Source organism: Penicillium verhagenii (genome assembly GCF_028828195.1).
Source record: "Penicillium verhagenii strain IBT 33310 chromosome Unknown utg000005l_segment0_segment0, whole genome shotgun sequence".
In the NCBI taxonomy this organism is placed as follows: Eukaryota; Fungi; Ascomycota; class Eurotiomycetes; order Eurotiales; family Aspergillaceae; genus Penicillium; species Penicillium verhagenii.
Window position 1 is genome coordinate 2,157,873 of NW_026643169.1, and position 102,567 is coordinate 2,260,439.

Below are 102,567 nucleotides of genomic sequence, written 5' to 3' on the forward strand. Positions count from 1 at the left end.
GATTAATCATAACAATAATGACCTATGCTTCTCGCACGAGAGAGAACGGGCACACCTTTACCCTTAAAAGTTCCAGCGCGTATCGCCTTCTATTCCGAGCTATCGGCTCGTCGGCGAACACGACTGGATGACGGTGATCGTAACGAGATTTGACTGGAGATATGGATAAATCCATCTATCGGCCGAGTGAGCCTACAGAAGAGGGAACCGTGGATTTGATGTTCCCTTGGAGATTGAGATTCAGATGTTGATTGGTGATGGCCGACCGTACTATAACTTGCTCATCTTTAATTCAACGTCGAGTACTAGAACCAGTATAGGCCAATTATTTTGCCCTGATGTTATTACTCTTCAGTCTAAGTTGCAATTCAATATCTGTGGTATATTCGTACAAATAAGCCAAGCGTTGAACTTATCAATCTACAATGTCGAGGGTTACATGCCGTCGGGAAATGCGATCCAATGCGATCGACTGCCATCACAACATTCACCTCCGCAAATTGCGCCATCGCCCACAGACTTCCCCCAATCATCGTATTCGACAATGTCAAAAGTCATTCCCACTGGTCTTACTCAGGTAAATCCTTAATAATCCTTGGACAAGCAAGCCCCACTCAAATGCTCGCATGTCTACTCCAACTTATTCGCAATCCCATGGGTGGATCGCAAGCCTCGCACGCCATATTGTCCACTAGATACATCACCATAGGATGACAATGACCATAATATGCCATTGGTAAAAACACATGTGCATCTCAGACACAATAAAAAGTATAAATAGTCCCGACGAGCCCATTCGCATCATTCTCACGACCAGTCGAGATCCAAGCGCTTTTACCCCAGCTTTCCTTTCCCTCGTATACTCCTCCCCGCTCCCGCGAGAAGCATCATCACAAACCACACCACCATCCACCATGGCTCCCGCTGCCACCGCATCCGCGCCTATTGCGCCGCACAATCTCGCCAAGGAAGCCCCGCTCCATATCTTCCCCGACGGACTAAGGACAACCGGCCAGCACGATCCCCTCTACGACCACATCCTGCCATTTGAAAAGTTCCCCAAGCAGATCACCGGTCCTACAGTCTGGAACCCGGAGGAATATCGCTCCAAGCCAGAGACATGGACACACCAGTTCACCTCCGACCAGATCGAGGAACTAAGCAACGCCGCAGATGCCTTCCTTGCATCCAAGACCCCGCTCACCGGTATTTCCAAGGTCCGTGCTATCTACACTGCTACTGCTGCGCCTTGAACTATAACCACGCGCACACATATGTAGAAAGTACACATCCAACTAAATCTCGCGCGCAGAGCAACTTCCAAGTCCCCGTCCTAGCCCCATACCTGGAGAAGCTCCGTCTCGACCTGATCGACGGCAAGGGCTTCATCCTGTTCAAGGGCTTCCCCGTCCAACTATGGGGTAACCACAAGTCGGCCGTCGCATACATGGGCCTGGGCACATACCTTGGCTACTTCGTCAGCCAGAACAGCCGCGGCCATGTGCTCGGCCACGTCAAGGATCTCGGCGAAGACTCCACGCAGATCGACAAGGTCCGCATCTACCGGACAAACGCCCGGTAAGTGAAAGTCCACGCTGCACGCATATGCATTTCCAGCACCGCAAGAACCCCGAAAGTTCAAACAAAGAAAATCCCCCGCTAATCCCCCGGCCCGCCATCAGCCAATTCTTCCACGCCGACGACTCCGACATCGTCGGACTCCTCTGCATCGCCAAGGCCCTGGAAGGCGGCGAATCAGACCTCGTCTCCTCGCACAACGTCTACAACACACTCGCCGCCGAGCGTCCCGACATCCTGAAGACCCTCACCGAGCCAATCTGGTACTTCGACCGCAAGGGCGAGACAAGCACGGGCGAGAGAGAGTTCATCCGCACAAGCGTCGTGTACCTCGAGCGAGGCGAGAATGGCCGCGTATACACAAAGTAAGGCACAACCCAGCCCAACCCCCAAAAAAGACCATGCATGTTCTAACATTTCCCTTTCTCTCTTCAGGTGGGACCCCTACTACGTCCGCTCACTTAGCCGCTTCTCCGACGCAGGCATCATCCCCCCGCTCAGCGCAGCCCAGCTTGACGCGATCCAGGTGCTCGAGGACACCTGCAACCGACTCAGTCTGCACATGATCCTTGATATCGGCGACATCCAGTTCCTGGCTAACTCGCATATTTTGCACGCGCGCACGGCGTACACGGATCATGCGCCGCCTGCGCCGCGCCGCCATCTTATGCGGTTGTGGCTTGCGACGCCTGAGAATGAGGGCGGGTGGAAATTGCCTTTTTGGGACTCGAATGAGAAGAAGAGGGGGGGTATTCAGGTTGATGATCAGGCGCCTGTTGCGCCGCTTGATGCGGAGTAAAAAGTTGGGGCTGGATATTTTTATGTGTTATGATTATTATTTGTAGATATCTTACTTTGTGGAATTATGATTATTCCTTTGGCTTTTTGGTTCTTGAAGTTTTTGTAGGTTTTTTTTTTCTCTTCATTGAGCTTTGAGCTTGTTTTCTCTGGATGTGATTGGTCTTTCGAGGTTGGGGACTTGAGATCCATTTTGCTGCATGGAGATCTTGGATGCGTGCAGAACCCACTATATTGCTTTTTATGTAGATGCACCAATCACAGCAGGGTTCGAAGGTGGAAAGCAGCCGTGTACATAATAGTAGGACTAATAGTAGCGATACCAGGCTTACTAGACAGATCGAGGGTATTTGAAACGATAGCTCATCATTCATGGGTATAAAAAAGCCACCAGCAACGCCGGACAAAATGCTACTCGAGTAGTACTATCATATTAATGCACAAGCTTGTAACTGCCCCCACTAACAATCTCCAGTTTTCCTTTTGACACCATACCAGCCAAGAACTCGCGCAGTTCCTCGTGGCTAAAGGGGAATCCACCGGGAACAACAATGGAAAGCATCATGACAATGCGCTGCAAAGGCATGGAGCCTTGGTTCGTGAGCATTCCACAGATAAACTGCCAGTAGAGGTTCATCTTCTCCATAGCGGCCGCTTCAGCCGTTTCCTTAGCCGCGGCAGCGGCAGCAGCTTCAGCTGCAACTGCGGCGTTTTCTGCATCGTCGGTCGGATTGTCGTCTCCGGCCATTGAGCCGGACTCACCTACTGCGCGGTGCCTGTCTTCGGTGGGGAGGAATTCAAGAACCCGGTACGTGTCACGTTGGACTTCTGTGAGGATACGCTTGCTGACCCAGAAGAGACAGGCACTGCGGACTAGGGGTGGTGTCATTTCCAAAGAGTCCGCGAGCTCGGATGCGGTTTTCGTGACTGGCTCGTCGGAGTTGTCTTGGAAGGCGTAGATTACAGTAGCTTGCCAGGTGGTGACTTCATCTGCGAATGAACGGTCGCCCAGCTCCAGTTCAACATTGACTTGGCCGAGACCGTTACGCCATGTAAGCTTGCGAGATTGCTTGAGAGCCTCGAAGCCTTCGGAATATTTCTCTTGTAGAGAGAGAATCTCTGCTGGAACCTTGAATTCCTGGTCTTGGATCTCGGGCCAAAAGAAGCGTGACAAGATCTTGGTGTGAAGCTCCGGTATGTCTCGTCTTGGAACTCGCTTGGAGGTCAAGCGTGAGGGCTGCTTGTTGAATCCTTGATCGTTGCGTACAACGACGTCGACACGGCGAGAGTCATGGATATCGCGAAGCATTACCTCGCACGCCTGTAGAGCCGAGTCACCGAAGCGCACTTTGAGGAGTTCAAGGACTGAAATCTCTTGGTCGTACTCCTCACGCTTCTGTAAGAGGCGATCAGCCAAGAGAGTTTGCAATTCTTTGACGAAGGTTTCTTTCGAGTCGAACAGGCTAATGAGACTATCAATAACATCGGAGCCTTTTGCTTTCCGATAGTCAGGCGCAGCATCAATGGGGTCAGGCATCCAGTTCATGTCATTCCAGTCAAGCTCACTGTCATGCTGATTCATGGACAGCTGGTGTGCCCTTGTCAACTCCGTCGCCAATTCTGCCAGAGTATCTCCGGAAGATAATGACGGTGCCTCCGTGGCGGCAGTGGATGATGGCTCTGCCAGTAGACCACTGACAATAACCCGCACTGTATCCTCACGTTCTCTCAAATAACGTCGAATGGGTCGGGCAATCCGATCAAGGAGCACACCCTTCGGGTCCAAGAGATGGAAAGCGCGAATAATTGAGATGTACAGTTGCAGGATCTGAACTGTGGAGGCACCAGGGTGTAAAAGACGTTGGTTTAGGATGGCAATGAATGACTGCGTGACATGTGCTCTAGCTGCAGGATGTGTTGTGAAATGTCGCAAGTCCTCAATGGCACCAGAGCTCACAGGCCATTCCACAATTACATCAAAAAGCTCACTAGTTCGGAGAGCACCCAACCGGGCAATAGCAATCTCTTGCCACTTCTCCACGTCTCCAAAACTGACATCCATGGCACCCGCCATCTGATTACCAGCAGGAGGCGTGTGAATAATTGCCAGTACTTGAACTGCAAGCCTAGCGAAGATATTTTCAACCCAGTGTTTTAAATGCTGGGCAACCAACGTTGGCCTTTCCCATCGGCCATTATAAGCCGCACCGGTGTATGCCGCGCGCACGAATGCAGTCATCATTACATTCATTACGCTGGCAAAAACCTTCTGGGCCTTGTCTCCACCAAGTCCCACGAGTTGCAAGCCATTGAGGAAAGCCAAAAGTCGGTCACGAGCCACAGTAACAGATCCAGGCTCTCCCTCAGTCATAATCCGTGCCTGGGCATCTGAATCGCTCGATTTCCAATCCTCATACGAGACGGAATATTGTCGGTCTACCTCCATACCATCCTGGCTGACATCCTCTGAGGTTGAATCTTCGACCAGTGTATCAATGCCCATAATAACAAGCGCGTCTCGTGACAGCTCGCCAGCCAGTAGTGTTGAGATGTGTTCCCAAGGCAATGAATATGAAACAACTGTATGAAGAACTCGTTGTGTCTGGGTTAAAATGCGCCCTTGTTCGGATATCGGTATGAGAGGCATCAAGTAGTGCACGATGGGTGCAAGGTAGATTCTCCGGGCCAGTTGCAAACAGTCCACGATTGTCCTTAGCAGACCCTCCTTCTCAGGGCGGACAAGAAGCTATTTCCCAGTCAGCAATGCACATGGCCTTGATATCGCGCAAGAATGATCCTACTTCAAAGAGCTCGGTCCGAAGATTTGTGAGAAAATGTCTCCGTATCTCGTCGCCATACCAATCAAATAAATTATTCTGTGCCGATTGTCCGTGTTGCGCGGCAGCTGTCAAATATGCCAGCGCCTCTCCAGTTTCCTTGGACGGAGGGCTGACCCGATTCCATTTATTTAAGAGTTCGCTCCCATCGGTCTCTCTGTAATCGTAAATGGGCGCAAACCCTCGATCGGGTACGGATAGGAAAGCCGTTGCGGCAGACCACGCTTGGTCCCATGCTAGTCGGTCTGGAGTATTGTTCAAGGGCTGGTAGATTGATCCAAATGACTCGTTTCGAACTGTTGAGGTCGATTGAAAGGAGGCGTTCGGAGTCCCCTCGTTTGAATTGGATGCGAATGGTGGCCGAGCTTCGAGTGACGCGGGGGAGAAGACGGAGCCAAAGACGCGTCGGCGTCCCGCGCTGAGGGGGATTGTTGATATCATGGCGCTCAGGGTAGTTTCAGCATTGTGAGGTGCAAGATCTGGAGTTGAATCAAATCAATCCGAGGTGTCAAGCTGTGTTGTTGAATGTGAGTTTGGGGATACCCATGATGCTCGGCGCGTGGTCACGTGATTCTCCATTCTTGCAGTACGCGATTGGACATTTTAAGCTGCTTGCGATATATATAATCTACATAAAACTATTCAAGTAAGATGAATATATAGATTCTTTCTCTGTTGGTATAGAGTAACAGGAACTATATGTAATGCTGGATCGCTGGATGCAAATGAGCGTGAGACTGACCCATGTGGCTTGATGCGGCAGGATTCCAGGAATAACAACGCCCAAGGCAAAAAACAACAAGCAAATGTGCAACTCAAATCGGGTGCAACGCTGAACAAACATATGACAAGGGGGGGGTATCGTGTCACCTCGGACATCAAAGTCCGTAGAGCATAAACAGGCCATGAATAAATGGGTTCTCATTTATGGAGGAACCTTGCCAATATCACATTGTAGATCATTCCCAGGTCTTCAACAAGGGGAGTGTTAACTCCCCGTCTAGTTATCCTCGACCTTCTCCCACTCGCTATCAGTGCTGCCATATCCAGAGCTATCGCCACCAGCACTGATGCGCTTTTTAGGATCTTCCTCGGTCGGCTGAAGTCTCGCAGACACGGCACTTCCAGTTGTCACAGCGGTGGGCTTCTGGCCAGCCAAAGACTCGGTCTCTGTTTCACTGTCGGCACTGTCCACGGAATCCTTCTTCCTCTCGGATCCGGTTGTTTCTGCCTCGGCCTGTGCTTTCTTTTCAGCTTCCTGTGCTCGCTGCACGGCGCTTACTTCACGCGCGAACCAGTTGATGGAGTACCATAGACCGGCGCTCAAGAAGGAGAGAACGACAAAGTGGATGCTATAGGTGGCTAAGAGGAGGGCGAAGAAGACAAGCTGGAGTGCGGCGAAGGAGGCATTTGTTGCGATCAACAGTGTTGGGGTGGGGCCTGGCGTGAAGACGCTCGACCACAGCTCTTCCACGAAAGAGGCCATGGTGTGTGGGTGTTTATGGTTTGGTGAAGGCGCGTAAGGTGTAACCCAGGAGTGACGTCGTTGGAACGGAAACTGGAATCCGTAAATAAAAGATGGAGGGAAGAGGATCGGGCTTGAAGTTCCGAGATTTGGGAAATAAGCAGGAAGTTGGATCCACTGGAAAGGCGGACAGGAAGAGGGGCAACTGAAGCCGAAATTCGAATGGTCCAACAAGAATAATCAGAAATCAGAACAATCCACTACTTATTTACAATATGGAAAAGACGATACCCCAGGGGTTCATCATCTATAAATTATAAAGCCATTCAAGTCCTTCTCTTCCATTAGTAATGGGTCAGGTGTAGTATCAGCCGCTTTGTCGCGGGATTCCATCATTCTTGTATTGCGGCCCGATGGTGACGGCGTGACCGGATATTCGTATAGCCTTCTGACCTGCAGTGGGATTTTTCTTATTTGAAATCTGGACTTCTTGGTAAAACAGGGGTCGTATTGAGTTCTCGGCGTGAGACCGAGACTAAAATGTACCATAAGCTAACCCCAGTCCAATCTAGTTGAGAATGGGGGATACATAACGGTGATGTTGGAGAGAGAGTGTGTGTCAATTACAAGAATGTTATTTGTCTTATTTATTTACACGATTGGTCCTAGTATTAACCTCTTGGTTCTTGAATATCATGCTATTGCAGGCATTCATGATTTCTGCAACTCAGACCCTGCCAATCCCAAGACTTGGCCAATAGCCGCCTCAAAAGACTCCAATCGGTCTCACCCGATTACGCTTTTCCCACGCTACCCCACGCTTAACCTTAGTCGCTGATCAACCCCGTCTTTTCCCCATGCGGCCTTGGCACCTTTCCAGTTAGTCCCAATTCCAACGCTCATTGCCGTCATCGCGCACCCCACCCCCGACCTGTCCCCGTAAAACCACATCGGCCTATGGCATAATCGTCCAATCAGCATCCACTCTTCTAGAGACTGGTCTACAACATGTCGAAAAAGGAGGGGGTGGATACGCGATAGGGAAGCCAGCTTCCAAGCCCCAGACATGGAATTGGAATTTCTAACTTGTATAAATATACCCGGGAAATTCCTTCTAGCCCATTCTCAAAGCTCGGTGGAATTCCCTCTTTCTCAATCAGGTCTTCCAAGGGTTCAATCCTTTCTTATTTCTTTCTCTCCAGTTCTCATATACAACTTTTCTATTACCAAATTCCCATTTCCTCCCAAGAAATGGCAGATCAGCCAGAAATATCCAAAACCTTCTCGCCCGACGACGGTGTCATCGAGGGCTTCACCCATCATGCAGAACACATCACAGCAGACCGGGAACCATATGGACCCGCGGGTCTGCGGGGACTGGCGAGCAATCCGTTCGTGCTCATGTGTGCTGCGTGCTCAACGCTGGGTGGTTTGATTTTTGGTTATGACCAAGGTGTTGTCTCTGTCATCTTGGTGATGGACCAATTCCTGGAAGAGTTCCCGCGCATTGCAGGTTCGGGTGCGGGGTTTTGGAAGGGTCTACTGACTGCCATGATTGAATTGGGTGCACTGCTAGGCGCCTTGAATCAGGGTTGGATCGCCGATAAGATCTCGCGACGATACTCCATTCTGGTTGCCGTCGCCATCTTTACCGTTGGATCTGTCCTGCAGACTGCCGCGGTGGAGTATTCGATGTTGGTTGTGGCTCGTTTGATAGGTGGTGTGGGCATTGGCATGTTGTCCATGGTTGCACCATTGTATATCTCCGAGATTAGTAAGTCACTTACTTGGATCCCATCGGGGTATTTTCCATTGGGCGATAACTAACATTTCTTTCTTCTTGACTAGGTCCCCCAGAATGCCGTGGAACACTGCTCGTTCTTGAGGAATGGTGTATTGTGCTTGGAATTGTTATCGCTTACTGGATCACATATGCCACCAGATACATGGCGGGAGAATGGGCATGGCGTCTCCCTTTCCTGTTGCAGATGATTCCCGGATTCATTCTCGTTGGTGGTGTGGCAATCCTTCCATTCTCTCCCCGATGGCTGGCTTCCAAGGGCCGCAATGAAGAAGCCCTGCAGAGTCTCTGCAAACTGCGCAACCTTCCCGACACAGATCGCCGTATTCGTCAAGAGTTCCTGGATATCCAAGCGGAGGTACAATTCCACCAAGAAATGAATGCCGAGAAACACCCCAACTTGCAAAGCGGGAGCGCCAAGGACTCTTTCCTGCTGGAGCTTGCATCTTGGGGCGATTGCTTCAGAAAAGGTTGCTGGCGACGAACCCATATCGGTATCATGATTAGCTTCTTCCAACAAGTAAGTTATAGCCACAATGCTTTCTGACATCCCATCCTAATAAAGACTTATAGTTCGTGGGTATCAACGCACTGATCTACTACTCTCCCACCCTGTTCGGCACCATGGGACTAGACTCGAGCATGCAACTCGTCATGTCCGGTGTCCTCAACGTCCTACAGCTGGTCGGTGTAACAACCAGTATCTTCACAATGGACAGCATCGGTCGCCGCAAGCTTTTAATGGTCGGCTCAGCCCTCATGGCCATTGCAATGATCATCATCGCAGCCTTGGTGGGTATCTACAGCTCTGACTGGTCAACCCATCAGGCCCAAGGATGGACCAGTGCAGCCTTCCTACTCTTTTACATGGTCGCCTTTGGTGCCTCCTGGGGCCCAATCCCCTGGGCGCTTCCAGCCGAGATTTTCCCCTCCTCCCTCCGCGCAAAGGGTGTTGCCCTAGCCACCTGCTCCAACTGGGGCAACAACTTTATCATCGGTCTCATTACTCCCCCTTTGGTCGAAGACACCGGATACGGAGCGTATGTTTTCTTCGGCGTCTTCTGTGTAATCTCTGGTGTCTGGACCTACTATTTCGTCCCCGAGACCAAGGGTCGTACACTCGAGCAGATGGATCATGTCTTCAAAGATAACTCAAGCGAGTATGAAAAGACTCGTCGAAGTGCCATTGAGGCGCAGCTCGTGGAGCGAGAGTTACTCAGCCCACACCGCGGGATTGTCTGAATGTTTTATTTTAGCAATACGTTATACGGGAGCATCTTCGGATCTTGGAATTTGCGGGTTAGCGATGGATTTCTTTATACTTAGGTAGCAAGGTCGGAGTATTCAATGATATGAATTATGATTATGGAATGACAAGGTTAACTTCTCCCGTATGCAAATGTTTGTACCTGGTCTACGCAAAGTCTCGTTCATTCCATACTGTTCTTGTCAACACCCAAATCAATGCAGGCGGTACCCGAGCCGACTTCCGTGCGCAAACCGGATCGCGATGCGAGAACCTAAACCCCCATTGCATCATTTTAGTGTCCGATGTGAGCATATAGTCCGGGGTAAATAGAGACCTCGGTTGAGGTATAAAAATAGGAGATAGGCCCATTAAAAATCTGAAAAGCACGGTGAAGAAAAGAAAAGCATTGTTTGTTAATCTTCGAACATGCGCTTCTCTCAGGGCATCAAGGCGGCGGCTCTCTATGCTCCAGCCGTGACCGCTATCGCTACAGGTCAAACAACCACCAAGATCCAAGCCCCTGCAACTGTATCGGTAGATGCGTCCCAGATAGTGGCACACGACTTCGCCTCCTTCTCGATCCCAATTCATTTCTTCGCAGACTACGCCGGTAAGTATCAACCAACCATCAGTCGTCAAAGTAAGGCCCAGACTGACACAGGTCCAGGTAACAAAAGTAGTCCAAATGAATTCTCTCGCGATATCATCGAGCTTCTACACAAGAAGACAGGCGCTTATCCCCACATCCGCGTAGGCGGTACATCGGCGTGAGCAATTCGATCCCAACTTCAAAAGCGGGGGTTTGATAACTAACAACCAACCCAAACTAGTGACCGGGCCATCTACAACGCCTCACAGACCGAGTCCATCATTCTCTCATCAGAGTACGATAATGGAATTCCTCTCGAAGTCTACATTGGCCCGACGCTTTTCGAAGGCTTTGAAAGTTTCCCCGGTGTTCCCTGGACATTCCAGGTGAATCTTGCAAATAACAAGAGCGACGCGTTAGATAATGCCCTTGCTGAGGCTAGAGTTGCACTGAGTCATATCAGGGAGAACCTGGTCGCATTTGAAGTTGGAAATGAGCCTGATTTATATCCTGGTGCCGTCAGACCGTTGGATTTCTCGACAGCGGACTACGTCCGGGAGTGGACTTATTTCGCAGATGCGATTTCCAACGAGGTCCTGCGGGGTAACTCTTATGGGTTGGATTATTGGAGAATTTTCCAGGCTTTGACATTTGTGTTCAAGGGTGATGGATTCTCTGCGTAAGACTTATGCAACTGTTGAATGGTGCTACCTTTTCTCGTTACTGATTCATCCAATACAGGGCTAAGGCATTCAATGATGGGATCGATGACACCGGTCACGTCAAGACGGTTTCTTTGCACCAGTATGCCTTTCAAAATAACCATTCGCCTACTTCTTATACACTTGCTGATAAAACGTAGATATGCATCTGGAAATCAGGCTTGGGTCCGACTGCAAAGTAGGTCATTTCCCAGCACAAAAGAAATGACCCGTATCTTACATGCTCAGATTCCTTCATGAACCATACCGCAATCGCTGGGAATCTAACTCAGTATATACCCGACATGGAAGCAACGTACGCCGCTGACCCTAGCATCGAATTCCTGCTCGGCGAGACAAACAGTGACTATATCAATCTCGACATGGCACAAGTAGAAGGTGTTTTCGGAAGCTCGCTTTGGCTGCTCGATTATTTGCTTTACGGAATGAGCATGGTAAATGAAACCTACCACCAGGAAAAGATTCCTAATGCAATGAAATAAAGCAGCTAACAGCTCTACAGGGTATCAGCCGCTTCAATCTCATCCAAGGAACTACCTTCGGGTACGCTGCTTGGGTCCCAGTGGAGAACAACGGCCAAAGACCAGGCGTTAGACCTCCACTATATGGTCAACTCGTTGCCGCAGACGTAATTGGTCGCCACAATAAAGTCCACGTCAAATCATTGGATCTCGGTCTCTGGGACCTGTCTGCATACGCTGTCTATGAGTCGGGTGTTTTGGCACGATACGTCGTGATCAATCTTGATGAATGGAATGCCACGACGAGCTACGTGCGTCCTACCCGGAAGGTTTCTCTCAGTGTACCACGTGGTGTGATCTGGGGGGAGATCACGAAGTTGTCTGGGCCTGGGGCTAGCTCTGATACGGGGATTACTTGGGGTGGTCATAGTTGGAACTATACTACCCATGGAAGACTTGGACAATTTGGAAAGAAGCAGTCTACGCTTGTGTATCCGAGATCTGGGCTCCTGAACCTGGACATCTTTTCTACGGAGGCTATTGTTGTTGAGCTACAAAGGTAGGGAGAGAGCAAGTCATATACATATGTAGCAATCTTTACTTATTATTCTTGTCATGGGGACTCATTACATAATATACTATGGCTACAATGACAATGGGTGCCAACATTGAAGGCCTGGTTTGAATGTTATTTGATAAAGCACTGCATCAACCTTGGAACCTTGAAAGTGCTCAAGTACAAATAACAACCTTTCCATAATTCTTCTTTTCCCACAAATACTGAAAAGCATCCTTCGCCTCGTCGAATGAAAACATCTTCTGGTCAACCACCGGTTTAATACCATGCTCAGCAATGAAAGCATTCAATGCCTCAAACTGGTCCACCGGCCCAACTGTGATTCCCCTCACAATAGCCATCGTCTGCAAACAATCCAAAAACCCACATTTCCGTTCAGTTCCCGCTCCACTCAAAAATCCTACCAGGGAGATGACGCCCTCCATTCGAACCGCCCTAAGCGACTGCGGCATCGTGCCCTCCCCACCAACTTCAATAACATGATGAACTCCCTCCCCACCAGGCGACAATCTCTTAGCAGTCTCGCCCCAGTCCCTGTCCTGAACATAGTTAATAACATGTTGCACGCCCATAGCTCTCAACTTCCCAGCCTTCTCTTCCGAAGACGTCGTCGCGACGACCGTGGAACCAGCCGCAAGCGCAATCTGTATCGCAAACAGACTCACCCCGCCCGTCCCTTGTGTAAGAACCCAGTCGCCAGGACCGAGGGCGCGATCTTTCAAGCCAAAGAGACAGTTCCAGGCCGTGACGCCTGCACAAGAGAGAGTGGATGCTTCAACCATGTTTAGACCCCGCGGCGCTAATACCAGTCCCGCTTCGTGGAAGACGGCGTACTGTCGCAGGGTTCCGTCGGCCACATTCCCGAGACTATACTTGCGCTTTTCGAGGGATGTCAGGCCGGACTGGTGGGCTGGGTTGAAGGCTGTGCAGACGTGGTCGCCGGCTTTGAATCGGGTTGTAGAGTTCCCGATGGCGAGCACGATCCCTGCGGCGTCGGAACAGGGTATTATGCCCGAGTTGGACGTCATGGGGTAGGCTCCCATGGGGATTGCGACATCGCGGTAGTTGAGGGACACGGCTTGGATCTGAATGAGACAATCGTTGGGCCCGATGTTATTTATGGGTGCTGAGGTACAGTTGAGGCCTTCCCAGCCTCCGTTTGGGATTACTGTCCACTGTGCGGTTTGTGTGATCGACATTTCAATAAAATAAGCACAAACCAAAAGTGTGCAGAGGTAATATGCGGTGAGATGCTTATTTTTATTTGACCCATTGATGGTATTTTCTTCTTATGTATACGTACAATGTACATTTCGCTTTATCTGATTGATTACAAATGGGATCGGGTGTCGGCACGTCAAGTCAGGAACGAGATAACAATGTCCATTGACAAAGTTGAAGAATATAGCTAACTTGTCATCTGTTTCTACTCTATCTGAACACTCAATCTTGATGCGAGATCTCGGGGTGAGTACTATCGGATACCTTCTACCTACCAGCCATCGCCCCAACAAACTTGAAAGCGCCAGGTATATTTACGCTATAAACGCTACCAGTAATTTAAACGATACGAGAGAAATCGATCCATTCCAAGCTTGCTATACATGACAATTGATGACCGAACATTGCGACCGTAAATAAATCCACACGTTGCCACCTGCAACTGATTTTCATCATCAAGGCTCCAGCCTATACACAGTCGGAATTTCCAAGGTTTGAATTTCCCAGCCTCGGCAAGTACAAGTAAGTAGTATTTCCCCCAAAAAAGAAAACACTCAATATAAACCCCAACGACGCAACAAACCAGCGATCACAATTGCAGGCGCTTTTCTTTCCCGGATGCCCGCAAATTCCAGCCTGGAAAAAAAAAATAGATCCACAATCGGCATCCCGATTTCCCCGATACCTGATCGAAAACAGAAAAACGAAAATAGAAATAGTACAAGCTCCAAAGATCCACTAACTAGAGCCTCTCTCCTTCTTCACCGCTATTCCCCCCTGATTCCGGGCGAAAAGAGGGAAGAGAGAAGAAAAAAAAAACAGCATTCACAACAAAAGCAAAAGCAAAAGCTCATCGCTGTCCCGAAAATCCCGTTTCCTCGGCTAACAGCTCCAGCCTCGCTCCGTCGAGACCCAGCTCGGGAAGCCGAGGAGGAGAGTCGCTCCGCGACCCGACGCCGCTATTCCGTGCATCAAGCTCGTCGGCTTTGTCTTTTCTTTTCGAGCGCAGGGATCGGAGCCAGCCTGTGAAACTGAATGGTGATTCTCCGCCGGGCTGGGACCATTCGTCATCGCGGGTATGCGATTTTTGGAACGAGGCTCTGATTCGCGAGCCTCGCCTGGGCAGTCGCGTGCTCGAGTCCGGGGTCGAGTTTGTCTGGACTTCGGATGTAGGTCCTGCCTCCATCGAGGAAGATGTAGTAGTTGGTGATTGGGGCATTTTGGCCGCCATTGTATTCGGAGCCGGGATCGGGTCGATTCGATTCGAAGCTTAGTTCGAAAAATTTTCAAAATGCCTTGTATTGTTCACCGATTTGGGGAAGTATTGTTGAAGGGTTTAAAATCGTGGGTAGGGAGATTCATTGAGTATCCCCATGTCGGGAGAGTCAAGAGATGAAGTCGGGCAAAAAGTAAATACGAGTATTTGGGTGGGGAGGAGGCATGACAAGTTATGGGGCTAGGCGAGGTGATCATCATGCTTACTGGCTGCGTCACTGGTAAGTTGATCTATCATGTAAGGAGGCCCCGTCACAATTCTTCTGGGGTGATTTTCCTCCGCTTTTTCACTAGTGAACTTTCCCGCCCGCTTCCCACCCGCTCTAGTCTTTTTTATCCAAGCTATACTTCCAATAGTTGGTCGATTCGGCATTGTTTATTTAAGAGAACCCCTAACCCCTTCTCCAGAAATAAGCCAGGGTTAATGCATACACTTTAGACTCGGCATTGTGATTCCTTCAAGCTTAGATGTTGTGCTCAGGCTGAATCGCTGCATGCGTCAACGTATTTCTAGAATTCAAATGTAAGGCTGTCTTCGGCCATCATTGCCAATTGATCGCCACTGGAGATCATTCCAATTGTGTTTTCAAAATAATTCAACCAGAATTTGAGACTGTCAAGGGTCTTTCGTCGTTAAAGTTGTCTCCAGTTAGTGGCGTTCCAGGTGGAGGAGGTGGTATCAAGCAACTTTGAAGATTCAGTTGCATATTCAAGATCGGCAAGTCGGCTTAGTTCTATCGGCTTGTTCACCGGATTCTCTTGGCATGCGGCGACTCCCAGCCCTGCTTCTAGGGGGACGCTAGCCGCTGTTGTCAGGATGTATTTGGGTGTGCGGAGTATGGAGTAGGGAATCATGCATTTTTCAACGCGATATGCGTCTGACAACTCTTCTTTCATGCTCAGACTCCAGGGCTATCGGTATGCAATTGGTAGGAAGGGGCATGCTGCGTTAGGAGATACCTGGAAACTAGCAACAATTGGAAAAGCTCACCCCCTTTCCAGTTCATCTTCCTGAGCAGTGTTTGCAAGAGTTGGCTTCTAAATCAAACCAATTATTTGTTTTATCCAATGCCAAATAGTAATTCATCACATCATGTATCTGTAGCTGGCTCAGGTACCCACCTACGCCTTGAAATATGGACTGAAGTAAGCCAAAGATTGAAGTAGGCAATCAATGTTCTCTCAATCACGCCAATATTCAATGTTCCCCTGGATTGACACTCACGGGACTCACCAGTCCATGATCCGGGATTTGAGATTTTTTGGGCCAATATTGTGATGCTCTAGTCCATATTTCTGCATGAGCCACGCTGTTGGTCAAAACCTGTTTAAGGCAATAGTGTGCTGCACGACCTCGGTACGATAGAGATTCATGAGGTCGATAGGTTGAGTTGCATTTCTACCTCATGTGTGTCTGGGCTTGCAAGGTTATCTCTAGCCAGAACCTTGGGAAATTCCAGATGCTTCACGCAAGTAAGTGCGCCATTGAGTATGAATCGTTATATTCGTCTCAAATCTGGTCGGCCAGTTCATAGAAAATGTAGCTCTTTCAGGATCATGCATTTCTTCCGGGAGGAAAACGGATTTGTTCACGAGAGGTTGATATAAGCCTCAAAACGCAGTATCAATTGCTCTTGGGACATCTGGATGAGCTTTAGATAAAGAGCAAAGTCCCTTGAGATGTGTATTTGTATGTGTAGTATCCATCGTGCACAATCTGCGAAGGTGTTCAGCAAAGGAGCATGTGCAAAATTATTGTACTCCATACTCAACATGGGCTCGTCTGGCTAGTACCTGTTTGTACTCGTTATTCTCAGGTCATACTAAAGGAAAGTTGCCAGTGGATATAACAATGTGTTTGCTGAAGCTTTGATTTCAAAATTAGTATGAACGGCGAAGGGAGACTGCAAACCCAATCGGGGATCATTTTGATCGCGATTGACCCAAAAGTTTACCAAGTATGGACTGTCTAAGCTCTGAAGTCAACATTAGCGCCAAAATATATCCAATGTTGACTTTTTGCACTGACATTGCTGAATTCGGAGAGTCACATACTAACATTGAAGTGCAAGACTTGATAACCTCGGGAGAGTCAAGACCCCGCACCGCTACAGCCCACGCGGTTCGCCACAAGTTGACATATTTCCGTATCCAGTAAAAGCACTTGAGCCAATGGAATTCAAAGTAGAGTAAGCAAACCCCAAAATCTTTTGGAGCACATCGGATAAATATCCACCAAAACAAGAAACATTTGAAGAAATACTAGTATGTATATGAATGTGTATCTCCTCTCATTCAACCTACTCCAAACCCCCACTAAAACGCGCACAGGTGCTCATTTGAGATAGAACTTGCGAATTTCCAAACATTTGAAGCCTCAACTAACATTTGGAAGCTTCTAGTCTAAACAATTAATTAGCCTTACTGTCCCACCGTGCTGCATATCTCCCAAAACATGGCACCTACGGCTACCGTCCTATTAAAGGAAGACAGCAACAATGTCGCGTCTGGTGCTATGGGTCTAGCGAAAGATGGGCGGAAGCTCAAGATCCGCTCATACCCCAAATTCGACACTCTCCACGAAGAAAGAAACTACCGAAAACAACACCTAGCTGCAGCTTTCCGCGTCTTTGCCGATCGAGGATACGACGAGGGCGTCGCGGGGCACATCTCTGTTCGAGACCCCATCTTGACAGATCACTTCTGTATGACCCCGCCCAAGTTCTTCCAATCTACACAATTGCAGCCAAGGTTGCTGACAATGTTTCTTTCCACATCCAGGGCTTAACCCGTTATCCATGCACTTCGCCTTGATCAAAGTCTCGGACCTGATTCTAGTCAACGAAGACGGAGAGGTTGTTGAGGGAGACGAGCCTATCAATGGGGCCGCATTTGCCATTCATTCGGAGATCCATAAGGCTAGACCCGAGGTTAATGCTGCGTGTCATGCGCACTCTGTCCATGGAAAGGCGTTTAGTGCGTTCGGTCGGGAACTTGATATGATTACGCAGGATTCGCTGCGTTTCTATAAGAGTCATGCTGTTTATACGGAGTTTGGGGGTGTGGTGCTGGATAGGGAGGAGGGGAAACGGATTACACGGGCGCTTGGGAATGGGAAGGCTGCTATTTTGCAGAACCATGGGTTGCTGACGGTGAGTGGAGAAGAACGATACAAATATCTCATGTCCAGGTGCCTTTTGAATGCATAAATTCTGATGCGCTTTGTTTTTAGGTTGGTGGGAGTGTTGATGAGGCGGCGTTTTGGTTTATCAGTTTGGACAAGACATGCCATGCGCAGCTTCTTGTTGACGCGGCTGAGCTGGGGAGTGGTCATAAGAGGAAGATTATCAATGATGAGGAGGCGGAATTCACGTCGAAGCAGGTTGGGGGGCCAGAAAAGGGGTGGTTGGCGTTCCAGCCATATTACGATGAGATTCTTGCGAGAACCAATGGTGGGTTCTTGCTGTGATCAGTTTGTCATGTATTAGTGGCATGGAATCATTGCTTTGATATCGGACAAATGAAGCAAGAATGGTATTAAGGAATCCATGAGCCATGGAGTTTGCTTCACGAGGAAAGCCGGTATAGATAGATTTGAAAATGCAATTCGTGCTAGCTTACAAATGTGATCAGATGGTATCTTAAAAGATATAGCAACTTTAAAAGGGCCAATGCTTAACGCCAAGTCAGTGCCTGCCCCGAACGCCTGTTAAAACTGGAAATAACAAAAAATGAAAAATGACTACAGAGAAGACGTAAAGGGATTGCATAAAACAGATAGTAGGGCTGTCAAATCACACCGTGGCGGGCCTTGAAAATGGATATCTTGTCGTCGTAAAAGAGAATTTCCTGGAGCTTAAAATGGACTCGAGAAGTGTCGCTCTCCTCCATCTCGCTATCAGATTCAGTAAAATCGTTCGAAAGGAGCTCGTTATTGTTCGCAGGTGGGTCACGATCATCATCACTAGTATCCTGGGTGTCGTCCTCAAAAGGACCTAGGCCATCATTACCAGAGCCGAAGTTGGAAGATGGAGGTTCATCGGAATCTGACTGATTGCTCGGGCCATTCTTTTCGATGATCTGGTAGCATTTGGATTGCAACCCGATGTAAGTGATCTTGAGATCCGGGCGGATGCTAACAATATCAAGGACTTGTAAGGCGAGCTCTTTCAATTCACCGCGATGAACAGAATGGCTAATGCGCGGCAAGTATAATGCGCGTAGTTGGGGCATCTTGGGTAGCCTTTGTAGGAAATAGTGCTAAAAAAAAGACTGTTAGCCGACGAACTTAGAATATTTATCTCAAGATTTACCCAGTCACGATAGTGCATGGCCATCCCCAACTCTCTCAGTTGAGGCATTCGTCCGCTAGTGACAAAGGACACCATTTCCTGGTTAAACATCCATTTATGCCAACGTTGACCCATGCTGTCCACATTTCCATTGCGCTCAGAGGCATCAATGAGAATCTGTCGGAGGCTCAATCGATGCTTCCGAACAATATGCCGATAAATCGCTTCAATGTTGACGTTTGAGTCAAAGGCTGGGGCCTCATGCAGGTAGACACTTTCCAAGGTATTCGGGGCGATTGCATCTTTGATGAAAAGCATCAGGTATGGAGTAACGGTATCCGTTCTCAGATATTTGATATTGAGTGAGTAATCATCTTTGCCGAGGCTGGATCGACGCCTCTCGCCTTTCTGAGACCGTTTCTGGGGTGGCTGAGGGGGCGCATACTTTCGACGTAGCGCCCTCCATAGAGTCTCATGTTCTGCGCAACGCATCACAGTAAGTGTAGTGAGCCGGGTCCAGTCAAGCTGGGGTAGAAGATGTGGTATGGAAAGAGGAACTCGTTCCAACTCCAGTACTTCGAGGTTCAATTTCTCGCTGTTGGTACTAGTGGGTGCGCCATAAATGTGGCCACTTGCTTTCGGGGCAGGGCTTGAAGAAATTGTGTTGGATGAAACTATTTTAAGCTCTTTGTGTGACTTGGAAATAGATGGTGTGGAATTCGATCCCTGCCGAGATACATGATCCCCAGTCTGGGTATCATTATCAGTGGATTCATCTGACTGAAGCGAGTCACAAGCCGAGCGCGAGATAATGTCCTCCTTCTGGGGAACGGAGTTCTGCTTGGATAAAATGCTGAGTATTCCCCCAACCTTTGGCCAATTGAGATGAGAGTCAATTGGGGGGTCGTTATCTTTGACACACATCACCCAGTCAGACAGGTGCGCCTTTAACGCAACGCCAATTCGTAATTCCGTCAGACAATGACGGGAACGTTCGATTAGAACAGCGAGCTCTTCGACATAGGCAGTCTCATCAATGTCGAGAACAGCTATACTCTTAAGTGGCGGTAGCACAGATAGCGAAGGATGTTCGACGTGCTTGTACTTCTGGGGAACACGGGAGCTTAACGTTGCCGAGAGTCGTAAAGGATTCTCTGAATTATCGTGCCAACGTACCCAGATGCGCTCCAATCGACATTGACCATGCGATCCGTCAGCCAGGGAGGCAAGGGCAAGCCAGATCTCACGAACGACACCGGTCGGCATGTCCCATATGAATGCCTCAAGATTGATCATGCGCGCTACAGCCAAGGCGACCAGTGTTCCCAACATTTTCCCAACCTCTCGATTCACCGAATACTCTTGGACCCAGCTGAGTGGGCCATTCCCGATCGAGAAAGTGCGGGTGAATTGTGCATAGTGGTTCCCTCGTCGTCCCAGCGATCTACCAATACCGCCGTTTATGTGATTTCCTCGGTGATGTGGGTTGTCACATCCACAGTGAGAGCAGTCTTCCGAAGATCGATCAAGCCTTGCCAGAGGGGCATGGTGGAAAACGTCCTCTCCCATGACCAAGGTTGATAGCCCGTACGACAAGGCATCCACCCCCGCATAGTCATCGCTTGATGAGTTCAAGGATTCAGGCCAGACAATATCGAATCGGGAGTACATGTGCGGGACCGTCAAGGCATGGAGGGTAGAACATGTCAATGCAAGGGAGGTAAGGTCATTCGTATGGGTGACCTATTGATGACAATAGTTAGTTTCAGCCTGTCAGAGAACGGGAAAGGGCGGGTGATACTTCTTTGATGATATCCTTCAACAAATCAAGAGGGAGCTCCAGGAGCTGCATCGGATTTTTGGCTGTTGGCTTAAAGCATGACCCGGTGTAGACTGATGGGGCAGTACCTGGTGTTGAAGTTCGAGTCCCGTACTGGTCGGAAGATGTGATCCCATTCCCTGCGATGCTGAGTTTCCCAAACGAGGAGAGGTGGCGCTTTACGAACATAGCTTCCGGATCCACCGAGGCGGTGCTTTGAGTAGAAACAAAATCTTCTTCATCTGATGACAAGGCTCCCTCTGAGCGTGGTCGGTCAGCCCACTCGGCGCTAGTATCCGCCATCAGGAGGATATGCCTGCAAAAACAAATCGGAGAGGCAAAGCGAGGTAGATAATCATATCCTGATGCCAAGAGGAGGAAGCGCTCCAGACTTGACCGTCAGCTATGGAATCGGTCTCGGGCACAAGAACGAAGGGGGTCTGGGGAAGCGATAACGCTAGTGCCAAGCTGGTTAGTAGTTCACGGAGAGATCCGTTCGTGGATCATCAGATAGCACTGTTTGGGTTAGCGTGTTGTTAGTAATCCCTCAACTACTCAGTTAGTCAGACTTTAGGCTACGGTTGGCCAAATTGGGTCGCCGCGTCAACAGAGATCATCGCAAACGGTAATGAAAATCCTCATGGCATTCAAAATTAAGTAGACGTAAATTAAATCTATCACTGCAGCGACCAAGCATACAAATCATTTTTTTCTAATGTTGTTCAGCGATGCCCACTATTCTTCATGTCCCTCAGTACTAATCACGACCCAATCTCTCCAGATTGATAGCCGCACTGATACATGCCAAATGACTGAACGCCTGGGGAGTATTGCCCATCTGCTCGCCTGAGATGGCCACTTCTTCTGAGAACATTCCCAAGTGGTTTGAGTATGACAGAATATTGTCAAAGTGGGAGAGCGCGAGCTTCCAGATGTTGGGGATAGGAACATCATATTTGGCAGCCTATATATCCATGGGTCAACTGGGGGAAATTTGATTGCATGAAATGAAACGATAGGTAGCACATACCCGAGCCATGGCTTCAACAAGCCAAAAGGTAACCATGATGAAGGCACCCTCACCTCCACCCACACCTGTGAAACATGAACATCAGTAAATGGCCCAGGGGGGGTTGGACAGCCAAAGGCTCTACAAAGCAAAGCGCATACCATCATTTGCCTTCTCATGGTCATATCGGAACACCATCTTGGCACTGGAGAGACCCTCCTTCTCTGGGCTTTGCAAAATCCTCTTCAGGGTGTTGATGAATCGCGGATCATTTGGCGCCACAAAAAAGACCAAGGGAGCGATCAGAATTGATGCATCAAGAACATCGGGGCTTTCATAGCTTTGACAGAAGTGTTGGCGCTCGGTATTAAACCCTCTGGTCATTACCTCATCATAAAGCTCATCGCGGACCTGAATCCATTTGAATCGATCCGGGCATGGCAAACTAGATCGTTTTTCTGCAAGCCGAATGCCACGGTCCAATGCCACCCACATCATGACCTTCGAGTAGATGAAATTCTGGACCTGACCACGAGATTCCCAAATGGACATGTCCTTCTGATCTCGTACACTAACCACATAGTTCACCATGCGCCGAATAGAAGACCATTGGTCGTAGGTGATGGGGTTTCCATGCTTGTTGTAAAGGTAGATGCTATCCAGAAGCTCACCATAGATATCAAGCTGAGTGTGGAAAACAGCGGCGTTGCCAATACGGACTGGTTTGCTTCCTCTGTAGCCATCCAGGTGTTCCAGTTCCACTTCGGGAATGTCGTACTCACCACGGATAGTGAACATGAGCGGAAGAAAAGGGCGTTTGCTTCCCGGTTCCATATCCTGAGCGGCATGCGGGAAAATCCGTTCAAAAATGAAATTCACGTAGGCTTCCGCTTCGCGGCTGTATCCCATCTTCAAAAAGACATACAGGGTAAAAGCCGTGTCTCGCACCCAGGAATATCGGTAATCCCAGTTACGAGAGCCACCCACATTTTCTGGGAGTGAAAAAGTAGGCGCAGCGACAATCGCACCCGTTGGCTTGTAAGTAAGAAGCTTGAGAATCAGCAGGCTGCGCTCCACTGTCTCTCGGTAGTGGCCACGAAAGGCGCACTTGCGAGTCCACTCCGTCCAATAGTCCGACGTTTCTTCCTCCATCTTGCCCAGGTAGGCAGCCATCGTGGCGGAACTTGGCACCGCCTTCTCGGGGCTATGCAGAACAAAGTGCAAAGTTTGACCCTCAGACAGGCGGATCCAAGCCACCAGGCCACGGCCCTGCAAGCCGGGTCGCTCCTCCAATGCCAATTTGGCCTTTGGGTATCCAAGCTTTTCTGGCTCCCGACAATCCGCGAAGATCTCGAGTTGCAGTCTCTCACTCAGACTCTCAAAATGAATTGTCTGCAGTCGATGCTTGCACATGTCGTTCTCCAGTTTGGCGCGGGCATTGTGCGAGTCGCGAGCATAGTTGAAAGCAGGGAAAAACTCGATCTGCAACTCCATTGATCCTCGACTGCACTCTAGCTTTCTGACTAAACCTGAATGCTGCAGTCCTGACTTGAAGCGGTTGGCACCAGGATCGTTGCACGGACAGTATCCAGACAGAAGTCGACCTGACTGGGCACTCTTCTTGGGTGTCACCGGGAAGTAGTCCAGCATCGTGACAACTCCATCCTCGTTGGTCCACCGGGTCTCCAATAGATTCGAATACGGTAGGTATCGTTGCTTGCTGTGGGCGTCAATCACCGAATCATGAGGTTCGATAGACCAGAACCCTCCTTTCTTATCATCCAAGAGACGACAAAAGACTGAAGGGGAATCGAAAACCGGCCAGCACATGTAATCCAAGCTACCGCCTTTGCTCACCAAAGCACAAGTGTGCATATCGCCAATCAGACCATAGTCTTCAATGGCGTTATACGTATACTCTGCCATGATGACGGTGATGAGACAGCACTGGAGTGATGGTTCAAGAAATACTGATATTCGACAGTACTGTTGGCAAATTGTATCCAAAGGTGGTAGCGGGAATGGGATAGAACAGGTCAGGATGCCTCTACCCGACCACACCGGGGGAGATATATGATCGCACATACAGGCCGGAAGTCCTAGGAAGCAACGACATGATGATGATCATGATGGCTCCCAGCTGAGGTCATGTCTGTTTATTTAGACTGGCTCTGCCAATGAGGGACCGTCAATGGGCCGGGTTCCTGAGCTCGATGGAGGGGTGACACACATCATCATTATGGAAGAGCTGGCAGGAGTAGCTATCTCAAGCGGGGCCTTGGGTTATCAAGGATCATGATCTACTTGGGAGATGATCAACCTCCCCAACTCCCAGACTTGACGAATAATGTCCACGATCTAACACATCGAGGAATCGAAGACGGTTTCAAGCTTGAGGTTCCAGCAGCAAGCTTATTGTATTGGGCTATCACATATATTCGGATCTCGACCTGATCCTACAGCCATTATCGCCCTAGGAGATTTTCGGAAGTCGTAACCCGCCAATGACACGCGACCCAGGCCTGACCTGCATTTCCTTGGTGTGCATTTTCCCCTTGGACCCCGGATCGACCGGACAGTGGAGCATCGCCAAGGTGGAGTTGTGGCGACCAATGAGCAAGCGAGTTGAAATGAAGTGGGAAAGAGGAGAGAAAGAAAAACAACTTGGCGAAAAAGGGTGTGATTCCATCACCGCCAATCTTGATTGTTTCTTCAGCAACTTTCTTTTTTGATTTGACTCTGTGACCGCTTTTACCACCAACTTCATTCCTTTTTCTTGTTTTCTTTTAAAAAACCTTCACATATTCCACACATAACTCTCCGACATTCGCTAAATTAACTGGGAGAGATCCCCCCTTTCCTCGATCCTGATTCGAGGCTTTCCCCCCCACGTCAATAAAGGGTCGTGTGAACTCTCTCGGTCGCACTCTCATGGGGCTCGCAGCTCTCCTCTTCCCCATCCCCTCCCGCATTTAAACCCAAATTTCAACATGGGTATGTCACCCTCGAATCACCACCGACGGCGAAGCTCGATGCTCACAGGGGCCACTCGACCGACACACCCGGGCCCCTCGGAACGGAGAGATGATAGTCTTCGACCAGGGGAGGACAGATACAAATGGGATGAACAAGAGCCATTAACAGCAGAGGATACCGATACCTCGGATCTATCGGCAACGGCCATGGACACACGCGAGCTAGACATAAGTTCAGATGATGATCAATACGATGAGGAGACCGGTCTCACAGCACACCAGAAACGTCAGCGACGTCGACGGCGCAGGCAACGCCGCAAGCTGGATGCCCGTATCGCCGACACCAAATCTACCAATGACATATTCCGCCTCGGTCTGGCAGATCGCAATGTTGTCAAGAAGCTCATGGCTAATGCAGGTTTGATCCTCATGTGGTACTTCTTCTCATTGTCCATTTCAATCGTGAGTCGATCCTCCCAAGGTCCTTATCTTCCCAACTCATCAATGCTTACTTCTTCTCGCGAATAGTATAACAAGTGGATGTTTTCCGAAAGCGATGTCGTCTTCCCATACCCCCTTTTCACCACTAGTCTGCACATGGCGGTCCAATTCACACTCGCCAGTCTTTTGCTATACTTGTTCCCATCCTTGCGCCCGCGTCACCCTGAACCCGTCACAAACTCGGCTACCGAGGATCCAAAGACCGAGCCGGTGCTCACTAAATTATTCTACTTCACGCGCCTTGTTCCCTGCGGAGCAGCGACGTCCCTTGACGTTGGCCTGGGCAACATGTCGTTGAAGTTCATCTCCCTCACTTTCCTTACAATGTGCAAATCATCTGCACTCGCTTTCGTTCTTCTTTTTGCTTTCTTATTCCGCCTCGAGTCTCCCTCGGTGAAGCTGATCGTGGTCATCGCCGCAATGACGATCGGCGTGGTAATGATGGTCGCCGGCGAGACTGCATTCAATGCGCTTGGTTTCACCCTTGTGATTGCCTCCGCCTTCTTTTCCGGATTCCGATGGGGTCTGACACAGATTCTTCTGCTCCGTCATCCGGCAACCTCGAACCCCTTCTCGACTCTCTTTCTTCTCACGCCCGTCATGTTTGTTTCTCTTATCGTTATTGCCCTCGCCGTAGAGGGTCCTAACGAGATCCACCAAGGCTTTCTTAAACTCGCCGAGCAGCATGGAACGTGGGTTGGAACCGGCCTGCTGATTTTCCCTGGAGTTTTGGCATTCTGCATGATTTCATCTGAATTCGCCTTGCTGAAGCGCTCTTCAGTCGTCACTTTGAGTATCTGTGGTATCTTCAAAGAGGTTGTTACCATCAGTGCTGCGGGTGTGATTTTCCATGACAAATTGACCCCCGTTAACATCACTGGCCTTGTTGTTACAATTGGCAGCATCGCGTGCTACAACTATATGAAGATCTCCCGTATGCGCAGCGAGGCACAAGAAAACTGGAGCCGTGAAGGTAGCCCAGAATCTGACACCGAGGATACCGAGCTTAGTGGAGCTGAGAACAGTGACTATCATCGCGTCGCAGATCCCGAGCCGGATGTGATCAGTGCTGTCCCGGGGGATCATTTCGACGACGACCTGCATGCTTCACCAGCAGGTGACCAGCGGCGCTCATTCCGTGTCCGCGCCAGCGGCGCCATGCAGGGGCTTACAATCTCCACCTCCACTATCCCCGAGAATGATGGACCTGGGTCGCCTGTTCTCAAATCTGCCCCTCCAACCATCACCTCCCTACCCGATACACTCCCCGCACATCTTCAATCGTCTGATGAAGAAGCATCTTCAGACGTTCACACTCCTATGAAACACTAGTCTTCAACTTTCGTTCTTGATACCTATTTTTCTTATTCTGGTCTATTTATACGCCATCTTGGAATGAGCGCTTTTTTGTATTGTGGTTTCCCAGTACTTTGTTCTTTTGGTTCCTCGTGGGATCCACCCCCTTCGAGCTAACGAATTCGTCATCCAATACTTTGGACCTTTTGTTTATCCATATTTTGATGTACACGCTTCCTATGGAGCAATGAGAACTTCAGGTTGGCCTGAAGATGGACGTCTTTTTTTTTTATCTTTGCATGGCGGTCGTCAGGTTCTTTACAAAGCGGCCGGTTGACTGATACCACAATTAAATTTCTTTTCTCGGGAGGACCTACTACGGCCCTTCTATTCATTTGAACAAAATTCTTATTTCATGAATGTGCACAACTATATTTCCACCAAATCCCTCTGGCTCTGGCTTCGAATAAAAGTTTAGAACAAGAACTGCATATCATCTTCGCATTGATCTTCGCCATATCCTTCTCGGTCAAAACCGGTATTAAAAGGGAGGGTGGAGGAATTGAATTTTGTAACGAGCATAATAGCGATATTGTTCTTTTAAAGATGAATCAAAATTGATACTGGGCAGTTGGGTCATCTTCGTCTTCAAGGTGTAGTTTAAGTACACCAAGTACTATGTTTGTTCCCCTAATCAGAGCTGCCCTACGCGCATATCAAGTCTTCCATCGACCTTATCTCTTTTTCTCCTTCTCCTTCTACTTCTCAAACCCGGATCCACTTCATCCACTCCACAATTGGCTCCCATGCAAGTTCCGAGTCGGTCTCTCATGAAGCTTTTCGTTACTTTCTGCAGTTCACCAAACGGCCCCTTTTGAGCTCGTCGTCGTCATCAATCTTCTCTCTTGGTGTTTTTCTGGTTCCGATCCCGTGCTTTGTTGTGGTGTGGAGGGACAAGCCACAGGTCGATGAACTAGCAAGCAGTGAAGAAGTACTGGCCAAACACTCCTCTTAATTTAGCCCATGATCTCCCTGAACAGGCGTCATGTTTCTTCCCAGGAAGCTTGCGTGTCAGGACAAATTCAGAGAGAAACATGGACTAGCCCATGAGAAGTGATCGGCGCCCATGGCCTAGCCCACTTTTTGTTTTAGGACAGGCATCACGTCGGCTGAACACTTGTTCAGTTGACGTGCCAGGACAAATCCAGACAAGACTTGGCGCTGGGACCCATGACACTCAGCTCCATGGAATCCAGCATCGTGAGCCATTTCTGTTCTTTGCTCTTTTGTGTCGCCCCCCATATTCCCATCTACCATTTCCCTTTTATATGGAGTGGTTAAAACTGCTTCATGATTGCGGATTATGGCAGCATGATGAACTGCTGCAGCGAATTCTCCACTATCAATGTCGACCACTGTACGGTGTGCAAAAGAGCCAAACTGTGGCGGGACAACCCACCAGGCCTACTACAACCACTGCCCATACCGGATCGGCCATGGCAGCATATCCGTGCACAAAGGGTGCCGACGCCGCTCAAACAGCACGGTTGTTCGTACAAAATGTGTCACCCTGGACCAGCATGCCGGACTCGATTATATCTGACAGAGGCCACCAGTTCCTATCTGAATTCTGGACAGCTTTTTGCGCTATTATGGGTATTAAACGCAAACTTTCAACACAAGACATCCACAGACTGACGGCCAAACAGAGAATACAAACCAGTACTACATACAAAGGCTACTGCTGTACGTAAAGCATTACCGGGACAATTGGTCAGAGTACTTACTGATGATTGGCTTGGCATTAGTGTCGGTACCGTCAGCGTCAACTGGGCGCACTGGTTCGAATACGCATGCCCTTCGACTGGCAAGTGGGATCGTCAGATGCGCCTAAATATTACGCAAGGACAATGCAAATAGAGTGAGTGGAAACGAGAGATGCGCTTCTGAAGGCGCAAGAACCCTAGAAGAAACAGGCAGGTCGTCACCGAGGTCGACTTTGATGTCGGCGATATGGTGTACTTGACCCTGGAAGGCCTGGAACAAAACCGTCAAAGTCTTCAACGTCCTCTCACGCTATGCACTACTTCGAATGTTGGGCGCCTTGCTGTGGTGTTCGGTCCATTGCGCGGCGCTCTTTACCTGTGGTACATAGAGCATCGATAGGTACAAGTTACAGCTTACAAGGTGCAAATCAGTTCCGTGTACGGTGTCAGATATTCGTCAATCTTTCTGAAGCAGTCATTTGAATGCCTAAGCTTTCCATGTCGATGATTCAATGTTACTAAAATCCGGCCTCTCTGTTGTTTTTTCTCTCTTTTTTGCTGTTTGTCAATGTTGACTCGTTAAGTCTTATTCTTTGCACTTTGAAGTCAAAAGGTGCCAAGCCCCACATATCAGAGCGGGAACTGCAACTTTGCCCAAAATTTCATGCTTGACCTCTAAACAAACATAGATCAATAGAGCCATCCCTCTTGAGTCCTTCTTTGAGTCCCAGAAACGCCTTGGGTATTCGAAGTCATTCAGAGCATAACATCCCCCATCTGCGTTGTCCCGAATCCCGATGCTGCTCAACGCCGAGACTGGTGCGTCCCCATTCCATTGGAATATACCTCTCCCCCACTTCCCCGAGGGCCAAGATACATGGACCAATACATGCTGTCTAAGCAGTTGATGAACTATGTATACTAACAAAAATCCATACAGCTATCTCGACCTCCAAGGTCCTTCTCGTCCCATATTCCCCATGGCACGTTCCCCGCTACCATGAGTGGATGCAAGACGAGGTAAGAATTGGCACCGCCATCTACAACAACACCACTCTGCCCCTAATAAATAAATTCTTCATGTATGCTAACAAAATCCAGGAAATCCAAGAAGCAACAGCCTCAGAACCATTAACACTAGAAGAAGAATACACCATGCAACGCAGCTGGCGCCAAGACGCAGACAAGCTGACCTTCATAACCTGCCGACCCGTATCACAGTCAGCCAAAATCACACTTCGTCCCGAGGACGAGTCTGCCGAAAACATGATCGGAGACATCAACCTCTTCCTCCGCATCGAGGACGGAGAAGAAGGAGATGCACCCCCGCAGATCGTGGGCGAAATCGAGCTAATGGTAGCCGAGAAACTGAATCAGCGTCGTGGATTCGGGAAAGCTTCACTTTTGGTTTTCTTGAGATACGTTGCGGAGAAACAGGCGGGTATTCTGCGGGAGTTTGTTGGTGGTCTTGACGAGGAGGAGAGGAAGAAGTTGGCACAGGCTGCTGGTGGGGAGGAGTTGCGTTTGCAGTGGCTAAGTGTTAAGATTGGAAAGGAGAATGCTAGGAGTTTGGCGCTGTTTGAGAGCTTGGGATTTGTTAAGGTTTCTGTTGAGCCGAATTTCTTTGGGGAATTCGAGTTGAGAAGGTTGGACTTGGGGGTTAGGGGATTTGTGGAGGCTTTGGGCGATGCGAAGGTTGAGGGCTATGTTGAATTGGATTATGAGCGAAAGGAATAGATGCTCTATATTCAATATCGGGCGAAACATACATATTGATCTTTTCAAATGTCAATGCATGTGTGCCTATCACTTAGTAATTATTCAACATCTGAATTTCAGAATCACTTGAGTGCTTCGGGCACTGGGTGTGTCAACTCTTTCCTATGCATACTGTCTAATGTATGTTGAACTGACCCTGTAGAGAAAAATGTACATGTATTGATCTATCTACCTAGTAGGATCTTCCAGGTACACCACCGTGTTGCCTCAACCAAATGACAGAATCATCTCTATTAGCTCGCTTTGCATAATGAAGCGGAGATTCACCATTAGCATCCAGATCAAGCTTCGAAACACTCGAGTGCGCCTCCAAATACTCCAAAAAGCCCGGTCCATTAAAAACAGCAGCATGCCACGCCGTCGCAAGCCTAGTAAAACCAGACCGAGACCGTCCCACATCCAAACCTGAAAGCACCGTATCATAAATAGGCAAGCCAACACCCGCAAGTCTCCACGCCAACTCCCCCGTAACAAAGGTACAAAGAAAATACCCCTCGATCCCCGAAAGACAATTCCGCCTTCTCGGACCCTCCCGATGCCCCCCGGTCCTCTCCCGCCCAATACTCCTCGCAACACAAGGCTCCCACAAATCCAACAGAAACTCTAAGAACCCCACATCCCCTTCCCTAACAGCAAGCGCCACAGGCGTCGGGCCATCAGACATCTGGAACGCATTCGCCCGCATACGCAGGACCGCATCCATTGCGCCGACGGGCTTGTCCCACGCGAAAAGATACTCTAGGATGCCGATCGAGCGCGCGTATACCGCGATAGCGACGTATGTCCACCCAAACAGATTGCAGCCGTAACAGTCCATGCGGGGGAGTCGTCTTCGGATCCATTCGAAGCACCCGGGACAATCGTCCAGGATGGCGCCGGTGATTACGTCTGGTTCTTCGTCTGGCCAGCCGAGGATTGGAACGAGCATGTTTAGCGGGACGCGGCGGCCGCGCTGGGCATCGCGGTATGGGCCCAGGAAGGCGGTTTCTAGTTCGCGGTGGAAGCGTCGGTTGTTGTAGAGGAAGTTTCCTACGAAGGCGGCGGCTGCGTCTGTTGTTCGGGTGATTTGCCGGATGTGGCACAAGTTGGGGTGAGTGAGGTATCTGGGTTCTGTTAGAAGCCTGTTTAGTAGGGTGTTCAGGATGTTTGGGGGGAATGTGGGTGGTGATGGGGAAACTTCGGTGGGGTTGGATGAGTTGCTGGTAGAAGTAGATGCAGAGGAGCTGGATGTGGATGTTGGCGAATTGCTAGATATAGAGGACGATCGTATGTTTGTATCGGAAACTCGACTAATTCCAGGATGAATGGGAAACAGGTCTTCAGTTGCATGAGCTGGTTCTTGGTGGATGATATCTAGCTCATCTTGAAGGTCAAGATGAGTTTGACTCAGGTTCAACTGGTTGATATTAGTGATGAATTCGTCCATTAGTACAGGTCATTCATGAGGGTAAGCCTAGTAATTCCGATGAAATGGATATGGAAGGAAATGGGAGAGATTCGATATAAGATCGATTCCACTTCAGAATGATACGTAGTATTTTATACTACATATCCACGGGATTTCCTTCAGCCCTCATGAATGTTTCAACATGGGAGCATCCATTGTTTGCAGGGCTTTGAGCTGACCTGCCCAGATGCTAGGTAGACAAAGGACTTTGTTCTTCTCGGGTGTTTGGATACTGGGAAGTAGTCAATGAGAAGTACTGAAACAGTTACACAAACCAACAATGACTTGTACTTGTGAACAATTCCTGTTTATTGGAACTAAAAGCCTTTGTAGTTCTTTGATCTTGGAAGCATTGTAGAAGTCGTGACCAATGATAGGATCACTAAATGTTTAGAGGAACAGCACTCAACCTTGTAGTGCTTGCACGAAGTTAAAAGCAAGGTGAAAATGCGAATTCTTGAGCCTTGGAATGGTAGGCCAGAACTCACAACTGGCCAATATTCGAACTGTTCAAACTTGCCATTTAAATGTCGAAAAATGGCTCGGATTGCTACGTAGCACCTTACGCAAAAGATGAAACCTTGGGGTCTACTGTCATGGCAAAGAATAGTTTCAAGGATGCACCAAGTCATGTCATTAAGAATGGACCAGGGCAATTCCCCGCAGAAAGAGCGTAAGAAAGCCCAGTAAAGATGTTTCAACTGTTTTTTTCATTGGTGTGTGGTGACTGGAAACTCCGACAAAAGCGATCCTCGAATGCGTCCGGAAAATGCGAGTTCGTTTGACCGGTGGATTATCACATCGGGTGTACAAACGCAAGGATGTCGTATTTTTTAATCATATGCACCACCCCCGTGTCGGCTCGCAGAGAGATTCTAGGCTATGCCCATCTATCCCTCCAACAGTTGGTCTTTCATGCATCGACAACCAATCGCATCTCACTCCATGCCTCCTTTTATGCCATTGTCACTGAATTTACAGGGACTTCTTCTTGTCGCCGTTGGAGACGTCGACAACCTTGAGGGCTGTTAGGAGAAAAAAAAATTGTTAGTAAAGCTTCGGGCAATCTTCAATTCGGACAAATGAGATGAGTGTTTTCTCCGGATAGTTTCGTTGCCTCCTTCAATAGATTTTCCGACAGGCTTGCGAACTAGTAGGGTCACGGGTAGGGTCGATCGGGTGGAAATGTGGGGTTTGACGCACCAGGGGGAAGGGACTGCTTGAGCTTGTCGGCCTTGTCGGAGTCCTTGAGGACAAGGGTGTACAGGAAGCGCTCGCAGCGGACCTTGAACTTGATCTGCTGGGACTTGCGGTTGCGCTTGATGCGGGCAGCTGTAAAAAAGAATTGGGCATTAGTCTTCAATTCCGGATTCTCATTCTTTCTTCATCACGGGATCGGGATCAACTCCGATTTGAACGGGCGAAAACGTACAGGAGGCGTCCTTGCGGCGGCAGATCTCAATGAACTGCTTGATATCGGAGACTTCGCGAGGCATGGTGACGGTTGATGCTGATTGAGGTTGCAATGGTGAGGAATCAGAGTCAAGATCGTGTTGTGTGGATCGGATTAGGGTTTTTGCTCTGTGAAGCCCTGCTGGTCACGTGCAAGAGTGGCGGGTGTCAAGTGGCTAATCGTTATCGGCGGCGATGGAAGACGCTCCGATATCCCCTCCAGGACTGTTGGTCCGGGATATGCTGCGAAAGGATTGGATTGATGTCTTCGTTCCACTGTCGGATTCCAGTTCGGATTGGTCTGATCAAAACATACTGAAGGCCATTGTCGGAAGTTGGTGCTTTGATGTCGCAAATGCCTTAACGGCTGGGGCGCGCTATGGGGATTTACACCAAGCTCTTGGCCCTCCAAATCACGGCTGTCGATGGATGGAGTTTTGTTGGTGACGTGGAACCGAATTCGATATTTTTTCCAGAAGACTATGCTGGCAGCGTGTGAGATGACTGTGGTCTGCAAAATGAACGGGGAACTTAGCACTCTCACCCTTGAATGACCGCGCTTCCCACCGCAACAAAGAAGGTAACTGCTGTAAAGAATATGACAGCTTCCATGATGAGGCTCAAAGAAGCCAGAAAATGTACATTGAGAATCGGTGTCGACCGGGTGGAGTGTATAGATAGGACTCATAGGAGTAACTTGTACGAGGCAAAATATGATTGTTTTCTATTACAGCGAAAATCTCTGACTTGTGCTTGTTCATAGCTGCTATCGCAGTTTCCTAAACTATGCAGTTCGAAAGGTTCAAAAGCGAGGAAGGAAGATGTATGTGTTCGATGTTTGTAAATGGCCTAAAGCGTGTTCTAGACGTTCTGAGGCAGCAGCGGTCTGGAGTGGCGTAAGTGGCTGTGCATCCTCGACTCTTGAGTGGTCTACTTGTCCAAACTCACTCCAGGTTCTAGTGAACACATCACCCTTTCAAATTTGTGTTATAAGTTGGTGTGATCATTGCTCCTAATTCCAGTCTTTCAACTTTGTCAAGTACGCAACACCTTTGTCTATCGAAGAAGTCAAGATGCCTACTCCACTGGATCGCGCCATGAACTCCAAGGTACTCCACCCTGCCGGAACCACATGGATCTTATCAAGAAGCTGACGAGGACTCTTTAGAATTTATTCATGGGTGAATACATGAAAGCTGATAATATTCAAAGATAGATGTTCTAACTATTCATCACTCATTTAGGTTTTGCAGGCATGGTAACGGCTGTAGCAGCCTATTCCATCTGGGGCACTGATGTCTTCCCCAGTGAAGCTGACCCCAAAGGAGGTGAGTAACAAAAGACAACCAAAAAATGACGAAAGCATGTTCTGACCAAAAGTAGATCCCGAAGATTGGACTGCTGACGAAATGAGGAGGTGGCTTCGAGTTGTATGTTCCTGATCCCAGAACAGTGGGTTGAAGCTGTCACTAACTATGTATCACAGCGCGGGCTTTTGCCGACTGACAATGCGACTCGAGAGGAATTGTTGGAGAGAGTCAAGGCAAACCTGCGGATACCGCGCAACTCCAAACCTCCGGTATCCCAGTCGTAATGGCCGAGTTGGTGGTTTCTTTTTGGTCTCTTCATTTTCAATGCTTCCCAAGTGTAATTCCCCATTTGTTTCACAACCACGTCTTGTTATCAATTCATTTGAATTCTAGCTTCTTGGTAAAGGTATTTTCCACAACAAAGACTCATGCCTCAAGATGGTGTAGAGTTGAATTTCATGAGCCAAACCTTTCTCGCCCCAAAGAGCGACAAACATCGGAGCGATAATTGATGCAAATGTTTTATTTTCGTCTTTTGTGCAACAGATCAGACCACAAGGCGGAAGTTTTGGCTTTGGATCAACCAGTCTCGCCGGCGCTTGTTGCCGCGCTCAGTAGATGGATTGGGCACAAGGACGAATGTTTCACTGAAGCCTCGCTGGGGCTGGTCACGGTTCTCTCCATACCGCACGTGTCCACTGACGATCACCAAGATCGACATGTCCTTGACGGTCATCTCGGTGGTCGGCTTCAAACCAGAAGCGGTAACAGTGGGGTATGCGCGGTTGATAACTTGGCAATCATATGATTGGGCTTCGTAGTGTGCGTGTGGCATTTGGTTGACAAAGATATCTTGGACCGCAGCACCGTCCGCCACAGTGTTGCCGTTGAAAAGGATTTTAGAGGGTGCTGGGTCGTAAAATGACGCGATGGTTTCGCGGTTCGATGTGAGGGCCCCGTAAAAAGTTTGAACAAGGTCGGTGGCAGCTAAAAAAAAAAAAGAACTAGTCAATACAGGCAGAACCGATAAATGCCGAGGGGCCTGGCTTACCTTCGGTAGACACTCTGACCAGCTGGTCGTCGCTCGCTGGAGCCATTGCGAAGGATTGGAAAGGATTCGTCGGCTTAAAAGGTTGGCGAGGGGTATATAATAAATAAGTATGGCAAAGGCGCTAAGTTTTCGCGTATAGATAAGCCTAGTAGGTACTAGTGTATACCAGATAACAGTGTGTTGATTGGCAGACTCAATGTATACAAGGGTGAAGAAAGTGAGATGCTTGTGGATCAGAGAAAAATGACGGGCGGAGCTTGGACCACTTCCGAGTCGCGATGCGGAATAACATGCATCCAATGCGACGACTCGTTTTCTTCTCCGCACCGCTCGCCCCCAATGGCTTCCGCAAGAGCGCCATTCCGTGCCCTCTCCAGGGCTAATTCTCTTTTCAGTTACCGACGGTCGTGGGCGTTCTCTGCTTGCAAATATGGAAGTCCCAGGACTTTCCAGCGTGGAGTTGCAACCACCCCGACTCTGACTCCAACTCCAACTCCGGGGAACTCCAAAAAGCCATACTATGTGACCACACCAATTTTCTACGTCAATGCGGGTAAGTGGCCAATCTTATTGCAACTTGTATACTGTACTAATGACTGGCTTCTCAATAGCACCTCATGTCGGCCATTTTTACACCATGGTCATCGCCGATATCTTGAAACGATGGCAGGTACTACTCGGAAATACCGATGCTCAATTATTGACCGGAACCGACGAGCATGGAATGAAGGTGTGGATTATACATTCAAAATGGCACAGGATCTAGACTGATAAATTTATCAGATCCAGCAAGCTGCTCTCCAAGCGGGTATGGATACTCAGGCCTTCTGCGACATGAACTGTCGAACATTCGAGGTATGCATGTCTTGATTTAATTGTCCCCCTTTTCGGACAAAACAGTGGTTTAAATTTAAATTATGACAGGCCCTAGCTAAGGCAGCAAACCTCAATAACGACCATTTTATTCGAACCACCGACCCAGCGCATCGGGAGGCGGTACAATACTTCTGGGTAAGTAATTTCACTCGCCCGAAAGGGCCATACTAACGGACCAATATAGGAAATGCTCCAACACAGAGGTTATATCTACACATCCAAGCATGAAGGATGGTACTCTGTCAGCGATGAGACTTTCTACCCACAAACACAGGTACAAAACTCTCTGGATCCAGCAACCGGCAGGAAGAGGATGGTAAGTTTTAGACTCCCAACCAGCACTATTCACACATGCTCATATTCTACCAGGTCTCTATTGAGACAAACAAGGAAGTAGAATGGTCCTCAGAAACCAACTATCATTTCCGCCTTTCTGCGTTCAAGGACCGCCTACTTGAGCTTTACAGCAGAGAAGACTCCTTCATCACGCCATCCAAGTATGCAACAGCCATCATCCAGTCAGTATCTTCTGGGCTACAAGATCTGTCGATTTCACGGCCCTCGGAGCGGCTTACTTGGGGTATTCCGGTTCCTGGCGATGACACACAAACAATCTATGTCTGGCTGGACGCGCTTGTAAACTATCTCACGAGGGCAGGATACCCTTTCCCTCCCGGGAAAGAGAATGATTCTATGTGGCCTGCCAATGTTCACGTTGTCGGAAAGGACATAGTTCGGTAAGTACAGCATAGCATATTCTTCGACTTCGTCACTGACAAATCACAGTTTCCACTGCGTCTACTGGCCTGCATTCCTCATGGCTTTGGATCTCCCTGTGCCACGGAACGTTCTGGTGCATGGGCATTGGACCATGAACCGTGAGAAAATGTCAAAATCCACGGGCAACGTGGTAAATCCGTTCTTCGCCATCGAAAGATTTGGCGTAGATACCATGCGCTTCTTCCTCGCCTATCAAGGAGGTCTCGCCAACGATGCTGACTATGATAACTCCTTCATTATTCGTGATTATAAGAAGCTGCTCCAGGGAGGCATTGGCAACCTGGCATCGCGCACAATTGGGTGCGCCAAGGGGAAATTGGGCTCGTATGTTCAAGACGCAACCTCTAACAACCTCCCGGCCCCGACCCCGGCAGATGTACAACATCAGATCATGCTAGTCTCTACACCATCAAAGGTTGCCGAGCATATGAAGGGTCTGAACCCGCGTGCTGCGCTCCAAGAGATTATGAGCGTAATTGATAAGGTATGAACACCCCTCAACACCACTCTATTGAACAGCATCTCACGATAATTTGCCTATCAGACCAACAAGTACTTCCATGCGACAGAGCCGTGGAAGAACCCCAACTCTCAATGGGCACTTTTCAACGTCGCAGAATCGCTTCGCATCTCGGGCATCCTGCTACAACCGTTCATGCCCGCCAAGTCACTAGAACTTTTGGAGCTTCTCGGTGTAGATACATCCAACCCTGCTAAACTGGGCTTCTCGGCTGCGATCTATGGATCGGACTCAGAGTATGGTCAATATGCCAAGAAGGGCCACCTTTTCCCTGCTCTCCTTGCTGAGGACTAATAAATCTTGGCACGGGCTTTTTTGTCCTTTGATAAACCGGACGGGGGCAAGATGGCGGATGCCTCTCCCCCCACACTATGTATTACTATGTATAGCATTTAGGTAGCGCATGTAATTTTCTGCCTCTTATAACGTTTGATATCCAGTCGTCTGGACTCAGCCTCCAAGTGTCTGTTTACCGCGCGGGGCGGGGGTACGGAGTATATGGCCCCCACCGACGACCCCGACTTCCTCTCTGAGTTTAGCGCCAAAAGACCCTGACTCCTTCGGTGAGTCACTAGAAAATACATTTAAGCGATGCAGAGATCTCTCCCTTTTCATTGGGTCATGGGTAAGTACCAAGATAACTTGTAGGTATGAATCAGGCTTCAACCTCAACGCCAAGGAGCCCCATCGGTACCAACTTCCAAGTGCATCCTCAAGCATTCAATCCTTTCAGAAACAATCTATACTAACTAGTTCCAAGATCGAGGCTATAAAGCAAATAGGTCGCTCTATGTTGAATAAACACACACATCGAACTATGTTTCGTTCTCGAGTTCTTTCCCTCCCCTATTCCCACATACATGTAGTAATATGCCAATGGACATCCAAACCAACCTGACATACCTCCAATGGCAAACCAGCTATACCCAAAACCGACCATATCGAATTGCCCAATTTGGCCGCAGAAAGAAAGATGACAAGACACACAACCTAGTTTTCTGCAAAGCAGACTCTCCGGAGCTCATTAGGGATATCAGAGGTGTGGAAGCCGACGAGACGTTTACTCTGGAAAAGAACGGACTCGTATATGCAAGGCATCCGCCGCCCCGATTCACACAGCCAAGAGATTTCCTAGACCCGGACCAAGTCCGAAATATCTTCTTCCCTGAATGTGAAGCGATTTTGAGAAATGAAATTGAGGGGGTGGGTCGAATCTTTATTTTTGATTGGAAGGTAAGCAACATTTGCATGACTGGTTTTGTTTTGCATGTTTGGGACCCTTTTCTTACCTCAATCTTGATTCTTGTAGATCAGGAAGAAGAAAAGCGCCAAAGAGCGACGGAAAAGGAATCCAAATCTCCTGAAATTTGCCCGGCAGGTTCATGTCGGTATGTTTAGTTCAAGTTTTTTGAATGCCATATTGCATCTGTTCAAATGTTATATGACCGGCCAACTCTAATGGACTCCAGACACACTGCTTACCAGAGATGAACGCGAGACGTCCATGATGGAGCGCATTCGCAACCATCTTCCCGAAGAATCGCGCCATCTGCTTTCCGGCCGAGTCCAGATGATCAAGTGAGTGTTTCTGGTATCTGAAAACCCCTGGGAGATGTGAAGGCCAAAAATCTTCAGCTTTCTGACATTTGTATTCGACCTTAGCTTTTGGAGACCACTAAGTGGACCCGTCGAAGATGATCCCATTACTGTCTGTGATGGACGTACTCTTGATATCTCCAACTTGGTCGAAACAGATATGATCCGCAATGACTATACAGGTACACTCATGTATCCTTTGTATGATCCGAGACATTCTTGTCAGTGGTACTATATGAGTAGACAAGGCGTTGAAGATGTTCTGCTGTTCAAGAGTTTCGACTCAAAAGGGGACAGTGTCAAATGTAAGTTGCACATGTGTGCTTCGATTCAGATATGGAACAAGAACTTGATTGTCTGACCAAGGCATTCTGTGCTGTAGATGTCCCTCACACGTCATTTTCCTTGCCAGATGCACCGGAGGATGCAAGCCCGAGGATGAGTGTTGAGGTAAGGGCTTTAGTCTTTACTACACACTAGACCTAACATTGAAAATTGAAGGGTTATTCAAAAAGAACCAACTTTTTGATAGATAGTAATAATCAATTCATATAGCGCTTGAACCTCACAATAAACCTTATCAAACCCTCTTACACCTCAATCTCCCCCAGCATCTTAACCCGATAATCCCAATAATTCTTTCTCACAGGATCATACTTCTCCAACAACCCCAACATCTCAACAGCCTTCGCCTTCCTGCTCCAATCAGCAGCATAAACATCCGCCAACCACTCAACAGCATGCGAACTCTTAACCACATCCCCCGCAACAAACATCGCCGCAAACTCCTCCCACTCTCCCAACCCCCTACCCGAGGCAAGCAAAACACCCCTCGCATACGCCCACGGGCTCCGGTTCTCCGGCGCCCGCACAATAGCCTCCTGCGCAAACATCAGCTCCCCATCAACCATATCCTCGTCAACAACAGCCAACACGCCCTTATCCGCCGGCGTGGTGGACATGTCGCCAGCGTTCGCCATTCCGGCGTCGAACTGGTCGTCTGCGCGGGGTCCAAAGCGGAGCGTGTAGCGGTGGCTCCAGGCAGAGTTGTTGCGGACGTCGATCTTTAGCAGGACGTTTACGTCTTCGATTTCGCGCGGGTGGTCCCATAGCTTGAAGTGGCGGACGAGCCAGTGGCGGTATGTCCAGACGTGGTAGTTTTTGCTGTCCTGGGCGAACATTTCCATTAGGAAGTCTAGTTCCTTGAGGGGCAGGGTGGGGAAATGTTGGCGAGAGGACATGAGTACTTGGCGGTGGTGCCTGGGTGATGATGTTAGCCTTGATTGTTTTTAAGAAGGATGTTTTTTTTTTTGATATTCAAAAACAAAAACGAAGATAAAAGGTAAAGGTGTAGGTGTAGGTACCAGATTTGGTAGTTTTTCAAGTATTTAAGAGACACCCCGTTTAACCAAGCAATCTCTTCTTCGATACTCTTATCCAATGCGAAGAGGATCTTGGCGCGGTAAATCCTGGGAGAGTGTCAGAAATGGGCGTCACCAAATAACATATTACTTTGAAAGCAACAAATACATTGGAAAAAAGACTTACCAGACAGTGTAATGCGCAGGGTTCAACGCAATAACATCTTTAGTCAACTCCAACGCGCGATCAGACATCTCATTCGCAGCCATTACGGCCCGCAGATAAGATGTTGCCTCAAGGTATTCGGTAGGATAGGCAATGCACGCCAGGGGCTGGGCATCAGACCCTTCGCCATCATCAAGTGGAATTGGGGTAATATTTGCCCACACGGGGTCATTGGCGTATTTCCCGTCCATTTTGAGGGGGGTGGATTTGGACTTTGGGCTATCAAATTTGATGCGGGGGAGAGCTCGAGATGGATGTTCAAGTTTGTGTACAGCACTGGTCACACAAACTCGGGATACAAGAGAAGTGACTTTGTTGAACTTCCCTTTAGTGACCTCTGCGACAACGGTTTATTTTGTGCGGAGGAAATTGGACATTTTATGTGTTCATCAGAGTTGATCACTTCATGGTGAGTCGAGGTGCTTGGTGGGGCCGGGGATTATCTTTTGCCTGTTTTCATTGGTTGCCTGAGGCTGGAACAAAGAGAACAATATTAAGAACCAATTTACGTATGCATGCACTGGGCTTGATTAATCTGACTGAAAGGTATCACATGAATGATTCTGAGCATATCGGGCGAGTGTTCTTAATTGATGATGTGCCAGGGATAACAATTCTGGGCAAGAATAGCCCCCCGTACACAGTACTAATACAAGCTTGAAACCCTCGGGCGCTTGCTTCCGAGCATCAATTGATTAGGAGTCTTTCATACCCGGATTAATGTCCGCACCGAAGCTAGGATTACGCTAGACCGGAAACGGCTAGTATATGTCAATAGTTCAGTTTCTTTGTACACAAAGCGCTCCGTTCTTTATATCTACTAGTAGTATATGTACAAAGCCAAATCTGGACCGGAAATGGCCAGATATCATAAACACAGTTTCTTTGAAGGTTGGAATACTTATACCCACCAAATCCCCACAAACAGTAGTAACAACTCACTCAGAATCTACCCCTTTTATCATCATTAAATAAACTGCGCCCCCGCCTATAATCCCCTACGGTTCCGGCCCGGATTTACCTGCTGGTCCTGCTGGGCCATGGGCCGCATGGATCATGAATCCACTCAACTTAATGCGGCCCATGGCCCAGCAGGACCAGCAGGTAAATCCGGGCCGGGGCCGTAGAGGACTGTGGCCGGGGGTGCAGTAGCCATTATTTAGTGATGATAAATGGTGTAGATTCTGAGTGATAAAATGATTCTGAAATAATCATGCAAAAGTCTCCCCGCCATCCTCCAAATACCTCACCTCCTCCTCCGTCGAAACTCTCCCAATCGCCGCATTCCGATGCGGATACCTCCCAAACTGCTCAACAATAACCAAATGTCTCTTTTCAAAGTCAGCCGTATTAGCCAACCACGCCCTCATCGACTCCTGCTTCTGAAACAGAACATCAAAGCAAGCCTTCTCATCCTCACCCAGAGAGTCCTTCTCCAGCTTCAAAAACGCCTCCAAATCTCTAGCCGTCTCCTCATGCACTTCCACCGCCCGGTAGTGCACGTGCACATCCTCAGAGTGCATCAGCGGCAGATGGAACCAGAATCGATACGATAGCCTGTACCGGATCGGGTTCTGAAAGGGAATTCCGAGATCAATGGCTCTTAGAGCTATTTCGGAGGCAAGGGGATCGAAGCGCGTGAATACTTGCTTGGATGCGGGGCCTCGGTAGCAATTTCTTGGGACTTGGTCTAGAAGGATCAGGAGGCTGAGCCAGGTTAGTGGGTTTTTTGTGTCGACTGCAGATAATATATCTGAGGCTGTGGCGTTAGAGGCTAGGATTGTCTCTAGGGCTGGCTGGAATTGGGCCCTGGGTTAACATTTGAACGGTTAGTTTTGTTTTTGAAAGAAAGGAGGGTGTTTATGTACGAATTTGCGAAGTAGATAGAGGGCGTAGGGCTTACACGCAGGCTTTGTCGAAATCATGATCGGTGGAGAACCAGCGCTTCATCTCGCTTTGGCCGGGGAGAACCAATGACTTGTCATCGCTGAGGTGATCAAACCAGAATTTTTGGATGTCTTCGATGAGAGCGGGTGTGAGGGTTTGTTGCAGCTCTGCTGGAGTACCGGCCATGTTGGGCTGCGTCGTATAAAGCTTGGTTGACAATGGAAATGTATGACCTGGTTGTATGTTTGGGTTGCTGATTGTAGGCCGTTGGAAGCATTTATAAGCCAATCGTCTAGTTTGTGGCATCAAGACATGTTTCCGGGTTTGCCGGGTCAACAGGCTAAACCTGGATGTATTCAACTACATAGATGTTAGTTATCCGGCAGTATATACATGATGGAGAGCTTTTTTTTTTACCTTGCTTGCAAATGCCACCGAAGCCATGGTATGGTCTTGTTAAGCAGGGGCCTGCAGTTACGATAAAAAGGGTCTGAGATCTGAGTCAGCTCTGCCCGGGATCCACTTGTGGATGCGCCGGATCTGTGATGAATAGAAGAACTAAAGAATGTTGCAGAATTCCGGAACCATTGCTTCAATGGCTGTTGACAATCAGTATCATAAGCCAAATTTATTCCAAGATTACTAGTGGATATCTCAAACTGCCCATAGCTAACCAACGGACACAATGCGCCAAAAGACATGCTCATGCGAAGACAAAGGGGATTGCGGGCCTTTCCTCCAATAACCCAACAAATCAATAAAATCATAGATCAAAGAGATAAACCCGAAACAGTCGTCATAGCTTTCACATCATGCTCAGACTCAAGGTTCACAATCAACTCAAGGATCACAATAAAAAATTGGGTTTAAATGCATATGGGGTAACAATGTGTGCAAAGAATGAGACAAGAATGGGAGAAGAAGAAAAAGTCATCTCAGGACCGATAATAGAAAACCGAAATTGGAGGGCAGGTTCAAAAATGAAAAGAAAATAGAAGGATTATTAAGTGTCCAGTGGTTGTGTAGAGGAAAGGGAAACAAAGTCGGAGAATTAGAAAGGGGGATAAGCAGAGGTTGGATATTAAACCGCACGTTTCCAGAACTTCCAGCCTTCGCGCTTCTCGGGGAATGCGACACCCACAAGACGCTCAATTCCAATGTGACCTTCGGCCTCTTCGAATTTCTGTTGGTCGATCTCTTCACCACCCTCCTCGTCGGTGCCGTTGCGCAGGACGGCGGGGTAGAGGACACCCACACCGTCACCACCTAAAGTGGTCTGGTATTTATTGAAACCCTCGGCGGCAAGCTGCTTCACGAGCGTTTGAACGGCAACCGGGTCAGCGTCAGGGCGGAGAAGCGTCATAGTGCAGCCACCACCACCAGCACCAGTCAACTTGGTCCATCCAACGTTGGCAGTTTCGACCAGCTCGCAAACACGCTCGAGGCGGGGGTGAGAGACACCTAAAGAAACAAGCAGGCCGTGGTTGATGCGAATCAGAGTTCCAAATTTGGCCATTGTCTCATTGGAATCACCCTGGAACCCTGGGGCATCAATCATTTCGCGCGCGGAGCATGTGACTTGATCAATAGAGTTGAGAATTGATTCGGTCACGGCGGGAAGAGCGTCTTTCAGAGCGCGAACCTTTGCTAGTTCAGTCGCAGTGGAACGGGTCTGTTGGGTATCGACGATAAGGAGAGGCAATTCAGGGAAAGTAGGAAGTGTGATGACCTCGGGGGACTTTTCGTAATCGGTTCGCTTGAAGTACACAGCCTTTCCGCCTGCGGAGACCGTGTTGTCCACTCCACTAGGGTTTCCATGAATGCAAAGCTCACCCACGAATGCCCAGCGGTTGATTCGTTCAATTTGTGTCTCGGCCTCATCCGGTGGCTGATCGGGGTGAGGTCCAGCCAGTGTGCGAATCTGAAGCAAGAGAGCGGAACTCAAACAGACGCATACGCTGGCACTGCTGCCTAGTCCAGCGCCGGTGGGGATGGTTGATCGGAGAGTGTAAATGGCGCCAGCGCTTTGTGGGGAACCCAGAGAGAGGAAGAGGTAGAGGAATGAGGTGGCGGAGCTAACGTGAATCTTGCGCTGGTCCTCCGGAAGACCTGCTGAGACGGGTTTAAGGTGGGGTTCGAGTGCTTGGAGGAGTTCGTCGTCAAGAGAAGTGACTAGGCTGTAATAAAACTTCTTCTTATCGGCGCGGTGGAAAACATCCCAGGGAAGGGTGTCAATATCCCAAGTGTGTTTCAATCCCAAATCCCTGAAGTTGAGAGTAATTGTCCGCTGTGATTTGGAGAGAGTGGTGACGAGAAGGTAGGATCGGAGGGAGATGGCGGCGGCCATGGCGGCCTTTCCGTGTACGACGGCGTGTTCGCCGTACATAATGACTTTTCCAGGCGCAGAGACCATAAAGGTCGGGGCCATGGGGGATGACGCCTTGCGAGACATGGCTGGGCGGCGTGTTTTCGTTCCGTTTTCTGAGGGGGAGCCGGTGGAGGAACCGCCGTCGGAGAGATCTGAGTCAAATCCGTTGCTGTGACCGTTTCCGTTCACAGGGGGGTAAAGGAGTCCGTTCTGTATGTCGTCGGGGAGGAAATGGGCCACCGGGCGACGCTGTGGATTTAAACCACCGACATTGCCATTCAATTGCGCCTCGCTGATTGTTGACATGGTCGGTATTGAAATTCAGGGGTGGTGTGATATTCTTTGAGAGTCACAGCAAGGGGGGGGGAAGGGTGGGTAGAAAAGAGTGTATAAAGAACAATTGCTATGAAACTCTTGGCATGACGGGGTTGCCTGGAGCGCTCTTGAATTGAACTGGGGAGACAAGAGGGAAAGAGGAAGTCGGGGGATTTTCAGTGATTCAAATTACGGAGTATACCAGGGCACGAGCCAATGGCCAATCAGTGGCGTGGGATTTCTGGTTTGTCATGATTGGTGCTAAACCCCAACTTTTCGTGGATTTTTATTTTTAATTGAAACTCGGGAACCAATCAAAGTCTCGGGAATCTTCCCACTTTTTCCAATAGGCCGCTCATGAGCATCATGTTCAGCTGCATACCGGTGGCAGGTGGGTTCACGACAATTCGCTTAATCTCGGATATCATGAGGTCGGCTAGAATTGCCATTTCACTTGGGCTTGCTGTGCCGCTTTCTTCAGCACTTCAGCTTCAGCCGGACCAGTTGGAAGAGTTGGAATTCAAATTATACACCATAGTAGAGTTCAGTCAGCCCCGCTGATCTCCGGGTGGCGGCTCTGACATGCAGCAGTTTGCAGGACTAGTATCCGTTCGGGAAGCCCGATGCACAGTGCAGAATAAGGTAAGTACCAGGGTCACATCTCCAAGAGCAATACCGTCTCGTACTATCCCCACTAGTAGTACTCTCGAAGTCCAAGTTCAAATAACATTGATCTGATGTGATGCTCGCTAGCAAATGCCCGGGAAAAAAAAAACTGTATATGCAATTTGTCTATAGATATCATCACGCTAGCTAGATACAAAGATATAGACATGGTCGTTGTCTCATAGATTCATCGTCACCGTCATGCTATTGCTGTGAACCAGCAGACACGGCGGCAAATCTTGCCATAGTACCTCTAAATCACTCAAGTATGAGGCACTGTCCTGTTCACGGAGAGATGTTCCCTCCACTGGTGATGGTAAAGTCGTAAAAATAACTGCCGTCTCACTGCTTTGCTGAACCATCAACTCATTGAGAATAAGATGCTGTGCTCGGCTAGGAAGATCGTTGAAGGATAGCGGAACTGACGCAGAACCGGGAAACCCGGACGCGGTTTGGCCGCTCTGTGCGCTGGGGGAGGTAATAGATGGACGCCGTGCGTAGATGGAGTCAAGCTTTGCGAAGCGAGGAGGTGATGCGTTCTGCGCGAACATTATTGACGGGCCGGCTTCCTCCGCTCCGACATTGACCTTGGCTTCTGGAATTGGGGAACAGCTGAACCGGTTGCTGGATGCAGAGCGGCTGATACCAGGACGGTTTGGAGCGGGTGATTTGCTTTTCGGGGATGCGTTCTCGTCGGTGATTATTGAAGGGATTGCCATAGCGGATGCAAAGTCCTGTCCTACAGGACGAGTTGATGGACTGACACCAGAGCTCTGGACATCGTCACTCTTGGAACGGACAAGCAACTGGGAAGAGTTATTCCGACTGCTAGCCACATCTTCATGGCGGACCTCATCGTCAATCTCAGGGTCGCTGATGTACGCATCCAAATCGCTGTCATCGCTGCTTTCAGTGCTCGATGTATCCCCATCGTAATCAACAAAGGCATCCAATAAACGATGGGTTTGCATTCCAAGGTTGACCCCTCCCAATGCCCTAAAACTGGACACGGAACGTCTGCGTCCGTTAGATTGGATCAGTCTCCTTAGTCCGGTTACCTGTTGGAATGGCCGGCTCCTGCTATCGATGCTCGAAGGTAGTTGCCAGGTGGCTGCTCTCTCCAGCCGCATCTCATCATTGACTGCATCTACCGCCTGGCTTTCTGAATGGTTGCGAGCTCGCAAGACCCCCTGCCACCATTCCTCGTCCTGGAGAGCAGAATCAACATGGCTTTGACCATCTGCCACCTCTGGAGTAGTGTCTCCATTGACGATTATGCGGTACGCCTTCAGGTCTCCACAGGCAAGCCAGAAGACAAGAACTTCGGCTTCGATTCGCAGCTTATCAAGAAGAGCCTCGACCCGGCCTCTTTCATCCTCCACGTCTGTTTCATACTCGACAAACACCGCTACCCGCAATCGATATGTCTTCTTCCATGATGGAACAGTGTTGAGAATACAACCCAATTGCAGAATCAGTGTGTAGGTGTCAAAGTTGGTTGTCAACACATTTTGCTTGCTTTGAGTATCGGCCCCGAGCTCCGCTGACATCTGGATAGGCCAGAGATCGATATATTTCTTTGTATGGCGACCTTTAGGATCCGGCAGCTCCAAGTCTTCGAATCCCTTTGCCACTGCAACATTGATCCGGAGTTTAAACAAAAGATCCTCAAGAACTGTCACGTAACCCTGGTTACTCATGGGCTTGACTGGAATTCCGGATTCGTCTGGTACATCTCGTCTGGAGCCAAAGGCTGACGAGCGTCGTCTCGATTTGGTGTTACTGCTCAATGATAACGTCTCCACCAAAGACTGATCCTCTCGAAATTGATCAATGACGACGATATTCGGTCGCATGCCACCAAGTCCTGAGTTAAGAACAATGTTTCGCATACCCCATTCTGCGGTAGGGGCAATGGCAATGTTGACAAAAGCCTTGATCTTGGAGTATTCGACAATCTTCGTCCATATGGTTTGCTGTCGACGGGCCTCCGGAACAGCTGTTGAGAAGTCTTCGGTAACAATGACATGACCTAAGACAAATAATGCACCTTTTTTCAGAGAGTTGCAGAAGGAGACCATCTTGTATTGTTGATCAAGGTCGCTCACAAATAACAGAATCTGTGGCCGCCAAAATTTGACGTGTTCCTGGCGTAGACGCAAAAGATATTTGCGCACCTGATGATAGATCAAACTCTGGCTGACGTCTCCCCAGGGCTTGGGCGGCGATGTGTAGTGGATCAGCAGGAATAGGATGAACAGGATACTGACGCAGCCGGTGGCATATAAACCATCCACAAAGTACATGCTGACGCCGCTTACCAGCGTTCCCGTTGCAGCTGTTTGCCAGTTAAAGTAATGAAAAGATGGCCTGAAATTAGGCGCAGATCCAATCTTCAGCAGGAAACAGGCCAGATTAGTGACTAGAAAAGTCATCAAGTATACCATGGTCACAAAAGAGGCGATGCGATTGATGTCGAACAACATCGTAATCTGTGCGAAGATGAAGGTCACAATGATTGCATAGATAGGCTCGTCATTCTTCTTTGTACCCTGACCAAATATTTTGATACCGGGAACGAGACTATCTCGAGCAATCGCCTGGAGAAGCTTGGCTGATCCAGTGACACCCATTAGTGCGGAGAAGAAGCTAGTGGCAAACTCCCCCATTAGGATGATGGTATCGGAATAATTGACCTGTAATGTGGTGAGACAAGATTGGAAAAAAGATACAGCATAGTACAACTTACGACCTGGATTACGTTCACATTGTTATAGAAGGACTGCCTTGTAATGGAGGCAGCCATTGAAAGGATCACCAGTGTGTATGTGAAAAATGTCAGACCCAAGCCAGCCAAGGTACCCTTGGGGATTGCTTTGCTTGGGTTCTTGAGGTCACCCGACATACTCGCTCCCCTGGTAAATGGTCAGCGAGCGGAACTCCTCCATGGCAGGGCTTAGTACTTACGCAAAGATACCCGCTGTTGCGGGGAACAAAATGCCAAAGAGATCCTGAAAGTTTTCTCTCCCTTTTATCTGACTTCCTGCAGCACCTCTAGTAAGGTTTGGTTTGAGATTTCCAACAAGGGTCTGCAAGCTCAACCCAGTAAACTCCACGCCTTCTCGGATGAATGGCTTCATGAAAATGGCGGATATCGGGATGCTGAAAGTTGCCACAAGGAGAATGATTAACAGGCCATTGCTAGCTCTCGCGAAGAGAGAGCTACCTGCAAAGCAAATTGCAGTACAGACAACCAATATAATCGTCCCCCAGAGATATGACCACCAAAAGCCCTCCTGGAGGAAATTTGCCCAGTTGCCGGATACACTACCAAAGTTTTGGTAGAAACAGTCGACCAAGCCGACCGCATTCATACCGGTGTTGAAGACGTAGCCCATGTAGAACACTATCCCAATGGACCCACCAAATTCAGGGCCGAGGGATCGGGAGATCAAATAGTAGGCACCTCCGCCTCGAACAGTACCGTTTGTTGCGATGGCAGACAGAGACATCGTTGTTACCAAGTTGATTGTGTACGACACGGCAAGAAGTCCTTGTCTTGGTCAGCTGTGGCCATAGTATTGAAACTGGGGATAACTTACCTAGTATTCCCAGCAACCCTGCTTGGCCCAAGACAAACCCAAAGCGCAAGAACATCAAAATACTAAGTACATTGAGCGTCACAGGAACAAATACCCCAGAGAATGTGCCAAGCTTCTTTGCCTCCTCAGTCGTCGATCGAGAACGATGTCCATTCCTTTCCTTCTTATCGGCACTGGCATCGCGCAGAGGAGCTGCAGAGAGGGGCATATGAGGAGACTCTGCTTCTCCGCTGGTGTCCTGTGTATTTCCATTGTCTTTTTTCCCGGCCCACCAGCTTCCCAGGCCTTGAAATGGGCTTGCAGACCATGGTTGTTGATTAATCTCAGGCTCCGTGATGTTCGATTCCTGTTGGCGGGGTGAAACAGCCGGTATCAGGGACAGAAACCCAGCACCAGCAGAGGAGTCCGGCTCATTTGGGTCGAGACGTGAGACATCTTCTTCGGCTGTTCGAGTTGAGAAATTCGGGCGTCGGCGAGACATTGCGGGTGTGAAATGTCCCCGGGTTCAGCTGTCAAACGCAACGGTGCAACTGCGCTAGGAGCATAAGGGACAAATGAACACCCACACTCCTAGAGGGTATGTCAAGAACAAAAGGCGAAATAAAATCAAAAAGCAAAGTGAGCAAGCAGTCTTCTATAATCGAGGTAAAAAAGAAGCAGAATCACCACCTGCGTCACTGCGCGTCTAATCCAATAGATGGGATGACGTGAAGAAAGGGGACAAACAGTGCAAAGACCACCGCACCCGCACTTGGAGACGATCGGCCTCCTTCGCCTCTTTCCACCAACCACGATAACTCACTTTCACGCTCTCCCAGTAGATGCACGGCCCTGGATTACTTGATAACTAGCAGGCCCCTTTTCCCTCATGCCCATTTCTTTTTCCATACCTGTCCCCGGATCCTGATCAGGAGGAACAAACATTCAATATGACAGATAACGGCGAGAGTTCCTCGCTGAACCCAGCGAGGGCAATGCCAATTTCAGCATCGTCAATTCGATCATCATCTCCTGCTCCGGATGGAACCATTCGGCAGGCCTCGATGGCCCGGTTGGCATCACCTATTCCCTCTCCGTCTTTAGGCACCTCGTTGTCATCTCGACAAGGTATCCCAGGCAGTCGACCAATTATTACCAACAACACCAATCTCACCTCCGAACACAATTTCCGAGCTGTCAACGATCTTTCCTCGCTTCCAGGGCCGGGTCACTCGATGCTTGCATCTCAACTGCAGGAGAGTCTTGGTCGCTCGCCCCCGAATTTTGGCACCCCCTCTCGAGTAGCTGGATCGCCTGTCATACACTCGGCCCTCGAAAACCGACCTATAGCTTCGCAATATGGATCCTTTGACACTAGAAATGGTATCGACTCCCCGGCTCCTAATGAGGATCCAGAGGTGGTGAAAAGACATTTGGTTGAGACCGGGTCGGAGCTTGGAACTAGCATGGGTGAAGACCATTTCTCAAGTCTGCAGCTGCAGGGAGGCGACATGACTCGAGAGGTCTATCGGTGGGCAGAAGATGCTGACTCCGATAACCGATTTGCACGCAGCAAGAGTTTCAGCGTCAGCCGACCAGCTCCATCGGCAGAGACCGAGGATATCCACACAATTCTTGTGCCAGGAGGATTCCGACGAGACTATCTGCGAAGGACTGCGGGAAGCCCACACCGTGGAAGTGTGCAAGGGTCTAACTCTGGGGCACCACCTCAGCATCAGCTCCCCACTTCCAGCTTCTTGGAATTCTTGACGATGTACGGTCACTTCGCAGGAGAGGAGCTGGAGGAGGACGATGAGGTCTTGGGTCCAGATGAGTACTTCTCTTCTGGTACTTGGGATGAACCAGATGATGGCAGAGAGTCTGGAGAAGACGCCGCCTTGCTTCAGGGTGACCACGCAGGCCGTAAGAAACGGAAGCACAAGGCGCGCGCACCTCCCGGTACTACAACTGTTACTGGTGCCGTCATGTTGTTGCTCAAGTCCTTTGTCGGTACAGGCATTCTTTTCTTACCCCGCGCTTTCTTGAACGGAGGCTTGCTGTTTAGTAGCATGGTTCTTCTCGGAGTTTCACTACTCAGCTACTATGCCTTTATCTTACTGGTTAATACCCGCATGAAGATCGATGGTTCTTTTGGTGATATCGGCGGCATTTTGTATGGAAAGCACATGAGACGTATCATCCTTGGATCTATTGTTCTCAGTCAGCTTGGTTTCGTGGCCGCATACATTGTATTCGTGTCACAAAACCTGCAGGCATTTGTGCAGGCTGTGAGCAACTGCACCTCCTTCGTTGATCTTAAGTACTTGATCCTCTTGCAACTGGTTATTTTCCTGCCCCTTTCCTTGATCCGCGACATCAGCAAGCTTGGTTTCACTGCACTTATTGCCGATGCATTCATTCTACTGGGCTTGCTGTACATTTACTATTACGATGCCAGCACTCTCATCGGCAATGGGGGTATCTCAGATGTTGTGGCTTTCAACCCCGCAACCTGGTCCATGTTTATTGGAACTGCAATCTTCACTTATGAAGGAATTGGGCTCATCATCCCAATTCAGGAGTCAATGAGAGAGCCCCACCGGTTCCCAGGAGTCCTAGCTGGTGTCATGGTCGTCATTACTCTCATCTTCCTTTCTGCAGGAGCTTTGAGTTATGCGGCTTACGGATCCGCCACCAAGACTGTCATTTTGCTTAACTTGCCTCAAGATGACAAGTTTGTCAATGTGGTACAGCTGCTTTACTCGCTCGCCATCTTGCTGAGTACTCCTCTACAGCTCTTCCCTGCCATTCGTATCATGGAGAACGAACTCTTCACTCGCAGTGGCAAATATAACCCGTATATCAAGTGGAAGAAGAATGCCTTCCGCTTCTTCTTGGTGATTCTATGCGCCTTTGTCGGTTGGGTCGGAGCCGACGATCTGGACAAGTTCGTTTCGCTTGTCGGCAGCTTTGCGTGTGTACCTTTGATCTACGTTTACCCTGTAAGTTTTTTTTCGGTTACTGTCCTGCCATTGTTTTCGGATCTGAAGACTAATTTTCAAATTTCCGATATAGCCCCTTCTTCACCTGCGCGCCTGTGCCCGTTCTCGGCGCCAGGTTTTTGCCGACATCGCCCTTACTGTTCTAGGTGTCATTGGTTGTATCTACACGACATCGCTGACTATCCAAAACTGGATTGGTGCCCAGGTTCCCCAAAGCCCTGGCTATTGCGATTCTAAGTAATTGGCTTTTGCTGATGTTGGTATTGTTCAATAATTTCCTTTGGCCGTTTCAACACTAGATGGCATAGCATTGTTTATGCTTCTTTCTCGCATGAGCCGCGAGCAGACATGATTCACGGTATTTGATTTTCATTTCGGCGATCTATTCGGGGGCTTTATGGGTTGCATGGGCTCCTGTACAAATATCTCTTGCCTTCTAAATGCCTCAAAGCGAATTCTTCTGATTTTCATTCCAATGAATGCCTTATTGCATCCATTTTTATACATACGTCAATAAAAAGTTCTGGACGAAATGATTCAATTTAGTAGTCTATGTACAGTGACCAGACAAGCACATTGCACCTTTTGAACGAAGTCAGTGCACTTGCCAGCCAAACCCCCCTATCAGATATTTGTCTCTATAATCCTCTCCTTAAGAAACCGCACTAAATACCTCCCATCCTCCTCTTCTAGTAATTTTCTAACTTCAGTCACTCAAGATAAGGCAGAAGCTTGCACAAATACAGAATCGAGGTACAATGCAGCATACCAAGGTAAAAGACGAGCGAGCCAAACAAATATCAACTAAGGATGAAGATTTTAAGCGGAACCGCCCTCAGCAACAATGCTGCCCTGCTTGGCCTTCTCAGCAAGCTGAGCTTCTCGGCCTCCCCAGCTAAAACAATTAAACCATGTCAGTATTGTCAACAATCAATTTGGTAGTAGATGCACATGGACGTATATCCATGCCGACATCCACCATATGTTTATCGGTGTCACGTACTTCCAGTAAGCCAGATACCGGTATCCCTGGGTAGTCTGGGCGCCGAAGTTGGTCAAATGGCAGGCGAAGAGCAGGTAGTTCTTGGGGGTGATGGCGAGGGAGTAGCGCATGAAGGTGACAGCGTAAACAATAAGGGCGCCAGTCATGGTACCGGAGATACTGCGCAGGGTAACGGTATTAGTCACAGTCTTTATCTCTAACACGGATATCCCAAGGTGAAGGATATGAAACCAGCTTCCGATTGAAACGGAACTAGTCTGGGAATAATGCATCGGTTATATCGGACGTACATCTCAGGATCCTTCTGGGTATCCATCACAGCGGCGAAGGGGATACCGAAGTTGGAGACGGGGCCCCAGAAGTCTGCGATAAAGCATCGTCATTAGCAAACTACTTCCAGGAACAAAGTTGCGGCTTATTTTGTTGCCGCCCGCATTGTGCTTCCGTCTGGGGTTTTATTCGGATATTTCCGATTCACTTGGGACAAGCTGATCTCTTGCGTTCTGACTTCCAAGGTGCAGTATCATAGCTAGCCGATCTCGGTCCCGGAAGCACGGCGGGAAACTCGGGGGAAGAATTGGGGCTCGAGAAACGTACGGGTGGAGCAGACATAATCCGCAACCTTGTTGGAGCGGATCTTGGCGTTGATTGCCTTAATGAAAGCGGCCATGGCGACGAATGCAAGTGACAATCGAGGGTAAGGGCGCGGTGAGTTGTGGTTGGGGATCTTGCGGGTGTGGAATTGACTTGACCGGGGTCGGCCGTTGGTCACGTGTGGGTGTCGGATATCAAGCGGCTTATTTCCGTTAACTCTAGGGTTGGTTAAATTGCGTTTTTTTATAGAAAAACTAGTAGGTTTTTTTATTTGACTAACTCACGTGGGCATAGAATTAGCGGATATGAAAAATTGAAGAAGTACGTTGTAGAAAATCTATTCGATGCCATCATGCAGGTGAGCTTCTTTCTACCGTCGGGAATCCAAATGCATACTCGGAAATTCAAAAATGAGACCATGTACTACAACAGTTATTTCGAACACATTCTAAAGCTAGTAGTCATCGCAGAATACATATATGAAACCATATTTTATCGTGTTTTTTGGAAAAGAGGGTTCATGGATTGGAGTAGGTACTGAATACAATCTTCAGAGGTATTTCTCTTCTCCCGATGTCCATCCCGTACCTGCATGCGCCGCGACGAAAGAATTCACTGATGGTTTGAGGTCGTATGCCGGGTACTGTGCCGCCTTATAGTAGTTGCCTCGAATCATGTGTAGTTGGACAATTCAAAACTGAAAAAGCTTTTGAACGTATAGATCCACCTGAGTCTGTCATGCACATGCACTGTAGATATATATAGCCTTGATGAGAATATGTAGCTGTCAAACAGAGTCTTTGGATAACTGTACATATGTTCATCGCCTGGCGAGCGTCTCCGTCTGGCTATGGTCGAAGTTCAACCAGTAATCACGTCCACGAACTGCTGCGAACAGATGCTTGCCAGTGCACACGGCGTATACCACTTGTGTGGAGAGGACAGTAGCTGGGGGCGGGATTGTTCAAGTGTATTTGTACACCGTTGCTGTCGGCATTCCCCGTGAAAATTGGGTACGTATCCGTGACGCTTACCAGAGTCTTTCCTTCGCCGCTCCATATCTGGGGGACGTAGCTCGTAGTCCAGACAGGGCGTTGTATGCGGTCGAATTTGGCAGCCAATTGTCGAGATTTGTGTAAGTGAATACAGCGAGATGGTAACGAGTCCTTGGATATTGTATGCTTGGATTCTTCTTAACATTCTTTCGAAGAAAAAAGCAAAGCCAGGCAGACCTTAGGTGTGCGCCGTGCTAGCTTTTCTCGTGTTGGGTGCAGTGGCCCCGAGGTCTAGCACAACAAGCTCTTCACAGTCTTAAAGAGCATCCAGAGGTTCTCGAACCGCTATCTGCATAACTGATTAGCGAAATATACAGAGCGGAGTAAATGGATATCATACCTGTTAGTTCGGACAAAGAAAACGAACTGGGATAAGAAGATAGGGAGAATTGGTATCAGCAGAAAGGGAAGGGAAAGGAAGAAAGGTAAGACGGACAAGTCAGGAAAGGTAGAGGAACTCTGAAGTGTAAGGACAATAAGATCAGGACATTATCTAGGCGCGATATCAAGAAACATGAGTGGTTTAACCCATATGCTTATTTGAGCCGTGACATTCGACCCAAAAAACCGAGTGAGAGGTCCCGGACTCTGAGATGAGCACATATTATTGGTTCGAGGTCGGCACCTACCTGAAGAGATACCTACTAGAAATATTGCAATTCACGAACATGCACATGTGAACATTCAAGGCCAAAGCAAGCAAGAGGAAACAGATATGGAGGTACAATCTTCTTTTGAAGGTTAGGAACAATAGATTATGGGCTGATGTAGCCGATTTGCGTGCTATTTCCTTGGACATAGGTCTGGTTCGCTCCTAGCCCTGAGCCGCGCCTACAACTTTCCAGGCGAAAACAAGCCGCCAATTTTAACAGTGGAATCTTCCTTCGATGTACACCTAAATCATCTGCCGCCAAAGCCTGGAGGGGGGTATCCTCGTCCCTGGCCCGGGGGCTGGAATCCGGGAGGAGGTTGGAAAGCACCCGCTATATGAATACGTTAGCAGGAGACAAAAAAAGAAAAACCGATATTGATAAGACTCAAACTTACGAGGAGCACCAGGGGGAACGAAACCAGGAGGGGGAGCGAATCCAGCTAAAGAAGTGAATAAATCAGTATCCATGAGTGTGATCAGGGTATTATTCCAGAGAACTTACGAGGTCCGCCTGGGGGTCCTCCGCGACCAGCGAATCCAGGAGGAGGCGCACCGGGGAAACCACCGGGAGGGAAACCACCGAAGCCACCGGGGGGAGGTGGGCCACCGACACCAGCAGCAGGACCACCGAGTCCAATGGGCAGGCCACGACCAGCGGGCTTGCTGACACCAGGACCGGCAGCGAGAGTGGCAGCGGCACCAATACCGGGGCCAGTGTTACCGAGACGAGCAGAGGGATCGGCAGGAGGGGGTCCGTCGACGGAGCAGGAAACAACCTGGGCACCGCGCACGATAGTCAGACCGAGGGTTCGTTTCTCCTCCGCTTCGACCTGTGGGGTGGCAGTGGAGCCAGCGGCGGGCTTTGACTTCCGCTTGATGCGACGGAATTCTTCTGTGTCGGCGAGAACAAGGTTCATGTGCTGTGAGAGAGAAAAACGCAATGATGTCAGTACATGCCAGGAATATACGCTGGTAGAGATATAAGTCGTACCTTATCGAAGGCCAGCATCTGGCCGGTCATTTGGCGACCATCGTTGAGCGTAACTCTCATCCGGTAGTTGATCTGGGAGACTTGTCAGAGGAGCCAATTGGAGTATGGTTGTATCTTTTCAGTCGAACTTACGAGGTTGGCCTAGACAAAAGAAGTTAGCGACTGTCATTCGGTGCATATAGCATAGTCCGGTATTGCACAGAAGAATTGGAGAGACTTACCATCTTGCCCTTGTTGTTGGCGGCCATTATGAACTGTAAAGTGCACGAATGCAACTCAAAGGACTCAAAAAATTTGCAAGAGAGACAGTTGGACTATTCTCTTGGTAAGTAGATCGAGCGAGCGAGGCGCGTGATCCGTCGAGAAAGCTTAGCTCTTGATAACTGCGCAAGGTCACTTCACCGAGTCGCGACGTTATGTAATTTCACGTGTTGGTGCCTGTGGATTCAGGCTGTAACGTCATACAGCACAGCACACCTAAACCAACTTCCTGGAATCCCTTGAAAGGGTCTAGACGATTGGATTTAATCTTCAATTCTGTTCCAGCTTGACTTTTGTCTTTAGATAAAGACACAATGGGTCAGCTCATCTGACTTGCACTAGCAGGCAAACTACATACTACCGATGTGCCAAGTCCTCCCGACACAAGACCCTGATTCTTACATTATTACTATTCTCGAGCACATTTGTAAGTATTTCAGTTGTATCATTTTTCTTCTTTGCCTAGTTCCTGTTTTGGCACCTTCGTTAAGGTCCTAGAATATGCGAGGTCATAGTAGTGTACTGCTAAGTATACGTACGAACACACCGCCTTGACATAATTGTGATTAGATCAGCATTTCAATTAGGCATATCATGTGACTCTGAACTTTAACTCTTTTAAGTTGCTAGGTCATGTGACTACAGGGCTCGCTTCCGACTTCCCGTGACCTAGATCCCGTGATTGCGGAGCCCACACAAACCGCTTTTGTGCTTTTCGCAAGTTCTCCATCTCGTCGACAACCACCCTCACGCCTACCCACACACCAGTCGCCATGGTATGTTAACACCACAACCACTATTCCCAATCGCACAACACACATTCTAACAGAAATGCAGTCGGACGGAAAGGACAAGAGCGCGAACCCCATGCGCGAGCTGCGCATCCAGAAGCTCGTGCTGAACATCTCTGTCGGCGAGTCTGGTGATAGACTTACCCGTGCCGCCAAGGTGCTGGAGCAGCTGAGTGGTCAGACCCCCGTCTACAGCAAGGCCCGTTACACCGTCCGTACCTTCGGTATCCGTCGTAACGAGAAGATCTCCGTCCACGTCACCGTCCGTGGCCCCAAGGCTGAGGAGATTCTCGAGCGTGGCCTCAAGGTCAAGGAGTACGAGCTCCGCAAGCGCAACTTCTCCGAGACCGGTAACTTCGGATTCGGTATCTCCGAGCACATCGACTTGGGTATCAAGTACGACCCCGGTATCGGTATCTACGGAATGGACTTCTACTGCTGCATGTGAGTGACAGGAAACCCGGATTAAAAAACGACAAGGTTAGAGATGACAAAGGAGCATTATTGACAATTCTTTTTTCTTTCCAATTAGGACCCGCCCCGGTGAGCGTGTTGCCAAGCGTCGCCGCTGCAAGTCCTCCATCGGTGTCAACCACAAGATCAACGCCACCGAGACCATGAAGTGGTTCAAGAACCGCTTCGACGGTATCATCCGGTAAACGCCTCATGGAAAGTTGGGTGATTGAAATCTTGTGATTTACGATTCTCCCTCCCGAAAAGAAAACAAAAAACTCGGCCCAGGATGAGAATCAACCCGGCCGGGCTCCTGATCTCTGCGTCGGATATGGTGTTCTGAACCCTTTTATTTTTTTTCTATCACGGCAACCAGGATAGGCGTGTTAGAGACATGAATTCACTACATTTGCACAAAGCACATTCCCTTTTCACAATGAAGGCTACACGAAAGGTGTTGAACTCCGCATAACCATTGTCGAAAAGACGTTGGTTGATACTGGACTTCGGTCCAGTATCACCATGACTCGCTTGACTTGGGTTCGCCCTGTCAAAGAGTCGGTCTCTATCTCCGGGATTTGTCCTAGGAGATGAGTACCACCTTGGCCTATCTTGTCCGTTACTGTCTACACCTGGTGTGCTTTCTTTGCGTAGCAGTAGTCTCCGTAATCTGTAATCGTACGTAGACTGAGATACCCATCTTTTATCTCCTCGACCAGCCCACCAAATTCAACCCCACTCGAAATTGCAGATATCCCACCAGGGAAACTACTATACCAAACGCAGCCACCCCAAGCATCCACAATCAATGGACAGCCTCCAGCGCCAGTTCAACACGGGCTCTAGGGTCATCAAGATCTATTATTAGATCTTACTAGTATTTCCCGGGGTATAGATGGCCAAGAGAGGATCCGCCATAGTTGACTTAGGTCAAAAATCCACTGCGATTCCACAAAATCACAAAACGATAAGGGGAGATCTAGCTGACGAGAACCATCTACGTTCATAAAATGTTCTCGAAATGAATCACAATGGCATAAGCATAATAAAATAACTACATCAAAATGGGGATGAGTCGATGACCAATGAAAATCCCTCCAAGTAAACTTGAAAGTACTCATACTCCGTAATCCTGCCAGACCAGTCCGAAAATCTCACACAACACAGTTAGACAACACGCGAGCGGGAAAGAAAACCAAAAGCTTCCGTAACTTCCACGCTGAGGAAATCACCTCACGTATGAGAGAAAAGGAGGCTATACCGGCGCACAACTTCGTTTGTTGTAAAGTCCGGCCTAAACACCCAGTCTGCCTTGCATTGATTCCTGAGCTTTGAGTCGGACCGATGCTCAGACGAGAGATAATGGGAGTATGAGAGGGGGAGAGAAAAGAGAGAATGAGAGTTGGTAGCGAGCTACCGGGTGCAGAATACGGGCGTAGAACGCCGTATACTGCAGGAGTGCTGCGAAGTCCCCAGAGGTGAGAGCCCGAAGAAATCGCAACAGTAGATGTGAGGGGGTTTGCGGCCGTAGCGGCCACCCTTCCATCAGCCCCCACGCCTAGTGGCAGAGGGCGATGGGCTCTGGGCTCTTATGCCTGCCGCAGGAGCAGGTGAGCTTCGCATCATCATGGTGGTACTGTCTGTGGTACCAGTCAAAGTCGCCGTAGGTTGACCAAAGGGCCAGCCAGCGGTGAAGAGTTGTTTGTTGGTCACGGCGGGAAGTCGAGCTCTGGGGCAGTTTTGACCTTGTATTCAGGGCACCACTCAAGGCATCTGACCTGTATATGACTTGATTCTTTTGTGAGAATATGCGCGAGAAATATCGTTTTGCGTTTTGCGTTTTGCGTTTTGCGTATTGCATGTTTCGTATCGCTTGTTGCGCGATTTGCGACAGAACGCAAAAAAATGAGGTCTTATGAGGATATGCGCGAGAATAATTTCGTTTTGCGTTTTGGCGAAGATAGAGTCGGGTGGACCGATAGAATCAACTCCAAAGTAAAGCTCTCGGAACTTTTCCAGGTCGCCCCGTGAGCTTGGGTCCATTGCATATGACCGCAGACTGCCAAGGGCTGCAAATGCTCGCCTGACCATGCCATTGTCTGGGCGTTCAAAGACCAAGCAATCCCGCTAGAAGTAACGGCGACGTTTATGACGATCAGGAAAGCGCTCTTCAAACCTAGAATTGCGAGGTTCATCATCGTCCTCAGCCCAAGGGTTTCGCTCCTCAAGCTCCCTTATGTCTCTTTCGACCAATGCCCCCTTTTGGATCAGAGTACGTTCGATGCGGCGACGATCATACTTCAGTCGCTCTTCTATGACTGACATAGCCTTGTACGCCTCCATTAATGGTTTTATATCCCCGCGATTTGCGGCGGTATATACCTTGTGATCATCAAGCGGGGATTTATACCAAGTGTCGGGATAATCAGGACCCGCGGAAGTACGAACAGTTCGCGAGGATGATGCAAAAATAGGTTGGAAGGGGGTGGTCATGGAATTATCAGTGGTAGGACGCGGCGAAAGAAACGGTAGCGGATTGTTCGAAGACGTTCCGAGGTCATCAGCAATTGCAACGAAATATGCATTTCCGGAAGTCAAATTTGGTGATGCATTACTTGAGGAAGACACCTTGATACGAGCAGCTTCCGATGAGACTGGGGTTTCTGTGGCAGATACCTCAAGGTGAGCAGGGCCTGCTGGGGAAAGTGCGACATCTATCTCCATGGTAGTTCTTCTTGGAAATTGATTATTTGATTCAAGGCGAGCAGCAACTTCCGAGGAAGGTCCAGGAGAACCAGGTGTCCAATCATATGAGGAAGACTCTGCAGAAGCAGAAGCTGCTTCGGAATCAGCCTCAGATGCGCCCTCGTAATCTTCAAGGCGAGGATCATCCGACTGAATCCGTGAAAGCCGAGCCAATATTTCCCGGGGCAAAGCTCCATAAGTCCGGAAAGAACAAGACTTCATTCTGCTGAGGTATGCGCATGATGCGCAAGCCCCCTCCCATAACAGCTTATTGGACTTCGTAATGACAACCACACAAGTAGCAAAGGGACCTGTTAATTTTTGACAGCAGTCGCATGGAGAGCCCACTTCGATTCCAACTTGGTAGGCGAGAGCAGCCAGTTTGTTTGCGTAGGTTCGAACCTTCATCTTCTCGGTGGAGCGCCATTTGACATCTCGAACGGGCACCTCATCTAATAGAGCGCATGCGAAAGGAGTTGAAAAATCGTCCAGTCTGGGGTTTCCATATTCATTAAGGCCCAATGACCTTGCTGTATCTGGTGACAGATGTCGACGTCCGAAATTCTGCTGGAACGAAGCTGGGTCGAAGATGTTAGTGCATGATCTGGTTGCATTCCGTCCATGAAGCCAAGGGGAAGGACGTGAAACTCACACATGGCAACGCAGAGATGCTGAGGTAAAGATAAGTGGAAAACACGTGCAAGGATCAGGAAGCGTACTAGTAGTAGAGAGTTAAATGTGCTCACATGTGCAGGCTTCTTTGTTCATAGTACCAGGCTGAACCGTACATAAATAGAGCGATCAATCAATTGTAGCAGGCTTGGCGATTCGCATCTTTTAAATCAACATCGAACATATGTATATACTATGGTCTTTACACCACCAGCCCCTGTTCATCCTCAAGCTGCTACTATATGGTCTTCTTCTCGAGGCAAGAACCTGAACTGTACAAACCTGCCCTCCTTTATAATTCGTTCCTGTCAAACTCAATTAATCAAGATTGATGGAAACCAATGAGCTCACAGAAGTGCAACTTCCTGCGTAGGCAAGACCATATACCAAGCTTAGAATCAACCTGAAACATGATCGCCCCACTAGTGCATTTTAGTACAACTAGTACTATGTACATTTGAAAAAGTGCGGGGTTACTCGGTACTTCTGGTATGGAGAACATGACACTGTACTGAGTAAATACTAGTAGAGATTTGGTACGCACAAGTTGATTGGCATCGCTACTTTCCACTGCTTTCCAGCTTTCCCCGCATTCTTGGTTACGTCAAGCTGCAGCCCCACGCTGACGGCCCATCTAATGCGCACTCTGACTCGCCAGATGCCCCGGAAATGATTCATGTGCATTTCAGTGGTGGGATTGAGAGGAGCTTGATCCAGACCTGCCTCTGGCCGACTCTCTTTGTCTTTTACCAATAATGGCGTGGTTTCACAGTGATCGCCTGACCAAGTCTGGGGTTATTTACCGTATTCCCACTTCTAGAGCAGGGGAAAGCTACTGCTGCTACATACCACATACGGTACTAGTAGTCATTCAAATGGTAGTTACTAGTAGCATTCAAAAAATAACTGATAGATCGGTCATCCCCATATTTAAGTCGCTTTCATCCCACAAAATCCTTCCGATCTCTTTTACCCATACACCAACAAACAACGGTACTAGTATGTCTCCATCTCTTCTCCTCAGCTCTCTCCCTTATCCTTCAAATGTTTATTCTCTTGTTATTACCATCTACACACGTAACTCCCTTCCAATGTCCAAGATCAATCTCGATCTCTACACCACGACACCACCCCATCCATGGATCCCACCCCCCCAACCCAAACATATCCCCCATGACGTCTTCGACTCCGCACCCATCCCCCAACTCATGACTCCCTTCCGAATTAATTTCATTTTCTCCTCATCATCTCTACAATTAAATCCTACTAAGAAAACTAACATCTCAAACCCACTCTCTACTAAGCCTACACCCCGTTCCTACTACCACAAGGAACAGGAAAAGCAATCAATACAAGCCTCAAAAACGGACCTTGCCCTCTTTGAATACTCGAACATGTCCGACAACATGTCCGACAACGAACGCCGCCACTGGCACGGCATAGCAGGCGATCGCCACGAGCACCACAACGTCTGGACAGCCGGCGGTGCAAAGGGTCCTACCTCCCGCGCACCGTGGGCTCTGACGCCGGAGATGATGGCGAACCTGAATGCCCGCAAGGTAAGCCCTGCCTGACGAAGCAAGCCCATACATACCAGTAGTTAGCTGATAGCTGATATCTGATATCTGATAATTACAGGGCTCCGACGCCTCCACGAGCTCGAACTCCGCCGCCGCCAACGCCGCGGCCGGCACCACGAACGCGGCCGGCTCCCCGCCCATCCCGAGCATTAGCGAGCGTCGACGCTCGAGCGCCTCGTCCGGCAGTGGCGGCGGCCTCTTTTCCAATCTGCATACTCAGAAGCGGGAGTCGGTGGACCCGACTATGGCGGGGCGTCGGGCGAGTTGGAACGAGCAGCAGGCGCAGGGAGGATACTTTTCGAAGTTGTGGAATGGGTATACTCGGGGAGATAAGTGATGGACTTGGAATTAAGACATGAAAATTTGGATTGAAAATTGGTCCGATGTTGAGATGGTCTGATGGTCTGCTTTTGGTCTTGTGATGTTTCTGTTGTTGTTTTTTATACGGTGTATTATGAAATGCTTTGATTGGTTATCTGGTTATGTACTACGCATTTGAATGATGAATTGAATGGAAGAACTGCATTATATGGTGAAGATATAGATCCATATGGGTATTACTAGTAGGCATGTGTGAGGACATGTATTGTTGATGGTATTCACCTTACATTTAGCTCTCAAGTGCTGAGTACTTTGAGCCTCGACCTAGGGAGGTACTTGCACTTGAGGTATAACGTACGTGTTTGTAGATCAGTCTATTTACTTGAATATTGGAAACAACATTTGAATACCATCGCAATCAACTGCTGCAATGGACATCTGGATACTTCGATTCAAATCCAAATGCTATCATTGACTGGACGGCCTTTGGAGCCCTGGTACATAATCTACAGAGCTATATGCTATGACGGACTTGAGGAGATTTAGATATTTGAAAATTATCCATTCGTCTCGGACGATGACAGTAACCAAAAAAATTTGAACCCCAGAAAAAAATAACATAACCAAGGCCAGGAAAGAAACAGCCCAAAAGAAAGATCCCGCAGGAAAAGTAACCAAAAAACAAACTAATAACGCTAGAAGCTATCATTCACACATCTTTGCGCAACAGTCATGCACATCTCATCTCATACACAACTTTTAGACAATTAAGCCTTGCCGATCTTGCAGATCAAGTCTTGGCCGTCAACGGAGTCGCCCTCCTTGACTTGGAGGCCTTCGACCTTACCACTGTGAGGGGCGGAGATGACCATTTCCTGGAATAATTGTTAGTAAAAAGTATCATAGAAAGAAAAATGTTGCAAATTGGAAGGGTGTATAGAATTTCACTTACCATCTTCATGGCGCTCAGCACCGCAATGGGGTCACCCTTCTTCACCTCGTGGCCGTCGTGGACACGGATTTCAACGACAACACCGCTCATGGGCGCGCCAACCTGGCTGCTGTCCGCGGCGTCGGCCTTGGGACGGGCAATGTTGTCGACGGAGGCCTTGTGGTCGTCGACGGCGACCTGGCGAACTTCACCGTTGACTTCGTAGAAGACCTCACGCTGGCCGGTCTGCTCGGAGAGAGGACCAATGGCCAGCAACTTGAGGATCAGCACCTTACCCTGCTCCAGCTCGACGTGGAACTCCTCGTTGATCTCGGGACGGGCCAGGAAGAAGCGAGTGGGCAGGACGGAAAGGTCACCGTACTTGGCGACGAACTTGCGGTAGTCCTCGAAGACCTTGGGGTACATGGCGTAGGAGGCGACGTCACACTCGGTGGCGGAGCCGAACTTCTCGCGGATGTCCTTCTTGATCTGGATAAGGTCCAGAGGCTCAAGGTAGAGACCGGGGCGCTTGTCGAGCTTGCGGCGGTCACGCAGGGCTCGGGAGCGGAGGGGCTCGGGGAAGCCACCGAAGGGCTGACCCATCAGACCCTCAAGGAACTCCAGGACGGAGCCGGGGAAGTCGAGCTCGCCAGCGCGTTCGACAACGTCCTCGGAGCTCAGCTTGTTGGACACCATGAACTGGGCCAGATCACCAACGACCTTGGAGGTCGGGGTGACCTTGACGATGTCACCGAGCAAGTCGTTGGCGGCCTCGTAGGCCTTCTTGGTCTCGGCCCACTGCTGACCAAGACCGAGCTGGCTGGCCTGGAAGATCAGGTTGGTGAGCTGACCACCGGGGATCTCGTGCTCGTAGACCTCCGGGTCGGGGCCAGTGAGACCAGCCTCGAAGGGAGAGTAGAGCAGACGGAGCTGAGCCCAGTAGGTGTCAAGAGCGCGGACGTGAGCCAAGTCAAGCTTGGGGTCCTGCTCGGTGCCCTGGAGCGAGGCCAAGATGGCACCGATGCTGGGCTGGGAGGTCATACCAGACAGGCTGTCGGTGGCGGCATCGACGGCGTCAGCGCCAGCCTGGGCGCAGGCAATCATCGAAGCAACACCGGTACCGGCAGAGTCGTGAGTGTGAACGTGGATGGGGAGGTCGGGGTAGCGCTCGCGGATGGCACCAACCAGGAGACGGGCAGCCTGGGGCTTCAGCACACCAGCCATATCCTTGATACCAAGACTGTGAGTACCCATCTTGACAATACGCTCAACCAGAGCCAAGTAGTACTCCAAGTTGTACTTCTTGGCGGGGTTCAGCATGTCACCACTGTAACAGATGGTGGCCTCAACCACACCACCGGCCTGCTGGACAGCCTTGATACCGACCTCGAGCTGGTCAACGTCGTTGAGAGCGTCAAAGACACGGAAGATGTCAACACCGTACTTCTTGGCCTGCAAACAGAAGTGGTAGATGGCATTATCGGGAAGGGAGGAGTAGGCAACACCGTTGGCACCACGCAGCAACATCTGGAAGGGGATGTTGGGAACGGCCTTGCGGAGCTTGCGCAGGCGGTCCCAGGGGTCCTCGTAGAGGAAACGCATGGCCACATCGAAGGTAGCACCACCCCAGCACTCCAGAGAGTAAGCGTTCTGGAGAGCGTGGCTGGTCTCGTGGGCAATGTTCAACATATCAATGGTACGCACACGAGTGGCCAGGAGCGACTGGTGGGCATCACGCCAGGTGGTGTCCATGATCAGGCAGCCCTTGTTGGCACGCACAGCCTTGGCCCAGGCAGCGGGGCCCTCGCTGTCAAGAATCTGCTTCCATCCCTTAGAGCAGGGCTGGGAAACGTCGATGGGGGCACCAGAGGCATCCTTAAGAATGGGCTTGATAATGTCGACCTTCAACTTAGGCTCGCCAATCTGGCCCTTGATGCTGCTACCGTTGACAGCGACATCACCCAGGTAAGCCAGCAGCTTCTGGGCACGGTTCTGAGAGCTGACCAAGGCAAACAGCTCGGGGGTGTCATCGATGAAAGTAGTCCAGCAAGTACCATCGATGAAAGTGGGGTGGCTCAGCAAAGAGGCAAGGAAAGGAATGTTGGTCTTAACACCACGGATACGGAACTCGACCAAGGCACGCAGGACCTTGCGGCGGGCAATTTCGTATGTGGAACCACGGCAGGTACACTTGACCAGCATGGAGTCGTAGTGAGGAGTAATGATAGCACCGGCAAAACCGTTACCACCATCAAGACGGACACCGTTACCACCGGCGGAGCGGTAGACCTCAATCTTACCGGTATCGGGGGAGAAGCCCTTGGAGGGATCTTCAGTGGTGATACGACATTGGATGGCAAAACCACGGGTGGAGATGCGGTCCTGGGTCAGACCAAGCTGCTCCAGAGTAGCACCGGCAGCAATCTGGATCTGAGCAGCGACAATATCGATACCAGTAATCTCCTCGGTGATGGTGTGCTCGACCTGAATACGAGGGTTGATCTCAATGAAGTAGTGGCGGTTCTGTTGGTCCACCAAGAACTCAGCAGTACCAGCGTTGCGGTACTTGACGGACTTGGCCAACTTCACGGCGTCGGACAGAATCTGGTCACGGACATTGATGGGCAAGTCCTTGGCCGGAGCAATCTCAACGACCTTCTGGTGACGACGCTGAACAGAGCAGTCACGCTCGAACAGGTGAACCACGTTGCCCTGGTTATCACCGAGCAACTGAACCTCAATGTGCTTGGGTTTGTCGAGGAAGCGCTCAACAAAGACGGTTCCGTTACCGAAGGCGGAGCGAGCCTCAGAGGTAGCACGCTCAAAGGAGTCCCGCAGCTCGCTCTGGTTACGGACGACACGCATACCGCGGCCACCACCGCCAAAGGCAGCCTTAATAATAATGGGGAAGCCATACTCATCAGTGAAGGACTTGACCTCCTCAAAGCGCTCGACGGGGCCTTCCGTACCGGGAACAACCGGGACACCGCACTTGATCGCCAACCGGCGAGCGGAAACCTTGTCACCCAGTGCATCGATGGTGTCGGCGGTCGGGCCCACGAAAACGATGCCCGCCTTTTCGACATTTCGGGCAAATCCGGCATTCTCCGACAGGAAACCGTAGCCAGGGTGGATCAAGTGCACACCGTGCTCTTGGGCGATCTTGATGATCTCATCACCCGCCAAGTAAGCACCGACGGGAGTAAATTGACCCCGTTGGCCGATCATATAAGCCTCATCGGCCTTCTGACGATGCATAGACAGACGATCCTCGTGTGAGTAGACAGCGACTGTCTGCAGGGACAGCTCGTGGGCTGTACGGAAGATGCGAATGGGGATTTCACCACGGTTGGCTACGAGAATCTTCTGGAAGTGCATAATGGTGGAGTTTGCCCGCAGGCGACGGTGAACGGAGTCATGGTGGTGTTCGTGGTGGTCCTCGATGAACTCGGACTCATCGACTGCCTCCTCGGGTTGACGGTGCGGGGCAGACATTGTGACGTGGGGAAGGATGGGATATTAGGGGAAATAGAGAACTGAAATGATTTTGAAACGTGTTAATTTAAATAATTCCGGAAAACTCAATTGGACCCCAGTGACCTGGGGATAATTGAGATGGAATAGGGAAAGGGAAAGTGGGAAAATGAAAGGGAAATGTTTTGCGCGGGGCGGACTGACGGTTAATTTGGGCTTCTGAAGCTCTGGATAGTTTACCCCAGGCCGATTTCGGCAGAACGCAAGCGCAATTGCTCGCACTAGGCAACAAAGTCAGGATAAGCAATGGATTCCTCGGATTTTGTGAAATCAAGGAAGATGAGGATAGGGGGAATTTGAGGAAAGTAGAGAAGAAGAAAAAAAAAAAAAGAGGGAGGTGGGATAGATAAAAGGAGGGGAAAGTTCATGGATCTGCAACATTTGAAGGTCACAGGTACTTTCCGGGGCGAAGTAGCTGACACGCAGGATGAGGTAACGAGTACTTACCAGGTTACCGTCACAAGTCTCACCGGTACACCGGACTCTCTCACGCGGATCCAAGGAATTTGGAGATTTTGGAATAAGATAGCCAAGCAATTTCAATTAATATTATTGATGCTTGGAGGTAATGGCGGATTCTTTCTCGTAACTTTCTTTAAATAAAAATAAAAATTGAACCCACCGGATATAGCGACTTACCCGTACTTTATATACTAATTTATCCCTTACCCATCTACGGAGAAATGAGGGGCCTATCCAAGTCCAATTCCAACGAGATCTCCCGATGATCTCATAGCCGTTCATTGTATAGCATCGGGTGGATTAGGTAAAGAATGGGGAAAACAACCTCGGGTCCTCGGGGCTTTTGGATAGAGGAATTAGATTTAAAATTAAAATATTATAATATTAAAAAAAAAAAAGGCGCTTATAGATTTTCACAGCGATCACGCCAAAGGAACAAAAGTGGGTAACAGAAACACAAGCTAAGTTCCAACAGCTTTTTCCCACTGAGTCATAAAACGAACGGATATCCACGGGCAAACCTGGAGAAAATTGTCCGGGGGAAACTCGGAGAACTCTCGACTTCCCTTTTACAATGATTCTAAACAATTATCTACCAATAAGAAAGTCCGATTGAATGGTTTAAATCGGACATCAAAGTTCACTCTTCACCTCGGGGAAATTCATTCCGAAACCGCCATCACCTAATACTTTTTGTAACTTACTTATCAAATGCCAATTGACTTGGGAACTTCTAACCTGTATCGGGCGTCTTCCCGATGGCAATTGGGTCATGTGTACAATTCCCTAGAGGAAAGGATCTCCTATGGAGTGGAATTGACTTGTCCCCGGTGTCCTCTTCCCGACACCGCGGGATCATCACCGACACCTTCTGCCCTTGTACCTGACCCTTGCCGAGGGATGTCTCTTTTCAAATGTTTTATTGCACTTGGCATTCCGGTGATCTCCCGTCCCATGTATGACAGGTGATTCGATTTTTTTTTTTTTTTTTCCGAAGCCAAGTTGGCCAAGAATTGGCATAGAAAGGGAGGGGTTCATGTGAAATCCTCACTATAACCCGGAGATGCGATAGCTTCCCCGCCCCACCAAAAGTGCCGGACCCCTTCCTAAAAATACTTCATATGACAATCTCAGTACGAGCAGATGACATTCTACCGAGAATAGGATTGAAAAGAAAAAAACAATTCACCATAAACTATAGATTCAAAACTCCACAAACTATCACCAATTGTTCACCATCCGAACCTCAAAAACGGGGACTGCATTGCAGCACGCACCACAAGCCGGAGGCCCGCAAATCAGATCCATCCCCACGACCACACCTTATCGCCAACTCAGCCGAACCACAACGTCATCCAGAATTCAAATCAACATTTCAGACCTGAATGGATCACCACGTCAGCACCCTCAGTAACCGCCATCCAGAACCCCAGCTGATCCAGCTTTCTCCAGAATCTCGTCCCAAACGGAAAAATTCACTGCCACAATTCTTCCCCGAGCTGGGGGAAGCTACAGCACACTCCACATTCTCCACGGGGTAAAGAATTTCCCCGGAACAGACAGCTCATCTTGACTGTTCCATCCAGCCGGGCCGAGGATCGCATCGCATCGCTACGGAGAACATATCGGACTCGGAGTAAACAATAACCTGGGAATAATTTAAAAATAAGGTGGCGAGCTGTCGATTGCCGATATTCGCCATCTGGACTCGGCTGAGTGTACTGTATGCAGGTGCCTGGGGCTAGCTAGCTGTAGACCGTCTTTTGTTAGGGCCGACAGGACATTGATAACGAAAGACCTTGGGGCGTTTCAACCTTGGGTAGCACTGATTTACACAGGATTTGCGTATACTGCAGAAATTAGATTCCGTCTCAATAAAAAAATTGCTCGGCGTCGATCGCCAAGAGCTGACGGGGTAACTTGAATCGCTAGTTGCGCATCATTCAAGTACACCCCTACCCACTTGGATGAGCGGAATGTCTGGGCAGCCATGTAGTGTGACGATATTCCACCGGGGCTAGACGCTCCTTGCGCGGGGATCTATTGACTACTAGTATTTTGTATGGGGCAGATAGTGAAGAAATGCGGTGCCTTGGCGGCTTGGCGGGGTATACGGAAAGTCAGCTTCAATCCTCAATCCATGATTTGACTGGGTCTATTCTAGACTGCATTGCTTGGCAAGCAACATTGCAGCGACAAGCTAAGGCAGGTTTCAAATGGTCGGAAAGCAAGAAGAAACCCTTGGAAAGAAAAAGAAACAAAAAAACACGCAAGATCAAGATGCGGCTACTGAAAACGAAAAAGGCCGACCACGGCCCAGACCAAGGGATCTAGACATGGAAAGAACGCTGGAAAAAAAAGCCTATCAAAATACATTGTGGATAAGAAAATGTTAAAATAAAAGAGATAACGCAAAATGATAAATTAACGGGGCGTCATGAACATCCTCCTATGGCACATTTTCCCCGCTAGGTTCAACCTTTCCCCCTGGGACTCATGTCTTTTGCTTCGCACCAAAGAAGTCATCACGTCGCTTTATGGTACACATAAAATGAGAATAAAAGATAAAAAAAAAGTGTGAGGGAACTAAAATCCAGGGAATCATTGCATCAATCTAGAACGCGCGATAACCAGTGACTTGGGGAGAAAAGCCATTGGCCTGTGGCCCCGCGCCTTGGGTCAGCATGAGCCGAGAACCACCGAGGATGGGGGTGTTATCCTCCTCGGTCTTGTTGGTCTTCTCTCGAGACTTGCGCTCCTCATTGTCCTTCTTGAGCATTTCAATGGTGCGAGTTTGCTCGCACAGGAAGTTAATCATGAAGGGCATGGTGAAATCGTGCAGACCCTTGCGCCATGAAATCTCCATGATCACGTCAGGGCGGATGAGGTCGTAGCAGGCATACAGCATGCCAACATAGCACTCACGGCTACCAATATCCACGAACTATGAGAAAAGAAAAAAAAATGTTAGTATCATAAATAATCCAAGTGGAAAATAACGTGGAAGAAAAAACTTACGTAGCGAAGCAGTTCCTCAACAACCTCCGACTTGGCAGAGATCGCAGCAGTCTCGATAGCATCCTTGTAGAGCTTGTCTTGCTTGGACAGAGCAATCGACTTCTCCCAGCGCTTATTGTTACGGTAAATGTTGGCAGCAATCTGGCGGAAGAAGATGAGATCGTGCTTCTCAAGGCGTTGGGCAAGTTCAACAGCATCGAAGTTGTCATAGTTGTCCACAGAGTCACGGAGGGTCTTGTAGTCCTCCTCCTCAATCAGAAGCTCGTTAATGGCATCGTTGACGGCCCGCTTGTTCTGGGTCTGCACGTTCAAGAGGAAAGGCTTAATCAGAGGGATGTTATCGGAGCTCTGGAAGATGCGCACGACTCGGTTGACATCAATACGAGGGGTCAGAACCTGGAGCAGGTCGGTGATAAGAAGAGGCTGCTCCTGCAGGTAGAAGTTCAGGGCACGGTAGTAGATCTCCAAGTTAGCAACCTTGACGACAATGTCCTTGAAAGAGTGGTGCTCCCAGGAATCGGCAGCACGCTCCATCATGGCCAAAGCGGCGTTGTCCCACTCATCGTAGTGGCAGTAAAGGAAGACAAGCTCGGGCCACAGGTTGGCCTCCTCGCAGGCGCGGATCATCTTAGGGATGTTGATGCGAGACCAGAAGAGCTTCAAGTGCTCCATCACACGGTCCGGGTGATACTTGGACAGAGCGATACCCAGCTCAGTGAACATACCCATGTGGGCACGCTCCAAGCCAAGACCGGCCTCGAGAACGGAGATGAGCTCATCGAAGTAACCGTTACGCTCGTACTGGCGAACCAGGTTCTGTAGCTCCTCGGCGTGGACAATCAGGTTGAGACCACAAATCTGGGCAAGACGGAACTCCTTCTTGTCAACGCAAGCCTCGTTGACCTGCTTCCAGACCTTGACGCTGTTGGCCTTGCGAGCACACTCGACAGCGGCCTGGTACTCAGCGAGATGCACCAAGGTGGTCGCAAGCTTGGCCCAGTTAGAAATGCTAGTGAAGAAAATCTTGGCGGCCTGGTGGTAGCCCTCCTCGTAAGCCTTATCACCGGAGGTTTCAATGTCGGCGACATTGGTCGACCGGAGGAAGTCTTCAAGCTCTGCAAGCTGATCAAGACGGGCGAAACAGAAGGCAAGAGCGGTGTCGATGGCGGGTTCGCGAAGGGTCTTGCGAGCCATGCGGAGGAACTTGACGAGGTCTTCGTCTTTGCCAGCGTGGGTTGCAGTTTCAATCACCTCGTTGTAGTTCGATGGGTCATCAGCATGGATGTAGGACTGAATAGAGTCGGAGACACGCAGACCATCGAGCTGGGCCTTGGCAACCTTGCTCCATACGTCGGGGAGCTCAATACGCTCTGCGAATTCCTGAGCCCGGTCGATGCTGACAATGTTCTCAACAAGCACATTGACGGCAGCGAGGTAGTTGTTGACCTTCTTGTAGATCTCAAAGGCCTCCTCATAGAGACCAACACCAATACACATCTCAGCAATCTCATCGGCAGAGAACTCGTTCAGCTGTTGAATGTAGTTCATCAAACGGCTCTTGTCGGCCTTGGCGGCAGTCAACATCAGCAAATTTTGCAAGCTGGTGTTGTCGTTGAAGGGTGAAGGCTCCAAGATGATCTTCTCTAGCAGCTCGATCAGCTCACCGGGGAGATCAGCCTCGAGGAAGCACTTGACAGCCACAGAAACCTTGTCCGGCTCGGTAGACTCGGGCACAGCAGTGGCAACGACCTGGTCGACGAGCGAGCGACGGTGGATGTTATTCTCGCTGAGAACAAAGGTCCAAACCTCGGGATCGGAACGCTCAACCAGGTAGCGGGCCTGGGCACGGTACATGGAGTTCTCGTTGGTGATGTTGATAAGCTCCAAGTCATTCTGGCCCTTGCGGTAGGCAATGTACGCAAGGTTGGGATCACGCTTCTCACAGTACTTTCCGACAATCAAGGTATCGTACATGTCGTTCTCCTTGAGGAACTTCTCGGGGTTGTTATTGCTATCGATGTAGATCTTTGCGAGGGCGTTGTAAACGGCCTGCTGCTGGCTGCCGGTTGAAAGGGTAGCCTCCAAGAATGGAAGAAGCAGCTTGAGGCGGTTGCGGCTCTCAACCTCAGAAACAAGCTCATCAATGGGGATGGAATTGGCGTCCACACTGGAGAGCAGATTCTTGATGATGCTCTCATCGCAGTCGACATCCAGCAGACCACCAATCACAGCAGGGGCACGGGATGGGTTGACGCGCTGTACGTACACCTCAATGGACTTGAACTGCTGCTTCTGGTAAAGGTACAGAACCAAGTCGTGGATGAAGTTGAAGCGATCACAAACGATGATGAGAGGGAGCTGCTCGGTTAAGTTAGACTCCTTCAAGAAGTTCTTCACCTTCTCCGCGTTGTAGTACTGGCTCTCTCGGCAGATCCGCTCGACCTCGGTAAGTTGGTTCATATTAGTGGCAGCCTGGATGTACTTGAAGTGCACTTCGGGGTCCTCGCTAAGGTTGACGATGCTTCCAAGGTAGTAGTAGAGACCCTCGAAGGTATGGTACTTCTCGAGAAGGTCGATGAGGCGGTTGGCACCCAGAAGGTCGGAGAACTTGGTGGCAATTTGAATGACAGCCTGCAGATTCTGGCGGATGTTGGACTGGAGCATGGTGTCTAGGCATTCGAGAGTCTGCTCAACAGACAGACGACCGAAGTAATTCATCATCCACTCAGGGCTCAGCTTGTCAGTGCGGACAATGTTGCGCTTGATAACCGCAGGGTCATCAGAGTTCTCTAGAGCGCGCTGGATGAGACCGGCATTCTCACAAAGCTGGGCAACACGGGCATGGTCGTAATGAGTAAAAATCTCGTTACCAAGAATGGCATCTGCAACCTGGGATGCGTGAACAAGGTTCATCTCCAGAAGTCGGGTCTGGAGATTGCCTTGCTCGGGCTTGTTGTCCTTCAAGGCATCAAGGAGGAAGGAGGTTGCCTGCTGAATCATATTCTGCGAGAGGAAGACATCCACAACGCGGTCAAGATCCACGAGAGCACCACTCTCCTCGCTAGCGAGCTGGGTAGCAAACTCCGCGCCCTTCTCAGGGTTGACCCGCACGATGTGCTGCAGGAGCTGAGTGTAGTCGGGTTGATAACCCACTTGCTTGGAGTAAGTGAGAATCTTGTCGAATTGACCTGTCTCGGCGAATCCAGCAACAACCTTGTGAGGAATGTTGGCCTGGAGGTAAACGTTCAAGGCCAAAGCCATGTCATACGGACGAACAATATCTCCGAGCTCCTCTGAAGACTCCAGCTTGTTCTCGCGCATCCACTTCTCAAGCAAGTGCTTCCGGTTCTGTTGCAGCACAGGTCGAACAAGCTCCACACTCTCGTAACGGTTCAAGGCACCCTTGTCAAGCAACATACCGAAGTACTGCAAGATGACTGACATTTGACCAGTCTGCGGTGCGTTCTTGAAACGGGTAATAGTTTCGGGTGTGCGAAGGAATCCGCGAGGGGAGTTGGCAGCAACCTTGGCAGCCTCGCCATAGTCACCTGCAGCAATGAAGTTATCAAATTGGGTTTGGAAAAGGTGGTCAACTCCGGGGAGACCAGCTCGCGAGGCAAGCTTGACAGCGAGGCCAGCATTTGCAGGGTTGCTAGTCAAGTAATCGATGATTGTGTTCTCGTCAACGCTAACGGACAGAACTTGACCCTTGCGGTTGACACCGACAATTCCAGCACCCTCCGAATCGGCAGCGGTTGTGAAGATAGTTTCGCTTGAAATGCGGTTCATGAAGATACATACACCTGTCTCGAGATCGTAGAGATGGATGAAGCCGTACTTGGTTACCAAGTAAACGATATCGTATTTTGTGGACACTTGCATAGCCACGGGGAAGTCATTGACGGCCTCTGTGGGGAAGAAGACCTCCACGGCCTTCTTCTGGAATGCTGGGTTGGGACTTTGGTGATCGATTTCGGCAATCTGCAGCTTCGCGCCGGTCGCGGTCCGAACAGCGAAGGAGAAGAGGTGGTGGGGTAGGGGGGAACCCTCGACGTTAATAGACGCAAAAGCAGCAGCATGACCTTCAATGAATTGCGAAATACCCCTTTCCTTCGAAAAGAGCTGCATGGATCCCACAACACGGCCCTGCTGTTGACTAATACCAACAACGACCATCCATTTCTCCTCGGAATTGACACGGTAGTTGATAATTTGGCAGCCCTGGAAAGAGCACACAATTGATCAGTATACCTTCCCACGCGGATCTATTAGGAGAAGTGAAACATACCGCTAGGTTGGGAAGTCGGTCGAACACCTTCACTGGGTTTTGCTGGGTAGCATCGTAGACATCCCAGTGGTACACGGCAGTGTCGGTAACCAGACCCAGGGACTTTTCGCTGAACCACTTCCAGTAAACAATATCTTCATTCATGACCGCAGACTTGAGTTTCGACTTCGCCCCGAGGTCGAAGATCTGGATTGTGCGGCCTTGGGCCTTGAGGGCGATGATGTTCTTGTTCCAGTGCATGATTGCACTGTCGGCGTTGATCGGCCGGCGCATGACTTCATTGTTGTTTTTCAAGTCAACGATGATCACTTGAGGCTTATCATCTTCTTCGAGTTTCTGTCGAACACAGATATAGTGATCGGATTCTAGGGTCTGCGATACGGTCATTGCCAGGTTAGCCACGTCTCCGAGTTGTTTGTTTTAAGGGACATGTGGCACTTACGCATGATGTGAAGCCAATTGACGCCGGCTATATGATACGTGATATGTTAGTCAAGTGTATCGAGAAGCTAGAGAGCGAGTTCCGGGGGCGACCGGCGTATCCGTGTAGCCATAAATGGGGGCTCGTCGCAAGCCACTTTCCGGGGGGAAGCAGCGCAAGTAAACTGGGGACATACCGCAATGCCGACATTGGTCAACTATTTCATGATTGTAGTCAGTAAATGAAATAAGAACATTTATGGAATCATCGAGGTAATATCAACTCACATTGACCACTTCTGTGAACTTGATGGGGAGCGCCATATTTACTTAGGCCGCCGCAGTACGACCTGATCCGCCTAACTGAACGCCCCAGTAAAACGATGAAATGGGAATGAAAAGAAGGTGAGGAGTAAGGGGCGAGATCGAGGAGAAGATGACAAAGGGAAGAAAAGGGAGATAGAAGAAGGAGAGGGGTATGGGGAAATGAATCTAAGGAAGCGGAAGTGACCTCAGGAGGTCCGCTGTTGTCGTTGCTGAGGTGTCGCTTACCCGGTACGTCACGTGATACAGGGGTTGTCATTGCAGTCAAAAGCTCCATCACGCGTCATTGGCTTTTTATGTCCCGCTTTCTCTCTTGATTGGCACGTTTCACCTCACCGCACTCTGGAATACGCTATCCACTAAATCCTCAAGTTTACATCCTTCGGTATCCAATTCCAACTCAGTCCTTCAATTAATTTATCGAATTTGTGAGTGAAGATACTACATCTTCCCGCAAAGTACTCAAGACTCTAGAGTACCCACTTAACTGTTTCCTGGTCTAGACTCTACCATAGTCTGGCACTACCCAGAAAAACCACCCCCTTCACTTTCTAATCACCAACCAGAAATACTACATCCCTACCTACTAGGTAGTAGTCAAACAATATAGCTAGCCGGGTATGAAGCTATCATTTGATCTATGGATATAGTATGTACAGATGGAAATAAATATCGTCGGACATTGGTAGAGAGGGCATGTGCAAGATCTGGACACTAGTATCAAACACCTACCTAAGTAGTATTATCTGGGTCCACGGGTGTGCTTTCCAAATGTTCATACCTCCAGACAGATCTCCTACATACATCATACTAGTACGCACGCTACATGTATACCAACCTTGGAAGAAGCGAGGCGCATCCGTCTAAGTCCTTCTTGGTCGGTGTATTCTCATTAGTCAACAAAAACATTTGAATTCTCCAAGCGCCGAGAGAGACATTAGGTACCACAGTAAAGCTTCTAATGTGATAGGTATCCACATGCACACATCAATGGAGGTACACCTGGGTACAAGCATACATATTTATCCTTGGATGTAATTATTTGCCCAGGGTGCCGGTGGATCTATCAATGGATGTTGATTTGGATTGGAAATATATACATCAGGTCAGAGTTGACCTAAGTATGCACATATGCCCAGGAACCTATCCACATTGCATGCATTCCAGTGCTTAAATAGACCTTCGAGCTTGGAAAATTTTCAATGAGCTCATTAGTACTAGATTGAAATAAATACAGCGACCTGGAACTGGAAATTTGGCATGGAAGCCCTTTCAAAGCCCGCTGCTACATACCAAAAAACCCGCGCGAACCCTAAACGGGGCAGTGCACGTGATCCCACAACAGCTTCCTTTATCTAGCCAAATTTGACACAGTTTGTCATACAAGACGGCCGGCTGGCCCAATGGCAAGGCGCTTGACTACGAATCAAGAGATTGCAGGTTCGATCCCTGCGTCGGTCAATCTTTTTGTAATTTTTGAATCTTTTTATATATACACAGAGATCATTTGAGATGCCCCAAACGACGTTTTAAAAAACCAAGGCATCCAAAGCATTCATCGTCCATATGAGACGGTTCGAATTCCACCCGACGGTCATCACATTATGAAGCTCATTGTGCTAAGTTCGGATATATTTGCTCAAACCTTGGATTGCAGAGTTTTTCTCAAGACTTTGGAAGAGTGTATTGGGGGTTCAGGGTCGCAATCGGGTAAGACCTTCCAACGCTGTGGGGTTTAGTGGAGAAGCTAAGAAACAGTCTTACTACCAGCTAGTTATATCACGCATTTGGCTACATGAGGAGGGAGGATAGGAGAGGTAAAAGGAAATGAAATGGAATTACTAAGATAGTGAACACCAATGTATCACCGCGATAGGGGCCCAAGCCGTGGATTTTTCTCTGTGGGGAAGAAAGATTGCAGTGCCACACCACCCCCAATCAATCTTTCCTTTTCTCGCCCGGTCCGTCATGGTACTGAATGTTTTGATCATCTTGCCCAGATTCGTTGTGACCATTGCTTTCTTGAGCACAGTTTCGAGGCGCGAGATTGTTGATTTGAGGTTTCTAACCTCCATGGATTGGCGACGGTACACAGATGATGATTTGATCTGGGCTTCTTCAAGTTGCTGGATCCTGGTGATGAGGCGGTACACCTGCCCGCCTTAATCTCTTTAAGCTTCTCGGGTGTGAGGAGCCTAGAAGACTGTGGTGTCTTCTTGGGCGACAGGGTTGTGTTAAAGGAACATCTATCCGAATCACCGCTCCAGTGGCAATTGGCGCAAGCTGGGATTCTATTAACCCGAACGCAGATTGAAAAGGGGCCTTGATATTTTCGGCAACGTTCACATTGGTTCTCAATGTTTGCAATACCGCGACCAATTCCGCGACCAACCACTTGCATCATAATCGCTTCGGCGTTGACAAGTGAATAATCATCTGGCTGAAAAACTTTCCAGCAGTTCAGATGTTGCACCTTCCTGGCCGGATAACCGGCTCTCGTTGTGGCTCCAACTGGACCAGATAGCCCAGATGCTGTCCCTTTATGTTCTGGCCTTTGATGGCGATGGTGAGAGGGAAAGGTGTTTGCATGAGGAACTGAGCCCACACACTCGGGCCGAAGTTGTCGAACCGCGTGCAGGGCGCAGGTAGTTCGAGAGGGTGTCCAACTTGGTGATTTGGCGGTAAATTGCTTCCCCTATAAAAGGAGTATTAGTAGAGTAGTTGGTTTACATTTATGTATAATAGAAGCGGAAAATCTCACAGTGGAGCACTTAGCTGACTTGAGCCAACTATGAGAGAAAGAGGATGCCCCTCGACCAACTCATTCTTGTCATTCTCGTCATCAGATGAAAAAGGGAGATTTTCACTTGACTTGTGTCAAGTCAGGGACAAGGTGCGGAGTTGATCACCGTCATGGTCTGTCATTGTGAAGGAGATTGATCAAGAGATCAGAAAAGAAAGGGCCGAGGAGAGAAAGACAGGAGGAAAGAGTTGGTGAGATGAGAAGATATTCGTATCAGTTGATTTAAGTGAATAACCTTCAATGGATAATTTTTATTCACTTACTGACTCTATACCCATATTTGTACCTTGTGTTTCTATAGAAAATGTGCGCGGCTGCCATTAGGCTGCTCGATGTAATAGGAGAAGACCACTCACAGCGTCTACATGACAAATGATTTGCACGGCCTGTGGGACTACACCTGCCCACCTCCGATCTCACGTTAGATAAACTGAGACTTTTAATTCCTGTCAACAATTACTTGCGAATTTGTGAACGGTATACTTTTTACTGACCAGTGATGACCCACATTCAAGATAAGGCCCAAGTTACTTAAAACCCCGCGATTACAAATAGGCCCCGTTAGCGCCGAAATGTAGTTGGGGTACATGTAACCTGATAAACATCTCCAATCTCCAACTTTCATTCATAACTTGAACTTCCCCTTGCAATACTACTCCTTAATCGAATAAATTACACAAAATGTCTTTTAAAAAGCAACCAATCACCGCTTCAAATGCGCCAGCACCTGCACCCTTCCTTTCACAAGCCATCTTAATGGGCGACTTCGTCTTTTGCTCCGGACAAATTGGCTCTCACCCCGAGACCGGCGCGCTTGTCGCAGGTCCAATCGGGAACCGAACGGTAAGACCAAGCCCCTAAACTACAATGTCCTCTTCTACAGACGCATAACATTTTGCCAGAAACAAATCCTTGCCAATCTCCGCGCAGTTTTGGAAGCTGCTGGAAGTAGCTTGGATAATGTTGTCAAGTGTAACATTTACCTTACAAGCATGGGCGATTTCAATGCTGTCAATGAGGTTTATGCGGCTACATTTGAGAAGCCGATGCCGGTGAGTTTGAGATGTCCAATTATTCCAGTTGCAGAAGGAATGTCTGACAATGAATTTCGTAGGCGCGTACTTGTGTTTGCGTGAAGGAGTTGCCATTGGGAACGGATGTGGAGATTGAATGCATTGCGGCCGTGAAGAATGCGAAGCAATCCAAGCTTTAAATGATTATTTAGAATGGACAAATATTTACCAGTGTTCCGAGGTCAAATACACCCAATCTATTGTCCGAATCACCATGCAATTATGTCTATAAGATGTAGTATGTACCAGGCGCAACAATATGCAAATAAAGAAACAAAATCACTTTTTTTAAATCGCCCCAATGCACCGATGCACCAACGCAGCAACACAACGTACCTATTGAGCCTGCTGCGCGAACTTGCTATTCGCCCGAATCCAAGCCCCATACTTGATAAAGACAAACGGAACAACAGCAATTGCTATAGAAAAGAACCCAAGCAGCGAGTTCGCCCAATCGATCCCCAGTTTCGTATACATGGGATTAGCAGCCATGGGAAGGAAGATGGCGCAGAATGATCGCAAGGTGCTCGCGGCCGCCGAGGCCGAAGCAGAAAACTGCTTATACGCGTCCGTCAAGTAATTGAGCAGCGCGATAAAGATGAGAAGGTAGCCGAATCCGAAAAAGATTCCCGACATCATGGGCATGACGGGGTTGATGGAGAGCTTTGCGGACCATCCGAGCCAGAACAGGGCGATTGGGATTCCGGGCGCCCCGACGCAGGCTAGTGGGAGGCGTCGGTATTCTTCTGATGTTGCCCAGCGGTGGCCAGCGGCTAGGGCTTTGCTGTGGTATCCGCTGTACAGGAAGAATACGATAAACGCGAGGATGGATCCGGGGAGGACTGGTGGACAGGTTAGAAGTTGAAGATGGAGAGGGGACAAGGGTGTTTCTCACTTGGAAGGAAAGCTAGTCCGCCTACACCTGCTGATAGGCCATATAGATCTGGAAGTGGTCAGCTTGGAGCCGTCGATTGATAGACATGCCGAAAGAACGTACCTTGGAAAATGATGGGATATGCCTGGAAGTACAGGTACAATATGGAATAAATGAGAGCGAGATACATCGAGCAGCAGAAGACAATCGGCTCTCGTGTGAACATCAGGAACGGACGGCAGAGAATGACAGATAGTCCCGCACCGGCGTTCGTGGTAGGTTTGTGTACAATTCCTTCTTTCTCGTCGGATGTTCTGCTTCTTTGACGCAGAACAGGGACATATGTCTCAGGCATGGTGACCAAGAGGGGCATACCGGGTGCAGCAATAAGCAGACCCGCCCAGAAGGTCCATCTCCATGTGATGGTGGAGATGAAACCAGAGATAATAGGACCCAAAAGTGGTGGGAAAGTAGTCGCAAACATGAACCACGACATCGCCAGCCCGCGGTGATGGGGGTTTTCGTAAATATCCGAGAAAAGGCCGCCCAACACGGCGTTTGGTGCTGATCCTCCCAAACCACAGAAGAACCGGAAGATAAGAAGGGCCGGAAAGTTCGGTGCCAATGCGCATGCCATCATGAAGATGAGATAGATGGCGAATGTTGAAACCAGAACAGGTTTGCGGCCATAATGTTCACTCAAAGGACCAAAAATGACAGGGCCTGTCATCATGTCAGAGGAAGCTCAATTCATCTAGCTAGAAGATTAACTTACCTATCGCGAAACCAGCCATATAAAGAGACGTTGGAAGAACCATTTTGATGCTATCGCTGGGGATATTGAAATCGGTGGCCAGCTCATCGTGGGCTCCGGACGCGATAGAAGATCCAAGCGAGCTGTTAAAGACAAAATATACACCCGCAACTACAATGTGCAGCTTTCGCAACTGTTCCCATGATGTATTAGCGGACCTGACCTTCGTTTTGAGCCGAGAGTTTCAGGTACTATACCAGCGCAAAATCAAAAGGATGCTCGAATTCCTTCGGCGAATGAGTTTCCCGAGTCCGACATTGCGTCTCTTGTTTCGAAATTATCTCCATTCTCTCTGATATCCCATACCCTGGTCAAAATGGATAGTTGGAACTTCGATCAAAGGTATAGTTAGTAGAGTGAGGATGTATTGAATATTGTTGTGGACCAGCATTCGACCCCCAAGCAATTGTGGAGACGCATTGGAAATTTTTTTCCCTGATGGACTGACTCATGCCTATCATTGGCAGTGGTTTCCTTGAATCCATGTGGAGATTGACGACAATGCCAAAAACTATGGATCCGGTACGTAAAACGAACCCCGTGGAAAGAGTTTTCGGCAGCCCGATCGGCTACTTGTCCGGCTGGGTATCGTCGGAAATTATTCGACCGCAAAGAACCCCGTCTCCACCCGATCCATAGGCTAGTCTTCGCTGGGCCCGGACTCTTGTATACTTCGATCAGGCCAGGTACAATTCAGCCGCTAGTTCAATCCACCATGGCAAGCGACGGTCCCATCTATATCCTCGGGCTGGGGAGTATCGGGTCGTTCATTGCGCAATGTCTCCGCTCGGTCGCTGACCCACCGCCCGTGACGCTTCTCATCCACAGAGAAAGTCTCTTCCAGGACCTGTCAGCGAATGACTGGAAACTCGGGCTCCGCGTCGGAGAGCACGGGGATTTGCAGCAAAGCTCAGGCTTTAGTGCCGAGCTGTTGGGAAAAACAGCTTCGAGCACCAATCAAATACGTCACCTGATTGTCGCTGTCAAGGCATCGGCAACAGTAGCCGCCCTTGAACCCTATAAGGATCGCATCGGGCGCGAAACTACCATATGTCTTTTTCAAAATGGTCTTGGTCAAATCGACGATCTAAACGAGCGCCTATTCTCCGACCCCTCAGTACGGCCGACGTACATGTGTGGCGTGATTCGTCACGGCGTGTATTTGAAGGCGGCCGTCGAGGCTATATTGTCAGGTCCAAATGGTTGTGTTGATATCGGCTTTGTAGATGGGGATAAGGCGCGTCGCGGCCGTTTTCTTGTCGATACTCTCGTGCGATCGCCGATGCTTCGCTGTACGGAATTGAAAGACGCTGATCTTTTGAGGGTTCAGCTACTCAAGTTAGCTACCAATTGTGTGCTCAACCCATTAACGGCGCTTTTGGATATTCGCAACGGCGAGCTCTCGGAGAACTCTGCGCTCTGGCCCGTACAACGCCAACTGTTAGACGAAATATCAAAGGTTTTTGAGAATATCCCTGGAACTCAGGAGATGATTTGTGATGAGGCCCCACAGTTCTCAGTAGCCTTGTTGGAGACCACACTTCGCGATACTGTGGAAAAGACGGCGCAGAATTCCAGCAGTATGCGTGAGGATGTTAGGAAGGGAAGGAGTACGGAGATTGATAACATCAATGGGTGGATTATCAAAAAAGGCAAGGAATTGGGTATTGATTGTCCAGTAAACACTTGTTTGACTCAGATGATACTGGCTAAGAACCGATCGAATATGATTAGTTAGACGTGTCGGCCATATGAGTTGACTAAAATGAAGGCTACAACAAAATCCCTACACGATAGGCACGCGACGCAAAATTGGTATATTGAATAAACTAACGATCTTGTTTCCATTCCAAGTCTGATTCTCCGAAAAAATGTGACTTTGTGAGTGGTTATCGTGAGTTCAAATAGTCATTCGGCGTTCGCGGAAATAATCGACGTCATGACTTTCTATTGACTCAAAATTGTCGCCAACATAAATCAATAGAAAAGTCATAAGCTCAACATAAAAGATGTATTGATAATAATTTTCTCATCAAGTTTTCTTAGAGAGTTGAGAAAGATGGAATATGGGAAGTTTCACGATTTGAAGATTTAATATGGTCAAAGAGTAGCCCTGGAGTTCCATGATTCATGGTGGATCTTCAGTAGGAATTGACTCCAGGAACACAGGAGAGAATTTTTTTTTAAATTTTTTAATAAGTGTATTTCCACAAGATCTTAATCATTGCAATATTCTTTTTCTTCAATTGCTAAGCCCTGTCTGCCATTATGAGGTTGGCATCGATAAGACACGCCTCGCTGGCCTTGACAGTACTCATCACATTAAGTCATGCAATTGAATTGTCAGTTTCTCCAGATGGCGGAAATAAATCGAGTCCTCTGCTCTATGGAATCATGTTCGAGGTAAGAGAAATCTCGATCATTCGTATTCAACTCGCTGACGTTGTTCTAGGAAATGGATCATTCTGGTAAGACCAATTGTGAGATCATATTACCACAAGTAAACTAACACTCTTTCCCCTCAGGGGACGGCGGAATACATGGACAGCTTCTACAGAATAACGGATTCCAGGGTACGAGTTTGGGAATGACCGCATATGCACCTGTCGGGATGGTAGATATCTTTCAAGATACCGAAACGCCCGTGAGCGACGCCATCACGTCTTCACTGGCTGTCATAGTCCCAGAGAGTGTATCAGGATACGTTGGCTTTGCCAACACAGGTTACAGCGGAGTTCATGTCGTGAATTCCACGTACAACAGCTCATTCTGGATGATTGGGGACTATTCAGGGACGATCAATCTTCAACTTATTGGATCACACAGTGGCATCGTTTATGCCGATCACAACATGAGCGTGGAAAGCACAGAAGCGTCCTTCACCCAATTCAACACCACCTTTAATTCCAGTCTATCGCCAGATGGAGAAAACGAGTGGCACCTGACATTCGACGGATCCAAAGTTGCCGGAAGCGCATTGAACTTTGGGTACATTCAACTATTCCAACCGACATTTCACGGCCGCGAGAATGGACTGCGTGACGATCTTGCGACAATGCTAGATAAAGTCTCTTTCAAGTTCCTTCGGTTCCCAGGTGGCAACAATCTCGAGGGCCTGCAGGTTGATAACCGTTGGAAATGGAACACGACAATCGGGCCCCTGGTTGACCGACCCGGACGAGAGAGCGACTGGTTCTATCCCAACACCGATGCCTTGGGTCTAGACGAGTATCTATGGTGGTGCGAGGACATGAAAATGGCTCCATTGCTGGCTGTTTGGTCAGGCAAGTCATATGGCGACATCCTATCAGGACCCAGCCTGCAACCGTATGTCGAGGATATCATGAACGAGCTAGAATACCTATTTGGCAACACGTCCACTACGTTCGGCAAAATGCGAGCTCAAAACGGTCGCGTGGAGCCGTGGAACATTGATTATATTGAAATCGGGAACGAAGACGATCTTACCGGCGGGTGCGACACCTACCCCGATCGCTTTACCCAGATCTATACGGCCATACACGACCAATACCCCAACATCACGCTCGTGGCCTCGAATGGAGATTACTCTTGTCTACCGTCGCCATTACCTGCTGGTGTCATTATCGACCTTCACCTGTATCGTGCGCCGAATGATTTCGTGGCATTATTCAATCAGTTCGATAATCAGCCCCGGGACCAGCCAGTTATGGTTGGTGAGTACGGATGTCGCAATACATCAAATGCAAAGGGAGTGTATTGGTCATATATGCAAGGTAGCTGCAGTGAAGCTGTATACATGATGGGTATGGAACGGAACAGCGATGTCGTCGCGATGGCAGCGTACGCGCCTATGTTGGAACATTTTGGGCTTATAGCATGGTCGGTAAGTTTTTATCGGATAGAGCTGGACAACATTGGGACTCAAAACTGACTCGGTCACCATTTTTTCTTTTGAATTTCTAGCCGACTATGTATGGGTTTAACTCAACTCCTGGGTCTATTACGCCGTCGACATCTTATTTTGTGCAGAAAATGTTCGCATCGAATAAAGGGGACACGGTGCTGCAGGTAAATTCATCAGCAGACTTTGGACCCCTTTATTGGGTGGCTACGAAGACAGACTCACGGTATTATGTGAAGCTGGCAAACTATGGACCTGACGAGCAGAACGTTACTATCAGTGTCCCTAAGACTAGCTCAGGGAGATTGGAAATGCTTTCGGGGGAGCAATTTCAAGGCAATCAGCCTTATCAGGTGGAAATTGAGACGATAAGCACAAAGGTTCACAGCAAGAACGGTACATACTTGGTCCGGATGGATTCCTGGGCAGTTGGTGTCTTGGTTGTTTCATAATGAGGGCATTTTGAAGCTTGGAGTATCCTTGATAGTAATTATTTGTAGACCAATCTAGCAAGGTCTACCCCAGTCTAATGAGATGAGATTGATCAAACCACCCTTGGAAATGAAAAAAAAGTAAGACGCGTCTGCTCCAATTAGATCAAGTACCACAGAAAGCAGTACTGGTGCCATATCTAAAAAGCAAAGCCAAGAGTTGTCGACTCCGACCGGAAATCGCGTGACGCATTGTCTTTACTAACTTATCCAAGGAACGATAACACATTGGCCAGCTCCAACGCCGACGACAAAAATGACAAGATTAAGCTTTCAAAGACAGCCAGACACGAAGATTGTGCTACTCAACCATCAAACTCGCCAGAGACATGTCTGACGCCAAGAAGGGGGGATCTAAGAATGAATGCACGCAACGACCGTTTCGCGGTACACAACATGCCCAGCTACAAGATACGACTATCCCGACCATGGTGCACTCTGCAGCCTCTCTGTAGCTTCAAAGCTTTAAATAAGTCTAATTTCCCTCGGGCCTGAGATGGCGATATCGAAATGTGGCACAGGGTGTGGCAGTCACACAATCGCCCCCACGGGATATCTGTCGAACCACTCAGCGCACGGCCGCAAGCTTTATCCCACGGTAGCATACCCATTGGGTGAGGGTATTACGAATTTAACATATCGCAGGTCAGGTCTCCCTAAGAATGTAACGGTATCCCATCGTTGATCCCTCTTGCGCAATGTAACTGTTGAACAAACCGGAACCATACTTCGTCTTCCCGAGACACATGTGTAGATGGAATTGAGACTGCCAACCTAGTTGAATAATCAGATTGAAAGTCCATGATTATCTGTACTTGGGATGTGATTAGAGCGTCACATCATGTTGTCAATAGAGACATACCGATTATGCTTGAGTGGCAGGTTAGTAGATATGGTTGCACAACTAAGTCATTGCAACCCGGACTTGAGGGGGTTGGGACTATTTCTGAGTACACATGGCCATGAGTGATTTTTTTCCAGTAGCAAGACTGTAGCGACTGTGGTCTTTTCACGGTCATACAACGTGATGAAATTGAAGTTTGGCTATCGCAGACCCCTGCAGGGCCCAAGGGTATCGGGGTTGGATGATCGTCAATTCTTCAGATATAAAAGCACCTGTAGGAGAAGTCTCAAGCAAAGCCTCCCTTCAGCAACACATTCCGTTTTGAGTCGTTGGCGGTATACGATTTCTCGACAGGGTCTTTCAGCATTCGATCAATCGTAACCATGGTTCACGTATGCAGCCAAGCCATTATCTTGCTGGGACTTGCGTCTCTAGCCCTATCTGTCCCCGTTGAGCCAAAGGCAGACCAAATGGAAGCCTCTCCCGATTCCTACAACCCTCGTTGTTAGTTGACCCGAACACTCAAATTCCAGGAATAAAAACGCTCACATTTGAATCAAGGCAACCAATTCTATAAGATTCAGCACGGAGATACGTGCTGGGACATCGTCTCTGAAAATGAAAACACTTTCACCATGGACCAGCTGCTGTGCTGGAACCCCGACATCAACCCCTGGTGCTCGAACCTGATTCCCGGTCGCAATGTGTGTGTTGGAGTGACAAACCCCGGACAGCTTTGCTAAGTGACTTGGTTAAATTCGACGATGTCACAAGGTGGTTCTCATGAGCCGGTGCGCATGTTGATGAGCTATCAAGCTCCTCAAGATACGTGCGTTGTGTATGTGAGGCCGTGAAGTTCGCTATCGATGCAATTGTAATGAAGAGTGGATTTTGTATTTGATTTAAACTTGCCATTTACCTATTATTTCCAGCACTTCTCCAATAATTCTCTCATCCTCATGGGGCGCACATCCGGGAACTGGGCATTGAGCCTGTTCTCCTTGGGGAATTGGAAAACCCCACTCACAGTAAGACGGCTGACCAATGCCGTCATCTCTTTCGTTTCATCAAATGAGTCCTCTTCTGTATCATCAAGACTTGGTGGGACAGTAACATCCCCTGCGTTGATTTGCTCGATGCTGTCGTATGTCACTTTGAATTTGGTTCCTGTTGAAGACGAGCGGGGTTAGGCTGTAAGAGAGAGATTGGGAACAGGAAGATAATTTACCTGTGATTTCCTCTGCCAGGCTCAGAATCTGGTTATAGGTGACTTCGTCTCCTACGATCACGCTAAACTCAGGCCACACGTCGAGATCGAGTGCTTTGATCACGTAGGTGGCCATATCGTGGGTGTAGGTCATGCAGATCACGTCATTTCCATCACCGGGGATAGCGGCTTCGCGCTTGGCGATGTTGATTCCAAACACATAGGGATGAAGGTTGGTTTGGACACGAGGCATGCCCCAGTAGTCCATAAAGAAGCCAGGAATGACTCGGGTATACTTAAGTGTACTGTTCTTCAGACGATCGGCTGCATCGAGCCAGAACTTGATGCTTGGATCTATCGGAAGAAGACTTTCGCCGGGAAAATATCAGTAGAGTTGTGCGGGTGATGGAAGGGGTTTGAACTCACTCTGCCGTTTGAATAAACGAGTATTCACTCGGAATGAATCTCCGTGTTGCTGTGGATAATTCGGCTGCATCAATGAGGTTCAGTTGGGATTGACTTGTCTCATCGGAGACAAGGCCAATTGCTGATATGATGGTGTGAACATTGTTCGCATCAAGAGTCTTCGCTATCGAAACAATATCGTCGTAATCAATTTGCACTGTTGAAACTTCCGAGGTAGATGATTCTTGAGTTGACTTTTGATCAATCAGCAATTGCCCTGACGGAGGAAGCGAATGGAACGATCCTTACTTGACGAGATAACACGATGACTTTGAATTTGGGCTCCTGAATCAATCTCTCGACCAAGGTCTTTCCCACAGCCCCGGAGCCTCCCGCCACAGCGATGACGGTCATGGTTGTTTTTGTAATAGACGCGTGGTGTCGGTGGAGAAGTTACTGCCGAGGCGTCTCTGTCTTCTTGGCTCGGGTATCACAAAGCTGATGCCGATCCTTGGTTCTCAAGTATGGAGATTCCGGCTCTGCAATACAAGGAATCGTAGCTTGTCCCTCTGGTTGTGGAGCCTATGTACTCGGGTTATGAAGAGTCTAAATCTATCCGAGCCAAAAGCCCGATTTTCACCCCACGTTTTGCCCCACCATGTTTTCGCTTGAATCATTTGAATATCAACCACTTTTATAATGTGATGATCTGGCTGAAGAAACCTTTAAATCAATGCAAGGCAAGGCAATAAATTCAATTTCCATTACGATTACGTCCAGCTAAGGCGTTATCAGGGAACGCCGATACGAGATCGGGCTTTCTCAGCTTTTCGGGCTTCATCATCGGCGTTCATGACTAAGAATTCACCACGAAAACTTTTATAAAAGCAACATCCCCTTCTCCTGGTTTGCGCTATCCAAACACTCAAATTTCTCACATCTGAAAATAATCCAGACACCCAACACACATCTTATCACATACCCACTCTCATTCCAATATGTGTATGAAGGCTCAGTGCTCCACCTGTAGTAAGTTCCGCTGATCTGGGCATTCATTACCCGGGAACCACCCGACATCCCACCATAACTAACTAAACCTCCACAGACAAGGTGTCTTGGTGGGGCTGTGGTGCTCATATCCCATCTGTCTTGGACTCTATTCCCGAGAGCGAGTGGTGTACCTGTACTCCTCAGGTTGAGAAAGGTGGAAAGAAGTACCCTCCTAAGGCCGCTCAGTCTTGACTAGCTGGCTGCACGATTTTCTAAGCTTTTTTTTTGTGAGGTGATTTTGGACATTGGTCTGAAGCTGTTGTTAGTTTATCGAGAGGCAGAGAGAGATTGGACTCGTGTCTTGAAATGACCACTTGAAGGATATTTTGAAGTTGCGAAGTTGGAATTGAATTTTATACGAAATTTAACGTTGAACCTTAAGAGTAGCTCAGATTCATGAATATTATTGTACTGAAATAGTTCAACGCATTTCAATGTTTCAAGAAGGGAATACCCATAGGCCGTAACGTCTATAGGTTACTAGTATAATACTCGCTCTTTGCAGGAGATGGACATCCAATGAGAAATATCCCTCCAAGGTCCACTTCAAATGTTAGATATTAATTTCAATGTTAGCCGTGTGCTGTATACAGTATAGCCATACTAATCATTTAGTGTACTAAACACTCTAAGTTTAGAGACCTCGAATTGTAATTCTCGAAAGCACAGCTTCTTTTTCGCCCAAACGGGGATATTTTTGTATTTTTTGAGAAGAGAGACCTAAGAATAAACTAAGACCAAATCACACCTGCACAAGTTACAACAGTCAAGATTCACCAGCATAAATCGAATCAATGATGCAAAAACATCAAGCCCCCCACCCAATTTTTTTTGTCAATTGTAACAGTTTTCTCGGTTTTTTTTTTTTTTTTTTTGTTGTGGTGACGGTTTTTGTTTCTTCGAACTCAACTCGCATAGGTCTTGTCGCAATATGCAGCGCATAAATCGTCAATGTGAAAGATCAGAGGCACCCCAAAATGACAAATGCGAATAAAAGCCTTCCAACTTCGTACAAAAATTGAGACCCAAGCACAAAGGTATCCAAATAGCAGATTGTCCAGAACGATCAAACTCAACGGATAATGTCACTGACAAAATGTCCAGCCCAACGGTGGGAGCAAAATGCAACAAGAAATTTGGCAAAAAATAGAACAAAAGAAGATTTCACCATCAGTCCGATATCACTCGTGATACAAGATCAACTAGATGTAGACCATGTTTTCAGAGACCCGTGCATTAAGCTTAATCAGATCCCTATCTGGGCAAGGAGGGTGATGAAAGCCTCCTCCTTGTCGCTCATTCCAATCAGTGTAGTATGCAAGCATGTATTTTCGTGCCCGATCACAGAATCTATCAGCCAGGAAAGCTGGAGTGGCGTAGGAAACCGATCGAGTGCAACGACCCATCATGTAGCAGATAGCGGATGTTGCCTCTTGCAGCGCATTGGCGGGGTTGATCTGTCCCTCCTTGAAGATCTCATCCACAAGAACAATGTAGTGCGCAGGACGAGCCGATCCCATAATTGCGGACTGGGCTTGGAGGTAGAAATCCCAAAGAGCTGGACGAGTAATCCCACGGTCAACACATGTGCCAGGGAGTGGATTGCTGTTCCGATCCATGTCGGCATTTGTTGTAGGGTAGAAACGAACGTGATGACGCTTTGTGACGACAACCAAGGTGATTTTGGGGAGGGGTGTTTTCCGATCGGTGTAGAGTCGTTCACATTCCGTCCGGATAGGTGCTAGCTCATCTTGAAGGACCTTTTGGTACTGGCCCTCGCTAACACCGTCACGATAGATCAAGATGTTCTTAGGGTACTCCTTGTTTTCAAGTTTCCATCGATTGAGGCGACCTCCGATCATACTTGAGATGTGAACGATCATCTCTCTGCGTCGTACCTGAACACAGATTTCTCCAGGCCACTGCCCCATGTCTTTGTTGATGCTGGCGACAATTGATGCGATGCTGGGACATGATTCTGGGTCCATTCCTGAAGGGTGTGTAACATCAAGACCAACCACCATGGTCTTTCCTTGGTTGAGCATTGGAACGTTGATCTTGGTAAAATCAAGGGATTGACAGACGCCACCGAGCTTCAGGTTAATCTTCATGGCATTGTTGGCCAGGTACTGCTTGTCGATCTTGAGGAACTTGCTAGCATTGCAGCAGTGGGTCAAAACTCCGTATTGGCAGTCGCCTCTCCACTTCATGTGATTCCACGCTTTATCCTCGCCCTCGAGCATGAGAACAAGAACAAACGTGATGCCCTGTTTGGCGCTTTTGTCGAGCCAATCCTGAACGACTTTGCGCTGTCCAGGTCCCGATTGGTATTCAACAACCTCATGGGGCATAGGCTCATCCCAGGAAATTCCCAATTCCCGCAAAGACTTGCCCATCTCATCGATGGCATTCTTGATACCCCCACGGCTGTAGGATGCTTCCCAGTCCGAGAAGCCTCGTCTATTACCAGGGTTGATGAGACTAACAACTTGCCATTTCAGAGGCTGGGAAGCAGGCTTGGTGAACTTCACATCTCGGAGGTTCCAGCTTCCACCTCTTGGAACTGTAGAAGTTCTCCCATACTTGAGAGCAGGGGGTGGAATGATACGAGCAGGAACCGCAATCATGTTCTCATTGATATAGAACCCAGACGACTTGCTTGTTTCACCCTTGAGTGACATAATTTCCAGTCCTTCATTCATGATGGACAGGTAATTGTCAGGAGGACGGCGGCAGCAGAATTTGATAACGAGCTGTCGCTGAGAAGTGTTGAGCTCGCCGTTGAACACTTGTCCTGGAAGAATTCTGCAGACGTCCTGGGGAAGATAGACAGGTCGGTCTGCGGTGCCAACATTAAGAACTGGTCTTGGTTTGGTGGATTCAATGTTGTAAGCTATCCGATGTTAGTAATTAGACCCAAATGAGGTTAAACTTTGAGTTCGCGTGAGGGGTCAGATATACATACCCTTCTTGAAGTAATCCTTGACAGTGATGTATTTGCCACCTTTGCCGTCGCGCTCATTCTCCCAGAATTGAACATGTGGAGGCGAAGAGCCGATCCGGTCAACCTTAGGCCTATGCTCGCTCTTCTTTCCATCCTCAGGCTGTGCAACTCCCCAGATCGACTTCTGTCGCCATCCATTGACACCTTGCTCATTGAGTTCTTTAGGAAGGTGCGAGACCTCAACACGCAAGCCTCGGATGTAACGATTGTACAGCGGACGGTCTTCACCAAAGCACTCCAAAAATGCGTCTGTCAATTCGGCCATAGTTGTGGGCTGGAAGAAGATTCCGTGGTTCACATTCATGTTCAAGAGCATCTTGTCAGCCCCAAGCCGTGCGCTCACGAAGACTCCTCGAAGAACCTCGAGGCCACCTCCTAGGGAACAAGACTGCTTCTTGCCATCAATCCGGAAGAACTTTTGGCGTCCCTTACCCGTGATGACAATCCCTTTGTCTTGGTGTGGAAGACGAGTTAGCATAATGTTAATCGCCCGAATTGTATCAGCCTCCTTGAGCAGTGGGTAGCCCAGCGTAGAGTCTTTGAGCTCCGCAAGCAATTTCTTGCTGTTCACCTCTGTACCATTGCTGAACTTGGCGGTGTACTTGTTCTTATCTTCATCCTTTTTGCCACGGCCAAGGAGCTTGACCGTCACAGGAGAAGTATCCTCCATTTTACCGTATGTAATGACTTCCCCAGACATGTCAGCAGCAGCTTTACACTTTTAGAGGCGATCATGGCTGAGGAGTAGCTCAAAGACTTCTTTCTTCAGTCGCTTGGGCTGAGGTTCCGGTGAGATAGTAACTGTGTAAATGAAGAAGTTCTGTTTGGGATCCATGACAAGCTCAAAGAAGTTTGCCCGCAGTATGATCTGCTTTCCCAGAGTTGAATATGCCGGGCGGCGGACAAAAGTTCCAGAGGATTTTCCCCCGCTGTCTTTGATAGCCTGATCTTCAAACTTGTGCGTAGCATTGTCCAGAGCGGCTGGGACCTTTGTCAGGACTCTGTGTTGAAACATGTCAGTGATTTTGTCATTTGGGGCATTAGGGCTTGGTGACTTACTCTGCTGGAGCGGCGGGGGGAGCTCGATATCCACCTCCGCCGCCTCCACCACGGCCTCCGCCCCGGCCACCGTCACCTCGATAGCCGCCCCGGCCACCGTCACCACGGCCTCCACCCCGACCACCATCACCACGGTAGCCGCCACCACCTCCTCGACCACGGGGGCCTCCACGATCCCCCCGGCCACCACCTCCACGATCTCCACGGCCACCGGAAGACATGGTGGTTCAAGTGGGACAGAACAGGGTAAGAGTTTTGACGGGTCAAATTGAAATGACCCTTGAAGATGTAAACGAGAAAAAAAGAAAAAAGAGTTCGGTCTGCGGAGTACGGTGGGGTTCAACCCTGTTCTCCTGCTTTTTTGGTGTCCTAGGGACCCAATGCAGAGGTCGAGAAAGGGTTGGAAGGGCGAGGAAAAAGGCGAAGAGCCAGGCGCGACCTGACTACCGTATGAACTTTGGAAGTGAATGTGTAACAGTAGTTTCTATAAAAAAATATTAGTATGAAGTCAATGGGTGGTGTCAGGTATCCATAGGACGTGACGAGGTAGGAACAATGCAGGAATACAAAACGTACTGCGATAAAGAGGCACCGCAAGGATGATGGAAAGAAAGCGAAGGCAATGTGCTAGACTGGTAACTTAGGAAGATGTTTGAGGGATGAGAATGAGAAAGAAATCAATCGAATTTTGCGAGGTATATATAAGAAAAATTGAGAATCTTCGAAAAATTCAATGGAGGATAAAGGAGTAGTACATAGTGAATGGGCATAATTGAATTTTGAAGAGAATAAGGATGGAAAGGCCAACGGAAAGGACAGGATGAATCCATGCGAGAGTGAAACATTCAATGCATGTGGTGAATATCAGGGTGAATGTGAAAGAAAAAGCTAAGGTGAACATAGGGTAGAAGTGAATGCAATATAAAATGATACCAAAGAAAGAAAGGCCTGGTGAGCTTACCGCCGAGAGATCTGCAAACTTGAACTGTATTGAGATATGGAAGAAGGAAAGAGAAAGTAATAGAAAACATTCTTTAAATACCCCAAAATATGGACTTGAACTGAAGATTAGATCAAGGAATCATAAGGAGTGAGATATGAATTTGGAATCAGTAGTTCGGGAGGATACTGAAAATACACAAGCGCCCTCGATTGTTGATAACAAATATGACAATGATTGGCAAGTGAAAGATATTCCATATGGATATGGTCAATTGAAATTAGACATGCTTGTATATGTGTAAGCATTGAAAATACATCTAACATTTTGGTGTATAACCCAGAACCCATAACCCAAAAGTAAAAAAGAAAACAATCAAACACCAAAACGACCAAGGCAGATAGACCCAATGATATCAAAACAAAAAAAAACACCGGCTTCAACGTAGACAAAAGACAATTATAATAAAACACAGAAATATTTAGCAGAAAGCTGCTTCCAGGGCTTCGACATCACCACCCGCATTACGGACAGCCAAAAGAGCTGCCTCACTCAATTTGCGGCGCTTGTCACGAGCCTCTTGCTCCCGACGGGCCTTCGTCTTGGAGCTACCAGAGGGTGCAACGCCACCGAGGATGCGTTGGCTGTCGTGGGCGGTGAAGTTGACAAATGATACATTTGCTGATTTGGCGGCCCCTCGGGGACTTGTGATCTTGGCCGGCTTAGGGCCGTTCATGCTCTGACCTGAGAGCTTGCGGCCGTGTGTGCGGCGGTGGTTGGACTTCTTTGGTGAAGTACCAGCTTTGGGAGATAATGAAGGAGAACGGGAGTCAAGGACCTGAGGAGCGGTGGCAGGTGCCATGAACTTGTGAGAGTGGGGGAGCATGTTGTTGGAGAAGGAAGAGTCGCCGGCCATGTTAAAAGGCGCATCCAATTGGATCATTAGTCCACCTTGCATCATATCATTTTGAGAGCCAACGCTTTGCATGGTGCGTTGGGGGACTGGGGAAGGGACCATTTTTTGGTAAGAGTTCTGCTGTTGCGCAACTCGAGAAGGCATGGGGGACCACCAAGCCTGGTCAGCAGCTTGTAGATCGGGAGTGAAAGATAGGGAGGAGGTGCCAAGGTTATCGGATTGCCATGAGGAGATGGATTGAGGATCGGAGGAGTGTGAAGAAGAGAAAATGTCATCTGCAGAAGGAGGGCTGGAATTGGTCAAAGCCGAGGAGCTTGGGTGGCTCATATATTGTTGCTGGTGTCGTGCTAGCGCACCAATGGAAGGAGATGGCATGGAAACTGCGGGGGATCGCTGATAGAAATGCGCTTGCATATCGGCGGAATCCCGGTGGTTGATAATGTCGGTAGAGAGGTGCTCGTGCTGAACCAGAACATCTGAAGGTGGGGGAGACAAAGGAAGGCGATCATCTGAGCCGGCCAAAGTGAAATTTTGGATCCGTTGGGCCCATGCCTCGGGGTATGCCATTATTCCCTTGTGTAGGTTGGAAGAACGCATCAAGCTGGGCGAAAAACTTTGCTTGCGCAAAAGTCCACGACGCTCATTCGGGTCGCGATGGCGGATGGACTTGGGGGTGATAAGAGCACTCTTGGTAGCTTTGTTGCGGCGGGGAGTTGCCGGTGGGGTAGATGGAGAAGTAGTAGAGACACCGTTTGTGTGTGTTGGGTGGGAAGAAGTTTCAAAGGTGTGCTTGAAATCCAGGTCGGAAATTGCAGATGGGTGGATAGTGTCTTGAAAAGCGAACTGAGATCCGTCGTCCTGCAGGGACCATTCTTGGCTCCAGGGTTGCGGTGATTGATGGCGCTTCAAAGTGGAGCCAGTGGGGGAGTGATCGCCACAGTCACTCGACAGTGAGTCTAGCGGGAAGAGCTGGTCAAAATCACCAGAGAACGAGTCTTTGTTGCCATCGGGGCCCGAAGACTCCACATTGACAAACTGGTCGAAGATGTCATTGAACGAATGATCGAATGGCTGAGCGAACATTTTGGCGGCTTGGTCTCCGTTTGCGGCGAAGTAAGATAATGCAGGTCAAAGAACGACCGGGGGGGAAACAGAGGATGTGATTGGTACCAAGGACCCAAATTAGGCTCGAGGGGTTACTTAGGGCTTAGTGTGGATCACGGGAGATCTGGGGAGATCAATCAATGCAAATGATGCAAAAAAAGAGAGAGAGAACTGCAAAAAGTGAATGTTTGATAGTTTGTCAATCAAGCAAAACAATGCAGAGTATGCAAAGAAAGCAAAGCAAACAAACAGATCGAGGCGACTATTTGAATTGTCGCGAGAGATCCCAGCCTCGAGCTTTTCGCATACATTCTTCAGATCCTCTCCGATAGATGAGGAATGTACTGCAAGAGATCCGGTTGGCCAGTCATTAGATCCACCCATGGGCCGAGGAATGTATCCAGACAACCTCCAGTGCTTTGAGACCAATCGTAGGGCATTAATGGTGACTGGCTCATAGAGCCGGTTCAATCTGACTCCACTCCCGTCATAAAACTTGGGTTTGAATAGCCACCAGAGAGAATGTAACCCTCTCTGGCTAGACCAAAACCGGTGACCACCATAAGTCAGTGTGGCGGGTGTGGGGGAAGCTCCAAGTTTTATGTCAAATCAACACCTTCAATGGACATCACCCATAGCTCTAGCGGGGGCATAAGGGAGTATTGGAGCATTTGGATATGGATCGGATCGTCCAAGCCAAGATTAAGGAACCAGGAGAAACTTTTCTCTCCTAATAAAAGAGTCAGCTGCTCCGACTGATTGAGATTTCTCCCATTGATGGATAGCTTCGACAATCTATGCGTCATGACAGCCACGGTCTGAACCTCTTCCCCCAAACAAGGTTTGTTCGGGAGACGGTAGGATCCGTGCTGCTGCTCCATTTGAACAATTCTGGTACTATCATTAGCCAATTTCTTGCAAAAAATATCGTGGGGGCCAGTACAGTGACGCGGATAGGTAGGAATGTGGAGCGGAATGCCAACGGCTGGGAGGAATGTCACGCCCCCCTCAATTGTGCGCGGAAAATTCTGCTGAGATTCGAACATTCCAAATGAGTGCCTAAGGCGTTAGTACAGAGAATAATGAGGCCCCGCGGCTTTGAGGCCTGGATTTGCATAGAAAACCCTTGACCAATGATTGATCTTCTCCAGGGTTGGTCTCTCAAAATAGACCCCATGTTCTATATTTAACAATTTTGACAGGGATGGTAGCTGATCACTTTAAAGCCTTTGTCGCATGCAGTAAAAAGAACTTCGGGAGAAGCTTTCAATATGGTAATGCCCTGATCTGAAGACCCTAAGCCCAATAGATTTGCACCAAAGACTGCGGATCGCCCATTTAGGATAGCCATCAGGGCTCACAGTCAACATCTGCCCAGTCATTTCGTTCTTTGTTCTTCCTGCGTGACAAGCCAAAATAATCACCTTTGTCCAAGTCCGGAAAGCCAATATTTGTTGAATGAGCCTTCGTATTTGTCATTTCTGATTTCTTTGTGATGCGTGTGAATAACTAGTCTTTTTTTCTTCTTCTTTGCTGCATGTTCTCTTTGTTCCTCTTTCCTCTTTCAGCCCAATGATCTACCTAGGCGTCCTTTCCACTGCAGTACGGAGTACTAAGAGACGTATTGTAAACTGGGCGAGGAGGGCCTTACAGTTCGCCTTGCCAAAAGCTGTCAGGCAGGGGAACTCAGAGAGCTCAGGAACCAAGGACCCAAGATGAGATACCCTGAAGTGACCCAAAATGTGAGTTTAAATGAGCTCAAACCTGAACTTGGTAGATCATTAGAGTAATGTGCCTGATGCCCAAAGCCTGGAGAGTTGGGAAGTTGAAAGTTGGAACCTTCCTAGTTTGGAAGCGGATACCCGGCTGAGTCAGAATGACGATCACGAGAGGCGAAAATGAAAGAAAAACACTTCTTGGATGGAAGTTCTGGGCTAAGCCAGTTGCTTCGACTTGGGTATTAATTCATTTCATCTTCTGATGTTGAATTAATCATTCTCTTCCCACTTTTATCTATTGACTGTTGACTTCTCGTGGTCGCGGTCGCACTTCACTTCTCGCACTTTCCCTCCGACCCCGGAGTGAGTCAACTCGGATCTCACACCCCGCGGAACGTGGGTTTCTTCACTTCCTCGGATCTTTCTTCTCTTCTCCTCTTCTCGCTTCCCCTCAACCCTCTCCTCTCTTACCCAGCGACTTTCAACATTCAAAGACTTTCCGAAACAACGCGAAAGTCACCCCGAATTTTCTCTGACATTCCTGCGCCGTTTTCATCGGGTCGCTAGGATCGCCTAAACTTCGCCCGCGCCACTCTCGCGTTTCCTCTCACCTGCCGACGTCACCAACTCCCCCTTCTCAAACTCGCCGAGATTTATCATATCCAAACCCACGATACCTCCACCCCGCCCGATCTCCGAGAACGGGCGTTTAACAACACATTTCCACCTTTCAACAAAAATTACCAACATGTACCCAACTTTGATTCTTGCTGGGGTCAACCCCGTCAAGTGTCCCTAGACGATCGCACGATCCACGTGTGCCTCATCATGGAATTCTCTCTGTGCTTTGGAGGCCTTCGACGCCCATCGTCTCTTATTTTGATCTTCGATTGAACTACCCTAAATCTACTTGCTACGAATCCGAACGTGGACACTTCCTTCCCAGGGTTAGTGTCAAAGACTTCGTGGTAACACCAAGCAACGCAATATTTTCACACTCACGAATACACACAAATTGCTCCACCAAAAACATGGAGACAGCCTCAACCATGGCTCCCGCTACCAACCACCGAGAGTCATGGGACTCTCTTTCCTCCACCTTCGGTCAACTCGAAGTTTCATTCACGCAAGACAGCTGCTACGGCTCGGACGAATTGTCAGTTTCGTCGAAAACCACCGCTCCGCTAGAATCTAGCGCTTCTACATTCATCCCCAAACGTGAAGAGCCATCTCTCCATCCATTCCTCAAATCTATTCTCAAGAACTCTACCTCAAATTTGCAAGACGAGGAATCTGATAGCGACTCCGAGTCAGGTTATGGATCGGATGATATTGAGTTTGATTACGATGCTCTATCCGAAGAAGAGGACGATGAGGATGACATGTCTGATTTTTCTGTCTGGGATGACGAAACTTCGCACGATGTGCCCGAAACTCATCGCGACCACACTGATTCATTCGACGACTCCTTCATCGGCTTTGAGACCTCAGTGCGGTTTGACCCCCAAGTCCAATACATTGACACTCCTGAAATTGAAGCTGAGCCCTTGGAACCTGAGTCGGAATCTCATCCAGAGATGACCGTGCATGAGATGATGCTACTTGCCCAAAAGGCGGGCTGTACCCAGAGCTCCTTGGACCAATCTGATGCAGATGATCTCCATGACAACGGTCACTGTCGTCGCAAGGAATTTTCTCGAATAAACGCCACCCAGCTAGAAGATTTCACACGCGATGCCGTTGATGTCGATCAGCGTCTATTCATCGCATACATGCACGGGATTCATGGTATCGCGGACACAAATTATAAGACCTATCTCCGCACCCAGGCGGACAATATCAGACTTGGTCACGAGACAGAGTCCATGCACCCAGACGATCCCCCTTGCATGTATCTGGACCTAATTCTTAATCATGTAATCGGAGTTTTCAGGAATCTCCTTGCTGCGGATGAACTGAATGGACTGATCGCACTCCGCCAGGAAGATTTGGCCATTGAGCCTGCTTCCGAGACTGCTCTGCCCTCGTCTTCAAACCCCCATCAGGTTTTGCTGGACAAGATCGAACACTTTCTCCTTAACCGCCTGACAAATGGCGATGTGGACGTTCTTCCCGATGAGCTGAGCTTCTTTGCTGGTGGAATTGCACACGCACTCGGCACTGATAACTTGCCAGCATTAGTCTGAGTGTTCATCGCTTTCAGATTATACCAAAAAACCAACCACTTACTACGACGTTACGATTATGAGAAAAAAATGGGATCTCGGGTTCGACTGGATATTACCAGCGAAGGGAATTTACTGGATGTTCAACAACCAGATCAAGCATACATTATTCGGGATATCTCAGTTTTGCGGGAACAAGCCCTCACATGGGTTAGCAACAACATGTTTTTTTCCTAGCTTTCAATTATTGCAAAAAAAAATTGATTACAATGTTCAAATCTAAAATAGCCTGTCCCTACCCCTCTGCCGTAGCACGATCAGCTCCCGCTGAGTATTAGTAGTATGAGCAACATTGAAGAACAGGTAACACCACTTGCGCCTTCAGCAGGGCTCGATCCATGCACAAATAAATGATCACCATCGCCTACCAAGTAGTACAACAGGGATACAAATATTCAGTTGAAGTAGTAGCACCCCAACGCCCCCTCATCTCTCACACAGCCCCGCCATCCTCCCACCTCACTGGAGAGTCTGCCATCAACCCGAGCCAAGCCCCTTTGAACAAGGACTCTCCTCATCCATCCCAGCCAACCAATCGCAACAAGAACAATCTCAGAAAATAAAACAACATTCCACGCCCGCCAGAAAACTCCAGAAAACCCCAGTCCATCACACCCTCCAATCTAGACATCTTGCGCGTTTCAGACGTGCTCACCCCTCTCTTCCCGCTCGACCTTCCCGTTTCAAATCCCTAGTCCCTACTCTAAACCCCACCTGTCACCCCCTCATAACATGCAGACCCGCTCAACGTCTAGATCAGCACGCTGCGAATTACCCCGTGGGTGTTTAAACCGAAATGAGAAACGGCGGACTGAAACAAACATTATTGTTCAAGTCCAGTGCTTACGCATGGAATGATCTCCCTATGCTTACCTACCTACTACAGTAGTACTATGAACATCTATGGATGGAATTTAACACTGCGCAGCTCTTGTTCCGTATACGTATACTTCACTCTCTACCGGGTTAGTCCCTCCGCTCCCGACACGCGGATGGGAAAGCAAAATTCCCCGGGTGGATGAGGGTGGTCTGTGACGAGGGCGAGGGCGAGGGGCCTACATAGATTCATCAATGCCAGTTACGGATACTTTGAACCTAGTCGATCAATTGACTCCGTGAATGTGCAACTACTCAAGTGCTAGTTAGTGGGCATGGGTCGATTCTTCTGGGGGATTTCCCGTTTTAAAACCGTGTTGGGTGGAGCATTCGTATGTATGGAGTAGGGATGAACGGAGTACGAAGCACTCCGTAGTCAAATGTTGTATCCATTCAGGAGTTTTGTAATCGCAGCCAGCGCACTGGCTTTAAGCTCCCCTTTTCTTTGTGCTTTGTGCTTTGTGGCTCTTTTACTCAAGCTCCGTACACGCCTTCTTGATCCGGCATTTGGGGCGTGGGTATTACACGCTTCTCCACTGCGGCTGCTACGGTTCGTATGTGTCTCCAGTGCATTATGGATATTACATTATGAGCTGCAGAGAGCGGGTCCGGGAGTTGATGAGTTGATGGTCCACTTACGCTGAAGAGGTGGCTGTTATCACAGCATTGAGGTGAGGAAGGGGCTCTACATACCTCAAGTGCTACTTGGTAAAAAAGCACATACGTATTCCGTACGGA

General features: G+C 48.8%; 40 protein-coding genes across 40 annotated transcripts; 18 read left to right on the forward strand and 22 right to left on the reverse strand.

Annotated features, from left to right (window-relative positions):
* Positions 1–914: 914 nt before the first annotated feature.
* N7466_004334 (TauD/TfdA family dioxygenase) lies at positions 915–2,377 on the forward strand (the record flags this gene model as incomplete). The annotated part of the gene is made up of 4 exons (XM_057163731.1): positions 915–1,217; positions 1,313–1,578; positions 1,683–1,943; positions 2,014–2,377. 4 exons carry the CDS (start codon positions 915–917, stop codon positions 2,375–2,377), a joined length of 1,194 nt encoding a protein of 397 aa, XP_057022412.1.
* Positions 2,378–2,809: 432 nt separating this feature from the next.
* On the reverse strand, positions 2,810–5,654 carry N7466_004335 (anaphase promoting complex subunit 2; the record flags this gene model as incomplete). Its single annotated transcript, XM_057163732.1, has 2 exons — positions 2,810–5,122; positions 5,178–5,654. 2 exons carry the CDS (start codon positions 5,652–5,654, stop codon positions 2,810–2,812), a joined length of 2,790 nt encoding a protein of 929 aa, XP_057022413.1.
* Positions 5,655–6,213: 559 nt separating this feature from the next.
* Positions 6,214–6,699, reverse strand: N7466_004336 (V-type ATPase assembly factor PKR1; the record flags this gene model as incomplete). The annotated part of the gene is made up of 1 exon (XM_057163733.1): positions 6,214–6,699. One exon carries the CDS (start codon positions 6,697–6,699, stop codon positions 6,214–6,216), a length of 486 nt encoding a protein of 161 aa, XP_057022414.1.
* Positions 6,700–7,929: 1,230 nt separating this feature from the next.
* Positions 7,930–9,721, forward strand: N7466_004337 (sugar porter family MFS transporter; the record flags this gene model as incomplete). The annotated part of the gene is made up of 3 exons (XM_057163734.1): positions 7,930–8,452; positions 8,527–8,999; positions 9,053–9,721. 3 exons carry the CDS (start codon positions 7,930–7,932, stop codon positions 9,719–9,721), a joined length of 1,665 nt encoding a protein of 554 aa, XP_057022415.1.
* A 433-nt stretch (positions 9,722–10,154) lies between these two features.
* N7466_004338 (glycosyl hydrolase family 79 C-terminal domain-containing protein) lies at positions 10,155–12,063 on the forward strand (the record flags this gene model as incomplete). Its single annotated transcript, XM_057163735.1, has 7 exons — positions 10,155–10,338; positions 10,396–10,495; positions 10,559–10,996; positions 11,059–11,121; positions 11,180–11,217; positions 11,268–11,473; positions 11,542–12,063. The coding sequence occupies 7 exons, from the start codon at positions 10,155–10,157 to the stop codon at positions 12,061–12,063; spliced, it is 1,551 nt and encodes a 516-aa protein (XP_057022416.1).
* A 169-nt stretch (positions 12,064–12,232) lies between these two features.
* On the reverse strand, positions 12,233–13,276 carry N7466_004339 (zinc-dependent alcohol dehydrogenase family protein; the record flags this gene model as incomplete). The annotated part of the gene is made up of 1 exon (XM_057163736.1): positions 12,233–13,276. The coding sequence occupies one exon, from the start codon at positions 13,274–13,276 to the stop codon at positions 12,233–12,235; it is 1,044 nt and encodes a 347-aa protein (XP_057022417.1).
* Positions 13,277–14,148: 872 nt separating this feature from the next.
* Positions 14,149–14,529, reverse strand: N7466_004340 (uncharacterized protein; the record flags this gene model as incomplete). The annotated part of the gene is made up of 1 exon (XM_057163737.1): positions 14,149–14,529. The coding sequence occupies one exon, from the start codon at positions 14,527–14,529 to the stop codon at positions 14,149–14,151; it is 381 nt and encodes a 126-aa protein (XP_057022418.1).
* Positions 14,530–16,992: 2,463 nt separating this feature from the next.
* On the forward strand, positions 16,993–18,042 carry N7466_004341 (class II aldolase/adducin family protein; the record flags this gene model as incomplete). Its single annotated transcript, XM_057163738.1, has 3 exons — positions 16,993–17,278; positions 17,355–17,725; positions 17,806–18,042. Coding segments are annotated over 3 exons (894 nt in total), but the record flags the coding sequence as incomplete, so codon positions are not given.
* A 320-nt stretch (positions 18,043–18,362) lies between these two features.
* On the reverse strand, positions 18,363–23,619 carry N7466_004342 (glycoside hydrolase family 15 protein; the record flags this gene model as incomplete). The annotated part of the gene is made up of 6 exons (XM_057163739.1): positions 18,363–18,833; positions 18,887–20,608; positions 20,667–20,944; positions 21,450–21,648; positions 21,715–21,779; positions 21,855–23,619. 6 exons carry the CDS (start codon positions 23,617–23,619, stop codon positions 18,363–18,365), a joined length of 4,500 nt encoding a protein of 1,499 aa, XP_057022420.1.
* Positions 23,620–24,683: 1,064 nt separating this feature from the next.
* Positions 24,684–26,501, forward strand: N7466_004343 (putative nucleotide-sugar transporter; the record flags this gene model as incomplete). The annotated part of the gene is made up of 2 exons (XM_057163740.1): positions 24,684–25,130; positions 25,197–26,501. The coding sequence occupies 2 exons, from the start codon at positions 24,684–24,686 to the stop codon at positions 26,499–26,501; spliced, it is 1,752 nt and encodes a 583-aa protein (XP_057022421.1).
* A 2,527-nt stretch (positions 26,502–29,028) lies between these two features.
* On the forward strand, positions 29,029–29,968 carry N7466_004344 (uncharacterized protein; the record flags this gene model as incomplete). Its single annotated transcript, XM_057163741.1, has 3 exons — positions 29,029–29,050; positions 29,172–29,251; positions 29,333–29,968. 3 exons carry the CDS (start codon positions 29,029–29,031, stop codon positions 29,966–29,968), a joined length of 738 nt encoding a protein of 245 aa, XP_057022422.1.
* Positions 29,969–30,182: 214 nt separating this feature from the next.
* On the reverse strand, positions 30,183–31,436 carry N7466_004345 (uncharacterized protein; the record flags this gene model as incomplete). Its single annotated transcript, XM_057163742.1, has 1 exon — positions 30,183–31,436. One exon carries the CDS (start codon positions 31,434–31,436, stop codon positions 30,183–30,185), a length of 1,254 nt encoding a protein of 417 aa, XP_057022423.1.
* A 996-nt stretch (positions 31,437–32,432) lies between these two features.
* On the reverse strand, positions 32,433–32,953 carry N7466_004346 (60S ribosomal protein eL38; the record flags this gene model as incomplete). Its single annotated transcript, XM_057163743.1, has 3 exons — positions 32,433–32,482; positions 32,661–32,789; positions 32,890–32,953. 3 exons carry the CDS (start codon positions 32,951–32,953, stop codon positions 32,433–32,435), a joined length of 243 nt encoding a protein of 80 aa, XP_057022424.1.
* Positions 32,954–33,982: 1,029 nt separating this feature from the next.
* Positions 33,983–34,503, forward strand: N7466_004347 (Ish1 domain-containing protein; the record flags this gene model as incomplete). The annotated part of the gene is made up of 5 exons (XM_057163744.1): positions 33,983–34,018; positions 34,078–34,090; positions 34,154–34,237; positions 34,293–34,339; positions 34,396–34,503. 5 exons carry the CDS (start codon positions 33,983–33,985, stop codon positions 34,501–34,503), a joined length of 288 nt encoding a protein of 95 aa, XP_057022425.1.
* Positions 34,504–34,766: 263 nt separating this feature from the next.
* N7466_004348 (putative nuclear transport factor 2 domain protein) lies at positions 34,767–35,316 on the reverse strand (the record flags this gene model as incomplete). The annotated part of the gene is made up of 2 exons (XM_057163745.1): positions 34,767–35,206; positions 35,271–35,316. The coding sequence occupies 2 exons, from the start codon at positions 35,314–35,316 to the stop codon at positions 34,767–34,769; spliced, it is 486 nt and encodes a 161-aa protein (XP_057022426.1).
* Positions 35,317–35,609: 293 nt separating this feature from the next.
* N7466_004349 (methionine--tRNA ligase MSM1) lies at positions 35,610–37,740 on the forward strand (the record flags this gene model as incomplete). The annotated part of the gene is made up of 8 exons (XM_057163746.1): positions 35,610–35,823; positions 35,882–36,000; positions 36,054–36,125; positions 36,195–36,281; positions 36,331–36,462; positions 36,516–36,883; positions 36,933–37,410; positions 37,471–37,740. 8 exons carry the CDS (start codon positions 35,610–35,612, stop codon positions 37,738–37,740), a joined length of 1,740 nt encoding a protein of 579 aa, XP_057022427.1.
* A 582-nt stretch (positions 37,741–38,322) lies between these two features.
* Positions 38,323–39,028, forward strand: N7466_004350 (uncharacterized protein; the record flags this gene model as incomplete). Its single annotated transcript, XM_057163747.1, has 3 exons — positions 38,323–38,679; positions 38,756–38,834; positions 38,916–39,028. 3 exons carry the CDS (start codon positions 38,323–38,325, stop codon positions 39,026–39,028), a joined length of 549 nt encoding a protein of 182 aa, XP_057022428.1.
* Positions 39,029–39,638: 610 nt separating this feature from the next.
* ramB (bifunctional protein farnesyltransferase/protein geranylgeranyltransferase) lies at positions 39,639–40,820 on the reverse strand (the record flags this gene model as incomplete). Its single annotated transcript, XM_057163748.1, has 3 exons — positions 39,639–40,302; positions 40,407–40,511; positions 40,591–40,820. Coding segments are annotated over 3 exons (999 nt in total), but the record flags the coding sequence as incomplete, so codon positions are not given.
* Positions 40,821–41,840: 1,020 nt separating this feature from the next.
* N7466_004352 (DUF924 family protein) lies at positions 41,841–42,960 on the reverse strand (the record flags this gene model as incomplete). Its single annotated transcript, XM_057163749.1, has 3 exons — positions 41,841–42,438; positions 42,533–42,876; positions 42,934–42,960. 3 exons carry the CDS (start codon positions 42,958–42,960, stop codon positions 41,841–41,843), a joined length of 969 nt encoding a protein of 322 aa, XP_057022430.1.
* A 637-nt stretch (positions 42,961–43,597) lies between these two features.
* On the reverse strand, positions 43,598–45,190 carry erg12 (mevalonate kinase; the record flags this gene model as incomplete). The annotated part of the gene is made up of 1 exon (XM_057163750.1): positions 43,598–45,190. The coding sequence occupies one exon, from the start codon at positions 45,188–45,190 to the stop codon at positions 43,598–43,600; it is 1,593 nt and encodes a 530-aa protein (XP_057022431.1).
* An 854-nt stretch (positions 45,191–46,044) lies between these two features.
* Positions 46,045–49,948, reverse strand: N7466_004354 (putative cation chloride cotransporter; the record flags this gene model as incomplete). Its single annotated transcript, XM_057163751.1, has 4 exons — positions 46,045–48,561; positions 48,615–48,780; positions 48,833–49,418; positions 49,468–49,948. 4 exons carry the CDS (start codon positions 49,946–49,948, stop codon positions 46,045–46,047), a joined length of 3,750 nt encoding a protein of 1,249 aa, XP_057022432.1.
* A 448-nt stretch (positions 49,949–50,396) lies between these two features.
* Positions 50,397–52,689, forward strand: N7466_004355 (putative amino acid transporter; the record flags this gene model as incomplete). Its single annotated transcript, XM_057163752.1, has 2 exons — positions 50,397–52,448; positions 52,522–52,689. The coding sequence occupies 2 exons, from the start codon at positions 50,397–50,399 to the stop codon at positions 52,687–52,689; spliced, it is 2,220 nt and encodes a 739-aa protein (XP_057022433.1).
* Positions 52,690–53,267: 578 nt separating this feature from the next.
* On the reverse strand, positions 53,268–54,121 carry N7466_004356 (pyruvate transporter MPC1; the record flags this gene model as incomplete). The annotated part of the gene is made up of 4 exons (XM_057163753.1): positions 53,268–53,343; positions 53,452–53,610; positions 53,742–53,814; positions 54,049–54,121. 4 exons carry the CDS (start codon positions 54,119–54,121, stop codon positions 53,268–53,270), a joined length of 381 nt encoding a protein of 126 aa, XP_057022434.1.
* Positions 54,122–56,228: 2,107 nt separating this feature from the next.
* Positions 56,229–56,991, reverse strand: N7466_004357 (small nuclear ribonucleoprotein-associated protein; the record flags this gene model as incomplete). Its single annotated transcript, XM_057163754.1, has 4 exons — positions 56,229–56,672; positions 56,744–56,815; positions 56,876–56,884; positions 56,965–56,991. The coding sequence occupies 4 exons, from the start codon at positions 56,989–56,991 to the stop codon at positions 56,229–56,231; spliced, it is 552 nt and encodes a 183-aa protein (XP_057022435.1).
* Positions 56,992–57,777: 786 nt separating this feature from the next.
* Positions 57,778–58,454, forward strand: N7466_004358 (60S ribosomal protein uL5; the record flags this gene model as incomplete). The annotated part of the gene is made up of 3 exons (XM_057163755.1): positions 57,778–57,780; positions 57,842–58,239; positions 58,328–58,454. The coding sequence occupies 3 exons, from the start codon at positions 57,778–57,780 to the stop codon at positions 58,452–58,454; spliced, it is 528 nt and encodes a 175-aa protein (XP_057022436.1).
* Positions 58,455–59,806: 1,352 nt separating this feature from the next.
* On the reverse strand, positions 59,807–60,109 carry N7466_004359 (uncharacterized protein; the record flags this gene model as incomplete). The annotated part of the gene is made up of 1 exon (XM_057163756.1): positions 59,807–60,109. One exon carries the CDS (start codon positions 60,107–60,109, stop codon positions 59,807–59,809), a length of 303 nt encoding a protein of 100 aa, XP_057022437.1.
* A 266-nt stretch (positions 60,110–60,375) lies between these two features.
* Positions 60,376–61,649, reverse strand: N7466_004360 (DUF3716 domain-containing protein; the record flags this gene model as incomplete). The annotated part of the gene is made up of 2 exons (XM_057163757.1): positions 60,376–61,571; positions 61,646–61,649. 2 exons carry the CDS (start codon positions 61,647–61,649, stop codon positions 60,376–60,378), a joined length of 1,200 nt encoding a protein of 399 aa, XP_057022438.1.
* A 1,410-nt stretch (positions 61,650–63,059) lies between these two features.
* On the forward strand, positions 63,060–63,582 carry N7466_004361 (uncharacterized protein; the record flags this gene model as incomplete). The annotated part of the gene is made up of 2 exons (XM_057163758.1): positions 63,060–63,224; positions 63,304–63,582. The coding sequence occupies 2 exons, from the start codon at positions 63,060–63,062 to the stop codon at positions 63,580–63,582; spliced, it is 444 nt and encodes a 147-aa protein (XP_057022439.1).
* Positions 63,583–64,333: 751 nt separating this feature from the next.
* On the reverse strand, positions 64,334–67,992 carry N7466_004362 (pyruvate carboxylase; the record flags this gene model as incomplete). Its single annotated transcript, XM_057163759.1, has 2 exons — positions 64,334–64,441; positions 64,519–67,992. The coding sequence occupies 2 exons, from the start codon at positions 67,990–67,992 to the stop codon at positions 64,334–64,336; spliced, it is 3,582 nt and encodes a 1,193-aa protein (XP_057022440.1).
* Positions 67,993–71,107: 3,115 nt separating this feature from the next.
* Positions 71,108–76,543, reverse strand: N7466_004363 (uncharacterized protein; the record flags this gene model as incomplete). The annotated part of the gene is made up of 6 exons (XM_057163760.1): positions 71,108–71,437; positions 71,512–75,732; positions 75,800–76,171; positions 76,242–76,268; positions 76,417–76,437; positions 76,508–76,543. The coding sequence occupies 6 exons, from the start codon at positions 76,541–76,543 to the stop codon at positions 71,108–71,110; spliced, it is 5,007 nt and encodes a 1,668-aa protein (XP_057022441.1).
* Positions 76,544–80,027: 3,484 nt separating this feature from the next.
* N7466_004364 (uncharacterized protein) lies at positions 80,028–80,559 on the forward strand (the record flags this gene model as incomplete). The annotated part of the gene is made up of 3 exons (XM_057163761.1): positions 80,028–80,189; positions 80,249–80,398; positions 80,461–80,559. 3 exons carry the CDS (start codon positions 80,028–80,030, stop codon positions 80,557–80,559), a joined length of 411 nt encoding a protein of 136 aa, XP_057022442.1.
* A 196-nt stretch (positions 80,560–80,755) lies between these two features.
* N7466_004365 (MFS transporter) lies at positions 80,756–82,394 on the reverse strand (the record flags this gene model as incomplete). The annotated part of the gene is made up of 5 exons (XM_057163762.1): positions 80,756–81,261; positions 81,315–81,362; positions 81,417–82,016; positions 82,069–82,240; positions 82,305–82,394. The coding sequence occupies 5 exons, from the start codon at positions 82,392–82,394 to the stop codon at positions 80,756–80,758; spliced, it is 1,416 nt and encodes a 471-aa protein (XP_057022443.1).
* A 428-nt stretch (positions 82,395–82,822) lies between these two features.
* Positions 82,823–83,845, forward strand: N7466_004366 (2-dehydropantoate 2-reductase family protein; the record flags this gene model as incomplete). The annotated part of the gene is made up of 1 exon (XM_057163763.1): positions 82,823–83,845. The coding sequence occupies one exon, from the start codon at positions 82,823–82,825 to the stop codon at positions 83,843–83,845; it is 1,023 nt and encodes a 340-aa protein (XP_057022444.1).
* Positions 83,846–84,375: 530 nt separating this feature from the next.
* Positions 84,376–86,442, forward strand: N7466_004367 (alpha-L-arabinofuranosidase A; the record flags this gene model as incomplete). The annotated part of the gene is made up of 4 exons (XM_057163764.1): positions 84,376–84,510; positions 84,560–84,575; positions 84,633–85,972; positions 86,053–86,442. 4 exons carry the CDS (start codon positions 84,376–84,378, stop codon positions 86,440–86,442), a joined length of 1,881 nt encoding a protein of 626 aa, XP_057022445.1.
* A 1,266-nt stretch (positions 86,443–87,708) lies between these two features.
* Positions 87,709–88,068, forward strand: N7466_004368 (LysM peptidoglycan-binding domain-containing protein; the record flags this gene model as incomplete). The annotated part of the gene is made up of 2 exons (XM_057163765.1): positions 87,709–87,829; positions 87,887–88,068. 2 exons carry the CDS (start codon positions 87,709–87,711, stop codon positions 88,066–88,068), a joined length of 303 nt encoding a protein of 100 aa, XP_057022446.1.
* A 179-nt stretch (positions 88,069–88,247) lies between these two features.
* N7466_004369 (uncharacterized protein) lies at positions 88,248–89,351 on the reverse strand (the record flags this gene model as incomplete). Its single annotated transcript, XM_057163766.1, has 4 exons — positions 88,248–88,492; positions 88,554–88,900; positions 88,959–89,191; positions 89,247–89,351. The coding sequence occupies 4 exons, from the start codon at positions 89,349–89,351 to the stop codon at positions 88,248–88,250; spliced, it is 930 nt and encodes a 309-aa protein (XP_057022447.1).
* A 584-nt stretch (positions 89,352–89,935) lies between these two features.
* On the forward strand, positions 89,936–90,179 carry N7466_004370 (uncharacterized protein; the record flags this gene model as incomplete). The annotated part of the gene is made up of 2 exons (XM_057163767.1): positions 89,936–89,966; positions 90,043–90,179. 2 exons carry the CDS (start codon positions 89,936–89,938, stop codon positions 90,177–90,179), a joined length of 168 nt encoding a protein of 55 aa, XP_057022448.1.
* Positions 90,180–91,189: 1,010 nt separating this feature from the next.
* N7466_004371 (uncharacterized protein) lies at positions 91,190–94,271 on the reverse strand (the record flags this gene model as incomplete). Its single annotated transcript, XM_057163768.1, has 4 exons — positions 91,190–92,880; positions 92,953–93,709; positions 93,749–93,992; positions 94,051–94,271. 4 exons carry the CDS (start codon positions 94,269–94,271, stop codon positions 91,190–91,192), a joined length of 2,913 nt encoding a protein of 970 aa, XP_057022449.1.
* Positions 94,272–95,471: 1,200 nt separating this feature from the next.
* Positions 95,472–96,989, reverse strand: wetA (developmental regulatory protein WetA; the record flags this gene model as incomplete). The annotated part of the gene is made up of 1 exon (XM_057163769.1): positions 95,472–96,989. One exon carries the CDS (start codon positions 96,987–96,989, stop codon positions 95,472–95,474), a length of 1,518 nt encoding a protein of 505 aa, XP_057022450.1.
* A 2,788-nt stretch (positions 96,990–99,777) lies between these two features.
* N7466_004373 (uncharacterized protein) lies at positions 99,778–100,914 on the forward strand (the record flags this gene model as incomplete). Its single annotated transcript, XM_057163770.1, has 1 exon — positions 99,778–100,914. One exon carries the CDS (start codon positions 99,778–99,780, stop codon positions 100,912–100,914), a length of 1,137 nt encoding a protein of 378 aa, XP_057022451.1.
* Positions 100,915–102,567: the final 1,653 nt, after the last annotated feature.